Here is a 144,179-nt window from a genome sequence, read left to right as displayed (position 1 = left end):
TGCCAATGCCAAATTTAATATAACTAGCACAGGGAGATAATTTTAGAACTCTTTCTGAAAGTTACCAAATTCAGCCTCGAAGTACCCTTTCCTGATTGGTCACCCTCAGGCAGCCTGAGCCAGGCTACCTTAATGAGGTATGAAGTGTCCTTGGCTGACGCAAAGGTAGAATCTGGTGGGAGGAGAACTGCTGCAGATATTATATATGGCATTAAGGGAAGAGCACTTTTGATACTAACTCCACATGACCTCTGAGAATGTGACAAACTTCTGTCTTCCTCTTTTCAATGCATGGTTGTGTCTTTGCCACAGTGTAGGGGAATCTGTCTTTCTCTTTGTGAGGTCCATCCAGACTTATTGTTTGTTTTAGTATGACTAAAAGTATACATATCCTTGCACTCCAGAATGGTGTTTCAGAACATGCGGATACATACCAGTATTTTGTGTTCGATTAGGTCGAGTTAAAGGTGAGAGGTTTTTATTTAGTATAAATAAATTAAACTTAATTGGCTATGTATTTTAATTGGTATGTTTTTTTATTGTCCTCATAGAAGCCCATACTTCCAGATGAGGGTCATCAACCTGTGCCCCCTCACAAAGGAGGAGGCACATATATTCTTACCTCTCCCGGTCCTATCTGTGCCTATACGCCTATAAATCGACGTATTATATTATCCAGGCCAACCAGACATATAAGGTTAACCAACTGAATAGAAGGCAAATAATCATTGGACCGGAAAAAAGAAAGAGCCACACTGCTGAAAATTTTGCCATGTGTCCCAGCATTCAACCCTTTTATCGGGGGGCCAAGGGCATCCAGACAAAAATAATAACTAACCGATGTCAACCATCCAGATACAGAAGGAGGAGAAGGGGAGATCCATCTAAAACATATTTGTCTCCTAGCTAGTAGGATCAGCAAAAACATCAAATCCCTCTGAGGTTTGGCCAATTTAGACACTTCAGGAGTTACCCCAAAGATCACTAGTGTAGGGGTTACCTCTATATCAGGGTTTATAATGTACTTAAGAATAGCTCCTATACTAGACCAAAAGCCTCCGAGACTGCTACAGTACCAAAACAAATGAATATCATTCACATTAGACTCCCCTCCAACGTGGGCAGCTTTTAACTGACTTTTCCAAAACTGATAGCCTCTGAGGAGACCAATAAGCCCTGTATAAGGTGAAAAATTGATTTTTCATTAGTGGGCTGTCCTAACAACAGACCAAAGCATAGACCAGGATGTTTCCCATATTTTTGCCAGATCCAAGGATGGAAGGACATCACCCCATTTCTTCTCAGCTAAGAGAAAACTTGAGTCAGAAGCTGATGCCTGATACCAAGCCGCAATTTCTTTACGAACCGAGGCCTGAATAAATTTTTACTCCCAAGCATTCTCCATAACCCCCTGATCCTGAAGAGTTGCTGCCCAACTAGCTAGCTGCAAGTATTTAAACTTTGAGGACCTATGTTCAGTTAATTCCTCAAACCTCTCCCAGGCCACCAACTTTGAATCCTCCAAAATTCGTCCCCAGCTAACCATCCCTGTTAATGAGAGTGCTAGCTTATCCATCAAACATTCTAGGGTACCAGTGGAATCCCACACCGGAGCCAGAGAACTATAGCACTTAATTCCTAATGCTTGTCTAACCCGCCACCTTACCTTTGCGGCGTCCTTGATGATCTTCAGACAAATCTTTTAAAAATATTTAGGGTGGCCAAACTTATATAAAAAATTTCTGCCAGCCTCTAACAATACCTAAGTCATTACAAACCAAAAAAACTTATATTCCGATCATTCACGTAACAAGATTCGCACATTCTTCAAATGGAAAACAAAATAATATTTATAAAAGTCTGGGGCCGCAATTCCACCTTTTCCCTTTGTCCTACATAGTTTCTGCCAGGCAATCCTGACCCCCTTAGATGCCCACACAAACATAGTTAAATCTCCCTGCATTTTTTAAACCAATCTTTCTTAAATTCAAAAGGGATTGCATTAAACAAAAAGGTGAACTTTGGAAGGATGATCCTTTTAAGAATGTTTACCCTACCGAGGAAAGACAATGGGAGGCCCACCCATATTCTAAGCAATCTACGAGTCTCTGTATACGCCATATCGAAATTTTTCTTAGCTGTTTCATGGAGGCTGACAGTAACTTGTATCCCTAAATATCTAATTTGTTGTTTAACCATGGGGCTGTTATAAGTGGTATTCCAACACATAATTTCTGTTTTTTCCGAGTTCACCAAATAGCCTGACACTTTGCCAAAGTCATTTAAACATTGTACAATTCTAAGAAAAACATGCGTCAGATCGCCAGTATAGACCATCAAGTCATCTGCATATAAAGTGACCTTCTTTGTCCAACTTTGACATTAAAAGGGGGGATCTGACAATCAGCCCTAATTTTCGCAGCTAACGGCTCAATATACAAGTCAAAAAGAAAAGGGGACAGTGGACAACCCTGAAGCGTTCCTCTTTTAAGCTTAAATTTCAACGACACTCTGTCATTAACCAAAATTCTAGCAACTAGGGCTCTGTAAAGAGCCTGAACCGCACTAATAAATCTTGAGCCCAAATTGTAGCCTTTCATGACATTCTGTAGAAAGTACCAATTCACCCTGTCAAATGCTTTGGCAGCATCAAAAGTAAGAACCGTCAAAGGGACCCCTCTTGAACTAGCCAAATCTACGGCGCCTAGCAAATCATGAGTCAACTCATGCAATTGTCACCCCATGATAAAGCCTTTTGATCTTCATGAATCAACCTCCTGATTGAATCTTGGAGTCTCTTAGACAAAACGCAGGAATAAAGTTTAAAGTCTGAGTTCAACAAAAAAATTGGTCTATATGAACTACACAATACCGGGTCTTTCCAGGGCTTTAAAAGAAGACTTATCACAGCATCATTCCATGAAGTGGGCATATCTACCCCTTCCTGTAAAAGAAAAATGAACAACTCTATCAAAATTGGGGCAACCTCATCACAAAGCACACAATATAGCTCACTATGGAGCCCATCTGGACCCAAGGCCTTCCCTTTTTTCAGGAGTTGGATTGCTGTCCTTACCTCCCTAACTTCTATCCTCCTTGTCAGCTGTAACTGTTCAGCATCTGTTAACTGAGGGAGATGAACCCCCTCTATATAACCCCTAACCACTGCTTCCGAACAATGCCAGTCTTCAGTGTAGAGGTCCTGAAAAAAAGCAACAAAGGCCTCTTCTATTCCGGAAACATCTGTGCACAATGTTCCGGTTATCTCTGATTTAATAGAGGTGATATAGCTTTTGGAGTGATCTGTTTTAGTTTTCCAAGCTATAAGTTTACCGCAACCTTCCCCATATTCATAATGGGCATAACGACTGCTATCCCAACTCCTCCTACTTTTCCCCTCCAAAAACAAAGATAAGTCTGTTTTAGCAGAATCTAGTCGGGCATCCAATGCACCTAACTGATTTCCCTCACATGTATAATTAAAGATAGCTTCCTGTAAGGATGCCACCCGAGATTCAAGTTGCTCTGAGTCTTTTCTTCTCTATATTTGAAAGTGGCCAAACCCACCAGCCTCCCCCTAATAAATGCTTTATACGCATCCCACAAAATCTGCAAGGTAGTGGAACCTTAATTAAATTACAAAAACTCTTTTGTATCTTTCCTCAAACCCTCAGCAGCCATCTGGTCCAAAAAAAGAGCTTGATTAACTGTCCATCTATATAATAAAGATTGAATTTTAAGAAAAATATGCATTTTTACCGCTGCATGATCCGACAAATGAACCGGAGCATGACCAACATACCTCATCAAATCCCTCAAGTTGTTCTGTACAAGAAAAAAATCTATCCTAGATCGGTGGCCATACTTTTTATTATTGAACGTGAACCTGGGGCCCTCCCTACCTTTCTGATGCCAAATGTCAACCAAACTCATATCCACCATTGCTTGTTTTATCCACAGGCGAGTTTTAAGAAGGTTTACCATCAACCTTGATGTTGACTTATCCAGCCGGGGTTCAAGTAAAATATTAAAATCCCCACCCATAATAATCGGATGCTTTACCTCCAACAAGTGGTTATATAATTCTTCGAAGGGAGCTGGGTCATCCACATTAGCCCATAATATCCTACTACCGTAAGCCACACGCCATTCAGCACTGCCTCGATGATCAGCCACCTACCCTTGGAGTCTCTTATAACATTTACCACTTTTGCCTTACAGGTTTCTTTATGACAATGGCCACACCTTTCACCGTACAAGATTGATTTGTGCTTGCACTAAAGGCCACCCAGCTCAAACATTTAATACATTCCTTCCACTCGGTTTGCGTTAGGTGAGTCTCTTGTAAAATGATCACTTCTGCGTCTGTCCCTTTCAAATACTCAAACATTTTCCTCCTCCTCCCTATTAACCCTTAGACCATTAACATTCCATGAGAGAAACTTCAAAGAAACACCCTCCTTAATAGCCATTATCTAAAAAAAAAAAAAAGGACCGGAATATGAATAAACTAACAAACCCATAACTGCTACCTCCACAATATTCTTGAGGACCATTACATATTTAGTATTTACCCAGCCTACCAGTACCCTCCAAGAAGTGGAAAAAAATCACCAGCCAAACATGAACAAACCCCCCATGTAACCCCCCGAAGGAAACCCTCCCTGCCCTTTTAATAGGATGAATATTACAACCCATATGAGCTCAGTATGGTTCCGGTTGACTTATATCCAACGAAAATCACACAGTTATGGTGGCCTTTTCATCTTCTCAATCAGATCCTGAACCTGGGAAGGATTCCTAATATTGTACATTGTATTATTCCACATAATTTTTAGAAATGCCGAAAATCTCATCTGCACAGTGGTGCCGAAGGATCTAAGTTCTTGCATGAACTTTCCCAACTCCCACTGCCTATCTAGAGTCACTTTGAAAACATCTGAACGTATCCGAAAGGACCATTCTCCCATAGGAAAACTGCCTGCCTTAAGAGACTCAGACAGAATCTTCTCCTTCATGGAATATGTACCAAAGTTTATAAGAATCTTCCTAGGGGCCTTTCTATCAGGCTTCCTTCTGAAAGGATCTCAATGAGCTCTCTGTATAACCTCCTCCAGATTTAAATGTGCCGCAGATGGTAAAAATTTCCTAAGCAAACTTATCACGTAGCCCCTGATATCCTCGCCCTCCACGCCTTCAGGAACATTCAGCAATCTGATATCGTTCCTCCGCAGATTATTCTCCCACGATTCAGGCTTTTCTTGAAACGCCTTTTCCTTGCATACCAATTGGGCAATACCCTGAGAGTTAGCAGACACCCGCGTTTCCTGCTCCACGACCACAGTCTCAATCCTGCTAATTCTCTCTGTTAACATGTTCAATTTGGTTTCTAAGGCTACACAGGATTCTCAAATTTTCTCTTGATTATGCTTGGAAACCTCAAACTTTCCCTTCATCTAGTTGTTAATTCTACCAGGAGATTCTGAACCACGGAATCCTGTGATTGTAAGGCTGTCTCTGTCTCTGGTACTATAACTGGCAGTGGGGTAGGCACATCTACTGATTTAACTGGTACGGCCCCTTTATCACTGCCTTCTCCGTTTCTTCCAGCCTCAGGTGGGGAGGCGAGTGTAAGGGTCTGGGAGGGCAACATATCTGAACCTCCAGAAAGATTCCTCAATTAAGGTGCTAGAGGGGAGGTTGTCCTACCACCCTCTAACAGTTTAGCTTGCACAAGGGTAGCCTTACTTAAAATAGGGTTAAAGCCTAGTTTGTTATTTTGTCTTTTCCATAATTTAATTTCCAGCTGTCCTTTTGCCAAGTTGTTCCCTTTTTTGTTGCTTGCCGCCTGTTTCCCGTGGCCTTTCCTACTGCCAAGGCCACCCCCGACCCGCCCCTGTGGGGGGTCCAGAGAATGACCCTGAAGGAGCCTCCTCGCCCTCCCCCCTGTTGTGCTGCTGCTGAAATAATGTTGGTGGAGGGCTTCTAAAAGTTGCCCGAGCCCTCAGCTTAACCGGCGTCAAGCACACACACCTCTTACTGTGGTAGCCAGAGGCAGCAGAGTAAAGTTGTCAAAAAGATGCCTTCAACCTTTTTACACTCAACGGCAAATGCCAGAAGAAATTCTAGTAAGCAGCCCACGAGAGCTGCAAAACAAACCGGCAGTGTCTCATGCTGCACTCGATGAACACGACACTTCCGTGTTTCTGCGCTCCGCGGTCCAAAACTCCGTCTGCTCCCCGCTTCCGTCTCCCTTCACTGCCTCCTACTCCTCACGAGCAAGGAGACAGAGGGAGGGAAAAGGAGAAATGCCCGAGGCTCGAATCTTCTACACTCAGCAAAATCACTGCCTCCATCGCTCGCCGATCGGGACCAGGTGAGCTCGCTGCCCCGGACGTCTTGCGGCCGCCATGTTCCCCAATTGGTATGTTTTTAGATTGTAAAATTACCTATCAGCCATAAGTCCTGATGAGGCCAATAAGTCTTGTAGGCTGAAACACATTGACACCAGTATTGTCAAGGAGCTGGATTCATAAATGGACACTATTTGAAGCTGATGCTCTAACAGCCAAATCATTTGAGGCACTTAAAGAAATAGATGTGTCTTTATGAATGGGAACCTGAGGAGTGGATTATATCTCAAAAACTCTAGTGTACAACCCCCAGTGGGCATTCTAGTCTGAAAATTATGTGTTTGATCGGTTAAGTTATGTTACCACAAATAAATGACGAAAGCTATATATGATAATGCATGGCCAACAAAAATACTGACTTGCCTTTGCCACCCTATTATTAACCTCAGTCTTTTTTTATTTGTTATTTTTTTTGCAATTTCCTATATGGTGAACTTGAGTTGGAGTGCTTTACATGAGCACCAGTTGCATTACACAAGGACACATTCATGTTTTGTAGACACCAGGAGATTAAGGCCCTCATTACGACTTCAGCGGTCTTTTGAAAAGACCACCGAAGCCGCGGGCGCCAACATACCACCAGTGCTGGTGGTATGTTTGGTGCTCTATTATGACATTTCCGCTGGGCCAGCGGACAGAAACTGCGTTTCCGCCCACTGGCCCAGCAGAAAAGTCACCATAACATTGAAGCAGGCTCATAATGGAGCTGGTGGCAATATTGGGGTGCGTCGGGTGCAGCAGCACCCGTCGTGCATTCCACTGCTCGTAATTTGGGCAGTGGAGTGCGCAATGGGGCTGTGCATGGGGGCCCCTGCAGTGCCCATGCCATTTGCATGGGCACTGCAGTGGCCCCCAGGGGCCCCTGAGTCACCCACTCTGCCAGCCTTTCCATGGTGGTGTTTACCGCCATGGATAGGCTGGCGGATGGGGACTCATAATCCACAAGGCAGCGCTGCTTGGGGGATTACAACTGTCGCGACCGCCAGGCTGCATGCTGGTGGCAGCCTGGCGGTATCAGGGTATTACCGTCGTAGGACTGCCACGGTCATAATGTGGCAGTAAGTACCGCCAGCCTGTTGGCAGTACTACGGCCACATTATCGCCACCCTCCAGGGTCATAATGACTCCCAAAGTGATTTGCCCAGAATCACAGGATGTTGTGCTTGGTTCTGGTATGTTGAGCTGTGTACCAAGTGCTGTTGTACTGCAGAAGCTCAGATGTTCACTGTGTAGTTTAATATTTGTCACTACCTTCCCTAGTGTTCCTAGTAGATTCAAAGTACTCCTAATTCAAGTGGCAGGCACCATCCAATATCTTTATCTTTATTAAAACTGATTAGTAGACTAGCAATGAAGAATGGGATAGCAAAGGTGCAAATGCAAGCTAAGACCTACCCCTACCCCCCACCCCCACCCCACTGTTTTTAAAGTAAAAACAGCTCTTTTTTGGGTGTTCTTCCACCTCTGGTCTCTAATGTCACTGCTTCTGCTTCCATTGCCAGCTGCGCCCCTAGCAGAAAAATATTCCTTGATTTTTCTCCCCAGACATTGTGGGCAGAAATGAAGCCATAGCTTTGCTGTGCATATAGAGTCTCCATAAACGAGCTGTCTCATGGTGGGACGTTCATTTTCCTTGCAGATCAACAAATAAATTGAGCTGCACTGACTCTTTCAATACCACCACATCATGCTGTTTTTCCCCTACTTTGAAGACTATCCGAACATCTACATAATGTTGGAGTACTGCAGTAGAAGGACTATAGCTCATATTCTGAAAGTGAGGAAAATACTGAGCAAACCAGAAGTGTGATACTACCTGTGTCAGATCATGTTCGAGCTCAAATACCTTCAGGGCCATATGATCCTGCCGAGATATCTGAAGCTAGAACACGCTATTAAGGAGACAATGGAACTGAAAGTGGGTGTCTTCGGCTTGGAAGCTAGCAGCTTCCATGTCCTGAGATTTTTGTGTGTTTTCTGCCCTCCCCTGGACCGAGTGACCCTGAGTGTTTCCTGCACCCCATATATATATATATATATATATATATATATATCCTCAAACAAAGGTGGTCTAAAAGTTGCTGGGCGGCGCACTCCACTGCCGGTCCCAGTGACGGAGAGGACCAGTCTCGAAAAATACGAATCACAAAAATTATTAACTGCACTCCACGAGGTATCAATGGTGCATGTTTATTCCAAATAACAACCACCAACGCGTTTCAACTCCCTGTGGACAGACTGGTCCATTTGTGTGTCCAGTAGCCTTGTTGGCCATAGATTTCTGTGCTTTTACAGCCCTCCTCTTACACTGAAGGAGTCTTACACCCCCATGTATAATAACATATATATTATAAACTGGGAAGAAGCGTGGGAGCCCATACTTGTTTTTTTAAAAACATTTTTGTCTCCTACGTACTCACCACAAATTGACAGCAAAAATAAAAAAGTAAATGTTTTTCTGCCTTGGCGAGGTACTGGAGAGCCTAGGGGGTGTTGGTATTTAAATACTGTCCCCTTTTCTTTATTTTTTATCTTTGTGTTTGGGACTCGACTGAGTCCAAGTCCCAAAATGGCTCCCAACACTCCCTGGTTGAAGAGTTGGCAGCCAATCAGATCTCTGCACGAGATTAGGAGAAACTACTAATTGTTTGCGCACCTAGGTATACAAATTTGGATTTTCTTTAATGTCTCGAAAATTGCTGAACAGATTTACACCAAATAACAAAAAGGGCTCTTTCTGGAAAAAGAGCTCCTTTCTGCCAAATTTGTTGTGCTCACGCACCCTACCACAGACCCACTCAGACACTCATGCACTCACCCACAGACACTCAGACACTCATGTACCCACTGCTAGACCCACTCAGACCCACTCATGCACCTACCCACAGACCCAGTTAGTTACTCATGCACCCACCCACAGACCCACTTAGACAGTTATGCACCCACCCACAGACTCACTCAGAGAGTGACACACCCACCCAGAGACACTCATGCACCCACTCACAGACCCACTCAGACACTGACGCATCCAGTCACAGACCCACTCAGACAGTCATACAGTCACTCACAGACCCACTCAGGCACTCATGCATTCACTCACAGAATCACTCAGACACTGATGCACCCACTTATATAGTGTACTCATGCAGCCACTCACAGACCCAGTCAGGTACTCATGCACCCAGTCACAGACCCCCACAAACACTGAGGCACCCTCCCACAGATCCACTCAGACACTCATGCACCCACTCCTAAACCTACTCAGACACTTATGCACCCACTCGCAGACCCACTGAGACACGGATGCACTCACTTCTAACCCAACAAAGACAATGGCACACCCACCCACAGATCCACTCAGACACTCATGCACCCACTCTCAGACCTACTCAGACACTCATGCACCTACTCACAGACCCACTCAGACACTGACACACCCACCCACAAACCCACTCAGACACTCATGCACACACCCACAGACCCACTCAGACACTGACTCACCCACCTAAAGACCCACTCAGACAGTCATGCACCCACTCACAGACCCACTCAGAAACTGATGCATCCAGTCACAGACCCACTCAGACACTCATACAGCCGCTCACACATCTACTCAAGCACTCATGCATTCACTCAAGGCCCACTCAAACACTGACCCACTCACCCAGAGACATTCATGCACCTACTCACAGACCCAGTCAGGTACTCTTGCAGCCACTCACAGACCCAGTCACGTACTCATGCTCACACCCCCAGTCTCACTAACACACTGATGCACCCACCCACAGATCCACTTACACACTCATATACTCACTGCTAACGCACTAAGGCACAGACACACCCACCCACATATCCATTTAGACACTCATGCACCCACTCGCAGTCCCACTCAGAAACTCATGCACCCAATCACAGACCCTCTCAGACGCTGATGCACCCACCCACAGACCCACTCAGACACTCATGCACCCAATCACAGACCCACTCAACATTGACACATCCAGTCACAGACCCACTCCCACACTCATGCACCCACTCAGAGACTCACTCAGACACTGATGCACCCATCCACAAACCCAGTCACCCACTCATGCACCGCTCACAGACCCCCTCAGGCAGCCATGCACCCACTCCCAGAACCACTCAGACACACATGTACCCACTCACAGACTCACTCAGACACTCATGCACCAACCCACAGACCCACTCAGACACTAATGCATCCAGTCACAGACCCACTCAGACACTGATACACCAACTGACAGACCTACCCAGGCACACATGCATCCACACATAGACCCCTTCACACACTCATGCACCCACTGCTAGACCTACTCAGACCCTCATGCACCCATTCACAGACTCATTCAGATACTTATGCACCGACTCACAGACCCAGTCAGATACTCATGCACCCACTCACAGACCTTACTAAGACCCATACACCCACTCACAGACCCAGCCAGATGCTATGCACCCACACTCAGAACCGGTGAGACCCTAATGCACCCGCTTCCAGACCCATTCAGGCACTCATGCACCCACTCACAGGGCCAGTCAGATATTAATGTAAGAACTCTCAGATCCAACACTCTCACACACAGATAGACACACTGTTACCCTTATGAAGATACTCTGAGAACTACTCAGACAGAGTGAGTTTACATACACATGCTGTAAATGGTTGGCCATAACCTGTTTTTAAGGTTATGGTCACTATTTTATGAAGCTTGGCATGATCCTAGGGGATGGAACTAGGGGTGAGAGATATATAGGGGGTCAGACTAGATTTAGTCTGACCCCATGTGGGTATTAAGAGATAACCAAGGGATACCTTATTTACCTATAAAAGGTTGAAACTTTCTTTTGGAATATGATGTGGAAGTTGCGGTCCCCTCGTGGCACTAGGATAAAAGCATGATGGAGTTGCAACTTCGAAATGTGTAAAAGAAAAATGTAAACTTGGGTTTAAAGTAATTAATCAGAGTTTAGTAAGTATGGTGGCTCTAACAAGAGCCTTTGTGTTACTTGTCTGTATATGATTAATGCAGATAGGAGCGAATGCAGAGTTTGAAGTTACTCAGAAGCACCATGTTGCCTTCATTTGTAAAGTGTACACCATCTTTTCTATGTAGATTATTATTGTAAATAGAACCCCTGCTATGGTCTCTGAGGTATGCTGAAACAGTTTTGTTAACATGTTTCCCAGCTTTGTCAAGCTGTGGACAAAATGCAGTTGAACAGATCCATGTCTGTCTCTGACATATATATGAGAACATAAACATTGCCTGAGGGCAAAATGGCATTACTTGACTAAAGATATCTTTCAGTGGCATTACTTGAGTAAAGGTATCTTTCATTAGGATTTCCAGTCCTACTCCAGTGACTGTGCCTAGATCATTACCATCACAGTGCACAATCATGAGGTGAGGTGGTTGCCAGTCTCTAAAGCTTTCAGACAATGGAAGCAATTACTCCCACTTTAACCCTCTCTAGCCAACCTAAGTGATATCCATATTAGCAAAATCCAGATCCCTCCTGATGCCACTCTATCTAGCATACTCACCAGCCCACTAAGCATAGCTGAAACCTACAATCCAAATTCTCAGCATTTTGAATTGTAGAAAGAGCAGCACTAAAGAGAAGGCTGCAAATGAGTGAAGGAGTTTTCAAAACCTGAGGTGGTTAAATGGAGGGAAGCAGCAGGTTTAAAAAACATGGATTGGATAATTAAAATAGATGAGTACATACAAGTAGGTTGTGATTAACAGTATTAAGTTACTGCATCTGTGAGTGGGTGACATATTTCAGGAAAAAACATATGGTATTTTAGATAAGCTTTTATTTGCAAATACTCAACCACACCTGCTACAGAATAAATAAAAAGCTAGAATGTTGCTTGCAGACAGTGCTGTGACCTTTTCAATTGCTGCTGCAGTCGAGTGTTCCAAAGAAGGTTACTATGGCAGCTGAAGCAAAAGACTATAGGGGAGGGAATTTTGGATTAAGGGACAGTGAAATACTAGAATAAAGAATGCTTTTTGCAGGTGATGAGTTGCAATAGGAGAATTTCATAGCTCTGTATTATGCTTAATATAATGTATAAATGCATAGAAAATTAATGCAAAGGATTTGTTATTCATCTTTTCTACTCCCGTCCAGAGTCGCAAATCCGTTGCGGTTTCACACGGGCAGCCACGCTGGGAGACGCAAAGGATTATTGTACAACACATTGAGCTTCTTTATGGGAGACACACTAGAGGTTAACAGATATTCATCACTCTGAAGTTACGCAATAAAATATAAATATGAATCACACCTTCTGATTTGGTAAGCACCACCATACCAGTGAGGGAACAGTTTAATAGCTTGCCATTAAGTCACCTTGGTGTGAGAGTAGAGCACTATTCTTCTGCTGAGGTTTCATGATTGCAGAAAGAAAAAAGTATAAACCATATGAGAGGATTGTAACTGTCAGCAACAACTATTTAAGAGGTATATAAATAGGAGCATATTTCTTTTAATGTGTGTATTATCCCAGATATGTACATAAATTGGATGAGTAAATACGTATAAAGGATATGGATGTGTATACTGTATGATATAGAGAGTGAGAGGTATTGCATGTATAATTTAAATGTGTAATAATACATCTATTCGTCTAATGCTGCATGGATGACTGGTTATATTTAATAAAAGTAATGATGTATGTATTTGTGAAACATACTTAAAGGTGTTTCTTATTTGTATGTGCAGTACCTAATAGACGTGGCATACAAACATGAGTAAATCAAGAAATATTGAAATTTGGCAATGTTCTTCCTCGTTTACATTAGTTATGAGGTGCTGTAGCATTGTGATATATTTCCAGGTTTGTTAAATTGTAAATGCAACAAATCATGATGAAGTGTGCATCTTTTGCAAGGGATTATCGCAAGAAACATCAATGGAATACAATTTTCTCCAATAAAATAAATGAGAGGTATCAATGTATCATAGGCCTTTAGAAAGCATTCAGACAGACGTGACTTGTCGACACTAGGACATGTATGTAGAAATTGACTGCAACACAAATAAAGCCAGGTAAACATTTATGCAAATAGTTATATCTTCAGGTTCATACTAATAGAGTGAGAGAGATAGAGATGCATTCATGCACTTAATTTGAAAAGTGATAGGTAAACTGATGAAAATGATGGGTACAGTGAGAAATGCAAAGGGACAACGTTAAATGGTATGTGTGTGTATATATATATATATATATATACTTATATATATATATAAATATATATATGTGTATATATATATATATATATATATATATATATACGCTGCTCTGGAAAGTGACGGCCAGAGGTGGAGTTTTATTGTTTTAAAGAGAAAATGAGGACAGATGGACCCATCTACTAATACAGTGAGATATTCAATGACATACTCATGCATATACTAATTCAAAAAAAAAATTTCTACTGCCAATAGGAACAGATGATTGCATTGTGTGCTTTCAAACTGAAAAGAAACATGTGCCTACCACATAGTGATGTCTCTGTTTCAATAATAAATACATGTGTATTATATATCGCTTGGCAGTGTTCCATGTAAATGTAAATATGTTAATGTTTTTTTTTTTCTTTTCAGACATCTATTTGTATTAAAACCATATATCTACAATACCAAAAAACACGAAAGCCGTAAAAAACTGAGGAAAACATAATATGAAATTACATGAGTAAGAGAAAAGGTTGAATATGTGGACAAAGTAGGAACACAGAAAGTAGCTAATGGTAAGACATCTAAAATGTGTTTGCAAAAAATGCAAAGTGTGCATAAGAAGGTGCTTAAAAAGAAAGATTTGAAGTCAAGCATGTATGTAGAAAATCATGCCAAAAGTAAGGGCAGTTTGAAGAAAACACATACGATAAGCAGAAGACAGCAACAGAAATTAGAGCTAAAATGTACTGTGCACGAGTAATTCAGAACTTACTGAAAAGTATTAAACAGTATAAAAAGATAACACAAGTGCTGAAACAAAAGAAAGGTGTTGAGGATGTGCTAGATAAGGCATTTTCATTAAAGAGGAAGCTTTCTGTATTGATACTTAAAAGAATGAAAGCTCAAGATAAAACCTTGTCATGGATGAAGAGATGCAGCCAAAGAAAAAGATGTATCAATGGAAGTCAATTCTGCAAATTCTTTACTGCTTAGTGGAAGCATACTTCCAGTACTGAACCATTCTTTAATGAAGAAGGTTATTTGCAGTACAACATAATACTACATGCCGTAGATTCAACTGGTCATTGTTATTAGATAAATGAAGGGACTCCTATCGAAAAAGAAATGATTGTTCCTAGAGATATGGACGATATAATAGCTGAAGAGGTACAGGGAAGACAGGACCACATTTACAAATGGAATTGTAGCAGTATTTGTAGAATTCAACAGGAATCTATAGATTTATGAAGCGTTTTTATACACAATTGTCCATGTAGGTGTCTGAAGCAGAAGATACAAATTTTGCAAGTATTAGATCCATGAAAAGTAAGGAAGAATACCAGTTTACAAGGACATTCATTAGCATGTTTGTCGAGGAAAGTGTGCCAAAGCACCCTTCATCATTTTAGGATGTTGGCCGTTCACCATTCAAAAATGTGGAATTTTGTAAGGAGACCTTACCTTATGAAGAGTCCAGCATTATGTTTAGGGGAAATAAACAGAATACTTTGCATGGTACCAAAGAAGAGGCAGAGAAAGTTTGTGATGCTGTGCAGTTTAGATTTTTTGGACCATAAGAGGGGTCTAGGGAAAATGAGGAATTTGTAGGTACAGGTATTCAGGAAGAGAATACAGCTGTAGCTACTGACAATTTTCAACAAGCAGTTGTAAAGTTTAATTCAGTATGTTCTGAAAAGCCAGAATATGTTTCCATTTGCTGTAGACGTACTCACTATAAAATTCAATCACAGAATCTAGGTGTAATTTCCAAAACTGAAGGCGAAAGCAGAAAAAGTGGCAAGAATGTGCTGCTTATTTATTTGTAGAGGAGCTTTTTGACTTGTCCAGTCAGAAAGTTATATGTAGGTCTTTCTATGATAAGTTAGGGGATCAGAAAACACCAGCCAGAGCAGTGTATAATAGATTAGAACTTTTCAGAATTCCAGAACAACTACAAGACTTAAATGTACATGAATCTATCCTTATACAATCTGTACATCCATTTCAAGCGATCATACAATTTGAACCAAAAACAGCTAAACTAGACCCAACAGAGTTATTTAAAGGCCTTAAAGAAAGAGTAGTATGTTGGCCATTAAACTTTAAAAGAATGTTGAGACTATGTTAATCGAGAAAGAGAAAGAAGAGACGCTTGTTATCTTGGTCAATGATGTAACGACTAAGAATAAAACAATTTGGCAAGAGTTAGTAGATGGTAATAAAGTTAAACAAGCAACATTATATCTTACAAAATAATATGTATTATAAGAATGTTAATGGTGAGCCTGAATGTTAATGTTGATGATTACACTTTCCAGAGAGTGGGCAAATAGGAAAAGTAGATCCATCACAAGCAGAACAAATTTATGAGCACTAAAGCATCCATCTATTGCATTCCACATAAGTTATCCGAGATGCTATTGAACTTTTCCAAAGGAAGGAAGCTAAAGGAGCTTCTATGAGTGTGTGGGAAAAAAGTTTAGAGGCTCTTGTTTTCCACAGTTGTTTCCCACTGCAGTAGGAGGTCGGTATGATGACCGACCCATACAAATACCAGCAGCTGAATACCGATCAACACAATTGTATTCTGGAGATCCAAGTTTTAGACAGTGTATTCCATTCATATTTCATTTACTTTTTGAGAGGGACTTGTCTGGACTTTCATATGCATTGAATCATAGTCTAAAAACAGGAATTGGTTTTCTATAGATATCTGCAAGAGATTTTGTAAACGAAGTTCATGAAAAGGATGTGAATTAGAATGCAACTTGATCAATTTAATGGCGTGCCTACGGGGGACCAACAAATATAGGTTCTGGCGTAATGGAAAACTAAAGTGAATGCTGAGGAACCTAGGTCTACCACCCCGGGTTTTGACATTGAGTTGTGCAGAGTATGAGTGGGATGGCCTTATTCAATTATTAATAGAAGCAAACTGTAATATGAAAGATATTAATGTAAAAACATCAGGAGAACTCTGCTCACTAGATCCTGCTAATGTGTGTAGATATTGCAACCACAGGTTTCAAGCTATTCTTGCTTTTATCTGCAACAAGAACAATCCTCCTCTTAGAGAAGTGAGTGATGTTACTATGGATAAAAGACACACCGACATTTAGATCAGAAACTGATGAGTCTGTGCTGTCTTTAATAGTACAAAATGTGGCATGTAGCATACCAAAACACTCTGCGGGAAAAGGTCTGAGAGAGCAAGCAATGCATTTCCAAAAACATAGAAGTGGAAAGTACTGTCATCATACATACAGATACAAAGGAAATGTTAACACAAGTTGTTGATTTGCATTTCCACGACCTGTTATTTCAAAAGGAAGAGCAAACATATTTTTGTCTTCAGTCAGACATACACTGACAAGGAAATAAAAAAAAACACATATAACTTAAGAATAACAGAAGAGTCCAAGTAAATTAATGATTACAATTCAATGATTTTAAATATGTGGAATGCTAATATGGGCATCCAATTTGTTGCAGACAATTCCATTGCTGTGGCTCGATATGTTACATCATACTTTGCAAAATCTGTGAAAACTGAAATGAAGGAGATGTGGGAGGATATCTCTGCAGAGAAGACACTTACCAAGAAATTGTATTCCTTCAGCTTAAAAATGCTTTCACATCGGGAAATGTGGTTCTATGCGGCCTGTGACAGACTTAGTTCAGCAAGTTTGTTCTCAAAATCAAAATTAATTGTCTGGGTAAGTCTTGGCCTATCTTAGTACAAGAAACATAGTACTGAAATCATTCCCTGAAATTCAGTACCTGGCAGAGGTTTACCCTAAAAGTACAGATCTTGTAAAATCGAATATGCTGGATACATACTATCCAAAAAGAATTACCTATCTAGAAAAGAAATGCCTCTATGAAATTCTTCAAAACTTCAGATATAAAAGTAATGTAACTGAAAATATAGAAGAAGAAAAATATGCCGATCATGGATGTGATTGATGTTTAGTCAAACATGAAAAACAAAATGTAATTAACCATCAGAAACTTAGCTGACAAACCACTGAGAATACAGGATTTTTCTATTTAGCGCTTCTTCAAATGTTCAAACAATGGCATGCTGAATTGTAATTATTTAGAGATTATGACTGTTAAGAGGATTCTTGTAATGCTGTCAAAAGTAATACTCAGTGTCATGTTAAAACAATACTTACAAATGTTAAGTAATGAAATTCAGCAAGAAGAAATGATTGCTGCTGAAATAGCGAAGGATACTTCTCAAAGCAGCCAGAGTTCAGCACCTTTAAGTCTGGATCCTCTTGGAAAAGCTGTTATTGAAAATGAAGCTGCAATAGCTATAAATGAGGTGGAAACTGCCATGGAAAAAGTCAGATTACAATCAGTAGATCTAGATGTGTTAGTTGGACAACTAAACAATGAGCAGAAAGATACATATATTGAAGTGAAAGAAAAAATAAAACATGGATTACGTCATGAGAAAAAGGAATGCAGTTGCTCATTATTCAAGCCAATTCTATTATACATTACTGGTCAAACTGGTTCTAGAAAAAGCTTTTTCATTATCGTTATATCTACTTATTTGCAGAAAAATCAAGATTCCAACTTATTGTGTGCAGTGACTGCACCTACTGGATTAGTTGCACACAACATCAAGAGAATAACATTGCATAGACTACTAGTGCTACCAGTAGAACATGAAAATAAATTGGAATACATAAAGTTATCTGGGGAAGCTTGCCATGAGGTAGCAGGAGTTTTGAAGGAGATGAAACTTTGCATTATTGACGAGGTAAGCATGGTTTCAAATCAAATGCTTATCTTTGTCCATCTGCAAATGCAAGAGATTTTAAAAACAGAGTACAAGATTTTGTTTGGAGGAAAGCATTTGGAGACCTACCACAACTAACTCCTGTTAAAGGACAGACACTTTTTAAAACTTTCTCTATTGAAGACACTCAAAACTCACTGGGAAGTATTAGCAATGTCAACGTTTGGCGATATTTTCAATACAAGGAACTTGTAAAAAATATGTATCAAGTTTCTGACATGAACTATGGAAGCATTATAAAGGACATCAGAGTGGGAGTTCTGTCAAAATTGATGTTGGAAAGTCGACATATTAAGAAACTGTTTCGCTCTAACAAGACAGCACCTGAGCTAATGTTTAACTTTTGTAAAGAGGGAAGGTATATAGGGCCATATTTAGGAGCCCCTAGTGCCACCTTAGCATCATTTTTTTTATGCTAAAGTGGCACTAATGTGGCATTTTCCCAGCACCATATTTACAAAGTGGCACAATGCATGCATTGCACCACTTTGTAAACCCTTGCACCACATTTTGCCTATGCCAGGTGTAATGTATGCAAGGGGGCAATGCCCCGTTAGGGGTGGCCGAAAAACTGGCACAAGGAAATCAATGACATTCCCTTGCACCATTTTTCTCAGCACTTTTAATGCCTGTTCAGAGCAGGAGTTAGAAGGGGGCATGCCATTATTTATGATGAGCCCCTATGTACTCTGCAGGAATGGTGCCAAAAGTTTGGCGCTACTCCTGCAGAGTACAACAATAACATAAAAAAACAATTATGCTATTGCACCCTACCCTGCGCCATGGTATGCATATTTTAATTAATGAGCACACATGGTGGCGGTAAGCAGGTGCTAAGGGGCACAACGAAAGCAGCTCTGCACTGGGTGCAGCGCCACTTTCCTTAAATCTGCCCCATAGTTTCTTTGATGCCTACATTTCAAGAGTGTGCTGAATTTAATGAAGAATTACTAAAACTAGAATATGGACACATTATGGAGATTACTGCTGTTGACAATATGGAACACGAAGGTAACAATACTACTTAGTGAAAAATTACAGGGAAATGTTGGACTCTGGAGAAATCATTTTCTATGACTGCTGGATCAGTAAGTCTTCACATGTCTGCAAGAATTGTAGAATAATTTTAAGACGTAATTTAAAGTAATGAGATAGAATTCCTAGCTGGAAAGTTTGATCAGGTTGTTGGCTTGAAGAAAATTAAACAATGCATATCTCTTTTTGTTTCTGAAAGATTTTCATGTGTGACGCAAAAGGTTTCCAGTTTGTCTCCTTATTGTTGAAAAAAATTATTCATTTGCATCTCTATCGTGACTCTGGAAAATTATCCATCGCGACTCCACGAAAAGTGGGAGAAATACCTGAAAAATTCAATTTCTATTGACTATTACATTTAGTAAGTCTTCACAAATGAATGCCTGGGTGACAATTATACTTTTAAAATGTGTTTCTATATGTTTCAGCAGTACAGAAAATATGATAAAATCGCAACTCCAATGAGAAAATTCACAACAGGTATGCAACTCCGGTAAAAAATGTAATAAAAAAATAATAAAACAAATTTCACTGAAATATGGATGGGAACATTTTGTAGGTGTGCAGTTATTTTAAAAAAAAGTTTCTAAACCTATTTATATATAGGGTTAGAAACTTTAAAAAAAAAATAACTGTACACCTACAAAATATACTATATATATAATTCTAAAAGTACTAAATGTACTGGTGGTCAGACTGCCAGGGTTCGGCCAGCACAGCCAGGAACCATGATCCCCTCGGCCTAGTTGTGCTGGAGATTGTAATCCGCCAGGGCAGCCTGCATGCAGCGCTGCCCTGCGGATTACAACCTCATTCTCCACCAGCCTTTTCATGGTGAAGGCGGGCAGAGAACAGGTGAGGGGGCCACAGGAGGGTCCCTGCACTGCTCATGCACTTGGCAGAAATTCAGCAGTTATAGTTACCTCAGCTAACAATAACGTACACCCCCAAAGCATCTTCATGACCTCACAGATTACATAATTTATGATATGGTCAGTGACATCACTGATGACATCACTGATTACATCTGAAATGACATCACTGATAACATCTCAAATGATATCTCTGCTGACATCACTCATGACATTATCCCATGAATTTGATTCTTTCTTAATCTTACAGAGTGATAAAAAAAATATACTATGGTAAGTGGCAGTTGAAGTGCCTGTATGTATGAGTGACTGCTTGACTTAATGGTTTTTAAAAATGTGAGTGGATATGTGAGATACTGTGTACATGAGTTAGTGGTTCTCTGAGTTTTTCAATCAGTTTGTAAATGCCATGTTAGTGGGTATATAAATAAGTGATCAGCTGCATGCGTATCTGGATGGGCAAGTGAAAACAAATGTAAGTGGTTATGTTGGTGAATAAAAAGAACTAGTGGCATTATCGGTGTTGGTGCAGGTGTCTGAGGTGGTAAAAATTCTGAATAATAGGTTATTTACATGGCTTAGTGAGTGATTGAGCAGGTACATAAGTGTCTGTATATGTGCACACATTACATACTAGTGGTTTCAAGTAGGTAGTTGTATTTAGAACCTAGCTTCGATAGCAAAGTGTTTTTTGACTTGCCTATACCTTTGGCACCGTTTGATGAATCTTCATGAAAATTTCCCCACAAAAAAGGCTCCCTAGAATCTTTCTGTGCATGGAAAGTTTCAGGTTGATCCATCAAGGAAGGGCTGAGAAAAAGGGGTGGTCAAAAGAAGCATGTTTCCCATGTTAATTCCCACAAACTCTTTAGACATCCCTGTAGCCCAAACCACTGGACAAATTACACCAGATTTTGCAGAAAGATAGCTTTTGGTCTCCAGATGAGTCTTTTTTCTTTATTTGGTGTAAATCTGTTCAGTAGTTTAGGAGAAATTAAAGGAAATCCAAATTTGTATATCTATGGTTGTGATGAATTTGCAAATACTGCTGATCTTGTGCAGAGATCTGATTGGCTGCAAAAGAAAAGGGGGCATTTAAAAAAAATAGTAATGGGAATTTCATTATATATTTATTTTTAAAAAGCAAGCATGGTCTTTTGCACTTGCTTTTATTTTTGTCCCCAGGTGGGCCAGGTCCAGGGGCATATTATTTGAAGGTGTAGAGCACATGGGGCCACCCTCCTAGGACTTACTAAAGCCCTGGGGACCGCCACCTCCCCGGCTCAATAAATATAAAGGGGGTCATTACAACCCTGGCGGACGGTGTTAAAGCGGCGGTAAGAGCGCCAACAGGCTGGCGGTCTTTTTTTTGTATGATGACCGCCATGGTCATCCGCTGCTTCCCCGTTCCGCCCGCCAGGGCGGAGACGACCGCTGGGCTGGAAACCTGGGTCTCCAGCCCGGGGGCCGTGACAATACCGCCACCGGTATTGTGACCCGGCTTTCCGCCGTGGATTTCCAGCGGTTTGAACCGCCATGAAATCCATGGCGGTAAGCGCTATCAGTGCCAGGGAATTCCTTCCCTGGCACTGATAGGGGTCTCCCCCACCCCCACCCCACCCCGACTCCCTCCCCTACACCCCCCACCACCCCTGTCACCCCCCAAAGGTGGCAGGGCCCCCCTCCCCACCCCGACCCCCGACATTACCCTACACATACACACCCGACACGCATGCAGGCACCACCAACACACATACACGCACACACACCGACATACATGCCAACATCCACACACACACTCAGACACATACACCCACATTCACACATTCATGCACACATCCATACAGACATATAGACAGACAGACATGCACACATTTCCGAAACACGCAACACCCCCGCAAGCATACACGCACTCACACAACCCCCTACATACACAGACGCACATCCCCATGCACCCACACAACACACAACACCCCCCACCCCGCTCCCTTAACGGACGATCGACTTACCTGTTCCGTCGATCCTCCGGGAGGGGACGGGAGCCATGGGGGCAGCTCCGCCAACACCACACCGTCAACAGAACACTGCTGCACAGAATCACAGGACGTGATTAGCTGGGCGGTGTTTTGTTGGCGTGGCGGTGGAGGTGGAGCAACCTCCACTTTCCCGCCACCCGCAAGTATGGCTGTTGGCGGCTCTCCGTCGGAAAAACGACGGAGGGCAGCCAACGGTCATAATACGCACAGCGGCAAACCGCCACTACTGGCGGTCTTCCGCACGGTGGTCCCTCGGCGGTCTTCTTGAAAGACCGCCGAGGTTATAATGACCTCCAAAGTGTGTGTCCCCCATGCCCTGGGACCACAACCTCCCCAAGGCAAAATACTTTTATAATAATAGGGCGGGAACTGCAGACCCCCGAGGCCATGAGGACTGCCACCTTCCCAGTGCTTAAAGTAATTGTATGCTAATAGTATGTGCCTTCACCATGCACATCTAATTAGTCCATATATTAAATCATTGATGACACGTTCTGTGGCACCTTAATATTATTGTTGCAACATTTGCAATAACTTCACTGATGAGAAAACTGTGCATGTCAGGGGCATGAGCTATAGTTACCTTAGGGCGGGAGTTATAATTACTTGAGTTAACCATAACTGCTGAATTTCAATGGTTTTGTGCAAGTAAATTCAGAACCTACCTATATCGCCCCTGTAAAGTTTACTTTTTTAATATATATATAGCAGACCACTTGGACACTTGGACAGATCGCGTCAAGCTTCCTGCCCAAGGAACCAAGAAAGGTGCCATCCGTCAAGTGTTTCCATCGTTTTTTGAACATAACTTCACAAAATAAAAGTTCCATTCCAGAAATGGGAACGCTCACGAAGTTCAAATATTAAACCTTGCTTTTGTTGAGGCAAAAGCACCTAGGTGTTCCGCCACAGACAGAGTTGTTCATGGCAAGAAGCAATTTCCAAAGAGTGCAACATATACACAAAACATTATGGCGGTCATTCTGACCCTTGCGGTCATGGACCGCCAGGGCCGGGGACCGCGGGAGCACCGCCAACAGGCTGGCGGTGCTCCCAAGGGCATTCTGACCGCCGCAGTCAGAGACGGAAAACCGGAGGTCTCCCGCCGGTTTTCCGCTGCCCTGTGGAATCCTACAAGCTGCGCCGCCATGGGGATTCCGACCCCCTTACCGCCATCCTGTTCCTGGCGGTTTTGACCGCCAGGAACAGGATGGCGGTGAGGGGTGTCGTGGGGCCCCTGGGGGCCCCTGCAGTGCCCATGCCAATGGCATGGGCACTGCAGGGGCCCCCGTAAGAGGGCCCCTAAAAGATTTTCAGTGTCTGCCATGCAGACACTGAAAATCGCGACGGGTGCTACTGCACCCGTCGCACCCTTCCCACTCCGCCGGCTCCATTCGGAGCCGGCTTCCTCGTGGGAAGGGGTTTCCCGCTGGGCTGGCGGGCGGCCTTCTAGCGGTCGCCCGCCAGCCCAGCGGGAAACATAGAATAACCGCGGCGGTCTTCTGACCGCGCAGCGGTATTCTGGCGGCTCCCCCCGGCACCGCAGTTACCGCGGCCGGCGGGAGTCAGAATGACCCCCTATGTGATTGAAGCTACATGTAGACAAAAGAAATACAACAAAATTCATCAAAGAGCTGAGGCTCACTCAGTTATTGTATAATCATATTATGGTACAATCAACAAAGTTTTAATCAATTCTAATCACAAAGTTTATTGAATTTGTATGCAATATTGTTATTCATCCTTATGCTTGACAATTTCTCAACATAGGAAAAATAAAAAGAATCCCCAAGAGTATTAAAATCTGCTTTGTAACACATCAAATTACTACTTAGTAGAAACAATACTGTGAACCCTTTGGGTACGTTCATTCTGTTTTTTAATTGAAAAACAAATGTAAAAGGAACATTCCCATGTGTACAGTGCACCAAACACAGTTATCAATCACTATTCAGTCTTGTGGATGTATCAAATGACTATAGCTGGCTTTTCCAATGAGTAACTCATAAGTTACAGGAAGCTCTCCAGCATCCTTTAAGTATCTTTCCTGTATGCATCCCAGCCTACTAAATGGGAACCTTTTGCTTGGATGAATCAATACGTGGTTACCAAACTATTTGTTCAAGGCAAAAGTTTGCGCATTTGCAGAACTCATAAGCTGATGTTAGTTGCATTTCCAAAATATAGTTAAAGCTTATTTTCCAGTGATAAATCATGTGGGGAGAATTATTACTAATAATATTGCTTTCATACAAGGTACACTGCAGCTGTGCTGGTATGCATTACCTACTTATAGGCATTCCATACTGACAAAGCCTTTCTTTACGTTATTCCTGGCAACCCAGTCTAATGTAACTAGTGTAGTCTTGCTGATGTGGTCATTGTTACAACATTAATAATAATAGTAGCTCATGATGATTTTCATTGAATATAAGTAGCTATTACAGAAAAGATTGGAAACCCTTGGACTAAAGGCATTAAAAAATGATAAGATGTTATGGATCTTAAATGAATACAACCCCAGTGGGCATAATTCCATTATTGGTAAACATGTTTGACAGTCCTGCTCTAGTGGGCACAGTCCCTTCTCGTCTCTTGTTTGCATCAACTTTGGTTATAGTCAATTAATTTTTATACTCACTAAATACATCTCTGTTGATACTCCCAATCTAAATGTGAGAATTTATAATATCAAACAAAATTTTATAAATAGAAAATGCTTGCAAAAACAAGCTTCTTCAAGTTCATAAATGCAGGACTTTACAGCTATTTACAGATGTATGTACATTACATCACTTAAATGTAACCCATTAGGTTATTTGGTATAAGCATCAGTCAACATTTTTATTCCAAGTTTGAACATTTTTTTTTGTGTGAAAGAGACAGGTAAACATGTAATACTTTTGGCATTTTATTAAATGAATTTGTTATCCAATAAAATAGAAACTATGAACCTCATAAAATGTAAATACAATCATTTAGGTTCCAAAATGAGTGGCATTTATAAAAAATACAAAAAGTGAAGGTAGAGAATAGAAAGACCAAAGAAGGAAAAAGGGGAAAGAAGAGTAAGATACATACCTTCATAAGTAATAAATATAGAATCCAATAGAACAAGAAAAAGAAGATTCTATCACATGTCTGATTAGTCTTGAGAGTAAGCTAATAAGTATGGAAGGAGCTCATAAAATGTCAAGCAGTTAAAACATTAGCAACATTAGAAAGATAATCAGTGATAGGAGACCACAAAATATTGCTTTTAACCAACATTGGAAAAACTTGTAAATTATACCTGTCAAGTTCATGGTTGTGACATACTAAGTTCCACGGTTGCTTGATGCTAAGATTTTCCATAGTTTTCCAGTTAGATGTGACAACTTGTAAACCAAATACAAGTAATAAATCTACAAATTAACCTAAAATTTTGTTATTTGTCCATAGTATATGTAATCCACCTAGAAATATTTCGTCCAAGGAGAACGTTGCATTAATCCAAATAATGGATTTTATCCCAAACTTGCACCCATAAATGAGAAACTAATGGACAGTGAAAGAACATATGAACATAAGTACCAGGATAAGAGTTGCAACACCAACATGTATGTTGCTTATTAAGTTTGAGATTGAACAACTGTGCAGGTGTATAAAATAATCTCTTATTAAAAAAATAGTGTTTGTGTCAAAATGACTGAGTGACCTGTGGAGTGCATTTTTGCCCAAATTGTATTCCATTGAGAAAGTGGTCATGTAAATTTTAAATCAGTTTTAAAGTGTTTTATAAATGAGAGAGGCTGTGGGAATTTTATTAGGTGAATAGTTGGGTGTTTGCAAGTCAACTGTGCTAGTAGAAAGGTTGGAGAAAGAGGTAAGGACTGCCAAAGGAAAACATTTAGGGGCATATTTATACTCCGTTTGCGCTGGAATTGCGTCGTTTTTTTGGACGCAATTCCGACGCAAAAGTAACTCCATATTTATACTTTGGCGTTAGACACGTCTAGCGCCAAAGTCCATGGAGTTTGCGTCCTTTTTTAGCGTGGACACCTACTTTGCGTTAATTATATGCAAGGTAGGCGTTCCCGTCTAAAAAAGTGACTCCGCGGCATGTGCGCCGTATTTACACTCCCGGGCAAAATTCACGCCCGGGAGTGGGCGGGTCAAAAAAAATGACGTACGGCCGCTTTTGCGCCGTTTTTTAGCTCCTGCAAAAGGCAGGCGTTAAGGGACCTGTGGGCTCTGAAGGAGTCCAGAGGTGCCCTCCCATGCCCCCAGGGACCCCCCTGTCACCCTTGCCCACCCCAGGAGGACACCCAAGGCTGGAGGGACCCATCCCAGGGACATTAAGGTAAGTTCAGGTAAGTCATTTATTTTTATTTTTTTGTGGCATAGGGGGGCCTGATTTGTGCCCCCCTACATGCCACTATGCCCAATGACCATGCCCAGGGGACAGAAGTCCCCTGGGCATGGCCATTGGGCAAGGGGGCATGACTCCTGTCTTTGCTAGGACAGGAGTCATTTCTATGGGGGTTGGGAGTCGAAAAAAATGGCGCAAATCGGGTTGAGGCGAAAAATTTGCCTCAACCTGACTTGCCCCATTTTTGGACGCCCAAGCCTCATATCCCCCTACGCCTGCGTTGCCTGGTGTATGTCGTTTTTTTCCGCGCACACCAGGCAGCGGCGGCGGCTAACGCCGGCTAACGTCATTGATTAAATACGGCGCCCGCATGGCGCTTCAGAATGGCGTTAGCCGGCGCTACATTTTTTTGACGCAAAACTGCGTTAGCGCAGTTTTGCGTCAAAAAGTATAAATATGGCCCTTAATATGTTATATTTATTAAGGAATGAAGACAGTAAATTATATGATTGTGAAAGAATTGAAAAAGGAATTATTGAACTGTTTGTTATGAGTTGAGAAACAATAGGTAGCCCTTTGTCAATCTATCTTTTCCATAAAAGAGATTTTCCTTTATGGAGAAGCATTTTATAATACTAAATGGAGCTTTGAAGAAATTGCTGAACTGAGGATGCATTGTAGATAAGAATCGGTTTATCAGGGAACAGGAATGTGAGATAAGAGATGGGAGCCAAAACGTAGGGGTTTGGGACACATAGATAATCTGTTTAAGAGAGAAAGGAAAGACATGCCATAATTTGGGTTCAATGACCTTAGAATGAAAAATAAAACATTTAGGGGGTCATTACAACCCTGGCGGACGGTGTTAAAGCTGCGGTAATACCGCAAACAGGCCGTCGGTCAAAAAAAGGGAATTATGACCGTGGCAGAAACCGCCAACATAGACAGCCACTTTAACACTCCGACCGCCACAGCGGTACAGACAAGCAGCGCGGCGGTTACCGCCAACAGACAGGCCAAAGACAATGTACCGTCCACAGTATCACAACCCGCCAATCCGCCACCTTTTCTGGGGCGGATTCACCGTGGATAAAAACACGGCGGAAACAGCTTTTGCAATGGGAAAACGCTCACCTTAACACACTCCACGAGGAAGGAGGCCACCATGGAGCCCGAACTACAAATACTCCCTGTGCTTGTCTTCCTGCTCCTCTACGAACACCAGCAACGTAGGCGCTGAAGACAACAGTGAGTACTGCACCTACGACATAGGGGAGGGGGTAGGCAAAAGTCAGGGACACACACACGCAATTCCCCCACCCCCAACCCGACCCTCACCCACTACAACACACACACCAATGCATTTCCAAACATCACAGTAACAAGCCACAACCCCCCCGGAAGAATGCAAAGACAAAAGGAAATCAGTTCAAACATTGTAATGTATCAAAATACAGTAACCAAATATATACAGATATATATAAACATTCCAAAATCATACATCACGATTAGTACTGCAGGTACGCACATATCAATGTCCGTGGACCAGGCCCACACTAGATACCTGTCCACAAACGGAGAGAACACTGCAGGGGCATCAGATAGAAATACAACAGGCACCTCAGGGAGAAGGGAAGGGGGGGCACCTCAGCCGGATTACAGCACCACGCCAGATCCACAACGGGGCTCCATGCCCATTGATGTATCCTTGGGAGTGCAAAGCCACAGTCTCTCAAGTCACTACAGTGGGTGGGTTGCCCACTGCTTTATCCTGGGGAGTGCAAAGCCACAGTCTCTCAAGTCTCTACAGTGGGTGGGTTGCCCACTGTACCATCATGGGGAGTGCAAAGCCACAGTCTCTCAAGTCTCTACAGTGGGTGGGTTGCACACTGTACCATCCTGGGGAGTGCAAAGCCACAGTCTCTCAAGTCTCTACAGTGGGTGGGTTGCCCACTGTACTATCCTGGGGAGTGCAAAGCCACAGTCTCTCAAGTCTCTACAGTGGGTGGGTTGCCCACTGTACTATCCTGGGGAGTGCAAAGCCACAGACTCTCAAGTCTCTACAGTGGGTGGTTTGCCCACTGTACCATCCTAGGGAGTGCAAAGCCACAGTCTCTCAAGTCTCTACAGTGGGTGGTTTGCCCACTGTACCATCCTGGGGAGTGCAAAGCCGCAGTCTCTCAAGTGGATGCAGGTCTCCACTGGTTCTGGAGGGGGACTGGTGCCCAGAGTGCTTCATCCTGTGAAGGACAGACAGAGTGGATGCATGTCTCCACTGGTTCTGGAGGGGGACTGGTGCCCAGAGTGCTTCATCCTGTGAAGGACAGACAGAGTGGATGCAGGTCTCCACTGGTTCTGGAGGGGGACGGGTGCCCAGAGTGCTTCATCCTGTGAAGGACAGACAGAGTGGATGCATGTCTCCACTGGTTCTGGAGGGGGACTTGTGCCCAGAGTGCTTCATCCTGTGAAGGACAGACATAGTGGATGCAGGTCTCCACTGGTTCTGGAGGGGGAATGGTGCCCAGAGTGCATCACGCACCCCGTGACGGTCCCAGTTCCGTCACTGTCCCAGCTGCATATGGGCAAACGATGCTTGATTTGGCGGTCTTTGCCCTGTTCAGCGGTCTTCACCATGGCGGTCTTTGCCCTGTTCAGCGGTGCTTGCCTTTGCTGTCTTTGCCCTGTTCAGCGGTGCTTTGCCATGGCGGTCTTTGCCCTGTTCAGCGGTGCTTTGCCATGGCGGTCTTTGCCCTGTTCAGCGGTGCTTTGCCCTGTTCAGCGGTCTTCACCATGGCGGTCTTTGCCCTGTTCAGCGGTGCTTGCCTTTGCTGTCTTTGCCCTGTTCAGCGGTGCTTTGCCATGGCAGTCTTTGCCCTGTTCAGCGGTGCTTTGCCATGGCGGTCTTTGCCCTGTTCTGCGGTGCTTTGCCCTGTTCATTGGTCTTCACCATGGCGGTCTTTGCCCTGTTCAGCGGTGCTTGCCTTTGCTGTCTCTGACCTGTTCAGCGGTGCTTTGCCATGGCGGTCTTTGCCCTGTTCAGCGGTGCTTTGCCATGGCGGTCTTTGCCCTGTTCAGCGGTCTTCACCATGGCGGTCTCTGCCCTATTCAGCAGTGCTTGCCTTTGCTGTCTCTGACCTGTGCAGCGGTGTGTGGCATGACGGTCCCTCAGTGCCCAGCGAGGCTGTGGCTGCTGGTGCCCTCCAGGTCACTGATGCTGGCGGTGGTCTCCGGACCAGTGACGATACTGGTGCCCTCCAGGGCACTGACTCTGGTGGTGGTCTCCGGACCAGTGACGATACTGGTGCCCTCAAGGGCACTGACTCTGGCGGTGGTCTCCGGACCAGTGACGATACTGCTGCCCTCCAGGGCACTGGCGAAGGTCTCCGGACCAGTGACGATACTGCTGCCCTCCAGGGCACTGACTCTGGTGGTGGTCTCCTGACCAGTGACGATACTGCTGCCCTCCAGGGCACTGACTCTGGTGGTGGTCTCTTGACCAGTGACGATACTGCTGCCCTCCAGGGCACTGACTCTGGCGGTGGTCTCCGGACCAGTGACGACAGTGCTGGCGGTGGTGTCCCGGCCAGCCGGGAGGATGCCGGCCTTCTCCGCCGTGCTGCTCTTACCAGACTTTGGAGACTTCTTCTGCCCCTTCACCACCTTGGGAGGAGTCACAGCTGACTCAGCCCTCCCCCTGGGACTCTTGTGAGCTGTTTTGCCGGCAGGAGACTTCACCCTCTCCCGTCGGCCACTTTCCAACTTAAGGTGCTTTACAGGGGGTGGACTGGCAGTGCTTTGGCTCCGTGTCACACTGGCTGCCCTGGTGGCCGGTGCACTCCACACACCTTTAACACGCACCACTGGTACCAGACATTTTTTGGCTGAGGTGCTACTACGGGACCTATGAATTGGAGGGGTGGGAGTGGTGGGAAAGAGGTCAACGTTGCTGAGGAAGAGTTTCTGACGAACACTGGGATGGGTAGCTGGAGGGGTTCTGGGAGTGGAGAAAGACGAGGTGGTTGTAGGAGGTGTAACTTTAGATGATTTGGGTGCAGGTGAAGGTACTGGAGGCTGTCGTGAGGTGGATGGATGTTGGGTGTGTGGGTGCCCGCGTTTGTGTACTTTGGGAGGGGGCGTCACAGACACAATGGGAGTGGACACAGGGGACGTGTAAATGGTAGTGGGGGTGGTGAGTGCAGGTGAGCGGGGTGTGGTGCTGGGTATTCTGGTGCGAGTCCTAGTGCCTGTAGATGTAGTGCATGCAAGTGAGAGTGTAGACGACACTTGGAGGGGGGAGGGAGACGACGACGAGGGGGACACAGTGGAGGCAGTGGATGTTGCTGTGTCTGTATGTGGGTGATGCTTGAGTGAGTGCCTGTGGGATGTGTGGTGCATATGTTTGCCTGAGCTACTTTTGTGTGTTGAGGTGTGTGCATGCTTGTCTGATGGTGTGCTTGGGATAGGCTGGGGTACAGGGGATTGGGTCTGGGTGGAGGAAGTTGGAGGGGGGAGGCTAAACACAGGGACAATGGCTGCCATCAGTGCTGAGGCCAGAGATTGCAGGGTTCGATGATGGGCAGCCTGACCAGAATGAATGCCCTTCAGGAATGCATTAGTGTGTTGCAACTCCCTTTCTACACCCTGGATGGCATTCACAATGTTAGACTGCCCAACAGTGAGTGAGCGGAGGAGGTCAATGGCCTCCTCACTGAGGGCAGCAGGGGTGACAGGGGCAGGGGCTGAGGTGCCTGGGGCGAAGGTGATGCCCACCCTCCTGGGTGAGCGGGCACGGAGCGAAGGCTGAGGGGCTGCTGGGAGGGCAGTGCTGGTAGGAGGGGTGGCGGCTGTACCTGTAGAAGTGGGGGGCACAGATGGTGCCGCCACCACAAGGGAGCGCCCATCGGCGGACGAGTCCGTGTCGCTGTTTGCTGATCCGGTGACCGATGTGAAGCTCCCATCGCCCTCCGTCCCACTGGTGTATTCAGAGCCTGTGGTGTGGCCCTCCATGGCCATGCGGAATGCAGCTCCCTCGTGCTTCGGTGCCACTGTACCTCCGCCTGATGATGCTGATGCACAAAAGAACAGGGAGAGCACAATAAGGGGGGGAGGACGACAGAAGAAAGACAGGTTGAGTGCATGGCTTACCGCTACCGTTAGCGGACAATACAGACACAGCAGCCCCCTGCACTACGCCGTGCTCTTGGCCTCTACAGATGCAATTCCTGGGATATGGCCTACATTACTATTACTACCGCGTCACACATACCTAGGTCTACACTCAACACACATACAGGAAGAGTTTTGTATTTGGTTTCGTGTTCTGTGTAGCTGTGGGTACATACCTGAGAATTTGCTGACTCTGTGGTCGCTGTTGTCCTTCTTAGGCACCGTCAGCTGGGACATTTGAGGAGATGGCGGAATCCTCCGGTGTACCGACCGTTGGTGGACCTGTTAACAATGGAGGAGCGACATTTGATCATCACCTACAAGTTTGACCATGCCACAATCCAGGAACTGTGTACCCAGTTGGAGCCAGACCTGATCTCACCAATCCGCCATCCCACAGGAATACCCCCTGAAGTGCAGGTGCTATCAGTGCTCCATTTCCTTGCAAGTGGATCATTTCAAACGACTGTGGCCATGGCATCAGGGATGTCCCAACCTATGTTTTCCAACGTGTTGTCCAGAGTGTTGTCTGCCTTGCTGAAACATGTAAGGAGCTACATCGTTTTCCCTCAGGTGGAGGATTTGGCTACAGTTAAAGGTGACTTCTATGCCCTGGGACATATCCCCAACATCATAGGTGCTATTGATGGCACCCATGTAGCTCTGGTCCCCCCATGCAGGAGTGAACAGGTGTACAGGAACCGGAAGAGTTATCATTCGATGAATGTACAGACGGTATGTTTGGCAGAGCAGTACATCTCCCAGGTAAATGCTATGTTCCCTGGCTCTGTGCATGTCGCCTACATCCTGCGGAATAGCAGCATCCCGTATGTGATGGGTCAACTCCAGAGGAACCGTGTGTGGCTATTAGGGGACTCTGGTTACCACAACCTGTCCTGGCTATTGACCCCAGTGAGGAATCCCAGGACCAGGGCAGAGGAATGCTACAATGAGGCCCATGGGCGGACTAGGAGGGTGATCAAACGCACCTTCGGCCTCCTGAAGGCCAGGTTCAGGTGCCTCCATATGACAGGTGGTTCCCTATTCTACTCACCAAGGAAGGTGTGCCAGATCATCATCGCCTGCTCGATGCTTCACAATCTTGCTTTGCGACGCCAGGTGCCTTTTCTGCAGGAGGATGGTCCAGATGACGGTGTTGTGGCAGCTGTGGAGCCTGTGGACAGTGATGAGGAGGAAGCTGAGGAAGAAGACATAGACAACAGGGAGTCAGTCATACAGCAATATTTCCAGTGACACACAGGTGAGAACAATTTGTTTACTATTACATTCACTTTCACACTTCTACCTCTATCCTGTCTGTCAATTAGAAGCAGTATTTGGTAACTGATTTGTTCATTTCCATTACGGTTTCACAGGTGTGGTTACCAACGTGTGTCATTTGCTTGCATCCTTCATGGACTTGTGATGTGTGACATAGGTATGTTGGCATTACATTTGAAAACGCATTTTGTCACTGTCATTGATAATACACATTTTCAAAATCACAGACTGACTCCAGATTGTTTTGTGGTTCAAGGGTGTTTATTGAAGTGCTAATTATTGGAGGGGGTGGTAAAATGGTGATGGGTGATGGTGGAGGAATGTCCATGGCAGAGTCCATTCTATTGGTCTCACAGGTGCACTGCCCATATGGGCATAGGAAGTGGAGCTGGGGCAGTTCCAATCTGGACAGGGTAACAAAGTGGGACAGTGGGAGGACAATCAGGGTGGTCTCATTTCCTGGCGGGGGTCTTGCCATCTTGCTCTGTCCTGTTCCTGGATCTCAGGGACCGCTTGCTGGGTGGTTCTCTGTCTGCAGGGGGTGGGGTGCTGTTGTGGTGGTCCTGTGGCGGGGCGTCCTGTCCACTAGCGCCGGTGGAGGTGGTGGGCAGTTCATCGTCCAGGCTAGTGTCAGGGGCCCCTTGGAGTGCCACAGTGTCCCTCATGGTCTTTTGTATGTCCTTCAGCACCCCTACGATGGTGCCCAGGGGGGAGCTGATGGTTCTGGGCTCCTCCCTGAACCCCAAATACTGTTCGTCCTGCAGGGGCTGGGTGTCCTGAAACTTGGCCAGGACAGAAGCCATCGTCTCCTGGGAGTGGTGGTATGCTCCCATGATGGAGGAGAGGGCGTCGTGGAGGGTGGGTTCCCTTGGCCTGTCCGCCCCCTGTCGCACAGCAGGCCTCCCAATTCCCCTGTGTTCCTGTGCCTCCGTCCCCTGGACCGTGTGCCCACTACTACTGCCCCCAGGTCCCTGTTATTGTTGGGGTGGTGGGTTATCCTGGGTTCCCTGTGGTGGTGGACACACAGCTGATTGACGTGTCCTGGGGACGGAGGTATGGGCCCGCTGGGTGGGTGCTGTGCTGGTGTTACCAGAGGGTGGAAGGTCAGTGTTGGGCTGTGCCTGTGCAAGGGGAACCGACTGTCCCGAGGCCCACGATGGTCCGGGCTGGTCATCTGGATCCACTTGGCCAGAGCTGCTGTCGTCACTGTGGGCCTCTTCTGTGGGTGGAGTGGAGATGTCTGGACCCTCCTGTGTGGTGACGTTACGTAGTGGTCCTGCAGGGGTATAAGAGCATGATTATTGTATCTGTGTGTGTCACCTCTGACCTGATTTCGGTCTCGAGCTCGCTCCCCCATGTCCGCAGCACCACCTTGCTGTGCCTGTGTCCCTGACCCCCGCCCACGCTGCTGCTAGCGTGTTCGAGGCCCGTCTAGTGGGCTCTGGTAAGCTTCGCTGATCCCGTGCGCATTGTGCCGCTTTTACTGTAGTTGTGACAGTTTTTTGTGCCTTGTTTTTCTCTGCCTTTTGCCCCATTTTGCGAAGCTAGACTCGTGTGCATTGTGCCGTTTTCACTGTGACTGTGACTTTGTGACTATATTCTGTGCCTTGCTTTTTGTGCCTTTTGCTCCATTCTGCTTCCATTTGTGCCATTTAGACAGTTTTCGCCCCTTGGGCGCTCCCCCTTGCCGCTTTCCCCTGCCGCTGCCTCCCTGCGGCCCCGCCTCACTCGCGCCCCCATTCGCCACGCCCTCCCGCCTCCCAGCTGCTCCTCCCTCCCCCCTGCCTTCTTAATGGCTGGCGCTGCGCGTCGAGGGTGAGCGACCTCTGACCAGATTTCGGTCTCGAGCTCGCTCCCCCACGTCCGCAGCACCACCTTGCTGTGCCCGTGTCCCTGACCCCCACCCACGCTGCTGCTAGCGTGTTCGAGGCCCGTCTAGTGGGCTCTGATAAGTTTTGCTAATCCCGTGCGCATTGTGCCGCTTTTACTGTAGTTGTGACTGTATTTTGTGCCTTGTTTTTCTCTGCCTTAGGCCCCATTTTGCGCTGCTAGACTTGTGTGCATTGTGCCGTTTTCTCTGTGACTGTGACTTTGTGACTATATTCTGTGCCTTGCTTTTGGTGCCTTTTGCTCCATTCTGCTTCCATTTGTGCCATTTAGACTGTTTTCGCCCCTTGGGCGCTCCTCCTTGCCGCTTTCCCCTGCCGCTGCCTCCCTGCGGCCCAGCCACCCTTGCGCCCCCATTCGCCGTGCCCTCCCACCTCCCAGCTGCTCCTCCCTCCCCCCTCCCTTCTTAATGGCTGGCGCTGCGCGTCGAGGGTGAGCGACCTCTGACCTGATTTTGGTCTTGAGCTCGCTCCCCCACGTCTGCAGCACCACCTTGCTGTGCCCGTGTCCCTGACTCCTGCCGACGCTGCTGCTAGCGTGTTCGAGGCCCGTCTAGTGGGATCTGGTAAGCTTCGCTGATCCCGTGCGCATTGTGCCACTTTTACTGTAGTTGTGACTGTATTTTGTGCCTTGTTTTTCTCTGCCTTTTGCCCCATTTTGTGCCGCTAGACTCGTGTGCATTGTGCCGTTTTCACTGTGACTGTGACTTTGTGACTATATTCTGTGCCTTGCTTTTTGTGCCTTTTGCTCCATTCTGCTTCCATTTGTGCCAAGTAGACTGTTTTCGCCCCTTGGGCGCTCCCCCTTGCCGCTTTCCCCTGCCGCTGCCTCCCTGCGGCCCCGCCCCCATTCGCCGCGCCCTCCCGCCTCCCAGCTGCTCCTCCCTCCCCCTCCCTTCTTAATGGCTGGCGCTGCGCGTCGAGGGTGAGCGACCTCTGACCTGATTTCGGTCTCGAGCTCGCTCCACCACGTCTGCAGCACCACCTTGCTGTGCCCGTGTCCCTGACCCCCGCCCACGCTGCTGCTAGCGTGTTCGAGGCCCGTCTAGTGGGCTTTGGTAAGCTTCGTTGATCCCATGCGCATTGTGCCGCTTTTACTGTAGTTGTGACTGTATTTTGTGCCTTGTTTTTCTCTGCCTTTTGCCCCATTTTGCGCCGCTAGACTTGTGTGCATTGTGCCATTTTCACTGTGACTGTGACTTTGTGACTATATTCTGTGCCTTGCTTTTTGTGCCTTTTGCTCCATTCTGCTTCCATTTGTGCCCTTTAGACTGTTTTTGCCCCTTGGGCGCTCCCCCTTGCCGCTTTCCCCTCCCGCTGCCTCCCTGCGGCCCGCCCCCCTCGCGCCCCCATTCACCGCGCCCTCCCGCCTCCCAGCTGCTCCTCCCTCCCACCTCCCTTCTTAATGGCTGGCGCTGCGCGTCGAGGGTGAGCGACCTCTGACCTGATTTCGGTCTCGAGCTCGCTCCCCCACGTCCGCAGCACCTCCTTGCTGTGCCCGTGTCCCTGACCCCCGCCCACGCTGCTGCTAGCGTGTTCGAGGCCCGTCTAGTGGGCTCTGGTAAGCTTCGCTGATCCCGTGCGCATTGTGCCGCTTTTACTGTAGTTGTGTATGTATTTTGTGCCTTGTTTTTCTCTGCCTTTTGCCCCATTTTGCACCGCTAGACTCGTGTGCATTGTGCCGTTTTCACTGTGACTGTGTGACTATATTCTGTGCCTTGCTTTTTGTGCCTTTTGCTCCATTCTGCTTCCATTTGTGCCATTTAGACTGTTTTCGCCCCTTGGGCGCTCCCCCTTGCCGCTTTACCCTGGCGCTGCCTCCCTGAGGTCCGCCTCCCTCGCGCCCCCATTCGCCGTGCCCTCCCGCCTCCCAACTGCTCCCCCCTCCCTTCTTAATGGCTGGCGCTGCGCGTCGAGGGTGACCGACCTCTGTCCTGATTTCGGTCTCGAGCTCGCTTCCCCACGTCCGCAGCACCACCTTGCTGTGCCCGTGTCCCTGACCCCCGCCCACGCTGCTGCTAGCGTGTTCGAGGCCCGTCTAGTGGGCTCTGGTAAGCTTCGCTGATCCCGTGCGCATTGTGCCACTTTTACGGTAGTTGTGACTGTATTTTGTGCCTTGTTTTTCTCTGCCTTTTGCCCCATTTTGCGCCGCTAGACTCGTGTGCATTGTGCCGTTTTCACTGTGACTGTGACTTTGTGACTATATTCTGTGCCTTGCTTTTTGTGCCTTTTGCTCCATTCTGCTTCCATTTGTGCCATTTAGACTGTTTTCGCCCCTTGGGCGCTCCCCCTTGCCGCTTTCCCCTGCCGCTGCCTCCCTGTGGCCCCACCCCCCTCGCGCCCCCATTCGCCGCTCCCAGCTGCTCCTCCCTCCCCCCTCCCTTCTTAATGGCTGGGGCTGTGCGTCGAGGGTGAACGACCTCTGACCTGTATTTGGTCTCGAGCTCGCTCCTCCATGTCCGCAGCACCACCTTGCTGTGCCCGTGTCCCTGACCCCCGCTGCTGCTAGCGTGGTCGAGGCCCGTCTAGTGGGCTCTGGTAAGCTTTGCTGATCCCGTGCGCATTGTGCCGCTTTTACTGTAGTTGTGACTGTATTTTGTGCCTTGTTTTTCTCTGCCTTTTGCCCCATTTTGTGCCGCTAGACTTGTGTGCATTGTGCCGTTTTCACTGTGACTGTGACTTTGTGACTATATTCTGTGCCTTGCTTTTTGTGCCTTTTGCTCCATTCTGCTTCCATTTGTGCCATTTAGACTGTTTTCGCACCTTGGGCGCTCCCCCTTGCCGCTTTCCCCTGCCACTGCCTCCCTGCGGCTCCGCCCCCTCGCGCCCCCTTTCGCCGCGCCCTCCCGCCTCCCAGCTGCTCCTCCCTCCCCCCTCCCTTCTTAATGGCTGGCGCTGCGCGTCGAGGGTGAGCGACCTCTGACCTGATTTCGGTCTCGAGCTCGCTCCCCCATGTCCGCAGCACCACCTTGCTGTGCCTGTGTCCCTGACCCCTGCCGACGCTGCTGCTAGCGTGTTCGAGGCCCGTCTAGTGGGCTCTGGTAAGCTTCGCTGATCCCGTGCGCATTGTTCCGCTTTTACTGTAGTTGTGACTGTATTTTGTGCCTTGTTTTTCTCTGCCTTTTGCCCCATTTTGCGCCGCTAGACTCGTGTGCATTGTGCTGTTTTCAGTGTGACTGTGACTTTGTGACTATATTCGGTGCCTTGCTTTTTGTGCCTTTTGCGCCATTCTGCTTCCATTTGTGCCATTTAGACTGTTTTCTCCCCTTGGGCGGTCCCCCTTGCCGCTTTCCCCTGCCGCTGCCTCCCTGCGGCCCCACCCCCCTCGCGCCCGCATTCGCCGCGCCCTCCCACCTCCCAGCTGCTCCTCCCTCCCCCCTCCCTTCTTAATGGCTGGCGCTGCGCGTCGGCGCAGCGGGTGCGCCGCTGGCGCACCGGAGGCACGCCAGAGGCAAGCCCGTCTGCACCCGTCCGCCCCTGGACCGCGCCCAGCGCCACCCCCCCTGGTCCGCACGACCCATGCATCACCAGACGCTACTCGGCCAACCAGCTCATCGCCCTCAACCCCGGCCGCTCCACTACTTGCTTCCAGTCATCCCCAAAGACCACCAAGGGACCATTCTCCTGCCACGCCTGCAAGTTCAGCTGCAACAGAACAAAGAAATCTGCAACAACCACAACAAACCACATCCACTGCATACTCCTCAACACACGCTCCGCACGCAAGCATGCCATCGAGCTCTGGGACCTGCTCGACACCACTGCCCCAGACGTAGCCTTCCTGACCGAAACCTGGTGGAACGACTCCTCAGCACCAGACATCGCCATAGCCATCCCGGACGGCTACAAGATCACCAAAAGAGATCGCCCCAACGGAATTGGAGGAGGAATAGCCATCGCCCACAAATCCACACCCACACGGACGACACCCTCAAGACCGCCGAACACCTTCACTTCCGGATCCACACTGACCCCAACACCACCCTCAGGGGAACGCTCATCTACCGACCCCCAGGACCACGAGCACCCTTCAGCGACTCCATCGTCGACGTCACAAGCACCCACCCCCTCGCCTCTTCGGACTACATCCTCCTTGGAGACCTCAATTTCCACTTGGAGAACAACAACGACGCGAACACCACTTTCCTGATCGACAACCTCTCCAACCTCGGCCTCAGACAACTGGTCAACACACCCACCCACATCGCCGGCCACACGCTCGATCCGATCTTCTCCGCAAGCAACCACGTAACCTTTAGCCACACCACCAAACTCCACTGGACCGACCACCACTGCGTCGACTTCACATTCAAGAAGCACACCAAACACCACCGCACCCAACTACCACCTCTCTGCCGCTGGAGCAAAGTCACCAAAGACCAACTGACCAGCACCCTCGCCCAGAACCCGCCCACCGACCCCACATACCCAGACTCCGCCGCCCTCAACCTACGACAATGGTTCTACAACTGCGCCAACACCCTCGCACACCTCAAAAAGCCCACCGACAACCAAGGACAGAAAAAAGCCACCTGGTTCACGGACGAACTCCTCACTTCCAAACGCACCTGCCAGAAACTGAAGAAGAAATGGCTCCTCGAACACACACCCGACAGCCTGGCAGCCCACACGGAAGCCACCCGCAAGCACCACCAGCTAATCCGACTCGCCAAACGTTCCCACTTCACAGAACGCCTGAATAACAACGCAGACGACAACAAAGAACTCTTCTGCATCGTGAAAGAGTTATCCAACCCCAGCGCCAACGCCAACGAAATCCCACCCTCCCAAGAACTCTGCGACGCCCTGTCCACCTTCTTCTATCAGAAGATCGCCGACATCCACAACAGCCTCAACACCACGCCTCCGCCAGACCCCACCTCCGTCAGCTCCACCTACACCAACCGCCTGACCGCCTGGACCTACGTAAACGATACGGAAACTTGCAAGATCATGAACTCCATCCACTCAGGATCCCCCTCAGACCCTTGCCCCCACCACGTCTACAACAAAGCCGACTCTACCATCGCCCCACAAATTCGGAAGATCATCAATTTATCCTTCGAAACCGCAACTTTCCCGGAAAGCTGGAAGCACGCCGAAATCCACGCCTTCCTCAAGAAACCCAAGGCTGACCCCAACGACCTCAAAAACTTCCCCCCAATCTCCCTCCTCCCCTTCCCGGCGAAGGTTATCGAGAAGATCGTCAACGCCCAGCTCACCCACCACCTCGAGGACAACTCCATCTTGGACCCCTCCCAGTCCGGTTTCAGATGCAACCACAGCACCGAGACTGCTCTCCTCGCCGCTACAGATGACATCAGACAGCAAATGGACAACGGCGAAACATCAGCCCTCATCATCCTGGACCTTTCCGCAGCCTTCGACACGGTTTGCCACCACACCCTACTAACACGCCTCCACGAAGCCGGAATTCAAGAAAAAGCCTTCAACTGGATCTCCTCTTTCCTCTCCGGCAGAACACAGAGAGTCCGTCTCCCCCCCCTTCCGCTCCAGAGCCACCAACATCATCTGCGGCATTCCCCAAGGCTCCTCCCTAAGCCCGACGCTGTTCAACGTCTACATGGCCCCTCTCGCACAACTGGCCCATCAGCACAACCTCAACATTCTCTCCTACGCCGACGACACCCAGATCATCCTCTCCCTCACCAAAGACCCACTCACCACCAAAGCTAACCTCCACGAGGGAATGAAGTCCATCGCTGAGTGGATGAGAAATAGCTGCCTAAAACTGAACTCCGACAAGACGGAGGTCCTCATCCACGGACGCACCCCCTCGGCCTGGGACGACTCCTGGTGGCCCACCGCACTCTACACAGGCATCCCAGCAAAAGGCATCCGACGCCTCCAACGCATCCAAAACGCCTCCGCCCGACTGGTCCTCGACTTACCCTGCCGATGCCACATCTCCCACCACCTGAGAGACCTCCACTGGCTCCCCGTGGACAAGAGTATCACCTTCAAGCTCCTCACCCACGCTCACAAGGCGCTCCACAACGCCGGACCAGTCTACCTGAACAGCAGACTCAACTTCTACATCCCCTCCCGCCAACTTCGCTCCGCCAACCTCGCCCTCGCCATCGTCCCCCGCCTCCAACGCAAGACCTCTGGCGGCAGATCCTTCTCCTATCTCGCCGCCAAGACCTGGAACGCCCTCCCGACCCCCCTGCGACTGACCCAGGACCTTCTCACCTTCAGGAGACTCCTCAAGACCTGTCTCTTTGACCAGTAGCAGCAGCCCTCCCCCCCCCAACGCTTTGAAACCCTAACAGGTACGTAGTGCGCTTTATAAATATTGTGATTGATTGATTGATTGGTGGGCAATGGGTGGGTGTGCATGTACCCCAGTGCAAGCATTCCTGTGTGGGGGCTTGTGTGATGATGGTTGGGGGGTTGTTTTGGGTATGTGCAGTGAGCATGCTTTAGTGATGGGTGTCCATGCTTAGTTGTGTCATGCAGTGCTTGGTGTTGGGATGTGTGGTTTGTGTTATTAGTACATTAGTGAGGAGTTGGAGTGAAAGGGGAGGGGGTGAGGGTGGGGGTGTGTGATAGCATACAGGTAGGGTGGGGGATATGATAGTTAAGATTTGACTTACCAGTGTCCATTCCTCCACCGACTCCTCCGAGGCCCTCTGGATTCATGATGGTCAAGACCTGCTCCTCCCATGTTGTTAGTTGTGGGGGAGGAGGTGGGGGTCCGCCGCCAGTCCGCTGAATCGCGATGTTGTGCCTGGAGACCACTGAACGCACCTTCCCCCGTAGGTCGTTCCACCTCTTCCTGATGTCCTCCTGATTTCTTGGATGCTGTCCCACAGCGTTGACCCTGTTGACGATTCTTCGCCATAGCCCCATCTTCCTAGCTATCGATGTGTGCTGCACCTGTGCTCCAAATAGCTGTGGCTCTACCCGTAAGATTTCCTCCACCATGACCCTGAGCTCCTCCTCGGAAAACCTGGGGTGTCTTTGGCGTGACATGGGGTGGTGTAGGTGATGTGTGGGGTGGTGTATGTGTTGATGAGTGTGGTGATGTATGGTGGTGTGGGGTGTTTTGAGCATGGATGTTGTATGGGTGATGCCTCTGTGTGGTGGGGTTGTCTATTGCTGTAGTCTCTGTCTGTCACCTTTGTCTTCAGTTTTTGGTCGTAGGGGTTTGTGGGTGATGTGGGTGTGTGTTTTATATTGTGTTGGGTGTGTGGGAGTGGTGTGTGTATGTGTATCAGGTGTGTGTATTTCGAATTGTCCAATGTGGCGGTGTTTTGGAGATGTGTGTGTATTTTGAGCACGGCGGTGTGTACGACAATGGAATACCGCGGTTGAAAGACCGCCGCGTGGATTCGTGGGTCGTGATAGCATGGGCGTGTTTCTGTTGGCGGAGGTTTTGTTTTCGCCAGTTTATCACTGACCTTTGTTGTGGCGGACTTGTGTGGGTGTCTGAATTTCGGCGGATTCCTAGCTGTGGTCATAATAGCTGTGGCGGAATTCCGCTGCTGCGGCGGTGTATTGGCGGTCTTCTGCACGGCGGTAAGCGGCTTTTACCGCCAATGTTGTAATGACCCCCTTAATCTGCTTAATACCAAAAGCCTTATGATAAAGAAAGAAGTCAGGAAAGTTAACACCACCCACCCATTTGGGATGTTTAAGTCTGTTCAATAAAATGCAATACACTTTCCCATTCCATTGGAAAACAATTTTATCCAAGGAAATGAAGTACTTCTTAGGAATATTAATTGGTAACATCTGAAGAGAAAAAATTATAATGGGAAGAATCATCATTTTAATTGTGTGAAGGTGTCCACACCAAGATAGAAAGAGGGGTGACCATCCCTGAGTAAGGTATGTAGTTCTAGTGATTATACTATTGAGGTTAATGTTTGATGTATCCTTAAGATTATTAGAATAAAACATTCTCAAACATTTGGGGCCTGATACAAGTTTGGCAGTTGCATGAGCTGACCGCCAAAGTCACAGGGATGAGACCCCCGTCAACCCGGCAGCCTCACCCCTAGTCATGTTACTATGTTCCCACCGGGCAGACCACCTAGAACATCGTATTATGAGGTTCCCGCCAGTCAGCCTGACAGGAACAGTGCTATGGTATTGAAGCCGAGGCCAATACTGTAGCACAACAGCACCCTTGGAATGCGAACTGTCTACAGAGAGTGATCATTCTGAGAGTGCTGGGCAGAAGGGCCCCTCACTGCCCAAGACATGGTCATGGGCAGTGCAGGGGCCCATCTGTGGCCCCAGCAGTTCCTTTCCACCAGCCTTTCTATGGCGGTTAAATCAGCATGAAGAGGCTGGAAGAAAGGGGGATGAATGATCAACATGGCTGACCATGAGTCCAACTGTAGTCAGCCTGTCAGGAACCATGATCCTGGTGGGGCTGGAAGTCCCCTAGTGGTCAGACAACCAGGGTCATAGTGTGACACTCAGACCACCAGGAGTGCACCAGTTCGACCGCCACAGCGAGGCTGGTGGTCTCAAGACCATCAACCTCATAATGAGGCTCTTACTCTTTACAGGATTCCAGAGAAGTCCTGCTGTAGTAAAAGGATCTTTAATCCATTATTTATCAAGAGGTAGAACTTCAGATTTATCCAAGTTAAGCTTACAAACCGATACCACAGAGCAGGATCTCAGCTCTTTAAAGAAAGATGGTAGTGATATGTCAGGTTGTGAAATGAAAAGAAGAATGTCATCAGCATATGCAGTATACTTGATATGAGTGTCTTTAACTTAAAATCCGTGTAATGTCTTGGAAGTTTAAGTTGATGAATGAGGAGTTCTAATGCTAATATGAATAATATGGGAGATAAGGGGCATCCCTGTCTGGTGCCTCACTTGAAATGAAAATAAGGTGATTGGACGCCATTCACTAATACTGTAGAATGGGGTGAAGAGTATGATAAGGAAATAAGTTAGAGAATTTTGGGACCAAAATAATGCCATTTTAAAGCTTTCATGAGGAACTCACAATTAAATCTGTGAACTGCTTTCTCTGCATCTAAAGTGAGTGACGCTTGGGGGGCTGTAAGTTTATTTGCTCGACTAATAATATTCAAATGGACACATGAATTGTCTGCAGTGTTTGTGTTTTTGACAAAGTCAAATAGTTCCTGAGAAATTAGATCAGGTATGAGATCAATTAGCCAGAGGGCAAGGGCTGTAGCCGAGATATCACAGTCTGTATTGATCAGAGATATGGGACGATAGTTTTTACATAAGGTCCATTCACAATCCTTTTTTGGAATAATGCAAATCATTGCTTCTTTGAAGGAACCAGTGGAAAAATGTATAGAAAATAAATATTAAGTTTGACAAGTTGAGGAAATAAAACCTGAAAAAACTGAAGATAGAATTCAATGGTAATACCATCTGGACTGGGTGCTTTATCTTTTGGTAGACATTTGATTATCATTTGAAGTTCATCTATAGTGAATGCAGCTTTTGAAAATAATATATCATAGTTGATGGAATTGCGAGGTTTAAGATTAGCTAAATAGGAATTTATAAAGTCTTCTGCAGGAATACTATCATGGGTATAAAGTGTTTGGAAATATTTTGCAAAACAATCTGCTATATCAGTTTCACAGAGTAATTGGGTACCCATGGAAATTGTGAGGATCTTTATAATGTTTTTTTTTTTTTTCTAAATTTTAAATAATTAGTAAGCATGGCACCTGCTTTGTTTTTATCTCCAGAATAGTGAACATTAACTCTAAGAAGTGTACCACATGCTTTTTCGGGTGATATTTTGTTAAACTGTATCCTTGCCGCAATCAGCATTTCTAAATCTTTCTTGTTGTTTTTGGAAGTATAATAAGTGTGCTCTAGGTGTATGATATTATTTCATAGGGCTGTGATCTCTTTTTCTGTAAGTTTTTACTTAGATGAAACATAATTAATTACAAACACCCAGGATGCTGCTTTTAAAGCATCCCATACAAATTTAAAGTTGGTATCCCCGGTATCTTTCTGTTGAAAAATGTTCAAAGCAAAAGATTCAAATGCGATGAGAAAGGCTTTATCTTTATTATTGAACATCCATCTTGATTTATGAAAGTGTATTTTTAAGATTTCAAGATCTGTTAGAACAGGGGCAAGGTCAGAACTCAAAATTGATCCTATCGCTAAATAAGTTAGATGTTGAAGAAAATTTGTACTAAAAAATATATAAGTGATTCTTGTTTTGGATTGATGAGGAGGGGAGTAGAAGGAATACTTCTTTAGATCCGGGTTAAATATTCTCCCAGAATCAGAGAGGGAGTGGTGAAAAATAGGATGTTGGAAGGCTTTGTGTGCTTTAAGAGGTGAAAATTTAGTAGAGGATAATCGGTCAAGGAGGGATCTAGTACCTGATTTTAGTCTCCACCCAATATGAAATTCTGTGAATAATGTTGCATGATTTTGCAAGAAATTAATGTCCAAAAAGTAGGGTCTGGGTATGTTGGACCATAAACATTAAAAATACTTAAGGGAATATCATTAATAAAAAGCTTAACTACTTACTACCCATCTACTTTCATCCTCACATTCTTGAGAGACAAACAAAATATTACGGCATTTGTAACATAAAATATTTAATTCAATTTTTACGATGAATAGAAGGAGAAAAATACAAGTTAGTAACCCAAGTTTTTTTTCAATAAACCAGCTTCTTTGTCAGTAAGATGCATTTCTTGAAGAAAGACAGTTTGTAATTTAAGATTGGATAAATGTGATAATACTCACTGATTTTTTTTGTTTAGAACTGAAAAGGTTCTCTTCTTTAGTCACATGCTCAGTTTTCTGCTTGTCTTTTTCTTGTAAAGTCTGTTTATACTCTCTGTTCATTGATCTACATGAGGGATTCTTTTTTTTCAAGTGAGTTCACGTTAATGTATATCCACTTGGTCCTGAAGAATTCACAATAGGAATCAGGATGAAAACTTGAAGTACGTAATGTGCTATATTGAGTTGTGGGTTTTCTAAAGACGGATGTACAATTTTTCATATTTACATTTTTCAGCCTTATATCAAGAAAATTCACTTCAGACTTGCTGATGGTGGCACTAAATTTCACATCCATGTCATCAACATTAATATCAATAAAAGATTCAGGTGGTCATTCTGATTTTGGAGGTCTCCACCGAGGACCACTGTGCAAGCGGCTGCTGAAAGACTGCCAGTGATGATGGTCTGAACACCACCGCATTACGAGTCACCAACACAACTCTGCCAAAAAATTACCCAAAAACCGACACCATAGGCCGAAATGATGGCATGAAGGAGACATCTGCACCACCAGCACCGCCACACCAAGAAAATCTGCACCACAGTCCCAACAAGGCGCTATTCCATTGGTCGCCCGAACCGTTGCGTATCAAATGCACCTCCTCCAGGACACTGCACCACATTGGACAATACCATTACCCCAAACCTGATACACATACACACACCTGACCACAGCACTACAAAACAGAGCCCCACACATACCCAGAACCCTTTGCACCCAGAAACGTTGTTGGAGAGAGACAGGAGCACACTAAAAGAAGGCACTGTTCCTAGATATCACAGGCACATCACACTGAACAGGCATCACACATCACACCACTGCACACAAACACCACAAACCACATGCACATCCCATTACCCAAACTCACAGCATTAAACAGCACACCCAGCATCCCTGCACAACACACCCCCGGTCCCACAACCCATCCACCATGGTACCACAAAAAAAGCTAGATTCACAGTTAAGGAGCTGAGGTTAATGGTCGACAAAATAGTCAGAGTGGAGCCACAACTGTTTGGAGCACATGTCCAGCAGACATCCATTGCCTAGAAAAACAACTTATGGCAGAGGATAGTTGTCAGGTTGAACGCTGGGGGGAACCATCCATGCACAAAGGAGGACATTATGAAGAGTTGGAACAACCTACGGGGGAAGGTACGGGCCATTGCGTCACCTGGACCAAATCACCGTCATGAGGACTAGTGGTGGGCCCCCACCACCTCCCCCGGAATTATCATTGTGGGAGGAGAATGTGTTGGCCATCTTACACCCAGAAGGGCTTATGGGAATGCCTAGTGGACTGGACACTGGTAAGTCAACTACACACCCTGGCCAACATGTCCCCGTGCACAGCATGTACCCTCACCACCCTCTCACCCCATCACACCAACCTAACATGCACAAACTCATCATGGACCCAATACCCACCCTTGCATGCCACAGCTCTCTATTCACACCATTCCATCACAGTCCCACCTAGTGCATGGATACCCCACACTGCAGCAAGTACTATAACTACCACAATGTAACACTCCCTACCCTTACATGACTGCTACATCCACTTTACATCTCCGCACTTGCACATTAAACCCTGTCACTCCCCTTCACTAAAAAGTATTTGGAATGTACATCAGTACATGGCAATGACGGTAGCAAGACAAATATAAACTATTCCCCAAAATAGGACCATTGCAAAATTCCACTGATGGAAACACAAGCAGTGGTCTAGTAACTGCCAATGGCATTACTGCCCTGCAAATCTAGTCAATGGTGGCATACAACCATGTGTATTACTTCTGCAATACCATCATGTGACACAATACATCTCATTCCACAGGTCTCCCAAGTACTGCCACACAGCAGAGGAGGCCAGTGACAGAAAGCCCAGGCTTGGAAGCAAATCCAATAGTGGATGTCTGCATATGGATGATGAACCTGGCCCATCGGGCACGAGTGGTCAGTCCACCACCACCAGCCTCACCCTGCCCACAACTGAAACAACCTCCCCTGTGGCATCCATTGCACAGCAGAGTCCACCTTCCCAAACTTGAGTCCCAAGGTCACATCAATCATCAGTGTGCCCCATAGAACAGGGGCAGGAGTCAGTGGTGCAAACCAAAGACAATGATGGTCCTGGTGTCAGTGGGAGGGGGCACACTGCACCAGGGTCACAGGCACAGGGGGCAGGGGCCAGTGGGATGAAACAGGCACAGGACACAACTGGCCAGGAGGCCGTCTCCAGAATACTGGGAGTCTACCAGCAATCCCAGGACAAGATAGGCCAGATACTCACCACCTTGCAGAACACCCAAAGGCTGCAGGGGGAATACCATCAGGAGGCCATGCAGCTGTGGCAGGCACTCAATACCACCATGGTCACCATATTAGGGGAGTTAACGGAACTGAACAACATCCTGCGGACATCCTCCACCCAACAGCAGGCCCCATCGAGTAGTCAGTCAACAACACTGCCTCAACATCAGCACCTGCTACTGGAATGGAGGCCCAGCAGGAGGATCCGTAGGCCACCAGCACCCCTACCCCTGTAGCTGAGGGATCCCCCCGTAAAAGAGGTCAGCCATACAGACATCCTGCAGGACCTGAGGCAAAGATCAATCCCCCCACCAGAAAGTGATCCCTCTTCTGAACTGTCACCCTTGTGTGCCACTGTTACACCCTGTTGGCTGTCCAATATCAAGTTCCCATCATTCCGAGGCAAATTGATACAGAACATGTGAAACAAACAGCTGTACCACCCACTCTGGATCTTCACCTAGACCATTATCCCACTCTTCTGGACTGTGATGTTTTACACTAAATAAACACCAGTTATCAAAAGTCATGGTACATCTCTTCATTGTTTGTAGTGGCAATTCTGTTTACTAGCAACTAATATATACTCATGTTGGCACCACAATAATGTTAAAGTGACAGATGTAGTGGGATACTCCAGCAGGTGTGAAAGTACATCCATATTCTAGTAACATCCAGTGTCAACGATGCCAACAGGCAATTCAGTAATCAGATTGCAAACAGAGATATGGCCTGAAGAGGGAAAATTACATGGAATTAGGCACAGTGTAATACATCAACAGCAGTTGAACACAAACATAGGATGACTTTCCCAACAGCTATGATAGCACATGTAAAGGCCTGCATTGTCACTCATCCACATGTGTAGGACAAGAAAGATGTCACATAGGTAACATCCTCTACTGTTCATGTCCCTGAGTAGTCAGGAACAGGTAGTTGCCACACTACAGTTGACAATGCAGCATGACATGCCTACACAGCAAAACAAGACTGATAAGTCCCCCTTACATTACCAAAACAGGCAGACTGAGGACTCAAAAACTTTGGTAATACCATAAGGATGTTCCGTAATGGCACCAGCATTCCACACACGTTATTAGCAGCAATGCATTTCCACTACCCCTCATGGTAAGTCAGCTACCTTTCAGGGTCGGAAACCAACATGGAAAGCTGTAGTCCCCATACACACCTTGATGCATGCAAAATCTGGGTACAGACTGCCTTCAACAATACATATTTGAAGTGCAGATGACATACAAATCACACATACCTGTTCATCATTGAAAGTAGTGACGAATCAGGTCAGTCCTGCTGTTATGTGCCTCATCATCATCTGCCTCCTCCTCAGCATCAAAGACACCGGACCCAAACACTGCTGCAGCATCAAATGTCCCGCTCCTCCAACAGTGGGATGTGCCTTCTGAGAGCCATATTATGGAGCATGAGCCATGCAACAAAGATCTTGCAGACTTTCCCTGATCGGTATCGTTGGGCACCACCAGACAAATGAAGGCAATGAAATCTAGCTTTCAAGTGACCGAAAGTCCTCTCAGTCACTCGCCTAGTCTGGCAATGTGCCTTACTGTACCGGTTCTCCTCTCCTGTAGTTGGACGTCTAACAGGTGTACGGAGCCAGGACATGTTGGGGTATCCGGAGTCACATATGTGGAAAAGGGGACATGGCTATAGGCAACAATGCTAGGCAGAGTGCAGACTGTGTAGGGAGGGGTACAAACGTCTGACGTGGACAGCAGTACCCATACCTATGAGCCAGGCCCTTTCTCCATGTAGCTGTGACATCAATGAAGGGACACTGCTGTTCCTCAGGACAGGAATCATGTACTGATCCAGGGAATTTTGCGTTTACATGTGTTATGTACTCGTTTGCAAGACACACCACTTGTACATTGAGCGAATGTGCACTCTTCTGGTTTATGTCGACCTGTTCATTGGCCCTCAGATGTACCAAGGTGATGTGAGTCCCATCAATGGCTCCTATTGCATGTGGGACATTTGATATTTTATAGGAGGCTGCATTAACAGTGGTCAATTCTGCACATTGTGGGAACCTAATATACCTGTTCACACGCTTGAGTAGGGCATCCAGTACATCCTGCAGCACCTTACTGAACTTGGCCTGTGACATATCTGCAGTCAGTTCCACAGTCACTTGAAAAGAGAAGATGCAGGACTGACAACACCTGGACTGTTGAAGGGAAGGCATGGGGATTTCTCAAAGACGGCAGGAGGTCTGGCTTCAACTGGGCGACCAGTTCCCAGATGCACAAACAGTTCAGTTGATAGGTCAGGATGATGTGGCGCTCTTCCATGTTTTCAAGATCTATGAGTGGCTGGTAAACTGGTGCATTCCTCATCACTCCTTTTTGGCAATATCTAGGCAGGGAGACAAACAATAATCTAGGAACCACTCACAATGTTGTGCACCAAGTATGACATACAACAATCATGAAGTATTGGTCATGTAAGTTGGCTGTCATGTTGTGGGAAGACACATTACCCTACACTCCATTCCTAACCAGACATTGCCACATAATCCCAGTGACAATGGACGTGTACAGGACATGTAAACATACACCCTCAATTTGTTCTACCATATGGATTGTCAATAATGGTAAATGTAGTGACAAGTGTGGTGGTGCCACCTGACACTCACTACATATGGGATTATCCACAAAGTGTAACCTAAATGAATCAATTTGTGATGATAAGCAGCTAATGACGCAGTGTGAAACCAGGACAATCATGTATCATACTAAAATGACATCCACCTGTCTTGCATGCGTTGAACAGATGGAAGTGACCTTATTCTACTGGTGGCAGTCTTTATGCGGAAGGCAGTCGGAACTGCTGTGCAACTTCTCATTGGATAACATTGATGTCAATGAGAAACTGGCACCAATGACAATCACCGCAGGTGGTGACGATCATGATTTCTGTGGTCGTAACCGCCATTTTGTATGGGCCAGCTCACTTGACTCCTGGCATTCAGGCAAGGAAGACCTCCACTTCATGTGCTGCTGTGTCCTGGATCTTGAAGCAATGATGGCACGCACTGCAGGGCCCCAGCTTTCACAAGTGATGAGCTGGAGAGACTGGTGGAAGGTTCCTACCCTGGCATGGGAGGTTGTATGGTGCTTCAGGGCAACAGGTCAGTACACAACATCCTTTGTCCCACATTTTGAGTGGTCTTTGACAATGAATGTGTGTGAACATTAACACGTTATGACTGATTTGGGGTTTTGCATGCACATGATGTGTGTGGTAAATTAGCAGTGTGCATAGTCTATGTATGTTGTGAGTTGCCAAAGGTTGCAGCTGTATTGGTATCATTACATCATGTCCCCCATTTTTGGAATGTGTCCATGCAGGTCAGTGCCCACCAGAAAAAGGGTTATGTAGAGCTGTCGCCTGGGAAGTGCAGACCCTGGGACTCCATAGCAGGCAAAGCACCCACTGCAGGAAGCAGTGGGAGGACCTGAGACGCTGGGCGCGGAAGACCGCAGTGGCCCAGCTGGGAACGGCCTCCCAATGTGGAAGGGGTGCCTGTCAGACCCTGACCCCCTAATGCCCTGCATACAGGTGGTGGCCTACCCAGAGTTGGATAAGCGCTTGAGGGCGGCACAGCAGCCACGAGGTGGTAAGTGTAGACTGTTAGGTGACTTCTGGATGGTTCTGTACTGTGACGCTCACTGGACTTGGGGTTTACGTGGTTGTTAGACTTGGCATCCTTGGTGTAGTCTCCCCTTACTTTTTTGCCTCTGTTTTACAGGTTGTTGATGCATGCTGGACTCTGTTTTTGCTGTTTTTGTTACTCTGGGCACTTGACCACTGCTATCCAGTGCTAAAGTGCAAGTGCTCCCATGTAAAATGTATGTGTAATTGACTTTCCATGATTGCCATATTTGACGTACCAGTAAGTCTCTAGTACAGTGCACTAGAGGTGCCCAGGGCCTGTAAAACAAATGCTACTAGTAGGCCTTCAGTACTGGTTGTGTCACCCACATAGGCAGCCCTGTAAACATGGCTCAGAACTGCAGTGTCTGTGTGTGCAGTTTTAAACTGTCAATTTGACTTGGCAAGTATACCCACTTGCCAGGCCTAAACCTTCCCTTTTCATACAAGGAAGGCACCCCTAAGGTAGGCCAGATGTAGCCCCATTGGCAGTGTGCAGTCTATGTTAAAGGTGGGACATGTGCTTAAGTGTTTTAAATGTCCTGACAGTGAAATACTGCCAAATTCGGTTTTCACTTCGGTTGCAAGGCCTATCTCTCTCATAGGTTAACATGAGGGCTGCCTTTAAATATTATTAAAGTTCAGATTCCCTTTGAGAGCAGATAGAAGTTTGGATTTTAGGGTCTCTGAACTCACAATTTTAAAATACATTTTTTAGTAAAGTTTGTTTTTAGATTGTGTGTTTGAAAATGCCACTCTTAGAAAGAAGGCATTTTCTTGCTTATACCAGTCTGTGACTCTGCTTGTTTGTGGATTCCCTGTCTGGGTTAGTTTGACAGTTGGGATGTTTGCACCTCTCCTCTAGACAGTGACACAAAGGGAGCTGGGGTGTAGCCTGCATATCCTGATGGGCCATCTGGGCTGAAGGCAGGGTAGAAGTGTCACTTACACCTGAAAGAGCTGGGCTTGCCCTCACACAACGCAGTTTCCAACCCCCTGGTGTGTGTCTGGGGCCTGGCCTGAGCAAGGCAGGATCTTGAAAACATCAGAGACTTCTCTTTGAAGAAGGTCTACTTCAAAGGTAGAAAGGGGAATAAGAAGAGCACCCAAAAACCCGTGAAAATCAGATCACATCTGGGATCAAGAGGAACCTCTGCCAAGGAATAGAGCTGAAGAGCTGAGGAGAAGTGCTGCCCCTGCCTGTGCTTTGTCGGGCTATCCTGGAGTTGCTGCTTCTGCCTGTGAAAGGGGACAAAGAATTGACTTTGTTGTGCTTTCCTGCTTGAGAAGAATCTCCAAGGGCTTGAACTGACCTTACCTCCTGTTGTTAAAGTCTCAGGGTCATCAAAGACCCTGCCAGCATGTGGACTCTCTGCTGAGATTCCTACCCTACCAAGTGGTGCCCTATCCAGTCCCTGGGCCCTTGAGTGAAGCTGGCAGCTAAGAACTGAAAATCCACATAAAGACCGCCATATGGGGAAATGTTTGACGCACCACCTGCCTTGCAGCTTGAAGCTCGATGCAACGTGGCTGGAGAAACAATTGTCAACACCCGCTGCGGCTGCTGTTAATGACGCAAGTCCCCACGCATGGTTTCATGACACTCTGCGACAGGATTTCAACGCAACATCGCTGTGCACAGAAAATCAACAAAAAGCCTTCCCGGACCTGGGGTGCCCATCCATATCGATGCAACACACTCTTGCAGGAGAGAGGAAACAACGTGCACCAACTCGACCGAATGAGGAATAACTTGTGGCTGGCTTTTTTTGATGCACACTTGCCCGTACAACTTTATTTTGATGCTAACCAGGTAAGTTTGTGAAATAACAGGGTTCTCACTGTTTTCTAAGGTTTAAGACTTGCATTCTTTTTAAAATTCACAACTTGTGTATGTCAGATTTTTGTCATTTTAGTATTGTTTTGTCTAGATACATATTGCCTATTCTTCTAAAGCTGTATTGTGTCCTTTTGTAGTGTTTTCACTGAGTTACTGTCTGTGTTGGTACAAATACTTTACACATTGCTTCTGAAGTGAAGTCTACCTGCTCGTGCCAAGCTACCAAGGGGTGAGTAGGGGTTAACTGAGGGTGATTCTCCTTTACCCTGACTAGAGTGAGGGTCTTTGCTTGGACAGGGGGTAACCTGACTGCCAACCAAAGACCCCGTTTCCAACAGTAGTCAGATGAGATTTGGGGAATGTACAGTCCTGGTTGTCACAAGAATCATTTAGGAATGTGACACGTTAGCTATGTAGAGCCATGCAGGAACAGAATTAGTGGTACTGTGACACACATTCAACTGTACATATGGGTCACCCTAATGTTCTATCATTTCACTGGCTGCATCCTCCATCTCTGCGTGTACTGTAGAAGTACAAGGTGATCTTATTGGCACTGTATTTGGGTAATGACAGGCATGTTTTGTTAACATTGCAATTGCTTCAATTGCAACATCAATGGACCTCTGTACCAAATGTACTCCACACATTCCTGCCATTTAGTTTGTGTGCACAGTTCCTCTGAGGTCAGATTTGTTTCATCCTATCATGACTGACATGTGATTGGGTATGTTAATGGGTTGAATTGTTGGATCAGTCATTTTGTCAATTGACAGGCATGTAGGAGTTTTCAATTTGGGGTATATGTTGCAGGGACGAGGTGATCACTGAGAAGTTTGGGTTTCGCTTGCATGTCTCTATTGTTCATGACTTCAAAATGCTCTCTTGTTTTCCTGGCAGGAGCTAATGTATTTTTCTTTGTATGTGAAGTGCATGTGTGGGTTATCACCATTTCCTCCCTTTCTGTTTCTCCCACCCTCTTTCTCTATCCATCTCTGCCTATGTGTGCATTAGCATCATCTGGTGAAGGAGGAAGGGCACTGGCAAGTGGGGATGCAGCAGCCCATGGGACCCAAAAGGCTGGCACCAGCAAAGCCATGGGGACCAGTGGGATGGAGGGCGAGGGAAGCACCAAGGGGGATACTGGAGCAACCACCACATCTGATACAGATTCCTCCTCCGATGGTGGCTCCCTGGCAGTGGCGGACTGATCTGGGACCACCCCAGCACCATCTTTGTCTGACACCTCCCTTACCAGCACCACTCTCCCTGTAGCTCCCCACCCAGTTGCCCATGCCCGCTCACTCAGGAGGGAGGGCGTCTCCTTCACCGTGGGCACATCTGACCCTGCCCCAGTCAGCCCTGCTGCCCTCAGTGAAGAGGCTATTGACCTCCTGAGGCCCATCTCTTTGGGGCAGACAACCACAGTGAATGCCATCGAGGGACTGGCATCTCAAATGCAGCAATTCAATGTGGTCCTAAAAGGCATTCATGGGGTCTGGTCTGGCCTACATAGATCGTTTCAGGCTCTGGCCTCCTTGTTGACGGCAGCCAGTGTCCCTTCATCTGCCGTCCCCCATCCAGCTACCTGTTCCCAATCCACAAGCCCTCTCTCTATACCCTTTCAAGGCACAACTGCAGGCCAGCATACACCCACTACAACAGACAAGGTGCGCAAAGACAGACATAAGCACCATAAATTGACCCACAGGCATGCACACACACACCACACATCTGCATACACAATAACGGACACTTCCCACACTGCCTTGTTATAGTCACATCACCACTCACACCTGCCAGCACTGCATCATCACACACTGGTCCTGCTAGCATTCCCGTCATACCCTCAATCTCCACAACAGAAGACTCACAGACACCCACCTGACACACCACATCCGCACTCACCATGACTACCTTCTCTGCCCCTGCAGCATATCCACTTCACATGCACACACCACCCCAACATTCACTCACACATCTCCCTGCATCTCTACCCCCTCCTCCTAATGAATGCACACACACCCACTCATCCACCCAACATTCACCCACCACCAACATGCACACATCAGCATCCACGTACAGCACACCAAACACATCAGACGAACACTCTCTCTTCCTCCTCCCAACCCTCAATCATGTGACCACCCCTGTGTACCTAACAAAGTCTTCCTTGCCACCCTTGACCTCTTCCCTACTCCTCTCCCACCCTGTGTTACCTGTAAAGGTTATGTCCCCCTGCCCCTCCCAGGCCCTTTCACCTCCCATTCCTCGGGTGCCCCCTCTGGTGTTTCTCCTGCTCCTCCACATAGCAAAAAATCCACCCCTCCCAGAGCCAAAGTCCCCCCTTTCAAGCCCATACCAAGACATGCCCCTTCCAAATTAAAGCCACCCCCATCACCCCAAAACCCCTGTGGTGCCTGCCTGTCCCATTGTTGCCCCTATGACTTGGAGCCCTATTTGCTGTCAGGAGTCAAGGTGGGGCCATGATGGATGGACAATATGTTCTTCATTTCTGGACATTGGACTTGCCATTTGGCACATTTTGTATCTAGTTTATTTTTATATTTTGCTTAAAATATACGTCTGCCCACATTGCTGTGCTTGGCAAGTTGAAATGCTTGTCCTGGTTTCCTTCTACATGGTGGTGTGACATCTGTGTGCAACGGTGTGTGTGGTCTGTCTACGGGTTCTGTCTGTGCTGTTGCATGCACTGGGTACATAGGTTGTGCCATGTGCATGTTGCTGTGTGTCTGACTGCTTGCTTGTAGGATTGTATGGGGTGTTGTGTGCGTCCATGTGTATGGTGCTGCATCTGTGGATTTCCTTGTATGTTGGTTGTAAGTGATGTATTACCTGTGTCATTGTTTGGATTTGTGTTCACTGCTATTGATTGTGTTTCATTGCTTCATACAGTTTATGGTGTGTGTGTGTGTGGTGTTTCACAATGTGCCTGTCTATGCCTGTGTAGAGGTGTTTGTGGTCTAGTTGTTGTTGTGTGGTTATTGAGTGTTCTATATGGATGTGTATGACTGTGTTGGTGGTGTTTGTGTATGTTGTACTGTATAATTGGCACGTATCTGCTTGGCTTTGTGTGTGTATTGGGTATTTAGCCTTGACGTATTTTGTGTGTGCTGATGTGTGTGGCCTTCGCTGTCTGTGCAGGGAATGTGTGTTATGTGTGGGAGTGTATCACTGCCATTGCCTTCACTCTGTCCTAGGCGTACTTACGGTTGTTGTCTTCGTTGGTGTCGCTGGCCCTGAAGGTGTATGGCAAGATACAACGATGGGAAGACCAGCAGTTAATTTGCCATGGCAGCTGAGGATGCGTCTCTGTGCCTGGAGGTGGGTGTCTGCTTTTGTACTTTCTGTTTCTTCCAGGATTTTCAATGCGGCCAGCCCGCCCTACCTAGCGGTGTGGTGACCCAGAATGTATTAGGCAGTACATTGATTTCCGCCAGCCTGAAGTTGCCTACAACTGCCGGATGTTGCTAGTCGGTGGTGGCGGTACTGGCAGTCAGTTGTCTGTGTTGCGTTGGGTTCACCGACTTACTCATTATGTGGTGGGCTGCACCGCCGCCCTGGCAGCAATCACAATACCGTCACCGGCAAGGTGGTCAGGTTTCCGCTAAACTCAGAATGACCACCTCAGACCCATTCCAGATAAAAAATATGTTGTCTTAACATTTTAGCCACAAAATACCTTTGTTGATTATCATCTCTAAATAATCTGTATTGAGAACCTGTTTGTCTCACCAGCCCATGTGCAAGTTCTCCTAGCTGGGAGCAAAACATGTACCCATAGCTGTGCTTTGGAGCTGCCTACACATTCTATTACTAGATAGAAAAATATTTTTCCACACCTAGGTGTATCATTTTTGGGTTCATTTTGCTGTGCCTAAATAATCTCATTTGTCTTGTTTTGAGATAATTTTTTGAGGCCTGATTTTATTATCATAATGGATACCTATATATATTGAGGGTACATCTAACGTCACTAATAAGAATATTGCCTCTTATTTGACATGCCACAATGGAGGTAAATTCAATCATTACTAGAAGGGAGGGTACTGTCCTACTCTATCTACCAGATAGGTATGAGCAACGACTAATAACATGTGATGAATACATGCTTCTCAGAGTAAACCATCCTATTATTCCAACACTGTATCTACTCACAAAAGTACATAAGTATTCCTAGACTCCACCAGGGAGGCCCAGGGGAGCATCTTGAAACTGTTTCTAAATATGTTGTATTTTTTAAACCCTTAGTTTGGTCATTGCCTGCCTATTTGAGGGATTTCATAAATTTTCTAGAAAGATTTTATGATTTACACTGGGAAGAAACTTCACACCTGAGGCTATTCACTGCCCCTACATACCAAGACCCAATCCCCCAGGAACAATTTAATTAATAAGAAGAAAGATGCGCCCCACTCCCCTCCTAAGCCTTCTGGCATGTTTTAATTGACATATTCAGCTATCTTGAATGTCCTTTTTGTGCATATATATATATATACTGTATATATATATATATATATATACATATATATATATATATATGTATATATATACATACAATAAAAAAACTAAAGGTAATATTGACTTTATAGTTAGGCTTCCATTTTACAGGTGTAAAGCCATGGAAATTCAGCAGTTATAGTTACCTCAGCTAACTATTAGTTGCGCCCTGTAATGCAATACTTATGACCTCACATATTACATCACTCTTGACATGGTCAGTGACCTCTCTGAGGTTAAAGGCTGGGCTTCTGGACCCAATACCCAGGTATTGCATATATATATATATGGACCACCAAAAATTGCAAAACACCTTAAGACGAGTGCGCCCATTCGTGAGGGTGGACTTACGGGGTAGAGAATCCTTTCTTGTTAATCTGAGCAGATGCATTTCAGCAGAAATTGCCTTTCTCAATATTCTTACAGATAACACCAAATTACCTGGATTTAAAAAGTGATATCGACCATTCTCATTGGTAAATGAAAACATGGCAAAAGAAACAGGACTACTGCCATTCCAGCCAAAATACTGATATTTCCAGCTGCCATACTTATGTATGTAATTTAATAACATACAAATGCTAGTAACAGGTTTTTTTTTTAAATGATTCATGCAGTCTCAAATAGACCAATATACCTTGTCTCCTTAGATGGACAAAAACGCTGAATACTAGACAAAGACTCCACCCATAAGTGGCATTCTTTTTAGTCCTCCTTCCACATCTTTAACCCTATACGGGCTGCCAACAATTTTTCAAAGTGCTGTGATGTATAATGTTCTAATCTCTTGTCTGCTGCAAAAAATATTATAATTGAAATCCTCACAGAAATCTGCTTAATAGCTACCATCCTTCAATATGATAGTTGATGATCTTACCCAATGTTAATTCATATATATATATATATATATATATATATATATATATATATATATATATATATATCCATATGTCCACTATGCCACAAAAATGCCAGCATTCCTTGGGGCTGCAATACAGGGCTGTGGATGCCCTTCCAAATTCACACACACCTTCCCCGCTAGGAAAGAACACTCAGAGCTATTCATAAAGATACAACCAGGGTTTGTTTGGCCTCTCCTGACATGTTTCGGTCCCTCCAGACGTTTTTTATGGGTAACAGGAGTATAGTGACCACAAGTATAAATGTGCAAAAAGAATGAAAGGACATATTCAGTTTTGGAAAATGTGGGCACCATCTCCAAACAATGTTACAGTCAAATTGAAAAAGCCCAAAAAGCACTGTGAGGTGTGTCTTATATATACAGCAATCCAAACAGATAATAAATTGATATTAAATAGTGTACATACCCAAAATTAGTACATACATCCTATCTGACCCATAATTGTCTACTACTCAAAATTTACAGCCTAATCATTTAAGGTCATAATATTTACAAACATGATGATGCTAATGCATAAGACAAAAGGCTAAATAAGTGTGCATATATTGAGAACATAAGAGATGTAATAGACACTGCAGATATAGCAATTCTGCATTCATTTGTCATATTTAATTCAAAAATTAGTTCAGAAGATTAGACGAATTAGTGGAAAAAATAATAATAAGGTCCATAATTCCAACAGATTGTGCCTAAGTGGGCAAATTACCAAATAGTTAATCAAACAGTCTCACTGGCAGTAGCTGTGGTTCGGTGCACCAATCACAGTCTAGCCCAAGTGGGCACATGAAGACTACACACACCTCCACGATCATTCTTGCTTGTCCCAATTACCAAACACTGACCTGAATGAAATAAAACATAAAAAATTTGAAAAACTTGGTTAAAATCATGGTTATTAAACACCCTGAAAAAAAAAGAAAGGTAGCAGCTTATAATGCCTCATCAATGCAAATGTACTGCCAGCTCTTCATCTGAATTCTATCTGTGAGGTATAGTGTGTCAAAAAACAGAATAAATCATGATTTAAGTACCCACAGATCCATCTCTCTATCCCCTCCACTACTGTTTAGTGCAATATTGTCCACCACTATGAATTGTAGGAGGTTGGGATTGCCTGAGTGGGTTTCTGCAAAGTGTCTAGCAACAAGATATGAAACATCCGCGTGTGTAGTAGCCCTCAGATCCTCCAATACTTGTTTCTTCACCTTGTGAATGGTACCAACCTACAAATGATTGCAAGGGCAAACAATATACCACATTCTCTGTATTGCATGAAGTGTGTTTCCTGATAATAAATTCCTTAGTTGTATAAGGTAACATGAATTTCTTAACACCCTGACTTCTCATGCAGGCTTTGCAATTCCCATAGCAGTGAAACCCCTGTATTTGTTTAGGGGAAATCTCTTCAGTTATGGGGTTCTTACTTAGTGTATCTTTCAGAGAGTGGCATCTCCTAAATGTAATGTATGGGGTAGAAGCAATGTATTTGCTAAGGGTGTTATCAGTATGTAAGATGTACCAGTGTTTTATTAGTATTTTCCTTATCCTAGGCCCTTTGTTGGAGAAAGTTGTGATAAATCCCACAACATTTAACTCTTTACCCTTTGGTTTAGGAAGCGGGTACAGTAAATTATGTTGGGATATTTTCTCCACCTTAGCTACCGCCTGATTGATAATCTTATTCAAGTATCCCCTCTCTTTCAATCTCTTTACCATAACTTTTTTTTCAAGTTCAAAGGCTTTCTGGGAGCTACAATTTCTCTTTGCTCTCAATACTTCCCTGTATGAAATACTATCCATCAGGTTTCTAGGGTGAGCACTAGTAGAAAACAGAATGCTATTGCCTGCTGTAGGTTTACGAAATAATGGCTGTACCCTGAGTCTGTCTATAGATCTGATTATTAAAAATGAAAAAAATATTATCTAGGCAAAATGTAGTTATATCCAAAAGAATTTCTGAGTGCAAGAGGTAAGATAAGGATCATGCTTGTAAAAAATAACTGCAGGCCCTAAGTACTATCTCATGTTGTATACTGGTGTAAAGGCTAGCAATGTCCAATGTTATTGGGACAAAGTCCTTTTCCCAGTGTATGCCCCCAATAATAGTTACGAAGCATCGGGTATCTTTCAGATACGCCTGCAATGCTGAGACAAAGGGTCTGAGGTAGTGATCTACATACCTGGACGTACTTTCTGAGGTGCATCCTACAGAAGACACGGTTGGTCTCCCCGGAGGATGCCTGGCATTTTTATGCAACTTGGGGAGGAGATACAGGAATCCTTGATTTGTCTGGGTAAGAAAAAGGAATTCCTACCACTCTAGGACTCCTTTATCTCTCCAATGCATCAACAATTCAATATAAGTCTGTTCAGTCTGCCTGAATTCCATCCTTCTAGAGGTTGTGAAACAATTAACATCAGTCAGTTGTTTTCTACCCTACTTCAAGTACATTTCTTTAGATAAGACCACAATATTGCCGCTCTTATCTGACTCACGTATCACTGTTTCAGGATCAGACCTTAACCCCGCCATTAACTGAAATTGTTTCAATGTCAGATTTTTGAGAATGTGTGAATGTACATATATCATACTTTAAAGTATTAAATCACACCCTTTCAAATACATTAATAACATCACATGATATCATGGGTAAAAAGGTGAATTTTAGCTTAGAATTACTAGGGCATCTTAAAACTAGTCCGATATCAAGATCAAGCAAATTAAGATAAAGGCCCTTATGAAATGAGTCTCTGTCCTCCAAAGCCAATAAAGTATGCAGCAAGTCAATATTACCAATCAGTAACTCACTGATGGTCAGCGTGGAGGCCCTCTCCTCCTGATACTTGGGTTTAAGTTCAAACCACTTTTTCAATTTTAATTATCTTGTAAAGTAGAATAGGGCTACCCTGCTTTGTACATAGTTAAAATCCATAGATGGGTGAAAAGATAGACCTAAAGATAGCAAATGAATTTCCCCACCTGTTAAAATACAAATAGAAATATTTACCACATTTATGGTCCCTTTGTTTGATTCCTTGTCTTCACTCCCACTGGGGTTTTGTTTTTGGATCTTTGATTGGCGTTTTGCTTTCCTCTGCCTTTTCGTTTTCCACCTCCTCTGCCTCTTTGATAATTCTATGATAATTCTGGTCTAGCTGTTGCTCTATGTGTAGATCTATAGATAGATAGATAGATAGATAGATAGATAGATAGATAGATAGATAGATAGAGAGATATACATTCACTGAAAAAAAGAAAGGTTACAGGTATGTTATAGTTAGGAAATAGAATTTAAAAAAACATAGAAATTCTCTTAACAGGAACACTGTAGTTAGGATCAGAATTTACTCACACAAAACCTTAGATTTTCAGCAGTCATAGCTATGGTTAGCTCTAGTAAGTATAACTCATGCCCTAAGGTAACTATAACTCACACCCTCACCATGCACAGTTTTCTTCTCAATAATTTTACTGCAAAATTTACTGCAAATGTTACATTGATATTATCAATGAGGTTATCAAATATGTCATGAATTCTGTAATATGTGGAGTAATTAGCAGTGCATGGTTGTTTTTTCAGTGAATTTCAGTGGTTTATTTAATGTAAAGTAATTGTAATTACTATCTGCTAATTCAACCAAGACCACATGTGGCATTTGACTGTGCATGGCCGGGGGCGGCCTTGCAGTAAACCCGCTATAACTACCAAACCCACCAACACGTAGTGGGAGTTGTCCACATGGCCTGCAGCCAACCCCCTATAACTACCCAACCCCTTGCCACGCTCTGTCTTTAGCTGTGCATGGCAAGGGTCGGCTACAGGGCCTGGCCTGTAGCCAGACCCTGAGGCTAACCCCCTATAACCACCGAACCCCACATGCATAAGTCTGTGAGTGTGTGCATGAGTACCTCAGTGGGTTTGTCAGTGGGCTTGTGGGTCTCTAAGTGGGTCTGTGAGTGGGTGTATGAGTTTCCAAGTGAATGTGTGTATGGATGCATGGCTCTTTGAGTGGGTCTCTGAGTAGGTATATGATTGTCTGAGTGTGTCTATGATTGTGTGCATGAGTGTCTGAATGGGTCTGTGAATGGGTGCATTAGGGTCTCAGTGGGTCTGTGAGTGGGTGCGAGAGTGTTTGACTGGGTTTGTGAGTGGGTGCAAGAGGGTCCAAATGGGTTTGTGATTAGGTGTGTGAGTATCTAAGTGGGTCTGTGAGTGGGTGCATGAGTGTCTTAGTGAGGATGTCTGTGAGTGGGTGTGTGGGTGTCTATGTGGGTGTGTCAGTAGCTGGGTGAGTGACTCGACCACAAAGGAATCTCGCCTGTTCTTCTTTCCAACATGAGTCCACAGTTTTGAACAAAAGATCTAGCCAAGCAGAATTTATTCTGCCCCCCCTGGGTAAACGTCCTGGATGTATACTACACTGCAGCTGTGTAATGGAGCAAAAGGAAATGTCACCAGTGACTGTGTGTGTGTTTAGCAATGTGACTGTTCTTCCTGCGTCTTTCTCCAGAATTCTGTGATAACATAAATCCTTCTATAGAGGCCAACAAGAATAGAAAGACATAAATCTCCACCAAACCAGTATTCTTTCTCTTATCTACATGAGGTAAATACTTCTTTGTTTTGTGAAGATGTCTTCATATTCCTCATATTCTTCATATTCCTCAGCATCAAGAACTCAATGCCGAAATTGGCGTGAAATGCACTGGGGGGCCCTTTGGTTAGCTGTTCATCATCCTGGCAAAAAGCTGAAAGACATTTGCATTGAACTGAGGTGGACAGTGCAGGATCAATTCATTGGGGGATGGGACCTGCGTGCACCCCCCTCCCCAGGCAGAATTTGGCCCCGGGTACCCAATTCCCCAGATAACACCATAATTCAGTGGGGGAGGCGGGTGCACAAACCCTCTCCCTGGACCAATTTTGGCCCTGCCGACCACATCTCACAAGGCCTACCACCATTTTCTTTACTCTAACCTGCCTAGCGTCATTTTTGGAGCAAAACCCCCTTCTTCCATACTGCCAGCCCCACCCGACTAACATAAATTTTCTTTACGGTAGCCTACCCTTTTCACAGGCTTGCACCATTCCATAAATATGATGCCCGGCTGGTGCTCAGAAATGGTGCAAGCCGGTGCTAAACTTTTTGGTGCAAAAATGTGTCGGTGAAGTTTTGCACCAAAAAGTATAAATCAGGGCCAAAGTGTCTTGTGGTTAAATTTCTTAGGGCATCCTTTACCAGAAAAAAGAAATACTCTGTGCTTTCTAATCTTAAGCTGCCTCCTTCCAGACAGTCAGACGTTTTATGTGAGGCATGTGTTGGTAAAATCATGTGACTGACTTTCCTAATCATCATATCAAAAGTTCCTATTGGCCTAGGGGACCAACTACAAGGTACTTATTCTCAGCCATTATATATAGTTTTTAAAACAAGTATTTGCACAGAGCATTCTGTACAATTTATCTCTTTTATTACTTTCTTGATATAGCTACTGCTGCTGGTCCACCACCACCACCGACCCAGCAGGAGATCGTGGCCCAGATCTGGTGGCAGAGGCTGGAGGTCACCCGGACACACTATTTGCAGATGGTAGATGAGGCGGGACGGGCACATGCCCCTGATCCTGGGCCCATTCCACCAGCAAACCACCGGCACCTCCAGCCTCCAGGCCACACCAGAACCAGCAACAGTTTGGTGCTGCCTATCCCTATGCTGCCCCCTTTCAGACCGGCTCTACCATCGACATGTGCTGCATGAGCTGCAACACTTTGGCAGTAGGTTGTCAGGCCTGGAGGCCTACATTCAACATCTGGAGACCCTCATAGACAATGCCCTGTATTTGCAAATTTTTTCTTGTTTTTTTTGGTGTTAGGGAATTGTTGTGGGTGGAGAGGGTTGGAATTTAAGAAGGATATTTTTCTTCTATATGGAGAATTTGGACATGGACATATTCATTTTGGACATTGGTTGGGTTAAGAGAAAGATGTGGGAGAGGGGTGGGCCTTCTGTGGGTGGAGATAGTGGGTTTGACATTTTATAGTTTATATTTATATATGAGTAAAGGGCAAATTTTTATAATCTAATTTATGTCTGAAGATTTTTGTGTGTTTTACTTTAAATTTGTACTTGTGCCTTTTCACACAGCCTGTCTTTTTAATCTATTTCTCTAAGCATATGCCAGCTGGGAGGGTACTCTGCCATTCCCTATATTGCCTACAGAATCATAAATAAACAAGCACTTATCTCATCTGCAGTAGAAGTTAGTTGCGTACTAAGTAAAGTAGTTCACTTTACCCCATAGTTCTCGTTCCTAAAAAGATGAAGTGATGGCTGGTGACTGCTCCCTCTGTCAATCTTCCAAATTCCAGCAACTTTCTAGAGGGCTTCCCAAGGGGCCTTCTTTATGGTAGTGGTAGTGCGCTAACAGGGAAGGCATCACAGCAAGGTCCCTCTCCTACCTAGGTGATCTCTAACTGTAGGATTAATCAAAAGGATCACAGGAAACTAAGTTGAAAGACACACTGAGGGTTAGTAGGTTATACTTATATATTTATATTATAGTATTAGAAATACTGAGGACAGACTACTACCACCAAGACCCATCAAAGAATACCACATATTATAACAAAATCTGGCAATAGTAAAATATTCTGAGCAATGGTGAGCATGGATTTTGAAAAACAAAGTTATGAAAGCCTCAGGTCAGAAAAAATGTAGTCAAAGTCTGTACTCTGTAGCTGACAAGGTTAAGCATTCTACTTACGCATAACAAAGGCTTAAATGCTGATGTTGAAGAATTGTGAGAAAAGGCCTCTTTTGTCATGGTTAGCCCCCAGTTTTTGCTAGGTATTTGTTGTGATCGCAAAGTTGGTAGTGCCCAGGACCCCTGCTAACCAGGTTCCCTGCTCCAGAACTCTTTCCCAAAACTGTTGCGATGCATTGGCACAACTGGCAACACCTTTAGCTGCCAGTGTCAGTCCCTAGTAAATGGTACTTAGGTATCCAGGGCATGGGGTACTAAGAGTAGGCCCCTGAAGGCAGCAGCACAGATTGTACCACCCTCTAGGGCCATGCATCCTGATGCACCTAGCACTGCCATTGCAGGCTGAGTGTCCTAGTGCAATCCTAAAATGCACACTCAACATGGCACACAGCCTGTGTGCCCTATCCACTACACACTGCATGTAATATAGGTAAGTCACCCCTCTGGCAGGACTTCCAGCCCTAAGGCAGGGTGCACTATACTGTATGTGTGGGCATAGATGCATGAGCAATATGCCCCTAATGTGTCCTTGCCAAATGTGGGACACTTTAGAGGTGACCCTTGCAAAGCTAACTAGCACTGGCATGGTTGCTAGCCGATCACAACCCACCTACCACCACCAAACGAGATTCTGGAACCATGGGGTGAGAGCTCCTGTTCTCTGAGTCCCAGAACAAAGCCTTTCCTAGGTGGAGGTGTCACACCTCTCTCCTCAGGAATGTGCACTGCCCTGCTAGTGAGCTTCAAAGGGCTTACTGCCTTTGAAACTCGATCCCCTGCCTGCTGCTAGCAGCAGATGGCTGCCTCCATTGCAAGCCCCCTATCCTTTGGTGGAAGGAACAACAGGAAAACACACAAAGGACAGGAGGAGTGGTCAGCCCCAGCTTGCACCACCCCAAGATGTTGCATGCGAAGTGACTACTCCATTTCACTTTCCTCCATCTTGCATGGAGGGAAAATAGTCAATTGGGTATAGGGAAGTGACCTCTCTCCACAGGAAGTGGTCATGTAGTGGGTGTAGCCACCCTAATGTATATGACCCATTGGTCACTACTACGTATTCCCCTAAATGCTACTGGGTATTCCACTAAATACAGTATTTAGTGGGCACCCCTAAACCAGAGAATCAGATTCCAGGGATACAAGAAGACCAGCAACTAAGATGAACCAAGGCTCAAGAACGGAAGTCCTGCTGCACCAAGACGAAAATGCCAAACCGTGCCTCCTGCACCCAGGACTCAACAATCTCCACTGTGGGTTGTACAGACATTGGATGGACTCTACAAATCCCCAGAGGACCTCCACACTTCTAAAAATTGCCAAAGATCTCCCTTCAGATTGAAGGCATCAGTCTCCTGCAACAAAGACCAAAAGATCAGTGAAGTCCAGTTCACTGACTGGCTGCTGGCCAATGAACCGGATGCAGCAATCAGACAAAATTTCACCTGCCAGACAATGAGGACAAAACTTCCCAGTGTGCCATGTTTGTTGGCACTGAGACCTCCAGTGGACAAACCATGCAATAGTTACAGGTACTGGTTACTCCACATCAGACTCCCAGAAGGACAGTCCACTCCTGACTGAAAAAAGGACCAGGGGGAAGCCCTAGTTGCAGGACTTCAGAAAACACCAAGACCTCCCACCAGAGTACCCCTTGATACTGTGAGTGCAACAAATGCTTTGTACTTTGCCAAGATTAGCCTAACTGCTCAATCAGCCTTCCATAAAAAGTAGAGCATTACATGTGAAAAAATGACACTGCTGCTGCAAAAGTGACGTTAGGCTGAATAGCAGCATGTAATTAGATGTAAGCCATCCTAGTGTCACTTTTTAGTGCAGAAAGCATAAAAAACAGTCAAAAAAATGCTACATATGAAAAAAACAAAAAAGATTACAGAAGCAGACATGGAGAACACAGCAACCAGAAACCCCAGGACAACCCCAGCAACTCCAGTACCAACCAAGATGTCCAGACAGACTCCCAGGAGAAGAGGACCAGGAAGAGGAAGTGCAAGTTTAGTTAAGAGGAGAATATGATCCTGATGGGGCATCAACACCAGCTATTAGTCACCTCAAAATTTCCATTAATGAGAAACAAGGCCTTATGACAGTACATTGTGGACATGGTCAACAGTGTGGCAGAAGTCAAGAAGACAGTGATCATTTATAAGAAGCGCTGGCATAACAAGGACAGGACAAAGGAAAAACTTGCCAGCAACTATAAGGCAGCATTGGAGACCAGAGTCTCCAGCCCTCCAGGAGCAATGAATTGGAGAAGATGGGGGCAGCCATCATCCTTTAGGAGTTGGTGGCAGGAGTCTTGGGACAGGACAGTGTGGCCTATGACAAACAACAAGAACCACAGGGTAAGTCACAGTGAGGGGCAATGTGGCAAGTAGGTAATGTCATAAGGTGCAGGCAGCTATGCCCCAGTGCGTTGTCTACAGGCCAACGGGTAGTATGCTGGCACATCTATGGTTAAACAGCAAAGGAATGTAATGTGTACTGACAACTCACAATTTGCACAGCTCAGTCCAGATTCATCACCTTATTCTCTGCAATGTGTGAAGTGGAACATCAGTCCATGTTTACCTTTCTTTGCATTCTGGCACTTGCAGTGTGATATCCAACAGCACTCACGTCAACTACAACTCCCAGAATACACCGCACAAAACATGGACTGGAACAATACACCAAGCAAGCACACTGCTACCTTGCTGACTGAGACACTGCAGGCCACCTTGCACCATGTAGCTACTCAGTCCTACTTGGGCCCGTGCACACTAATCTAGAATGTAAGCCCTCCATATGGAATGGCTGTGTCACAGGAGAAACAACTTATCTAAGATGCGGGTCAGGTGTGGGCTACGGGCGGTATCCACAAATAGAGACATGGCAAGAGATCTGTCTATAGTACCCTGCATGAAACTACATTGCACCCAGCTAACCTGGAATGCCAGTTGAGTGTACACACAAGTCAGTTGCCATGGAAGGTACCACAGGAACTCATCACAATTAATAAATCAGACTGGGTGTAGGGTGAATGCAAGAGATACACACCACAGGACCATGTGTGTGCAAATTACTGATGATGTGTGGGCCAGGTAGGCCAGTGCTACTGCTGTGCATTGTAGGTGCATTATAGGTGCAGAATGTGCATGTAAAACTGGCATTAGGTCTGTATGGGGAAACTGTGCATACTGGGGAGGTGGGAATGGATATGTGTCCTACAATGTAGCCACACAAATACACATGCATTGCTGGGTCTGACTCTGCAGCGCTTGTGTCACACCTGGAGAGGGATGGCAGAGAACAGCCATTGGGGGACTATAACCTATGTGTCATGTGGACCTGGGGGAAGATGCAGCATGTGCCAGGAAGGTGTATGATGCAACATTGTCTCACTGTGCTGCATGTAAAATGTGGAGGATGTCAAACAGGGATCTGACAAGAGATACCAAGAACTACTTAGCCATCACAAATGACAGAAGTCATGGAAGCACCCAGGTTGAAGTGGGTGTTCCTAGTGATGTGGGGATCATATGTAGGTACTTTCCACTATTAAGGAGTGATGCCAGACCCATAACTTTTCATAACAAAGCAACATGTAGCAACATTGGATATGTTTAATCATAGTCCATGTGTCGTAGGCATGTGAGAATAAATGTACAATCTGGGAAGAATCACTGTGTGACACTAACCAGTGTACCATGACCCAAAAGTGGCTGATCAGAGGATGCATGTATGGTGTGGACCTGTGTCACATGATGTGTGACACTCAGCAGATAACTCTGAGTTTGATAATATGGGGGGAATGTCAATGATTGGCATCTACCCAGTAGGATAGGGCCCATCCCCTCAGAGTATGTACATAGTGCTTGTGAGAACAATGGAGATATTCTGCCATCACTAACTGAAATACTTGAAATTTGGCAGCATCAATACCCATGCCTAACAGGCATACCACATATCACTGTTGAACTGAAAGCGCTACATCTGAAATTTTGAATGTCAACCTGATTATTCATGCTAACAGAGATCACCATTAACATTTCTATATTTAATTGAAGAGGATGAACCCCTACCTTCTGGCCAGCTGACTGTCCTGGACTTTATTGATGATGTGGATGTTGAGCTGCAAAACCATTAATCTGGATACCCTCCAACAAATCCTAGACACCATCCAGACACCATCGCCAGTCACACGGAGGCTTGACAGTGTTGTGGGGTTTCTAGAGGATCTACCGAATAGCCAACAGACATCCAACAGACACCACCTGCCAGCCCATCTAGAATCTGGGACTCCCAAAACCCACAACTTACTTTTCAACAGACTGCAGTAGGAGTATAGCAGGAGCTGACAGATCACGTGCGGGTGGGGATGGAGACCATGCCGGGCGCCCTAGAGGCAGTTCAAAATGATGCCTCAGTCCAAATAAGGACAGCTCCGCTGCCGTACAAGGCATTTCCTCTCCACTCTGTGGCCTCCAGCAGTCCTCTTCTGTCATTGCTGGTCTCATAAGGGAGAGGCATGAGCAAATACCTTGCCAAATTGACACCAGCAAGGTTGCCAGCCTGCTGGAGGCAATCTGAAATGTCTTGGAGCCAGCTGGGGGCAATCTGAAATGTCTTGTAGTCCACTGAGTGGAAGCAGGACTCCCTTTTTACCACCATGGGTGCCTACCACTGTAAAATTGCTGGTGTGTTGCAAAACCAGCAGATCCTCCTTGCTGCTATGCTGCCTTATGTGTTGCCACAGATGAAAGCTGCTGTGGACACAGGTTCCACATCTTCAGCCCCTGATATTTGTGTATCTCCCTGTACTTTGACACCTACAACACCCCTGTCATGGTAGGCACAGCATACATCAGAGGAAGAAGATGCAGACTGCACACCATTCACCCATAAAAGTGCCCGGTGGCATTTCTCTGTAGCACATGCCCTCTTTACCCTTTGGCCTGTGCTTAACAACATGCAAGTGACAAAACAATTGGCACTGTCCTCAATTTGACTCTCCCTCTGTTGATCTCACACCTTTGTGGACTGTTAAAGTGGCCAATCTACCCTAATAGTAATGTGGCCCTGCTCCTCACTGAAGCACTCCTCTCATTATATGCACTTCTATGGACTATATCTAGTTGTCCATTGGCTCAAACATCTGTTGGGGTTATTGTCTCATGAATTGTCCCCCAGAACAACATATCATTTTTCACTTGTAATTAAATTCACTAACTACAACATGTGTGTTGTATGTGTGTCTGAGGCAGGACTCATTTGAAAATGCTGCACTATGTGATGCAAATACACTGAGTACTTGCTAAAGGAACATGTGTGGATTGGAGCCAGAGACAAAGCCATACGGACAAAGTGAAACATATTTTCTGAACCTTATATGTATGTTGACTAGCAAGCAGTTTCCGAGGTCCCCAAGTATGAAGTGCAATAGGCATCATGCAGTCATTATGAAAGCTGATGTAACTTACACCACAGGTGGCTGGTCTAACCATGGATAGTAGCAACCAAATAACATTGCTGTGACAAGCAAATGATACGTATACCCCTTTCAGCCTTTGAAGTTTCTCATTTTCAAAGGAAAGTCTCTGTTGCTTACAGGATCCTGCCTTTCTCAGGCCTGCCTCCAGATGCACACCAGGGGGTTGGAGACTGCTTTGTGTGGGAGCGGGCACAGCCCTTTCAGGTGTAAGTGACCACTCCTCCTTCCAGCCTAGCCCAGAAGACCCATCAGAATATGCAGGTTACACCCCAGCACCCTTTGTGTCACTTTCTAGTGGAGATGCACAAACAGCCCAACTGTCAGTCCGACCCAGACAAGGATTCCACAAACAGGCAGAGCCATAGAATGGTTTAAGCAAGAAAATGCCTACTTTCTAAAAGTAGCATTTTCAAACTAACAATCTAAAATCCAACTTAACTAAAAAATGTATTTTTAAATTGTGAGTTCAGAGACCCCAAACTCCACATTTCTATTGGCTCTCAAATGGAACCCACACTTTAAGGATATTTAAAGGCAACCCCATTGTTAACCTATTAGAGAGATAGACCTTGCAACAGTGAAAACCAAATTTGGCAGGTTTTCATTGTCAGGACATGTAAAAAACATCACTACATATTCTACCTTTAATATCCACTGCAACCTGCCCATGTAGCTACCTAGGGCCTATCTTAGGGGTGACTTACATGTATAAAAATAGAAGGTTTGGGCTTGGCAAGGGGCTACACTTGCCAAGTCAAATTGGCAATTAGAAACTGCACACACACACACACACACACTGCAGTGCAGGTCTGAGCCATGTTTATAGGGCTACTAATGTGTGTGGCGCAATCTGGGCTGCAGGCCCACTAGTAGCATTTGATTTACAGGTCCTAGGCACCTATATTGCACTCTACTAGGGACTTACTAGTAAATCAAAGATGCCAATCATGGAAAAGTCAATTACACATACAATTTCACATAGGGAGGACTTGCAGTTCAGCACTGGTCAGCAGTGTAAAGTGCCAGAGTAACAAAAGCTAGGAGAGACAATGTCAAAAATGCTAGATCTAACACTTACCTACATAAAGCAGCCTGTTTTAGGCTGTGTATCCATTCACATCCATATTGTCACGTACACTGATCAACAATGCTTCTAGATAGCTCATGTGTTACCTTGGCCAACCTGAAAGGTACCTGGTCAGAAGGAAATCACCTAGAGACACATGTAGCAAAGTCCTGCTAATAAAGATAAAGGCACGCACCTAATGTTACCTGAGCAGACAAGGTAACTACTACACAGTAAATTATGATGGATACTTATATGTAGCAAACAAAAAAACATAATACAACCTTAAATATATGTAACTAACCTAACCTATATTGCCTTGTACTAGCTACTACCTACAACTACCTTAAGTTAACCTAACTTACACTGTACATTTAAAACCACATGAGAAACATCAACCCTCACACCGCTTAAAACACATCTGCATACAAAGACAACAGTAACTACATAAACTAATTAAACACTTAGGCCTAAACAAATATATATTTGTTATTTTTTATTTAATTATTTTTTATAACACATAAGTTACACATCAACCCCCACCCACTAAAAAGTCCTAATAAAACCAAACCCATAAAAATTTACCCATCCCTACTAAAAATCACAAATTACTAAAACTATCCTATAGTACACTAACTTACCTAAACTAAGCTATCTAAAAACTCCTATGATACAAACAACTATGTACAATGGTAAGGGAAAAACGGGTCATTGTGGCTCATCCTGCCTCTTGGCATCTCTGGACTGCCTGCTTTTCCTCCGGAAGCAGGATGAGTATATTGTCCATTTTATGCGCCAGGCTGGCATAATGAAATTTAAGGTCCAGGATTTTCTGTTGCATATTATGCTCATAGTTTTGTGTGAGTCCTTGGGTTGAAGCTTGGAAAACAGGTCACTTTGTGTGACTGCTGGTATAGGTGGATAGTCCCACTCCTGTAGACCCACCCTTGCCTGTTCCCTGAGCCTTGCTTGTGGTAGGACTTTTCAGCATTGGTACACTCTGTCGGAATGCTCCCCAGGTCCCCGATGCCTTATCCTTCCTAAAGATTTTTACCATTTTTTGACATACCTTGTGGACCTTAGGGATGTGCTGCGTCGACCTTCCAGTATTTTTGGTTTGGGGTTATGTTCACTGTACTTTCTTTAATACTTTATTCGGTTCATAAAAACCATAAAAGACACACAATAAATACATAAATACAAAATTCTTGGCAGTGGATTAACAAAATAACATTATTAACACAGCTTTCGAATTCTAAAAGCAGCATATATATAATTTAAAACAGCCTGTATTGTCTCTACATCACCCAGATTATGTAAGTGCAAAAAAGCAAGGCGGCTAGTTCTAATGCTTTTAGACAGAAAAATAGGCCGTAGAAACCTTTTTCTTGGGGTGTCGTAAAAAGCGCGAAAGAGTATAAAGTGCAGAGTGCTTTGAGATTTTTTCTATCACAGCAACACGGTAGAAGGTTCTTAAACCAGGTACCGCCAATAGGAAATGCTACCAGATGGTGTATTAAATTAAAACGTAACCTGGTAAGCAGGAACCTTTGTCGTTTAGGATTAGTAATGCCCAAATATAACTTTGGATGTTATTGCTGGGACTATATATATATATTTGGTTCCAATACATTTCCTTTACCCTTTTAATGTCCCACTTTGACAATAATTCCGGTTTAAGGAAAAACTCCCCCAATCCAGGGGAAAAGAGAAAAGATTTGACATATCTGAGCCAGGGTATGTCCAGTGATCGAGATAGTAAAAGACAATCCTGGATCACCATTCTACATAAGTGGGCTTCAGGCTTTAACCACATTTTTAACCATAACAATACATGTTGAAGCTTTATGTAATCAGATATACCTCTCAAGCCCACTTCTTCATGACAGAATGCTACTGAAGTTGATTGCGGGACTGCCAATAACCTCCTTAAGAACTTATTTTCCACAACCTGGAGGCTCGAGCATTCAGCATGACCCCAGACCCCTGCTCCAAATGTCGCAATGGAAAGACATTTGCTAATAAAAACAGTCACCATCTCTTTTACAGGTTTATGTCCCAACTTTTTCGAAAATCTAAAAACTGCATCTATGGCTCTTTGGAATTGTGTTGAGCGTATATTTACAAAAAATTTCCAATTATAATCAACATCAATGGGGACACCCAAGTACGTAAAAAATGGGACCTTGAGTATTTCTTCCCCTTCCAAGATAATTTTTTTAGTGTTATCTAACTTTGGCCCACTCTTCATCACAAATTACTTTGATCTATTGGTTTTAAGGCCGAGGTTTCCCATAAATGTATTAAAAGCATTCAGTAAAATTTGAAGACCATTCGCTGTCCTTGAGATAAGTACGGCATCATCCGCATACAAAAGTACTGGGATTGGTGAGTTGTTAATAATTGGCAAATCCTTCCCCATTTCACATAAAAACTTCTCTAGCCCATTTATATGAAGAATAAAAAGAAAGGGGGCCAGCACACAACCCTGCCTAACTCCCTTTAGTGAGGGGAATTTCTCTGTCAAATCCCTCTCCCGAGATTATCGAACTCGTGCAGAAGTACAGATGTGAAGTCTACTAAGTAAGACTATTATATCTTTATCCACCCCCATATTTAACATAGCCATCCACAATTTCTCTCTATTGACTGTATCAAAGGCACTATACAAGTCCATAAATGATAAGTGTACACATTCCCTTTTAGCTTTTGCATATTTTTGGACAATCAGAGTCAGGTTGAGTGTTTGTTCGACTGTATCCAGCCCTGGTCGAAGTCAAAATTGCACCTCTGATAGGCAATTTGTCTCCATTGCCCAGTTTTCCAGATTATTTAAAAGCACTCACCCTAAAATTTTAACTGAGCAATCCAAAAGGGAGATTGGGCGATAATTTACAGGATCTGCCCTATCCCCCTTCTTAAAAATTGGGGCAATGATCGCCTCTCTCCAAGTGTCTACTAATGGGCCAGTCATGGCAGATCTCAGGACATTAGTAAGCAGTGGTCCACAAAAATCTGGGAGCGCTTTATATAAATCAGATGGGATTCTGTCCGGGCCCGGGGTTTTATCAGAAGGGCAATCTTGGATAGCCTGTTTTACGTCAGCTACACTTATTGTATTAGTAAAAGACACACTAATCGGAACATCTATCATTGTCATGAAACAGCTCGCATTATCTTGAGGGGCATTATTCTCTAGAGTAATTTTTTTTTAAATGATCCACCCAGGTTTTTGCTGGAATAACAGTGTCCATACTCATTTTGGTCTGATCATTCAATAGAGGAGAAGTGACCACTCGCCAAAAAGCGTTTGTATCTCTATTTTTACTCGCTTGAATCAATTCAGCCCAAGCAGACTCTCTCAGTTCGGCCTTTCTACTAGCATGTACACCCTTATATCTCTTTCTTGCAATTTTAATAGTATGTTGGTCTTGGGGAAAAAAAATGGTTGTTCTCTTTAAAGTTTTTAGAGTGGAGGTACATGCATGATTAAACCATCGAGGTCCTCTTTTTCTATTAGTACCAGGACACCGCAGCTTTTCGGACATATACCTCGTCAGTGCAGAAAAGGCATGAATAATTTCATGGGGGGTGTATCTTCGTCCAAAGCTGTCATAACATCTGTCCATTTATTCAGCATCATATCTTTAAAAAAACTGTTATTATCTATTTTTCCCCATTTAATAGTCAAGCCTTTCCTCACTGAAAGCTTCATATCTGGGTGTCGTTCCTCTACTCTTAGATCACTATTCAAACCCAGATTTGTTTCCATAGTTAGAGGATTATGGTCGCTAATACAAGTTAGTGTCACCCTAAACTGCCCAACAAAGGGGGTAAGTTCTCTAGAGTAAATAATAAAATCAATTATAGTGTGTGCATCTCCCCTTATGAATGTTGGTACCCCCTTTGCTAATGGTGTTGGGAAGAGCAAAGCATTAGCTACTATCACACGATTAAGAGCGTTCCCATAAGGAGAGTGTTTAAAATGCTGCATTGGGCAATCATATTCATCAAGAAGCCCACAGCAGTCCAAATACTCCATTTCACATAGATGGGCATTAAAATCACCAACCCATATTATTCTTAATTCCTTCTTGCTTATCTTCATTGCCTTATGTATCGTCATCTCAATGTTATCAATCACACTAGTATCTGAAAGGTCAAAAGTGTTGTTGTAATAGTTAATCAGCAACAAGTTAAAAGATTCTGCTAATTTCAGAAATAAAATCAAGAAAAAAGGAGATGTTCCCATAACACCCACATCTACCCTCTTTGCAATTACTGATACAAAGGTAAACAAACCTCCCTTAGCTATACACATGGGGGACTTAATAGCAGGGACGCTATATGTAGTGTAACCATTAATATAAGGGGGCTGTATAAGCCAGGTCTCTTGGCAACAAATAAATAGATTCTCTGTCATTAATCTTAGCCATTCAGAACTTTCCATAATCCCTGAGACTGGCATAGCAGATATATTGGAAGCTCCCTCGGGGTACAAATTAGACTACTGCAAAGTGGCTGTCTCTCGGTTCTCCTCTAGAGAAGACCCAGATACTGATAATCAGTCTAATTGCTCTAGAGAGCCCAAAGGCTCAAATCTATTGGACAGCGTCACGTTACTATCAGGGAGCTCAGAGACATAAGAATGGCTAAAGTTCTGTTTACCAGAGTCAGTTAAGTTATGCAAATGAGACTGGGGTGAAGGAAAAATGAACTCAGTCAAACGTTGTACTCTAATTGATCCCATAGACTGCATTGTGGTTGAAAAATAATGATACAAAGAATTAACTAACCACGGACTCCTAAAATGTATAATTAGACAGTCCCCTTGTGCGGACTTGGTTGACATACCAACCCAGGGGACCCTTCTTACAGTTAGAATATCCTTAAAAAGGTCTACCCTCCGCCCCCAATACTTTCCAACCCAATGTATAACTTTGTTACGCAATGATGTATGAGATTCAGGATGTGAACTTTCTAATATGGGCACGTTTTCCAGAACTAAAACATATGGAGCACAAGCCAATGGCAGCCTTGGATAAGATGTTTGATCTCTAGTATACGTTAATGTAGGTGCTGCTGACAGAGACTGCGCAGAACCCTCATAGTCCTCCGGAGTGGCTAAACTCCGCTGGGATAGCATATTTATAGGGTAATCTTTTACCACGGGATTCACAGGCTTTAAAGCAGAGTTCTGAACGTGATTTGTCCTGCCATTTTGTTTTGGGAAAGTAACCTGAACTGCTGGGCTTAAAAAAATCAACCGAGTTAGGCTGGGGTTCCACTCTCATCAATGGTGGTTTCAATACCATTGATAACGAATCAACCTTCTCCTCAAGGACAGCCACTTTTTCCAGAACCAAGGTACATAACTTCCTTATGTCACTAAAGTGATTTTCGAACTGGCTAAAATAGTCCTTGGAAAATTCCAATGATTTAGGGGGTCATTACAACATTGGCGGTAAAAGGCGCTTACCGCCGTGCAGAAGACCGCCAATACACTGCTGCGGAATTCCACCACAGCTATTATGACCCACATCTCGGAATCCGCCGAAATTCAGACACCCACACAACACCGCCACACCAAAGGTCAGTGATAAACTGGCGATAACAAAACCTCCACCTCCACGCCAACAGAAACACGCCCATGCTATTACGACCCACGAATCCACGTGGCGGTCTTTCAACCGCGGTATTCCATTGGCGGTACACACCGCCGCGCTCAAAATACACACACATCTCCAAAACACTGCCACATTGGACAATTCAAAATACACACACCTGACACACATACAAACACCACTCCCACACACCCAACACAATATAAAACACACACCCACATCACCCACAAACCCCTACGACCACAATTTCGAGACGAAGGCAGAGAGACTGCACAGCCAAGACAACACCACCATACAGAGGCACACAACACCATCACCCAACCCACATCCACGCACAAAACACCACACACCACTACACATCACCAAACACATCAACACTCACACCGGCCCACACATCACACACACAACCCCATGTCACGCCAAAGACACCCCCGCTTCTCCGAGGAGGAGCTCAGGGTCATGGTGGAGGAAATCATCCGGGGAGAGCCACAGCTATTTGGCTCACTGGTACAGCACACATCAATTGCCAGGAAGATGGAGTTATGGCAAAGAATCGTGGACAGGGTCAACGCAGTGGGACAGCACCCAAGAAATAGGGAGGACATCAGGAAGAGGTGGAACAACCTACGGGGGAAGGTGCGTTCAACGGTCTCCAGGCACAACATCGCGGTTCAGCGGACTGGCGGCAGACCCCCACCTCCTCCCCCACAACTAACAACATGGGAGGAGCAAGTCTTGACCATCATGCATCCTGAGGGCCTCGCAGGAGTCGGTGGAGGATAGGACACTGGTAAGTCAAATCTTAACTATCATATCCCCCACCCTACCTGCATGCCATCACACACCCCCACCCTCACCCCCTCCCCTATCACCCCAAATCCTCACTAATGTACTAATAACACAAACCACACATCCCAACACCAAGCCCTGCATGACACAACTAAGCATGGACACCCAGCACTAAAGCATGCCCACTGCACACAACCATACAACCCCCTAAACCACCATCACACAAGCTCCCACACAGGAATGCTTGCACTGGGGTACACGCTCACCCACCCATTGCACACCATTACACACACACATGCAATAATCATGCTCTTATGCCCCTGCAGGAACCCGAAGGACCGTCACCACACCAGAGGGTCCAGACAACACCACTCCACCCCCAGAAGAGGCCCACAGTGACGATAGCAGCTCTGCCCGACTGGATCCTGATGACCAGCCCGGACCATCGTGGGCCTCAGGACAGTCGGTTCCCCTTGCACAGGCACAGCCCAACACCGACCTTCCACCCTCTGGTAACACCAGCACAGCACCCACCCAGCGGGCCCAAACCTCCCTACCCAGGACAGGTCAATCAGCGGTGTGTCCACCGCTACAGGGCACCAAGAGTAACGTACCACCCCAACAACAACAGGGACCTGGGGGCAGTGGTAGTGGGCACACGGTCCAGGGGACGGAGGCACAGGAACACAGGGGAACTGGGAGGGCTTCTGTGCGAAAGGGGGCGGACAGGCCAAGGGAACCCACTCTCCACGAGGCCCTATCCTCCATCATAGGAGCATACCACCACTCCCAGGAGACGATGGCAACGGTCCTGGACAAGTTGCAGGAGACCCAGCGCCTGCAGGAGGAACAGTATTTGGGGTTCAGGGAGGAGCTCAGGACCATCAGCTCCCCCCTGGGCACCATCGTAGGGGTGCTGAAGGACATACAGCAGACCTTGAGGGACACCGTGGCACTCCAAGGGGCCCCTGACACTAGCCAGGACGATGAACTGCCCACCACCACTGCCGGCGCTAGTGGACAGGATGCCCCGCCACAGGACCACCACACCAGCAACCTACCCCCTGCAGACGGACAACCACCACGCAAGCGGTCCCTGAGATCCAGGAACAGGACAGAGCAAGATGGCAAGACCCCCGCCAGGAAATTAGACCACCTGTTTGTCCTCCCACTGTCCCACCTTCTTACCCTGTCCATACTTAAACTGCCCCAGCTCCACTTCTTATGTCCAGATGGGCAGTGCACCTGTGAGACTAATAGACTGGACTCTGCCATGGACATTCCTCCACCATCACCCCTCACCATTTTACCACCCCCTCCAATAATTAGCACTTCAATAAACACCCTTGAAACACAAAACAATCTGGAGTCAGTCTGTGATTTAGTAAATATGTATTATCAATGACAGTGTCATAATGCGTTTCCTATTGTACAGCTAACATACCTATGTCACACATCACAAGTCCTTGAAGGATGCAAGCAGATGACACGTTGGTAACCACACCTGTGAAACAGTAATCGAAAGGTACAACTCAGTTACCAAATAGTGGTTGAAACCGACAGACAGGATAGAGGTAGACCTGTGAAAGTTAATGTAATGTTAAACATGAAAATTTTCTCACTTGTGTGTCACTGGAAATATTGCTGTATGACTGACTCCCTGTTGTCGTTGTCTTCTTCCTCAGCTTCCTCCTCATCACTGTCCACAGGCTCCACAGGCTCCACAGCTGCTACAACACCGTCATCTGGATCATCCTCCTGCAGAAAAGGCACCTGGCATCGCAAAGCCAAATTATGAAGCATGGAGCAGGCGATGATGATCTTCGGTGAGTAGAATAGGGATCCACCTGTCACATGGAGGCACCTAAACCTGGCCTTCAGGAGGCCGAAGGTGCGTTCGATCACCCTCCTAGTCCGCCCATGGGCCTCATTGTACCGTTCCTCTGCCCTGGTCCTGGGATTCCTCACTGGGGTCAATAGCCAGGAAAGGTTGAGGTAACCAGAGTCCCGCAATAGCCATACACGGTGCCTCTGGAGTTGACCCATCATATCAGGGATGCTGCTATTCCGCAGGATGTAGGCGTCATGCACAGAGCCAGGGAACATAGCATTTTCCTGCGAAATGTACTGGTCTGCCAAACAGACCATCTGAACATTCATAGAATGATAACTCTTCCTGTTCCTGTACACCTGTTCACTCCTGTGGGGGGGTACCAGAGCTACATGGGTCCCATCAATGGCACCTATGACGTTGGGGATATGTCCAAGGGCATAGAAGTCACCTTTAACTGTAGGCAAATCTGCCACCTCAGGGAAAATGATGTATCTCCTTACGTGTTTCAGCAGGGCAGACAACACCCTGGACAGCACGTTGGAAAACATAGGCTGGGACATCCCTGATGCCATGGCCACTGTTGTCTTAAAAGACCCACTTGCAAGGAAATGGAGCACTGACAGCACCTGCACGTCAGGGGGGATTCCAGTCGGATTGGTGACATCAGGTCTGGCTCCAACTGGGTACATAGTTCCTGGATTGTGGCACGGTCAAACCGGTAGCTGACGATGACATGTCGCCATCTTCTTAAATGTCCCAGCTGACGGTGCCTACGAGTCCTTCGTAGGCACGAATCATTAATCCTCCAGGTATGTACCTACAGTTACACACAAGACTACACCACTCACAAAGCCCTTCCTGTATGTGTGTTGAGTGTAGGCATAGCTATGTGTGACGCAGAGGTAAATCAAGTCATGTGGGCCCCTGAAATGGTGGCTGCCTGACCTCTAAACTGGGACAATGGGATTGTGGGGTAACTGCGCTGGCGTTGCACACCGTCGTGGTAGGCGGTCGTAGACCGCGGCGCAATGCTGCATTGGTTAACATTGGACCCTATGGGTCCCAGGAGCCAATGAACAGGTGCGCCGGCGGTGATGATGGGCACCGCCGCGGACGTCACCGCCGCGGACATCACCGCCATTTTCTATCTGTTCAATCACTAGATACCTGACCTTCGACAGGAGAGGACCGACACTTCAAGTGCTGCTGTGACCTCGGTCTGGAAGCGACGATGGCTGCTGCGTCTTGGGAAAGGGCCCCTGCCTTCACTGCACAGGAGTTGGAGAAACTGGTAGACGGGGTCCTCTCCAAGTACACGCGACTCTACGGTCCTCCAGACCAACAGGTTAGTACACAGGGAGCACGTTGTATGGGCTAGGCCTGGGTGAAGAGGGCTGGGTGGATGAGGGAAGGGGGCAGAGTTCATAGAACATTTATGCATGGGAATGAATGGGCCGCATGGCCAGAGTAGGGAGGGGGCCACTCACATCGACGGTGCAGTTGGTAATGACTGTTCCTCTTTCCTTGTGCATGTCTTGTAGGTCAGCGCCCACCAGAAAAGGGACATTTGGCGGGCCATCGCCAAGGAGGTCCGGACCCTGGGGGCCCACCAGAGATGGGGTACCCACTGCCGGAAAAGATGGGAGGACATTCGCCGCTGCAGCAAGAAGACGGCGGAGGCTCAGCTGGGGATGGCCTCCCACCGTGGGAGGGGTGCCCGTCGCACCATGACCCCCCTGAGGTTCCGGATCCTGGCGGTGGCCTACCCGGAGTTGGATGGGTATTTGAGGGCATCACAGCAGACACAAGGGGGTGAGTACAACCTCATTCTGCGGACTTTGTGCGCAGTGGAGGGGTCTGGGTGGGGGAGGAGGCCTGTGGGTGTACCTAGGCTAGGGCGATTTCCTTGGCTAGGCCCCTCCGTAATGCAGGCCATGTGGCACTCTACCCCACCTCAGCAGAGTGCCAAGTACTGGTATAGTTGCCCCTGTGGCATCCATGTGTGCAGATGTCCACCATAGCCATGTAGGCCATATCCCAGAGATTACATGTGCAGAAGGCAGGAGCACGACGTAATGCAGGGGGCTGCTGTGTCTGTCTTGTCCGCCAACGGTAGCGGTATGCCATGCACTTAAACTCTCTTTCTTCTGACTCCCCCCCTTTTTCTGCTCTCCCTGTCCTTTTGTACATCAGCATCATCAGGCAGAGGTACAGTGGCACCGGTGCACGAGGGAGCTGCATCCCACATGGCCATGGAGGGCCACACCACGGACTCAGAATGCACCAGTGGGACGGAGGGCGAGGGGAGCTTCACGTCGGCCACCGGATCACCAAGCAGCGACACGGACTCGTTCGCCGATGGGGGCTCCCTTGTGGTGGTGGCACCATCTGTGCGCCCCACTTCTACAGGTACAGCCGCCACCTCCCCTACCAGCACCGCCTTCCCAGCAGCCCCTCAGCGTTCGCCCCGTGCCCGCTCACCCAGGAGGGTGGGCATCACCTTCGCCCCAGGCACCTCAGGCCCTGCCCCTGTCACCCCAGCTGCCCTCAGTGAGGAGGCCATTGACCTCCTCAGGTCACTCACTGTTGGGCAGTCTACCATTGTGAATGCCATCCAGGGTGTAGAACGAGAGTTGCAACACGGTAATGCATTCCCGGAGGGCATTCATTCTGCTCAGGCTGTCTTTCAGCGAACCCTGCAATCTCTGGCCTCAGCACTGATGGCAGCCATTGTCCCTGTGTCCAGCCTCCCCCCTCCAACCTACTCCACCCAGACCCAATCTCCTGTACCCCAGCCCATCCCAAGCACACCTACAGACCAGCATGCACACAAGTCAGCACAAACAAGTAGCTCAAGCAAACGTAAGCACCACACAACCCACAGGCACTCACCCAAGCCTCACCCACGTACAGACACAGCAACATCCACTGCCTCCACTGTGTCCCCCTCCTCCTCTTCTCCCTCCTCCCTCCCAGTCTCGTCTACACACACACCTGCATGCACCACATCTACAGGCACCATGAATCGCACAAGGAGACCCAGCACCACGAGCCGCTCACCTGCACTCACCACCTCCACTCCCATTTACATGTCCCCTGTGTCCTCTCCCAGTGTGTCTGTGACGCCCCCTCCCAAAGTACACAAAAGCGGGCACCCACACACCCAACATCCATCCACCTCACGACAGCCTCCAGTACCTGCACCTGCACCCAAAACACCTAAAGTGACACCTCCTACAACCACCTCCTCTTCCTCCACTCCCAGACCCCCTCCAACTACCCATCCCAGTGTACGTCAGAAACTGTCCGTCTGTAAAGTAGACCTTTTTGCTCCCACCCCCCCCTCCAATTCATCAGTCCCGTCGTAGCGCCTCAGCCAAAAAGACTCCAATGCCAGTGGTTCCTGTTCAAGGTTTGTGGAGTGCACCGGCCACCAGGGCAGGCAGTGTGACCCGGAGGCAAAGCACTGGCAGCCCATCCCCTCTAAAGGCTCTAAAATTAGAGATTGGACGACGGGACCGTGTGAAGACTCCTGGTGGGAAAACAACTCACATGGGTTCCAAGGGGATTGGAGAGTCATCTGTGACTCCACCAAAGGTGGGGAAGGGCCAGAGGAAGTCTGCACAGCCTGTTGTGAGTGTCACAGCGGAGAAGGGCGCCATCATTCCCGGCGGTCGAGACACAAACGCCAGCACCGTTGTCACTGGTCAGGAGGCCACCGCCAGAGTCACAGCCCAGGAGGGCCCAAGTATCGTCACTGGTCAGGAGACCACCGCCGGAGTCACAGCCCAGGAGGCCCAAGTATCGTCACTGGTCAGGAGACCACCGCCTGAGTCACAGCCCAGGATGGCCCAAGTATCGGCACTGGTCAGGAGACCACCGCCGGAGTCACAGCCCAGGAGGGCCCAGGTATCGTCACTGGTCAGGAGACCACCGCCACCGCCGGAGTCAGTGCCCAGGAGGGCCACGGCTGCCACAGCCCAGGTGGCTATGATGGAACGTCATGCCACACACCAGTGCCCAGTGTAGGGAACGTCATGCCACACACCAATGCCCAGTGTAGGGAACGTCATGCCACACACCAATGTCCGTACCAGAACTGCCATGGCAAAGCACCGCTGAACAGGGCAAAGACCGCCATGGTGAAGACCGCTGAACAGGGCAAAGACCGCCATGGCAAAGCACCGCTGAACAGGCCAAAGACCACCATGGCAAAGCACCGCTGAACAGGGCAAAGACCGCGATGGTGAAGACCGCTGAACAGGGCAAAGACCGCCATTGCAAAGCACCGCTGAACAAGGCAAAGACCGCCATGGCAAAGACCGCCATGGCAAAGCACCGCTGAACAGGGCAAAGACCGCAATGGTGAAGACCGCTGAACAGGGCACAGACCGCCATGGCAAAGCACCGTTGAACAGGGCAAAGACCGCAATGGTGAAGACCGCTGAACAGGGCAAAGACCGCCATGGTGAAGACCGCTGAACAGGGCATGCACCGGGTAGGAATGAATAGACCGCCACATCAGGCATCCTTATCCCATGTGCAGTTGGGACAGTGACAGGACAGGAACTTTCACGGGGAGACTCATCCAGTCTGGGCACCAGTCCCCCCTAGAACCAGTGGAGAATGTTATTGACTTATGAGACTGTGGCTTTGCACTCCCCAGGATGGCACAGTGGGCAACCCACCCACTGTAGAGACTTGTGAGACCGTGACTTTGCACTCCCCAGGATGGCACAGTGGGCAACCCACCCACTGTAGAGACTTGTGAGACTGTGGCTTTGCACTCCCCAGGATGGCACAGTGGGCAAACCACCCACTGTAGAGACTTGTGAGACTGTGGCTTTGCACTCCCCAGGATACATCAATGGGCATGGAGCCCCATCGTTGGTCTGGCTTTGCAGTAATCCGGCTGAGGTGCCCCCCCTTCCCTTCCCCCTGAGGTGCCTGTAGTATTTCTATCTGATGCCCCGGCAGTGTTCTCTCCGATTGCGGTCAGGTATTTTTTGTGGGCCTCGCCCATGCATTTTTGAACTGTTGGTGCACGGACATTGTTCTGTACATATCTGCACTACTTCTCGTAATGTCTATATTTCTGACTGAATTTCGTATATATCTGTATATTTTTGTAAGACATGTATATTGCTACATTACAATGTTTGAACGGATTTCGCTTTGTCTTTTCATTCTTCCGGGGGGATTGTGGGTTGTTACTTTGATTTTTATGGATGCATTGGTGTGTATGTTGTATTCTGCGAGGTTGGGGGTGGGGCTGTTTGGTGGGTGTCCCCCTAACTTTTGCCTCGCCCCTCCCCCATGTCGTAGGTGCAGTACTCACCGTTGTCTTCGGCGCCTACGTAGATGATGGTCGTAGAGGAGCAGAAAGACAAGGGCAGAGAGTATTTGGAGTTCCGGGTCCATGGAGTCCTCGTTCCTCGTGGGATGTGTTCAGGTGAGCGTTTTCCCATTGTAGAAACAGTTTCTGCCGTGTTTTTATCCACGGTGAATCCGCCCCAGAAAAGGTGGCGGATTGGCGGGTTGTGATACTATGGGCGGTACATTGTCTTCCACCTGTCTGTTGGCGGTGACCGCTGCGCTGCTTGTCTGTACCGCCGTGGCAGGCGGTGCGTTAAAGTGGCTGTCTTTGTTGGTGGTTTTTGCCAGGGTCATAATTCAATTTTTTTTTTCCACCACACTGTTTGCGGTATTACCGCAGCTTCAACACCGTCCGCCAGGGTTGTAATGACCACCTTAGTCTCTCTTGTCTGTTTCCCAATAGCTCTGTTTGAAGATTTTGATTGTGTCTTCCCCTTTATGTTCTCAGTTCCTAATAAATCTTTTCCTAAGACATTAGATTTTACCGAGGGCGAGGCCAAGTTTATAGGGAAGTCTACAGTACGGTGGGAGGTCACATACCTACTCTTTTTTAAAGGTGGACTGTCTGAGTTCATTGGAGTAATTTGATCAATTCGGGGGTCTGTATCTGTTATGACACAAGAGTTCCTTATCCTGGTTACTGGAGATTTTATATGGGAGGGCTTTTCTTCCGTCTCACCTTTTCCTGTTTTCTCCAGGGTTGATTCTAAAGTAGCTTCCACCCTCCCTATCTCCGACTCAATAGCACCCATCACAGAGGTGAGATAACTTGTTATCAGCTTAGGGGCGGGGGCCTCCTGACAGGGACCCCCCTTTCCATGTTCCCCTTTACATTTCCCCATCAAGGGAGACAAAAACCTGATTAAAAGGTGGTCATTACAGCCCTGGCGGTCGGTGTTAAAGCGGCGGTAAAACCACCAACAGGCCGGCGGTAAAAAAAATGGAATTACGACTGTGGCGGAAACGCCAACAAAGAGAGCCACTTTAACACTCCGACCGCCACGGCGGTACAAACAAACAGCATGGCGGTTACCACCAACAGACAGGCGGAGGAAAATGTACCGCCAACAGAATTACAACCTACTAATCCGCCACCTTTTCTGGGGCGGCTTCACCGCAAACAAAAACACGGCGGAAACACGACTTTGATGGGAAAACGCTCACCTCTGCACACCCCACAAGGAACCAGGACACCATAGAACCCCACATTTTTCCAGCCTTTATCTTCTTGCTCCTCTACCAGGAGCACGAACGCCGGCAGCGAAGACCACGGTGAGTACTGCACCTACAACACGGGGGGAGAAAAAAACAGTGACACACACACGCAACACGCAACACCCTCACCCCTCACCCACTACAATACTCACACAAGTACATGTTGATACATTACAGTTACACCCCCCCCCCCTGGAAGAATGCAAAGACAAAAGGAAATGAGGTGAACAATTGTAATATATTAAAATTCAGTATTAAAAAAAAATACATACACTATTTACAAATATATACACCAATAATATTATTCCAAGGTATTCCACCCTTAAAGTCCGTGGACCACTGGGCCCACAATGCATGGGCGAGGCCCACACAAGATACCCGAACAAGACGGAGAGAACACTGCAGGGGCATCAGATAGAAATAAAACAGGCACCTCAGGGGGAATGGAAAGGGTGGGCACCTCAGCCGGTTGAGTGCACGACACCAAATCCACGAGGGAGCCCCATGCCCACTGTTCAATCCTGGGGAGTGCAAAGCCACAGTCTCTCAAGCCTCTACAGTGGGTGGTTTGCCCACTGTTCAATCCTGGGGAGTGCAAAGCCACAGTCTCTCAAGTCTCTACAGTGGGTGGTTTGCCCACTGTTCAATCCTGGGGAGTGCAAAGCCACAGTCTCTCAAGTGGACAACAGTCTCCACTGGTTCTAGAGGGGGCCTTGTGCCCAGAGTGCTTCATCCTACCAAGGACAGAGGTAGTGGATGTATCTCAAGTGCTTCATCCTGCCAAGGACAGAGGTAGTGGATGCATATCTCCACTGGTTCTGGAGGGGGCCTTGTGCCCAGAGTGCTTCATCCTGCCAAGGACAGAGGTAGTGGATGCACATCTCCACTGGTTCTGGAGGGGGACTTGTGCCCAGAGTGCTTCATCCTGCCAAGGACAGAGGTAGTGGATGCATATCTCCACTGGTTCTGGAGGGGGCCTTGTGCCCAGAGTGCTTCATCCTGCCAAGGACAGAGGTAGTGGATGTCTTTCTCCACTGGTTCTGGAGGGGGCCTTGTGCCCAGAGTGCTTCATCCTGCCAAGGACAGAGGTAGTGGATGTCTTTCTCCACTGGTTCTGGAGGGGGCTTTGTGCCCATAGTGTTTTATCCTGCTCGTGGCAGCCTCAGTAGCGTCAGAGCTTTTGGCACTCATGGGCCTGCGGTGCTTGTGGCGGCGGTGTCTTTGGCAGCGGTGCTTGTGGCGGCGGTGTCCTTGGCAGCGGTTCAGCTGCTGGCGGTCCTGTCTTGGGCAGCGGGGCTGCTGCTGGAGGTCCTGTCTTGGGCAGCGGGGCTGCTGGCGGTCGCCTCCTGGGCAGCGGGGCTGCTGCTGGTGGTCCTGTCTTGGGCAGCGGGCTGCTGCTGGTGGTCCTGTCTTGGGCAGCGGGGCTGCTGCTGGCGGTCCTGTTTTAGGCAGCGGGGCTGCTGGCGGTCACCTCCTGGGCAGCGGGGCTGGTGCTGGCAGTCCTGTCTTGGGCAGCGGGGCTTCTGGCGGTCGCCTCCTGGGCAGCGGGGCTGCTGCTGGTGGTCCAGTCTTGGGCAGCGGGCGGTCGCCTCCTGGGCAGCAGGGCTGCTGCTGGCGGTCCTGTCTTGGGCTGCTGCTGGCGGTCCTTTCTTGGGCAGCGGGCGGTCGCCTCCTGGGCAGCGGGGCTGCTGCTGGCGGTCCTGTCTTGGGCAGCGGGCTGCTGGCAGTCCTGTCTGGGGCAGCGGGGCTGCTGGCATTCGCCTCCTGGGCAGCGGGGCTGATGGCGGTCTTCTCTGCCGTGCTGATCTTCCCAGACTTGCCGTTTTTCTTGTGCCCCTTCCCCACCTTGGAAGCTGTCGCAGCTGAATCCACACTCCCACCTGTAGCCCTGGGAGCGGCTTTGGTGGCTGGTGTCTTCCCCCTCTCCCGCCGGGCACTGGCCAACTTTTGATGCTTGTCAGGTGGGGGACTGTCCGTGCTGTGGCTCCTTGACACACTGGCTGCCCTGCTGCTTGGTGCACTCCAGAATCAGGTGACTACTGGCACCACTGGTCCGGCCGATGTTGTGGCTGAGGTGCTAGGTTGGGACCTGGAGAGTCGGGCCCTAGGAGACTGATGGGAAAGAGGTCAAGGGTGGCCAGGAAAAGTTTCTTAGGAACACTGGGACGGGTAGATGGAGGGGGTTTGGGAGTGGAGGAAGAGGTTGTGGTTGAAGGAGGTGTCCGTTTGGTGACTTTGGGTGAAGGTGCATGCGCTGGAGACTGTCGTGAGGTGGATGGCTGTTGGGTGGGTGTGTGGCTGCGTTTGTGTACCTTGGGAGATGGCCTCACAGACACACTGGGAGAGGACACAGGGGATGTGTGAATGGTAGTGGGGGTGGTGACTGTACATGAGCGGGGTGTGGTGGTGGGTGTGCTGGTGATGGAAGTAGTGGCTGAAGATGTAGTGCATGCAGGTGTGAGTGGAGACGAGACTGGGAGGGAGGAGGGAGACGAGGAGGAGGGGGACACAGTGGAGGCAGTGGATGTTGCTATTTTTGCATGTGTGTGATGCTTTCGTGAGTGCCTGTGGGATGTGTGGTGCTTATGTTTGCCTGCGCTTCCTTTGTGTGTTGAGGTGTGTGCATGCTGGTGTGATGGTGTGCTTGGGATAGGCTGAGGTACAGGGGATTGGGTCAGGGTGAAAGAAGTTGGAGAGGGGAGGCTAGAGACAGGGACAACAGCTGCCATCAGTGCTGAGGCCAGAGTCTGAAAAGCTAGCTGAAGGGCTGCCTGACCAGAATGAGTGCCCTCCAGGAATGCATTGGTTTGTTGCAACTGCCTCTCTACAACCTGGATGGCATTCAAAACGGTAGGCTGCCCAACAGTGAGGGACCTGAGGAGGTCAATGGCCTCCTCACTGAGGGCAGCAGGGGTGACTGGGTCAGGGGCTAAGGTGCCTGGGGCGAAGGAGATGCCCACCCTCCTGGGTGAGCGGGCACGGGGCAAAGGGTGAGGGGCTGCTGGGAGGGCGGTGCTGGAGGGGGGGTGGCGGCTGTACCTGTAGATGCGGGGGGCACAGATGGGCCTGCCACCACAAGGGAGCTCCCATCAGAGGACGAGTCTGTATCACTGGTGTCAGCTCCTGTCCCTGCCGTGAAGCTCCCCTTGCCCTCCGTCCCACTGGTGAAATCAGACTCCATAGTGTCTCCCTCCAGGGTCATGTGGGAAGCAGCTCCCTACTGCTCCGGTGCCACTGCTCCTCCGCCTGATGATGCTAATGCACATAAGTACAGGGAGACCACAAAAAGGGGGGGAAGACAGAAGAAAGACATGTTGAGTGCATGCATTACCACTACCGTTGGCGGACACTACAGACACAGAAGCCCCCTGCACTACGCAGCTCACTTGGGGCCCACTATTCAATCCCTGGGACATGGCCTACAAGGCTATGGCTGATATCTGCACACATGGATGTCACAGGAGCCTGACAAGGTGTAGTTGGCACTGTACCCAAGTGGGGTGGGGTGCCCAGGGTCTCCCTGAAAAAGGGGACTTAACTGGCAAACTCGCCCTGGCCTAGGGAAACCCACAGCCCACCTCCCCAACCCAGACACCTCCACTGCACGCTGAATCAGCAGAATGAGAGGGTACTCACCCCTTTGATGCTGCTGTGATGCCCTCAAGCGCCCATCCAACTCCGGATACGCCACCGCCAGGATCCTATACATAAGGGGGGTCATGGTACGACGGGCACCCCTCCCAGGTTGGGAGGCCATCCCCATCTGGGCCTCCTCCCATCTTTTCCGGCAGTGGGTGCTCCGTCTGTGGTAGACCCCCAGGGTCCAGACGTCATTGGCGATGGCACGCCAAATATCCTTCTTCTGGTGGGCGCTGACCTACAGGAAATGTACAGGGAACAAGAGAAGTTATTACCAACTGCACCGTCACAGTCAGTGGCCCGCATCCCTACCCTTGCCATGTGGCACATGCACTCACCGTTGTTTCATGCATGCATCATTCCCCCCCCCCATCTTTCATCCACACCACTCCACACAGGCATTGCCCATACAGCATGCTCACAGTGTACTTACCTGTTTGTCTGGAGGATCGTAGAGTAGCGTGTACTGGGGGAGGACCCCATCCACGAGTTTCTCCAACTCCTCCGTTCTGAAGGTAGGGGACCTTTCCCCAGACGCACAAGCCATTGTCTCTTCCAGACTGAGGTCACAGCAGCACTTGCAGTGTAGGTCCTCTCCTGTCGAAGATCAGGTATCGAGTGATTGAACAGACAGAAAATGGAGGTAATGTCTGCAGCGGTGCGTACCGTCACCTCCGGCGTACATCGTCATTTGCTCCTGGAACCCATAGGGTCCAATGTTAACCAATGCAGAATTGTGCCACGGACTTCGACCGCCTACCGCGACAGTGTACAACGCCAGCGCAGTAACCTCACATCCCTTTGTCCCACTTTACATGTCAGGCAGTCGCCATTTCAGGTGCCCACATGGCTTTATTTGTAACTGCGTCACACATACCTAGGCCTTGGCTCAACACTCATACGGGCAAATTTCAGGTTATGAATAGTTTTCTGAGTAAGCTGTGTTTACGTACCTCTAAGTTGATTCACTCTTTGCTCGCTGTTGTTTTCCATAGGCACCATCCGCTGGGACATGTGAGGAGATGGTGGCATCTTCCGGTGGACAGACCACTGGTGTACCTGTTGACAATGGAGGAAAGACATGTAATCATCACCTACAGGCTTGATCGTGCCACAATCCTGGAACTGTGTGCCCAGCTGGAGCCAGACCTGATGTCAGCTATCCGCCATCCCACAGGAATCCCCCCTCAAGTGCAGATGCTGTCAGTACTCCATTTCCTTGCAAGTGGCTCTTTTCAAACAACAGTGGCCATAGCATTAGGGATGTCCCAGTCTATGTTTTCCAACGTGTTGTCCAGAGTGTTGTCTGCCCTGCTGAAACACATGCGGAGCTACATCGTTTTCCCTCAGGTGGAGGATTTGCCTACAGTGAAATGTGACTTCTATACCCTGAGACATATCCCCAACATCATAGGTGCCATTGATGGGACACATGTGGCCTTGGTCCCCCCCGCAGGAGTGAACAGGTGCACAGAAACCGGAAGAGTTACCATTCGATGAATGTGCAGATGGTGTGTTTGGCAGACCAGTACATCTCCCATGTTAATGCAAAATTGCCTGGCTCAGTGCATGACGCTTACATCCTGCGGAATAGCAGTATCCCTTATGTGATGGGGCAACTCCAGAGGCACCGTGTGTGGCTTCAAGGTGAGCACCTGGAACCAAATCAGTGGGAATAGTTGTCTGGGTTTAGGGATATCCCTGAGTTAGTGTGTGTCTAACAGTTGTCCCTTGCCATTTGCAGGTGACGCTAGTTACCCCAACCTGTCAGGGCTACTGACCCCAGTGAGGAATCCCAGGACAAGGGCAGAGGAACACTACAATGAGGCCCATGGGCGAACTAGGAGGATTATAGAGCGGACCTTCGGCCTCCTGAAGGTCAGGTTCCGGTGCCTACATATGACAGGTGGTTCCCTATTCTACTCACCAAAGAAGGTGTGCCAGATCATCGTGGCCTGCTGTATGCTTCACAACTTGGCTTTGCGACGACAGGTGCCTTTTCTGCAGGAGGATGGTCCAGATGGAGGTGTTGTGGCAGCTGTGGAGCCTGTGGACAATGAAGATGAGGAAGCAGAAAAGAGGACATTAACAACAGAAACTCTGTGTTCCTGCAATACTTCCAGTGAGACACAGGTAAGAAGACAAACCTGCCTACTACATGTACTTTAACACTACTACCTCTCTACTGTCTGTCCTTTTCACCCAGTGTATGGTCACTGAGTTGTCACTTTCTCTTACGATTTCACAGATGTGGGTCCCACTGTGTGACATCTGCTTTGTTTCCTCATGTACTAGAGGTGTGTGACATAGGTATGTTGACATTACAATTGAAAGAGCATTTTGTCACTGTAATTGCTAATACACATTTTTGAAATCACAGACAGACTCTGGATTGTTTTGTGCTTTAAGGGTGTTTATTTGAGTGCTCAATATTGGAGGGGTTTGTAAAATGGTGAGGGGTGATGGTGGAGGAATGTCCATGGCAGAGTCCAGTCTATCAGTCTCACAGGTGCATTGTCCAAAGGGGCATAGGAAATGGAGCTGGGGCAGTTTGAGGATGGACAGGGTGACAAGGTGGGACAAAAGGATGACATTCAGGGCGGTCTCATTTCTTGGCGGGGTCTCGGCATTGTTCTCTGTCTTTGTCCTGGATCTCAGGGACCGTTTGCGGGGTGGTTCTCCCTCTGCAGGGGGTGGGGTGCTGGTGTGGTGGTCCTGTGGTGGTGCCTCCTGTCCACTAGCGCCGGCGGAGGTGGTGGGCAGTTCATCGTCCAGGCTAGTGTCAGGGGCCCCTTTGTTGTGCCACAGTGTCCCTCCTGGTGTTGAGGACTTCCTTCAGCACCCCTACGATGATGATCAGGGTGGAATTGATGGATCTGAGTTCCTCCCTGAAGCCCAAATACTGTTCCTTCTGCAGCCACTGGGTCTCCTGAAACTTGGCCAGTAACGTTGCCATTGTCTCCTGGGAATGATGGTAGACTCCCACAATGTTGGAGAGGGCCTTGTGGAGAGTGGGTTCCCTGGGCCTGTCCTCCCCCTGTCGCACAGCAGCCCTCCCAGTTCCCCTGTTTCCCTGGGCCTCTGTCCCCTGAACGGTGTGCCCACTTCCACTGCCCCCAGGTCCCTGGTGTTGTTGGGGTGGTGGGTTATCCTGGGTTCCATGTAGTGGTGGACACAATGCTGCTTGACGTGTCCTGGGGACAGAGGTATGGGCCCTCTGGGTGGGTGCTGTGCTGGTGTTTCCAGAGGGGGGAAGCTCTGTGTTGGCCTGTGCCAGTGTGAGGGGAACCGACTGTCCCGAGGTCCCAGATGGGCCGGGCTGGTCGTCTAGATCCAGTTGGACAGAGCTGCTGTCATCACTGTGGGCCTCTTCTGTTGGTGGTGTGGACATGTCTGGACCCTCCTTTGCAGTGACGTTGGGTAGGGGTCTTGCAGGGGTGTAAAAGCATGATTATTGCATCTGTGTGTGCCATGGTGTGCAATGGGTGGGTTACCCTGTACACCAGTGCTTGTATTCCTGTGTGGGACCTTGTGTGATGATGGTTTAGGGGGATGTATGGGTATGTGCAGTGGACATGCATTGGTGATGGGTGTCCATGCTTTGTTGTTGCATGCAGGGCTTGGTGTTGGGATGTGTGGTTTGTGATATTGGGACATTTGTGAGGAGTTGGAGTGATGGGGGTGAGGGCGAGAGTGGGGGTATGTGATGGCATGAAGGTAGGGTGGGGGATATAGTAGTAAAGCTTTGACTTACCAGGGTCCATTCCTCCAGCTACTCCTGCGAGGCCCTCAGGATGCAGAATAGCCAAGAGTTGCTCCTCCCATGTTGTTAGTTGTGGGGGAGGAGGTAGGGGGCCGCCGCCAGTCCTCTGTACCGCAAGGTGGTGTCTTGAGACCACGGAACGCACCTTCCCCCATAGGTCGTTCCACCTCTTCCTGATGTTGTCCCTATTTCTTGGGTGCTGTCCCACTGCGTTGACCCTGTCCACGAGTCTTCACCATAGCTCCATCTTCCTAGCTATGGAGGTGTGCTGCACCTGTGATCCGAATAGCTGTGGCTCTACCAGGACGATTTCCTCCACCATGACCCTGAGCTCCTCCTCAGAGAACCTGGGGTGTCTTTGCCGTGCCATGGGGTGGTGTGGGTGATGTGTGGGGTGGTGTGTGTTGTGATGTGTTGTAGTGCTTTTTCTCTTATCTAGTTTTTAAGCACATACATAAAACACCAGAAATGCACTTCTGAGTTCAAAGAAGACTTTTATTGTTGTTAATTCTTCCCCAACCACAATTTTTATGTATGACGAATTAGTAGCTTTCACGCCCGCATTAATCAAACAAAATATATCAGTTTGCAATATACACAGCAGGTTATATTTATAAGATATTGAATGCAAAGCAAAACAAATACTTCACCGTGTGGGAAACTATTTACAGCTTCATCTTTCTAAGGTCTGCAAGCTGATGACCCCCTGTCAGCCGCGAGAAAGAGATTCATCTACCCACACGGGATTGCTGGCAGCTGGCGCCAAGCTCCAGCACGAGGTCCGGCAGATTCGAATCTGACTCTCTGCAGCCTGTTACATTCGTTACAAAGGTGTGCCCCCTCCTCTCAGACCTGGGAAACTGAGAAAGCCTTTTGGAGACTGGCCAGGTCTCCAAGACTACTCCTGTTCCCAAGCTCAAGCGAAGAAAAACAACACCCATGTACCCTCTCTTATCAGGTCTAGTCTACTGTGAGAAAAACATCTTAGTTCTCTGGTGCAAAAACACAGCTTGGAAAAATAAAGCTTGGATTCTCAACTGCAATGTCTAACTCCACGTTAAAGGCAATGGGCAGCTAACCTAAATATCAAATGCAATGTCTAGTGTCATGTCAAAGCCAATAAGCATCTAAGCTGAATACAAAATGCAATGTCTTATATCATGTCAAAGCCCATAGGCAGCTGAGCTGAATACAAAATGCAATGTATAATATCATGTCAAAGCCAATAGGCAGCTGAGCTGAATACAAAATGTAATGGCTAATGCAATGTCAAAGCCCATAGGCGGCTCAAATGAATACAGAAAGTAATGGCTAATGCCATGTCAAAGCCAATAGGCAGAATACAGAATGTAATGACTAATGCAATGTCAAAGCCCATAGGCGGCTAAACTGAACAAAACATACCATGTGCTACTGGTGAACATTGAGCAACTAATATGCGCAGTGGTGAAACACAAAGTCATTGGTCAAAACTAAATTTAACAAATGGCAGTACATTCCGCCCTTTGACCAATGAATTTTTGTTTCACATATCTCTTGTTTCAAACAAAAACAAAAAAACATCAGCACAAACAAATTTGAATGATCAAAGCAATCCCTGTAAAGCAATAGAAGTGGATTAACATATAGATGCCATAACCTTTCACCTCAGATACATCTACATAGAAAAGACTGGGCAATTTGTACTCTGAATTAGTCTCTAATTCAACAGTGTTAGCAATTTGATGTAGCATGAGTACTACTCATGTAAAGGTGCACGGTCCACTTGAAAGGTTTTCTGGAAGATAAGCAAAAGTCAGAGTTCCATACGAGAAGGGGAAAAAAAAAAACCACAGCTTAGTTCCAGTGGAAGAATGCAATCAAACAAGTTGAACTTGAACTGAAGGCGCAGTTTGCGCAAAAGGGATCCATGGTGCTGGCACTTTACTCAGCCAGGTTCAGGTTGGGGGTTCGGTCCCTTCCCCGACCCCACACGCACACACTGGAAAGGGGACCACACAGCACACTCAGGGACAGTGGCGAAACGTGGTAGGATCTGCAAAAGAAACAAGTATGACTTTTCTAGCAAATAACATTTTTCATTTAAACTGCACCCTTCCTCTTTCTTTCCCTGTTTTATAATCAGCAGGACGTTTTTGGGGCCCTTTGTTATAATTTCTGCAGGTTTTGGAGGATCACTTGGGGCTTCAGCCCACACATCAGCACTGAGGTTTTTATCTGCTGCACCACAGCTTCCCTTTTCTTGCACTGTCAGAAGGGCTGGGGCAGACTCCTTCTTTACCAAACCTCCATTAACTGCATTTTTGTCAATTTGGGCCATTCTGTCTCCAATTTGTATGAATGAATCAGATTCTTTTCTAGGTATCAGCATAATTTCGATTTTTCCTTGGTAATCTGCAGCAATCACTTTCCCTAAAACCTGATCAATTTGCCATTTCTGTCCTGGTAACTTTCCTCTCCCCAACTGCTCTGTGACTGCTTGCATGACAGATTGCTTTTGTGCGTGCTGCACAGTTTTTATCAAATCTAGGGGAATGTGCATCTCTCTCATCTCTGCCCACCTGTAAGTGGCTTTTTCTCTCAGCTGTTCACATTTCTGGGGCACCCACTTAGCCATCCCCACTAAGGCAGAATTCTGGGTGTACACTTCTCTCTCTGAATTGTTCTCATTAACATCTGCAAGGTAATTGAACCAGTTAGGTGCTAAAACATTAGCAATGAACCAAAAATCAGCGTAAAAATGACACATCTCACGTAGCTCTTGCTTTAAAATCTGACACACATTATACAACTCCATTCCTTCTCCTGTGCCAGAAAACAACATTTCAGTCAATGAATCATTAGTAAAACAAACATGCTTTTTATCTTCAGTGGACACGAATTCAAATGGTGCATTCAACTTCATTGGTAACTCTTTTACCTGTGGTACTCTAGCCCTGTCTTGCAAGTACCAGATCCATTGTATGATTCTAGCTAGGGGCACTATTTTCTTTCCTTGTTCTTGAGTTACATGTACATAAGTATTTCCTTCTTGCACTGCGCAGAAACCTAAAGTCTGCATTATTTCATTTGCCAAATCACAAGCGCGCAACTGCATATAATTTTTCACAGTGACCATATACAAAAGTGTTAGGATTTCTCTCAAATGAGGGCTATTCTTTTTCCAAAAATCAAACAAGCTAATGAAAGTCGGCTCTTGCTCTAAAATCTTTCGTTTTACTTGTGCATTTTGCAACGGTAACTCGTAAATCACATTCTGGTCTCTCTCGTCCGTGTTATCAGTTAAGGAATGCATTTTGTCTGCCAAAAACCCTGACTCACACGAAAACTCAGTGCAGCTCGGAGCTGTCTTAACCCCCTCATTACTCGAATGGGACAAGAAAGATTCTTCTACAACAGCATTTTTATAACTTTCAGTCTTATTTCGAATTATTGTATCCTGGCTAATTTGCTCACGTAAATTCCTATTTTCATGTTCCAACTTCCTACATTTCTCCTGCATTTCTCTGTAAGCAGATAAAGGTATCCAGACCTTTCTGTCATCATTACTTCCAAAAGACACTTTTTCTACATATGTACAATAGAAATTATTTCTCAAAACACTATCAGGCATTTTAGCTACACATGCATTTTCAGACATGGTCTGTCGTGCTTCTGTAATTCCCCAAACAGAAAACAATTCACAGTTTTTCCGAGCACCATCGGGCAGTTTAACAACACATGCATTCTCAGACATGGTCTGCCGTGCTACTGTGATTCTCCAAACAAAAAAACAATTTCTGTAATTCTCCAAACAACAAAAACAATTACACTTTTAAAGTGTGCACTTAGAAATCTACCAACTCGTCAACACCCTCTTAATCACCTCTTAATGACCGACCCCTCTCCTGGTACCAGTTGTAGTGCTTTTTCTCTTATCTAGTTTTTAAGCACATACATAAAACACCAGAAATGCACTTCTGAGTTCAAAGAAGACTTTTATTGTTGTTAATTCTTCCCCAACCACAATTTTTATGTATGACGAATTAGTAGCTTTCACGCCCGCGTTAATCAAACAAAATATATCAGTTTGCAATATACACAGCATATATATATATAAGATATTGAATGCAAAGCAAAACAAATACTTCACCGTGTGGGAAACTATTTACAGCTTCATCTTTCTAAGGTCTGCAAGCTGATGACCCCCTGTCAGCCGCGAGAAAGAGATTCATCTACCCACACGGGATTGCTGGCAGCTGGCGCCAAGCTCCAGCACGAGGTCCGGCAGATTCGAATCTGACTCTCTGCAGCCTGTTACATTCGTTACAAAGGTGTGCCCCCTCCTCTCAGACCTGGGAAACTGAGCAAGCCTTTTGGAGACTGGCCAGGTCTCCAAGACTACTCCTGTTCCCAAGCTCAAGCGAAGAAAAACAACACCCATGTACCCTCTCTTATCAGGTCTAGTCTACTGTGAGAAAAACATCTTGGTTCTCTGGTGCAAAAACACAGCTTGGAAAAATACAGCTTGGATTCTCAACTGCAATGTCTAACTCCACGTTAAAGGCAATGGGCAGCTAACCTAAATATCAAATGCAATGTCTAGTGTCATGTCAAAGCCAATAAGCATCTAAGCTGAATACAAAATGCAATGTATAATATCATGTCAAAGCCAATAGGCAGCTGAGCTGAATACAAAATGTAATGGCTAATGCAATGTCAAAGCCCATAGGCGGCTCAACTGAATACTGAAAGTAATGGCTAATGCCATGTCAAAGCCAATAGGCAGAATACAGAATGTAATGACTAATGCAATGTCAAAGCCCATAGGCGGCTAAACTGAACAAAACATACCATGTGCTACTGGTGAACATTGAGCAACTAATATGCGCAGTGGTGAAACACAAAGTCATTGGTCAAAACAAAATTTAACAAATGGCAGTACATGTGTGGGGTGATATTTAGTGGTGTGTTGTGTGAGGTGCGTGGATGTTGTGTGAGTGATGGTGTTGAGTGCCTGTGGATGCTTGTTTGTAGATTGTGGTGTCTCTCTCTGGCCTTCTTTCTGAATTTTTGGTCATAGGGGTTTGTGAGTAATGTGGGTGTGTGTTTTATATTGTATTGGGTGTGTGGGAGTGGTGTGTGTATGTGTGTCAGGTGTGTGTATTTGGAATTGTCCAATGTGGTAGTGTTTTGTAAATGTGTGTGTATATTAAGCGCAGCCGTGTGTACCGCCAATGGAATACCGCGGTTGAAAGACAGCTGCGTGGATTTGTGGGTCGTGATAGTGTGGGCGTATTTCTGTTGGCGTGACGGTGGAGATTTTGTTTTCGCCAGTTTATCACTGACCTTTGGTGTGGCGGACTTGTGTGGGTGTCTAAATTTTGGCGGATTCCGAGCAGTGGGTCATAATGACCGTGGAGGAATTCCGCGGCTGCGGCGGTGTGTTGGCGGTCTTCTGCACAGCGGTAAGTGGCTTTTACCGCCAATGTTGTAAGGACCCCCTAAGTGCTTATTTAAAAATGACAGCAAAAAATTATCTATCTACAAGTAAATAAAAGAATAAAAATGTTGTAAACAAACATAGATAGGCCCGGCCCGGCCTCTTCCGGCCGCGGACGGGCGCAAACGGGCCCGCTCTTGGCCCGGTCTCTGCCCGGTCTCTACCCGGGCACGCGTCCCATCCAGCAGAAGGCTGAACCAAATTAATACGCCTCCTGGCACCAAAGTGAGCAGCGGCTGTGCCTTCCTGCCGCAAGGAATCCCGGCTGTTGGAGTCCGAGCCCCCTCCTCCTCCTCAGTATGCGCATCCCCTATGTTCACTATTAAATCCTAAAGAAAACATTTCATACAAACTGTAACTTGGTAAATGATCATCAACCATGATACCTTCAAACATCACTTGTTGTAGTTTCCTTATCCTAAACATATCTTGAAGGTAAAAGTAATCATCTATCTGCACAACGTCTATCATCTCCCATTTTAATGTGGTCAAAGTACCAAGGATAAGCAAATATAGGATAATTGCAATGCACCATCTTGGAACATCTAGGCATGGCCATGTCAGCATTGAGTATGCTTAGCAGCAATGCTATTTTGTTATCATGGTATGGTAAACAGCTCATAATGGATTCATTGTTAGTGTAGTGACCATTCTGCATCCTGCATTGCTCTTGAGTCCATTGGCATTAGCCAAAGTAAGATGAGCAAAAACTGCAAATTACATATATAGGCCCATATTTATACTTTCTTATTGCCGGAATTGTGTCGTTTTTTGATGCAAAATCGGCGCAAACTTACAAATTACAATTGTATTTTGTAAGTTTGCACCGATTTTGCATCAAAAAACGACGCAAATGTGGTGCTGAAAAAGTATAAATATGGGCCATAGTGTCAAAATATTGGGTGCCTGATATGGCAAGGACGCATATCTGGTCACATTGCTACATAGAATTTACATGTGTCAGGTATCATGTGTAAGAATGGAGGGTGGATAGCTCACTCACATCACACAGAGATGTAGGAAACAACTCCTACATGAACGTCTGTTAGTACACAATAAGCTGTGCCATAACATTTTACATACTCACCAAGTAACTGCATGTATCCAACTATGCAGCCTATTGCCTTCAGAGACGTGTCAGGTATTCATGTCACCTTGCTGGACATCAGCTCTCCGCACAAACATTTGATGGATGTGCGCATGCATGCCCTACATCTCATCTGCACAGGAATCTTGGGATGTCAATGGCTAATGCTGTTCATAGGTTGATCCAGTATGCTGTACATTTTGGAGAATATCATGGTCAGCATCATCTAAAGGGAGCTGGGGTATTGGCATGTCGTATGACTATGTTGTGCAGCCATTCCTCCTGTCTAACACACATTACCATATTTGATAAGAGGACAGAGGACAGCAATGTAGATCCATCCAACATAGAGTATGGGACATCACACACAAGTGGTCACTTCAACTGCACTCCTAAGTGTGGAATGTTGAAATCTGTCCTGCTACACTTAGGGGGTCATTCTGACCTCGGCGGTTAAAGGCTCTTACCGCCGGTCAGAAGACCGCCAACATACCGCCGCGGCCGCGGTAAACCGCCACGGTCATTCTGACCCACAACTGCCAAACCGCTAAAAACCCGACATCCACTGAAGGCCGCCTCATCAGCGGTCAGCGATAAACTGGAGATGACCAAACCTCCACCGTCACGCCAACACAAACACGCCCATGCCATTACGACCCACGAATCAACGCGGCGGTCTTTCAACCGCGGTATTCCATTGGCGGTACACACCGCCGCGCTCAAAATACACACACCTTTACAAAACACAGCCACATTGGCCAAATCGAAAAACACACACCTGATACACATACACACACCACTCCCACACACTCATCACCATATAAAACACACACCCACATCACCCACAAACCCCCACAAATCGAAAATCAGAGACAAGGCGAAATACATAGAGAGAGAGCACACTGAACGCAAACCACAACACAGACAGGAACCCAACATCATCACCCCCACTACATCTACGCACAAAACACCACACACCACCACACACATCACCACAAACACCACCCCACACCACACCACATCCACACCACCCCATGGCACCCCAAAGACACCCCAGGTTCTCGGACCAAGAACTCAGGGTCATGGTGGAGGAAATAATTAGGGTAGAGCCCCAGCTATTCGGCACACAGGTGCCGCACACCACAATAGCCAGGAAGGCGGAGCTATGGCAAAGGATCATCGACAGGGTCAACGCTGTGGTACAGCATCCCAGAAATCGGGAAGACATCCGAAAGCGCTGAAACGACCTACGGGGGAAGGTGCGGTCGATGGTGTCAAGACACAACATCGCTGTGCAGAAGACTGGCGGCGGACCCCCACCCACTCCACCCGAATTCACAGCATGGGAGCAAGAGGTCTTGAACATCCTGCATCCTGAGGGCCTCGCTGGAGTAGGCGGAGGAATGGACTCTGGTAAGTCTAATCTCAACTACTTCACCCCCCCAACCACCAGCATGCCAACCCACACCCCCACCCTCACCCCTAACCCCCCAGCACACATACTCCCTGTTAATGTCTCACCAGCACAACCCACCCAACCCAACCCCTGAATGCCAACACAAACCATGGACACCCATCACCTAAGCATGACCACTGCACCTACCCATCCCCCCCCCACAAACCACCCTCACAACTCCTCCCACATGGGACTGCCAGCACTGGGCGACAAGGGCACCCACAAATTGCACGCCATGGCACACACAAAATCAATAACCATACTATTTTACCCCTGCAGGGCCCGAACGCCAACACACCGTCCAGGAGGGTCCAGATTTGTCCATCCCACCCCCAGAACAGGCCCCCAGTGATGACAGCAGCTCTGTCGACCTAGAACCTGATGACCAGCCCGGACCATCGGGAACCTCTGGACAGTCGGTTACCCTCAGTCAGCCACAGGCCACAGCAGACCAACCCCCCTCTGGAAACAACAGCACAGCACCCACCCAGCGGGCCCATGCTTCTGTCTCCAGGACAGGTCAAGCAGCGGTGTGTCTACCAGTACAGGGCACCCAGGGTAACCCACAACCCCAACAACAACAGGGACCTGGGGGCACTGGTAGTGGGCACACCGTCCCGGGGACAGAGGCCCAGGAACAAAGAGGAACTGGGAGGGCTGCTGTGCGACAGAGGGAGGACAGGCCTAGGGAACCCACTGTCCAAGAGGCCCTCACCACCATCATGGGAGCGTACCACCACTCCCAAGAGACGATGGCGACGGTCCTGGCCACGTTCCAGGAGATCCAGGCCATGCAGGAGGGCCAGTACATGGGGTTCCGGGAAGAACTGCGCAGCATCAGTTCCGCAATGGGTACAATCGTGGTGGCACTCAACCAGATTGTCACCACATTGCGGGACCATGTGGCCCCCCAAAGGGCCCCTGCCACTAGCATGGAGGAAGAACAGCCCACCACCTCCGCCGGCGCTAGTGGTCAGGAGGCCCCGACACAACAGCAACGGCCCACCCGGACCCCACCCCCTGCAGAACAAGAACCACCCCGCAAGAAAGGCCTGAGATCTAGGAAGAAGACAGAGTAGGATGTCAAGACCCCCGCCATGCACGGAAACCCACGGATGCCATCCCACTGTCCCACTTGTTCACCCTGTCCAACCTTGAACTGCCCCTGCTCCACCTTCCACAGGCATATGGACAATGCACCTGTGCGAACGAGAGTCTGGACTCTGCCATGGACATGCCTCCACCATCACCCAGCACCCTTTTTGAACTATACACCTATTTGAAAACTTCAATAAACACAATTTTTGCACAAAAACCAACTGGGTTCTGCTATCTATTTATTTAAACCAAATGTATTCGATATAACCAACAAAACATTTCTAGTTACATTGTGATGACAACATACCAGTGTCACACAGCGGTAGTCCATGGGGAAAAAAACCAGAGGGCACTCCGTGGGGATCAGAGCACTGTAATAGGAAGTGATATACACAACTAAGTTACCATACATTGGGGTGAAAGGTCAGACAGTAGAGAGCCACTACAGTTACAGATATAATACAATGCAGGAGTAGCTTATTACCTGTGTGTCTCTGGAAATACTGCAGTATCACTCTGTCCCTGTTGTCTGTGTCGTCCTCTTCGTCTTCCTCCTCTTAACTCTCCGCAGGCTCCACAGCGGCCACAACACCACCATCTGGACCATCCTCCTGCAGGAAAGGCACCTGGCGTCGCAAAGCCAGGTTGTGAAGCATGCAGCAGGCCACGATGATATGACACACCTTCCTTGGTGAGTACGTTAGGGATCCACCAGTCATATGCAGGCACCTAAACCTGGCCTTCAGGAGGCCGAAGGTCCGCTCAATCACCCTCCTGGTACGCCCATGGGCCTCATTGTACCGTTCCTCTGCCCTGGTCCTGGGATTCCTCACTGGGGTCAATAGCCAAGGCAGGTTTGGGTAACCAGAGTCACCAATTAGCCACACACAGTGTCTCTGTAGCTGTTCCATCACATAAATCAAATCAAATCAAATCAAATCATTAACATTTATAAAGCGCGCTACTCACCCGTGCGGGTCTCAAGGCGCTAGGGGGGAAAGGGGGGGTTATCGCTGCTCGAACAGCCAAGTCTTTAGGAGTCTCCAGAAAAAGCGGAGTGGTCCTGGGTGGTCCTGAGGCTCGTGGGGAGGGAGTTCCAGGTCTTGGCCGCCAGGAAGGAGAAAGATCTCCCACCCGCCGTGGAGCGGCGGGTGCGAGGGACGGCAGCAAGTGCGAGGAGCGGAGGGGGCGGGTGGGGACGTAGAAGCTGAGGCGTCTGTTGAGGTATTCCGGTCCCTTGTTGTGGAGGGCTTTGTGTGCGTGGGTGAGAAGACGGAAGGTGATCCTTTTGCTGACTGGGAGCCAATGCAGGTGTCTCAGGTGTGCGGAGATGTGGCTGTTGCGGGGTACGTCGAGGATGAGGCGGGCCGAGGCGTTTTGGATGCGTTGCAGGCGGTTTTGGAGTTTGGCTGTGGTCCCGGCGTAGAGGGTGTTGCCGTAGTCCAGGCGGCTCGTGACGAGGGCCTGGGTCACGGTTTTTCTGGTGTCGGCGGGGATCCAGCGGAAGATCTTACGGAGCATGCGGAGAGTGAGGAAGCAGGCGGAGGACACGGCGTTGACTTGCTCGGTCATGGTGAGAAGAGGGTCCAAGATGAAGCCGAGGTTGCGGGCGTGGTCTGCGGGGGTCGGTGCGGTGCCGAGGGCCGTGGGCCACCAGGAGTCGTCCCAGGCGGACGGGGTGTTGCCGAGGATGAGGACTTCCGTTTTTTCAGAGTTCAGCTTTAGGCGGCTGAGCCTCATCCAATCTGCGACGTCCTTCATACCCTCTTGTAGGTTGGTCTTGGCGCTGGCGGGGTCCTTGGTGAGGGAGAGTACAAGTTGGGTGTCGTCGGTGTAGGAGGTGATGATGATGTCGTGCTTGCGTACGATGTCGGCGAGGGGGCTCATGTAGACATTGAAGAGTGTCGGGCTGAGCGATGAGCCTTGAGGTACGCCGCAGATGATCTTGGTGGGTTCTGAGCGAAACGGAGGGAGGTAAACTCTTTGGGAGCGGTTAGCGAGGAAGGAGGCGATCCAGTCCAGGGCCTGGCCTTGGATCCCGGTGGAGCGTAGGCGGGTGATTAGGGTGCGGTGACAGACGGTGTCAAAGGCAGCCGAGAGGTCGAGGAGAATGAGGGCGACTGTTTCACCGTTGTCCATCAGGGTTCTGATGTCGTCTGTGACTGAGATGAGGGCGGTTTCCGTGCTGTGGTTGGTTCGGAATCCGGTTTGTGAAGGGTCGAGCAGGTTGTTGTCTTCCAGGAAGGTGGTCAGCTGTTTGTTGACGGTCTTTTCTATTACCTTGGCTGGGAAAGGTAGAAGAGAGATGGGGCGGAAGTTTTTCAGGTCGCTTGGGTCAGCCGTAGGTTTCTTTAGTAGGGCGTTGACTTCAGCGTGCTTCCAGCATTCGGGGAAGGTAGCAGAAGAAAAAGAAGAGTTGATGACGGTCTGGAGGTGCGGGGCGATGATGTCGTCGGCTTTGTTAAAGATGAAGTGCGGGCAGGGGTCCGAAGGGGCGCCGGAGTGGATAGAGTTCATGATGGATTTGGTTTCTTCTGTGTTGATGTGGGACCAGTTGTTGAGGGTGTTGTCCGGGGAAGCGGGTTCAGTGGTGTATGGTTGGGTCTGGTGTCCGAAGCTGTCGTGGAGGTCGCTGATCTTGCGATGGAAGAAAGTGGCGAGGGATTCGCACAAATCCTGTGAGGGCGTGACGGCGTTGGCGCTGGCGCTGGGGTTGGAGAACTCTTTGACGATGCTGAAGAGTTCTCTGCTGTTGTGGCTGTTTTTGTCTAGTCTGTCGGTGAAAAAGTTCCTTTTGGCAGTGCGGATCAGGTGGTGGTGTTCGCGTGTAGCGTTCTTGAGGGCGGTCATGTTGTCAGCGGTGTGGTCCTTGCGCCAGGCCTTCTCAAGGGCACGACAAGTTTTCTTTGATTCTTTGAGGGTGTCAGAGAACCAGAGAGGTTTTTTGGTGTTGGTCTGTCGATGCGTGCGTTTGAGGGGAGCAAGGTTGTCAGCGCAGTTGGAGATCCAGTTTGTGAGGTTGAGAGCTGCGTCGTTGGTGAGGGTGGGTTGGTTGGCGGCGAGAGCGGAGAAGAGTTGCTCTTCAGGGATCTTGTTCCACTGTCGATGAGGGATGGGTTGAGTGCGGAGGTGGGAGGTCTCGCGTCGGAATGTGAAGTGGACGCAGCTGTGGTCGGTCCAGTGTAGGGCAGAGGTGTGGCTGAAGAAGACGTGTTTGCTGGCGGAGAAGATAGGGTCGAGCGTGTGTCCGGCGATGTGGGTGGCGGTGTTCACCAGTTGTTTGAGGCCGAGGTTGGCGAGGTTGTCGAGCAGGGTGGTGGTGTTGGGGTCGTTGTTTTGTTCCAGATGGAAGTTGAGGTCGCCTAGGAGGATGTAGTCCGGTGAGGCGAGGGCGTGCGGGGAGATGAAGTCGGCGATGGCGTCGCTGAAAGAGGCGCGAGGTCCGGGAGGACGGTAGACGAGGGATCCTCTGAGGGTGGTCCTTGGGTCGGTGCGAATCTGAAAATGCAGGTGTTCAGCGGCGAGGGGGGGTCTTCGGTGGAGGTGGTGACGCTGATGGAGTCTTTGAAGATGATGGCGACACCTCCTCCTACTTGGTTGGTGCGGTCTTTTCTGGAGATCTTATAAGGGATGCTGCTATTTCGCATGATGTACGCGTCATGCACTGACCCTGGGAACTTGGCATTTAAATGGGAGATGTACTGGTCAGCCAAACAGACCACCTGGACATTCATCGAATGATAATTCTTTCGGTTCCTGTACACCTGCTCATCGTCTTTTGGGGGAACCAAGGCCACATGGGTACCATCAATGCCACCAATGATATTGGGAATGTGTCCAAGGGCATAGAAATCACCCTTCACTGTAGGCAAGTCACCCACCTCAGGGAAAATGATGTAGCTCCGCATGTATTTCATCAGGGCAGACAACACTCTGGACAACACCTTTGAAAACATAGGCTGAGACATCCCAGATGAAATGGCCACGGTAGTTTGAAATGATCCACTGGCCAAAAAATGCAGTACTGACAGCACCTGCACTAGAGGCGGAATCCCTGTGGGTTGGCGGATGGGTGACATCAGGTCTGGCTCTAGCTGGGCACACAGTTCCTGTATAGTGGCACGGTTGAGTCTGTAGGTGAGTATGACGTGTCTTTCTTCCATTGTCGACAGGTCCACCAGCGGTCTGTACACGGGAAGATTCCTCCGTCTCCTCGCAAGTCCCAGCGGACGATGCCTAGGAAGGACAACATGGAGCACAGAGTCAAGCAACCCACAGGTAAGTGCCCACAGCATGCACAGTACACGAATCTCTCGGGATTGAATGGCTAGTGTGATTGTCGGTGCAAGGCCTAGCCATGTGTGACGCAGTAGGAATTAAGCCATGTGGGCCCTTGAAATGGCGGATGCCTGACCTGTGAAGTGTGACAATGTGAAGTGAGGTCATCGCGCAAGCGTGGCACACCGTGGCGGTAGGCGGTCGCAGGCCGCGGCGCAAAGGCACATTGGACAACATTGAACCCTATGGGTTTCAGGAGCCAATGGCGGTGAGCGCCGGCGGTCGCGGTACGCACCGCCGCGGTACGCACCGCCGCGGCCATAACCGCCATTTTCTATCTGCTTGATCACACGAGACCTGAGCATCCACAGGAGAGGACCTATACTGCAAGTGCTGCTGTGACCTCGGTCTGGAAGTGACAATGGCTGCTGCGACTGGGGAAAGGGCCCCCGCCTTCAGTTCCGAGGAGTTGGAGAAGCTCGTGGACGGGGTCCTCCCCCAGTATGCGCTACTCTATGGGCCTCAAGACCAACAGGTGAGTACACAGGGGGCAATGCATAGTGCCCAATGCCTGGGTTGAGTGGGGAGGATGTACGATGGAGGGGAGGGCAGCGAATGACGAATGCATGGCACGACAGATGAGAGCATGTGCCACATGGCAAGGTTGGGGAGGGGGGCCACTCACATCGAGAATGCAGAAAAGTGATGATGTTTCTCTTCCCCCCCTGTACATGTCACATAGGTCAGCGCCCATCAGAAGATTGACATTTGGCGTGCCATCGCCAAGGACGTCTGGGCCCTGGGGGTCCACAACAGAAGGGGCACCCACTGCCGCAAGAGGTGGGAGGACATCCGCCGCGGGAGCAGGAAGACCGCGGAGGCTCTGCTGGGGATGGCCTCCCAACCTAGGAGGGGTGCCAGTCGTACCTTGACACCCCTGATGTCCCGGATCCTGGCGGTGGCCTACCCCGATTTAGATGGGCGCTTGAGGACATCACAGCAGACACAAGGGGGTGAGTACCAGCACATTCTGCTATTTTGCGCGCAGTGGAGGTGCCTGGGTGGGGGAGGAGGGCTGTGGGTATCCCTAGGCCAGGGCGATTTCTGTAGGATAGGCCCGCCCGTGAGGTATGGTCCTGTGCCCCCGCCCCCCACCTCTGAAGGGTGCCTAGTAACGCGATTCATGGACCAGTGTATACTGTGTGGACAGTTGTCGCCCATAGGCTTGTAGGGCATGTCCCAGTGAATGAGTAGTGTACCCCAAGTGTGCAGCGTAGTGCAGGGGGCTTCTGTGTCTGTCCTCTCTGCCAACGGTGTCCCCAATGCATGGACTCAACTTGTCTTTATGTTTTCCACCCCCCCACTTTTCTTTATTTTTCTGTGAATGTGTGCATTAGCATCATCAGGCGGAGGAGAAGTGGCATCGGCGCAAGAGGGAGCTGCATCTCACATGGCCCCGGAGGGCCATGCAACGTACTCCGACATGACCAGTGAGACGGAGGGCGAGGGGGGCTCCACCACGGGGACCCGTGGAGACGTCAGCGACACCGACACGTCCTCGGAAGGGAGCTCCCTTGCGGTGGCGGCAACATCCGTGCCCACCGATCCTACAGGTACAGCCGCCACCCAGTGCACCAGCTCCGCCCTCCCAGCAGCCCCTCGGCCTTTGGGCCGTGCCCGCAAGGCCAGGAAGCCGGCCATCTCCTTCGCCCCAGGCACCTCAGGCCCTGCCCCAGTCACCCCTGCTGCCCTCAGTGAGGAGGTCATTGACCTCCTGAGGACCATCATTGTTGGGCAGTCTACCCTTTTGAATGCCATCCAGGGTGTGGAGAGGGAGGTGCATCAAAGCAATGCATACCTGGAAGGCCTTCATTCGGGTCAGGCTGCCCATCAACGATCGTTCAACGCTCTGGCCTCAGCACTGACGGCAGCCATTGTCCCTGTCTCCAGCCTCCCTCTTCTGACTCCCTCCACCCAGTCCCACTCCCCTGTTCCTCTGCCTATCCCATCCACACCTACAGACCAGCCTGCACACACCTCAACACCCAAGGGCAGCTCATCCAGACATAAGCACCACAGGACACACAAGCATTCACCCAAGCAACATCCAGATGCAGACATGCCAACAGTCACTACCTCCTCTGTGTCCCCCACCTCCTCGGCTCCCTCCTCCCTCCCTGTGACGTCTCCACACACACCTGCAAGCACACCACCATCAGCCATTGCACCCATCACCAGCACACCCTCCAGACCAGTCCGCACACGTGCAGTCACCACCCCCACTGCCATGTACACATTCCCTGTGTCCTCTCCCAGTGTGTCTGTCACCCCCGCTTCCCAAACACACAAACGCAGGCAGACACCCAAACAACAGCCATCCACCTCACGTCAGCCTCCTGCCCAAGCACCTGCACCCAAAGACAGCACACTTGACTCTCCTACAACCACATCCTCTTCCTCCACTCCCATACCCACTCCAGCTACCCTTCCCATAGCTCCAAATAAATTTTTCCTCTCTAAAATTGACCTCTTTTCCTCACCTGACCCACCCCCTCAATCCCGTAAGAGTTCCACAAACACCTCAGCCACCACCAGCCCAGCAACTCCCAAGAACGTCGTGCCTGGTTTTTGGAGTCCGCCCTTTCCTTGGGCTGGGACATCGTCCAGCAGCAAAGGCACCGCCAGCCCCCCCCCCCCCGGGAAGAGGAGCAAAAAAGTGAAGGGCAGGCGCGACAGGCCTGATACGCCTGCCCCCAAGGAGGGGAGCCTTGCACCGTCACCTGCCACATCGGGTAAGGGAGCCAAGGGCCACAGACAGTCTGCCAAGGAGGGCAAGGGCAGCAAGGAGCAAAAGGCAGGGAGCAGCCGACCTGGCCATGAGGGCCCCACCAGCCCCATTCCGGGGGTATCGGAGGAGACCCAGGGCCCCAGGACTCCATCACAGGAGGGCCCTGCAAAGGAAAGGTCCGATGCAGACTGAGCAGCAAGTATTGGGCAGGTGTGGTTCACTGGAAACACAAGACAGGCACCGCTGACCAGGGCCCCGCCGTCTCAAGCACCGCTCCGCTGGGCCCCGCCGTCTCAAGCACCGCTCCGCTGGGCCCTTCCTGTCAAGCACCGCTCCGCTGGGCCCTTCCTGTCAAGCACCGCTCCACTGGGCTCTTCCTGTCAAGCACCGCTCCGCTGGGCCCTTCCTGTCAAGCACCGCTCCGCTGGGCCCTTCCTGTCAAGCACCGCTCCGCTGGGCACCGCCATCTCAAGCACGGCTCCGCTGGGCCCTTCCTGTCAAGCACGGCTCCGCTGGGCCCTTCCTGTCAAGCACCGCTCCACTGGGCACCGCCGTCTCAAGCACCGCTCCGCTGGGCTCTTCCTGTCAAGCACCGCTCCGCTGGGCCCTTCCTGTCAAGGACCGCTCCGCTGGGCCCTTCCTGTCAAGCACCGCTCCGCTGGGCACCGCCGTCTCAAGCACCGCTCCGCTGGGCTCTTCCTGTCAAGCACCGCTCCGCTGGGCCCTTCCTGTCAAGCACCGCTCCGCTGGGCTCTTCCTGTCAAGCACTGCTCCGCTGGGCTCTTCCTGTCAAGCACCGTTCCGCTGGGCCCTTCCTGTCAAGCACCGCTCCTCTGGGCACCGCCGTCTCAAGCACCGCTCCGCTGGGCCCTTCCTGTCAAGCACCGCTCCGCTGGGCACCGCCGTCTCAAGCACCGCTCCGCTGGGCTCTTCCTGTCAAGCACCGCTCCGCTGGGCCCTTCCTGTCAAGCACCGCTCCGCTGGGCCCTTCCTGTCAAGCACCGCTCCGCTGGGCACCGCCGTCTCAAGCACCGCTCCGCTGGGCTCTTCCTGTCAAGCACCGCTCCGCTGGGCCCTTCCTGTCAAGCACCGCTCCGCTGGGCCCTTCCTGTCAAGCACCGCTCCGCTGGGCACCGCCGTCTCAAGCACCGCTCCGCTGGGCTCTTCCTGTCAAGTACCGCTCCGCTGGGCCCTTCCTGTCAAGCACCGCTCCGCTGGGCCCTTCCTGTCAAGCACCGCTCCGCTGGGCACCGCCGTCTCAAGCACCGCTCCGCTGGGCTCTTCCTGTCAAGCCTCGCTCCGCTGGGCCCTTCCTGTCAAGCACCGCTCCGCTGGGCTCTTCCTGTCAAGCACCACTCCACTGGGCCCTTCCTGTCAAGCACCGCTCCGCTGGGCCCTTCCTGTCAAGCACCGCTCCGTTGGGCACCGCCGTCTCAAGCACCGCTCCGCTGGGCTCTTCCTGTCAAGCACCGCTCCGCTGGGCCCTTCCTGTCAAGCACCGCTCCGCTGGGCCCTTCCTGTCAAGCACCGCTGGCCCATTGGCAGTCCCGGTTCTGTGTCGGGCAGGCCTTCACGGCGCACTCTGCCCACCGTGCCTCCTCCATGACCAGTGGTCTCTGTAATCCACCTGATGGACTGTGGCTTTGACCTCCCCAGGATGTGACAGTGGGCAATCCACCCACTGTAGAGACTTGTGAGACTGTGGCTTTGCACTCCCCAGGATGGCACAGTGGGAAATCCACCCACTGTAGAGACTTGTGAGACTGTGGCTTTGCACTCCCCAGGATGGCACAGTGGGCATGGAGGGCCTTCGTGGATCTGGCGTCGTGGACTCATGTGGCTGAGGTGCCCCCCCTTCCCTTCCCCCTGAGGTTCCTGTTTTTTATTTTTGTGATTCCCCAGCAGTGTTCTCTCCAATGGACTCGATCTCGTGTGTGGGCTTTGCCCATGTGTTGCTGCACATTGGCCCACGGACATTTGAACTTTGAATAACTGGGCCGGACTTTTGCTACTTGTGTGGATATGGTTCTAGATGTGTATTGCTTCTTCATATGTTGCTAAGGTCGCTATACTTTATTGTTGCAATAATATAGTTCTACTTTGACATTCATTGCCTTTTGTCTTTGCTTTTTGGGGGGGGTTTGGGGGTGTCACTCTGACTTTTTTATCTGCATAGGTGTGTAGGTATTTCGGCGGGGGTGAGGGTGGGGGTGGGTGTGTGGCGTATGTGTGTGCCCGTAACCTTTCCTCCTCCCCCCCTCCCCTGTGTCGTAGGTGCAGTACTCACCGTTGTCGTCTGCGCCGAGGTTCGTGATCCTGGAAGAAGAGCAGGAAGGCAATGGCCGGGAGGATGTGGAGTTCGGGTTCCATGCTGTTCCGATTCCACGTGGAGTGTGTCGAGGTAAGCGTTTTCCATTGGAGATGTCTGTTTCCGCCGTGTTTTTATCGGCGGGGCTCCCGCCCCGGAAAAGGTGGCGGATTGGTGAGTCGTGATAGGGTGGGCGGTACATTGTCTGCCGCCTGCCTGTTGGCGGTGACCGCCGCGCTGTTTGTTTGTCCCGCCGTGGCGGTCTGAGTGTTAATGCGGCGGCCTGTGTTGGCGGTTCCCGCCAGGGTCAGAATTACATTTTTTGGGCCGCCAGACTGTTGGCGGGTTGACTGCCGCTTTAACACTGACCGCCAGGGTCAGAATGACCCCCTTAGTGCCTTAGTCACAAGTCCGTCAGTCCCTGAAGAAAATAATTTTTGGTGTGGGCCATGTGGCACACAGCAGGAACATATTTTGCAAACTTCATGATGCCATCCCGCAAGGCTTGTTGTGACCCTGTAATCATGGTATACAGTCCTACTGTCATTACTGTGTTGTGAATCCTACCCCCTGTGTGGGCTAGCCATACACTTTGGTCATAGATTCCATGTTGAGCAACAACAGCATAGGATGTTCACAGATTAGGACACTGTGGTCATTGTTCTATGTTCATACCAGAAAACGTGGCCCCTCAGAGATATCTATCATATCTTCCTTGACATTAGTCAGAGGCAACTGCACATCCAAAACACAACTTCTACCTTCCTGTCTGAATTTATATGTGACATATGGAGTTTTATTTGGAATAGATGCACATTGGACATGTCATTGCATGACGCATCCAACACCACATACCACCCTTGCACTACCCATTAAATAGACAGGATGATGATCACTGGTAGCATCGGGGTCACTGAAGCTCTCCACCTCTCCAATGGTGTAAGGCTCAGGTCCACGTACAAGAATTAACATGAGGCATTGTACTGTGATTGTAGAACACATACATTGTGGTCAAATATTTAAAACTGCACATGAATTGCAATAAGCCATGTAACCCTTCTGGTCGTAACAATTAAAGTGGCTCATTTTACGTGCCTCAATGATACACATTGGTAAGGCAGGCTGACATCTACACACATCCAGTGGGCACATTGTCAAACCATTTCAAATGACTTATTACCACAATATTTCACAAGGGTAGCAGAGTTTCATGGCATTCTGCATCTAAATAATTCACTGACCACATTCAACAAGGACTAGCAACACCCCTGCCTTACTCTTTTCTTCACATGTACATGACTATGTGATAAACATCACAATTTAGCCATACTTGTTCCTTCATCTAATGGACATTGGTAACAGTGCTACATAGTCATAGACATAAAACATACATGCCCTAAGCATCCCCAAAGCTCAATATTTGCAATTTGGACACACACATGTATGAGATATGTTTAGATGCATGAGAGTCCATATGTCAGAACTATGTACAAAGCTACATACAACAGGACTCATTTACATGATCAGCTGGCGTGTCAAAAAATAGGACAGCTCCTGAAAAAACACATACCCCAGGGCAGCATGTGTTAGCAAATGTCCTGGTGGCAGGAAATGAAATTAAAAGCTGCACACTTCCTCAGGTTGCGCACTGCACATTTGTTAATATGTGCACTGTGGTGCTAACAGAAAGTGGACACTATGGCTCATATTTAAGAAAAAGTCACGTATCAGCTATCATGCTCTCCTTTTTCTGCACCCCCACACAGGCACCATGGTGGTAGTTAGTACAATACCGTCAAAGGTGTTGACACTATTGTGGCGCTTTGGTACACTATGGTCACAAATTTGGTGCTAGTGTAGCAAAGTGGAAGGAGGCCCATATGCTTCTACTTGTGATAATTTTAACACCTGCTCTGAACAGGCGTTAAAAAGTATGCCAAAAACGGAGCAGTGAAATCTTATAAATTTCACTGTGCCATTTCTTGGGGCCTCCTACTTCTGGAACTCCCCCCTTGCATACATTATGCCTGGCGCAGGCATAATGTGGCACAAGGGTTTACAAAGTGGTGCAATGCATGCATTGTGCCACTTTGTGAATATAGAGGGGCAGAAAAGCTACTTTAATGCCGCTTTAGGTGCTAAGGTGGCGCCAGGGGCTCGTAAATATGCCCCTAGGTATCCTAGGCTCACTGCTCAGTGTGGGTGCATGACAGCCCAGTATTCTGAAGCCTCTGTGTCATGTTTTGTCTTTAAAATTTAAAAAATATGTTTTGTTGAGTGATGTCATTTGTGTGCTGACCTATATGACCCATTGACACTATTTGCCTCATTTACCATGCTCTACCAGCACCCTGCACCATCAGAGCATCATTGATTTGATATTCCAGTGGTGCAGTGTACTGGTCCATATTTACAAGGCCATGTCAAGCTACCTTGCTTGGATTTTCATGGCCTTGTAAATATGGAACCTGTCACGCATGACACGACGTGAAAGGGGAGTTCCATGGGGCTTGCTGTCGGTGTTACCACACAACATCCATTGAATCCACTGGAAACTGATGCATTTCCATATTTACAAGGCTGGGAATGTGCCATACTCCTACACCACATCAGGGGTGGTGTCGCAGTGGTACAATGGGGAGAAATGACATTATTTCTCCCCCTTTTTTAATCCATTTCTATGTATGCTGCATTGTACATCACACATAGAACAGGAAAGTGCCATTAATGGTTGTTTATATGCAAGAAGGTGCATCATCCTGCACAGACACAATTATCCCTGCAACCCAGGCGCCCTTGCACCATGGCGCAAGGGTGCCTGCATTTGCACTAGGGAGCAATTTGTGTGCCAGTCCTGGGACAAGGACAGGAATGCGCTGTATTGATTCCACACAGTGCATTCCTCCCCTTTCGCTTTGATGCAGGGAGGTGCATTAAAAAGACTTGCAGACCTGCCCTGCATTAAAACTTAGCAATAAATGAGGACCTAAGACCACAAAAAATCTATATGCAAGTGAGATCGAAAGATTGATTTACAAAGCATGTGTACTTACCAACAGTTCTACCAACTTCATTTACAAGGTGCTCGATGAGGTAAATTTCTCTCTCAATCAAGTCTGCCCAGTGAGCTTCAGTTGTTGGTTTGTGCACTACAAATAGCTGCTGCTTATGGAAGTGAACCGTCTCCCAATGTAGCTTTGGTGCCTCGGCCTTGCACCCCATATGACTCTGCCTCCCATGGCCAGTATGTTGGTCAAGTAGTACGTCGGTAGCCAAAGAAAACATCCAATCTCCTGTGCATTCATGCTCTTTGCCCTTCCCTCCCCTAACACGTCCCTCCTCAAACACACTCTGCACAACCCAAAAAAAAAAAAACTTCCTCCAACTACCCCTAAAAAATATAATACCCCAAAGACATTCACCCAACAAAACACAGTTCAGTACAATAAAACATACAAATACAAAGGACAATGAAGATGTGAGGTACACAACAGAGACAGCAGACTGTAGAACAAACTCCAACACCAGCATTTCTCTCTCTCCAGCAACACCACAACACAACCTCTCCAGAGCATAGACAAATGGACTATGAGTTAAAAAGAAACTGAAAGTAACTTCACAGTTCCTGGTTTGACGCATGGCTGATCTACTGCATCACTTCCTGGGCAGATGAGTCACGTTTAAAGCTGATGTGTCGATTTTTTTGATGCTTCAAGCCAATGCGTGGATTTCACATAAGGCCTGACAAAGTAGCATGCTGTAATTCAGCCGCATCGAATGGGATGTTTCATTTTTGGCTGATGCAATGGCTGAAAAAACACACATAGGCCTCATTATTTGTTGCGCAATGATGAACATATGGGATTTTATGTTCTCTTGTAATGTGGGATGCATGTACACAGTTACAATGATGGCTGTGTTGCCTGTGATTAGTTGGGTTTACCTGCTTCCTGTCTTTCTATGTGTACAATGTGTGTGTTGACAGTGTGCATATGTGAAAGTGCATGCATTACTCAGATCAGACTAAGCATAGGGTACAATCCCTCTGTTTGTGCAACGGCACACCTTAGAATTCTTGCCCTATGTGACAACAATATATTATTACATTATTACATTGCTTGACATACCCCCAGGATTGCCACATACTTGCCCTAGAATGGGCTCAGCATACCTGTATCTAAGACAACACAGCCTTCTGCCAATCTGTGCCGTGTCCCAAGTTGCAGGCAGCAGGCTATCAGGCACCTGGGGGGTTCGGGGCTTATAGTATCCCTTGAAGGCAATTGTTTTGATAGCCTAGACATACATGTACAGAGATGTATGGATGGGGCCATATGCCCCATCCCCCCTCCAAGGGACTCACATCAGGAACACACCGCCGGTGCACCTCCTGAGATTGACTTTGCCTCTAGCACCACATGCTCCATACAGCATACGGTCCAAATTAGAGAGAGGTTCATATTGGCATGTGCTGATACACCCCTGCACAAAAGCACAAAAGGGTGTTCCCTCTGGAGATACCACAGCCAGTGTAAGTGTCCCTATGCAACAGCTTTGTCATGAAGTTGGCACAAGCATGTGCAGCACCTTCAGGCATGTCTAGGGACCTTGGGGGACAACAAAGTGTGTGCAAAAGGCCATTGTGCACCTGTAGTACTTATACATCACAGAACTTGCTGTGAATACTGTGGCACTTAAGGTGCCATTTTCAAATAGGGTAGCATGTGTAGGTGCGCTGACTAGTCCAGTTCACTTCATTTGTGTTGCACATGATTTTCACTCATGCTGATGGTGCAATGGTAGACCACCATCCATGCCTTTGCGTGACCTCTGACATGCAAGGCAGTGCTCATCACATCATTAATATACTCTGTATCAAAGTGGTGCTATTGTGCGTAGTAGTGAGTGTTCGCATGCAATACCCATGTAGATGGACACTGTGACAGGTAATGAGACTCACATGGACCAGGCTCAGTTCCAAACATGTCAGACATCACCAGTAGAGCCTAAACAAGGATGTATCAATTGATGTTACCTTAATGAATCTTTTTCCATGTGTCCTCCATTATGTGGCTCACATTGACCATATAGGACTGTGTCATGGATGGTTCTTGTGCATGAAAGCATTGACTGAACTTTGATGCAAATTGACAGCAGATTGGGTCGATTCAAGGGCTTTTTCTACGGCCACATTTTGGCATCCACATGTTTACATTAGTCATTTAAATTATCCATGGGGGTTGTGCAGCACTAATGTACCAACAAGGTACCTGCAATACACCCATTACACTGAGTAACACTTGTGAGCCTTTTGGGGTGCGTTCAGTTACTCCATAGCTATGAGTCCAGGATGATCCACACGACTGAACTTTGCATGGCCTCATGGATATTGTTGAGAGGCTTGTGCCATGAGATGTGCCGAGAGAGAGGTGACACCAGCGTCATCTGTCTGTGGTACCTAGGCTCATATCTGTATGACTTGTCTTCCTAGGATGCCTTGTGGTTGCAGTATACCCAGTCAGGTAGTGCCAGAACTTGTGTGTTTCAACCATTCTACAGTATAATTGGCAGGCAGTTGAGAAACTGCCTCCATACATTTTCTATCTATGTGTGGAGGCATCTATGACCCATGTTGATATGTGCAAACCAACGGTTAACAGTGAGTCTTCAGAAACCCACAGCATAACATGTTGTACTACACACACATCGACAATATAGGCTTGTGTTTTGGAGGATGTGTTGCACATTCACATGGCAACAGCTCCTTCTCTTTACCCACAGGCTTACTCTTGATTTTGTGTATCACGAAGGAAGCTCGTCTAGCCACAACTAGTCAGGTGTAGTCCAATCATATATATGTTTCCCATTGCACCCATCACAATATGTGTCTGAAATGTGTGATTACTTGAAGTTGGGTGATGGGTATGCATTAAGGCATGATGTTCACCTGTGACTTGTCAGCTACATCTGAAACAATATATCTTGGAATGCATCAGTGCCTGGCACCTTGGGTGGATGAACCTAACTATATGTGATTTGTAATAGGCGGTTGTTTCATTCTCAGATTCTTGGTGCTGTGTTTTCAGATTCGCACTAAGACTGTAGTCATGGGAGTGTAGCCATCACCAGTATCTGAATGCACCACCAACATGGTAGGCGACATCTCTGCTTTTTCCACTCTCATCGTAGCTGAGTGGGATAAATGTGGGTACATTGTTACTGACTAAACACTCTTGCGCTGGCAAAGGTTAATATTTATCCTTTGTATGTGGTTGCATATTTGTATGGTGCATAGTTACAGTGCAGGCATTAGTTTGTATTCCCATGCACATACTATGTAGATCACTTCTCAGTCATCATACTATTATTTGACTTTACTTTCTTCCACAAGTATGAGGCCATACAAATTGTTAACTGCACAAGAGACATACACATTAATTGCACATTACCTACATTGGTACACCATGTTCATTGTGCTTCACAATGGTGAGCTTATTGGTAAAGGTAGTTGCCTTGCATACTATTTTAGGTGTACCAGATGTTACACGGCACTGTTCGTCACACACAGCTACATTGGTGTTCTGTGTGGCAAGTACTAGCAGACATGATGTGAGTGTTCTAATGTTTAGTGTGACTATGGAGTTAACTTGCTTACACACTGGTAGTGTATATATGTGTTGTTTTACATAGGTAATTAAATTAATTTACTCATAATCTTGTGAAATTGTGAAAGTCATTCACTCATGTGTGAAAAAAGATTTTAAATATATGATACTTCAGCTACGTTGCTGCTACTGAGAGTAAATTTTGAGCTTGGTCCTTATCTTCTCCATACTCATTGCCCAGTACTTCTTGCTCCTCATTGTCATTGGTGTCCTGCTATTTGATGGAGTTTTGTTTTGACCAATGACTTTGTGTTTCACCACTGCGCATATTAGTTGCTCAATGTTCACCAGTAGCACATGGTATGTTTTGTTCAGTTTAGCCGCCTATGGGCTTTGACATTGCATTAGTCATTACATTCTGTATTGTGCCTATTGGCTTTGACATGGCATTAGCCATTGCTTTCTGTATTCAGTTTAGCCGCCTATGGGCTTTGACATTGCATTAGTCATTACATTCTGTATTCTGCCTATTGGCTTTGACATGCTGTATCCAGTCTAGCCGCCTATTGGCTTTGACATTGCATGCCTATTGACTTTGACATGATGTATTCAATTTAGCTGCCTATTGACTTTGACATGCTATTAGATATTCTGCCTATTGGCTTTGACATGATATCATATATTACATTTTGTATTCAGCTCCGCTGCCTATTGACTTTGACATGATATTATATATTGCATTTTGTATTCAGCTTAACTGCCTATTGGCTTTGACATGATATTCAGCTTAACTGCCTATTGGCTTTGACATGATATTCAGTTTAACTGCCTATTGGCTTTGACATGATATTAGACATTGCATTTTGTATTCAGCTCCGCTGCCTTTTGGCTTTGACATGATATTATACATTGCATTTTGTATTCAGCTCAGCTGCCTATGGGCTTTGACATGATATAAGACATTGTATTTTGTATTCAGCTTAGATGCCTATTGGCTTTGACATGACACTAGACATTGCATTTGATATTTAGGTTAGCTGCCTATTGCCTTTAACATGACATTGCATTTGATATTTAGGTTAGCTGCCCATTGCCTTTAACGTGGAGTTCTGTATTTTTCCAAGCTGTGTTTTTGCACCAGAGAACCAAGATGTTTTGCTCTCACAGTAGACTAGACCTGATAAGAGAGAGTACATGGGCGTCGTTTCTCTTCCCTTGAGCTTGGGAACAGGAGTAGTCTTGGAGACCTGGCCAGTCTCCAAAAGGCTTGCTCAGTTTCCCAGGTCTGAGAGGAGGGGGCACACCTTTGTAACGAATGTAACAGGCTGCAGAGAGTCAGATTCGAATCTGCCGGACCTCGTGCTGGAGCTTGGCGCCAGTTGCCAGCATCCCGTGTGGGTAGATGACACTCTTTCTCGCGGCTGACAGGGGTCTCAGCTTGCAGACCTTAGAAAGATGTAGCTGTAAATAGTTCCTACACGGTGAAGTATTTGTTTTGCTTTGCATTCAATATCTTATAAATATAACCTGCTGTGTATATTGCAAACTGATATATTTTGTTTGATTAACGCGGACTTGAAAGCTACTAATTCGTCATTCATTCATAAACATTGTGGTTGGGGAAGAATAAAATAACAATAAAAGTCTTCTTTGACCTCAGAAGTGCATTTCTGTTGTGTTATGTTAGTGCTTAGAAACTAAATAAGAGGAAAGCACTACAATTGGTACCAGAAGTGGGGTCGGTCATTAAGAGGTGATTAAAGGGTTTGACGAGTTAGTAGATTTCTAAGTGCACACTTTAAAAGTGTAATTGTTTTTTGTTGTTTGGAGAATTACAGAAATTGTTTTCTGTTTGGAGAATCACAGTAGCACGGCAGACCATGTCTGAGAATACATGTGTTGATGAACTGCCTGATGGTGCTAAGAAAAACTGTGAATTGTTTTCTGTTTGGGGAATTACAGAAGAAAATGCATGTGTAGCTAAAATGCCTGATGTTGTTTTGAGAAATAATTCCCGTTGTATATATGTAGAAAACGTGTGTTTTGGAAGTAATGATGACAGAAAGGTCTGGATACCTTTATCTGCTTACAGAGAAATGCAGGAGAAATGTAGGAAGTTGGAACAAGAAAATAGGAATTTACGTGAGCAAATTAGCCAGGATACAATAATTCAAAATAAGACTGAAAGTTATAAAAGGGCTGTTTTTGAAGAATCTTTCTTGTCCCATTCCAGTAATGAGGGGGTTAAGACAGCTCCGAGCTGCATTGAGTTTCCGTGTGAGCCAGGGTTTTTGGCAGCCAAAGTGCATTCCTTAACTGATAACAGGGACGAGAGACCAGAATGTGATTTACGAGTTACGTTGCAAAATGCACAAGTAAAACGAAGGATTTTAGAGCAAGACACCCCGAGTTTCATTAGCTTGTTTGATTTTTGGAAAAAGAATAGCTCTCATTTGAGAGAAATCCTAACACTTTTGTACATGGTCACTGTGAAAAATAATATGCAGCTGCGCGCTTGTGATTTGGCAAATGAAATAATGCAGACTTTAGGTTTCTGCGCAGTGCAAGAAGGAAATACTTATGTACATTTAAATCATGAACAAGGAAAGAAAATAGTGCCCCTAGCTAGAATCATACAATGGATCTGGTACTTGCAAGACAGGGCTAGAGTACCACAGGTAAAAGAATTACCAATGAAATTGTGTGCACCATTTGAATTCGTGTCCACTGAAGATAAAAAGCATGTTTGTTTTACTAATGATTCATTGACTGAAATGTTGCTTTCTGGCACAGTAGAAGGAACAGCGTTGTATAATGTGTGTCAGATTTTAAAGCAAGAGCTACGTGAGATGTGTCATTTTTATGCTGATTTTTGGTTCTTTGATAATGTTTTAGCCACATGGCTTGTACCTAACTGGTTCAATTACCTTGCAGATGTTAATGAGAAAAATGCAGAGAGAGAAGTGTTCACCCAGAATTCTGCCTTAGTGGGGATGGCTATGTGGGTGCCCCAGAAATGTGAAAAGGCCACTTACAGGTGGGCAGAGATGAGAGAGATGCCCATTCCCCTAGATTTGATAAAAACTGTGCAGCATGCACAAAAGCAATCTGTCATGCAAGCAGTCACAGAGCAGTTGGGGAGAGGAAAGTTACCAGAACAGAAATGGCAAATTGATCAGGTTTTAGGGAGAGTGATTGCTGCAAATTACCAAGGAAAAATCGAAATTATGCTGATACCTAGAAAAGAATCTGATTCATTCATACAAATTGGAGACAGAATGGCCCAACTTGGCAAAAATGCAGTGAATGGAGGTTTGGTAAAGAAGGAGTCTGCCCCAGCCCTTCTGACAGTGCAAGAAAAGGGAAGCTGTGGTGCAGCAGATAAAAACCTCAGTGCTGATGTGTTGGCTGACGCCCCAAGTGACCCTCCAGAACCTGCAGAGAATATAACAAAGGGCCCCAAAAACGTCCTGCTGATTATAAAACAGGGAAAGAAAGAGGAAGGGTGCAGTTTAAATGAAAAATGTTATTTGCAAGAAAAGTCATACTTGTTTCTTTTGCAGATCCTACCACGTTTCGCCACTGTCCCTGAGTGTGCTGCGTGGTCCCCCTTCCGGTGTGTGCGTGTGGGGTCGGGGAAGGGACCGAATCCCCAACCTGAACCGGGCTGAGTAAAGTGCCAGCACCATGGATCCATTTTGCGCAAACTGCGCCTTCAGTTCAAGTTCAACTTGTTTGCTGTGTTTTTTTTTTTTTTCCCTCTCGTATGGAACTCTGACTTTTGCTTACCTTCCAGAAAACCTTTCAAGTGGACCGTGCATCTTTACATGAGCAGAACTCATGCCACATCAAATTGCTAACACTGTTGAATTAGAGACTCATTCAGAAAAAAAAAAAAAAAAAAAAAAAATTGCCCAGTCTTTTCTATGTAGATGTATCTGATGTGAAAGGTTATGAGATCAATGTGTTAATTCACTTCTATTGCTTTACAGGGATTGCTTTGATCATTGAAATTTGATTTGCTGATAATGTTTTTTTTGTTTGTTTGAAATATGAGATATGTGAAACAAAAATTCATTGGTCAAAGGGCGGAATGTCCTGCTATTTGATGGAGTTTTGTTTTGACCAATGACTTTGTGTTTCACCACTGCGCATATTAGTTGCTCAATGTTCACCAGTAGCACATGGTATGTTTTGTTCAGTTTAGCCGCCTATGGGCTTTGACATTGCATTAGTCATTACATTCTGTATTGTGCCTATTGGCTTTGACATGGCATTAGCCATTGCTTTCTGTATTCAGTTTAGCCGCCTATGGGCTTTGACATTGCATTAGTCATTACATTCTGTATTCTGCCTATTGGCTTTGACATGCTGTATCCAGTCTAGCCGCCTATTGGCTTTGACATTGCATGCCTATTGACTTTGACATGATGTATTCAATTTAGCTGCCTATTGACTTTGACATGCTATTAGATATTCTGCCTATTGGCTTTGACATGATATCATATATTACATTTTGTATTCAGCTCCGCTGCCTATTGACTTTGACATGATATTATATATTGCATTTTGTATTCAGCTTAACTGCCTATTGGCTTTGACATGATATTCAGCTTAACTGCCTATTGGCTTTGACATGATATTCAGCTTAACTGCCTATTGGCTTTGACATGATATTAGACATTGCATTTTGTATTCAGCTCCGCTGCCTTTTGGCTTTGACATGATATTATACATTGCATTTTGTATTCAGCTCAGCTGCCTATGGGCTTTGACATGATATAAGACATTGTATTTTGTATTCAGCTTAGATGCCTATTGGCTTTGACATGACACTAGACATTGCATTTGATATTTAGGTTAGCTGCCTATTGCCTTTAACATGACATTGCATTTGATATTTAGGTTAGCTGCCCATTGCCTTTAACGTGGAGTTCTGTATTTTTCCAAGCTGTGTTTTTGCACCAGAGAACCAAGATGTTTTGCTCTCACAGTAGACTAGACCTGATAAGAGAGAGTACATGGGCGTCGTTTCTCTTCCCTTGAGCTTGGGAACAGGAGTAGTCTTGGAGACCTGGCCAGTCTCCAAAAGGCTTGCTCAGTTTCCCAGGTCTGAGAGGAGGGGGCACACCTTTGTAACAAATGTAACAGGCTGCAGAGAGTCAGATTCGAATCTGCCGGACCTCGTGCTGGAGCTTGGCGCCAGTTGCCAGCATCCCGTGTGGGTAGATGACACTCTTTCTCGCGGCTGACAGGGGTCTCAGCTTGCAGACCTTAGAAAGATGTAGCTGTAAATAGTTCCTACACGGTGAAGTATTTGTTTTGCTTTGCATTCAATATCTTATAAATATAACCTGCTGTGTATATTGCAAACTGATATATTTTGTTTGATTAACGCGGACTTGAAAGCTACTAATTCGTCATTCATTCATAAACATTGTGGTTGGGGAAGAATAAAATAACAATAAAAGTCTTCTTTGACCTCAGAAGTGCATTTCTGTTGTGTTATGTTAGTGCTTAGAAACTAAATAAGAGGAAAGCACTACAATTGGGCAGAGGGTCATTTGTCCATGCACAAATATTCTGCAATATGCAGCACACTAGTATTAGTTTGGAAACCTTTGGTGGCGAGTAGAGTAATTGCCACCCCAAACATATCCAGACTCCTAAAGTAGTACTTTTGTACTCTGGATTTACTCTCCACAATGGACAATGTCCTGTTTTGGCATGATTGTGGCTCTGCTGGGCTTCTGTATAGGTGTATTCCTTGTCCGCTGCATAGTGATTAGGGGTGGATTTGTGAAATAGTCATAACAGCTGATGACCCCACATCCATGTACAAATTGTTCTGTGTCCTGATTGACTGGTACACATTGCTAGCAGTATAAGAAGTGCTATGACATTGTTTGGCATACAAAATTAGTGATTTGTCTGACACTGCTACACATACATGTGTACTGCCCTCTGTGATACACTTACTATTTATCACACATGTGAGTGTTGGTGTTGCGAATGCGGTGAGTTGTCACAAGTAAGAAGAGTCAATTTGACATTGAGTAGTCACATTTCTCACACTGATCTACTGCCAAGGTTTATGACTACTATTTTCCTATATAAGCATGACGTTTAGGCCTAAAGCATTACATAGAGATTTAGATCCGTTTAACCTTTTTTGCAATGCATACTTGGCTGATATGTGTGTTTTCAGTACAACATGATTGTTCAAGAGGCAATGCAAATATTATGCGCCACACTTTTCAAAGATCAGCACATTATGTGTGGCACTTTGAGGATGATCACAGTGTTCACATTGGATTGACAACTGTAGTGGCCTATTTATAGTTTCCTGTATGTGGGTGAGTTACTTTTTACTAGAACTGTGACTTAAACGTCAAGACATACGTTACATTTTATCATGTATTGTCATGTGGAAGCACTATCATACATTCACAGAAGTCATCATGTGAAGAAATTCTGCACAATGTGTGTGCATCAATGAGCATCTGCAGTTGAGTTTTGGATGTCTTCATCATGAGCTGCCTCCTCCACCTCCCTTGGGTCCTCTGGTTGTTCATCTCCATTCCAGGGGATATTTGCATGCACACGTATATCGTGCAATATGGCACAGACCAAAATTATTTTGCAGACTTGGGGGAAGATAGCAATCTACCCCAGACACATCCAGGCAGCTGTACTAGGCTTTGAGCAGGTGAAAGTTCCGCTCCACAACATTACATGTTCTGATGTGGGCCAATTGTATGCCTTCACCACATCTGTCTGTGGGTTTGCATATGGGGTCACTACCCACTACTGTATCTCATATCCTTGGTCAGCTGAAATAGAAAAAAGAGACAGTGTCAACGTTTAGGATAACTGTTTTGGCTAACGTCTTTCCCATTTGTGTTATGTGTAGTGCTAATGTCATGCACTTCTTCCAGTTATGAGCACATGATGTGTAAATCATGCTGGTGTACTCACATTTACAGGGGATTGTTCAATCAATCTATGTGATATCAAATGCAGTGCATAGTCCTTACTATCATATTTATGCGGCTGATTTTTGTGTTGGCTATTTCCTGTCACTCTAGTCCACTCGATGTTGTGTTCACACTATAGTGCATATTTATACTCTGTATGCACCGTTTGTGCGTCATTCATTTTGAAGCAAAAATGGTGCACACATAACTCCATATTTATATTTGACGTTAGACTGGTCTAGCGTCAAAATATGGGAGTTAACATCATATTTTGGTTGCGTGAACCCACCTTCCATCAATGAGATGCAAAGTAGGCATTTCCATCCAAAAAATGATGCTATCCCCATAGCGCCATATTTATCCCCCTGTGCTAAAATTACACATAGGTGGGAGATGGGCCCAAAAAATAACGTTAACACCATTTTGCGGCACATTTTAATGCCTGGGTCTGACTAGGCATTAAAATGAGGCCCATACACCACTACTTAAGCAGAACTCACAGAAGGAACATTTGCTACCTCCAGGACAACATAGAAGTTGTACTGCTTAAGCTAGGTATACACCGCAGACATCCTCAATGATAGCTACTCCCTCCACCACCACTACAGCAACCCCAAACACCACCATTGCACCCACAAAGGCAACGCAGAAGGCAGGAGAGGATATTTCAGCAGAGGACAACCCTCCTTGGCCTCAGGGAGCAAGAAATCCTCAGGACTTACCATCTCAACCGGGAGTCCCTTCTACGCATGCTGAACCACATTGCGCCAGACATCACAGCCAGGCTGCAAACTCCCAATAAAATACCAGCTATCACAAAGCTCCTCACTGCTCTGCACATGATGGCTTCTGGCTCCTTTCAGACAACAGTGGCACTAGTGGCTGTTGTCTCCCAGCCATCAATATCAGTCTTTCTGCCAAAGGTCCTAGATGCCGTCATCTGCCTCACACCCCACCACATCTCCTTCCCAAATAACCAGCCACTGCAACAGGAGACCAAGCAAGGTTTCTATCTAATTGCTGGGTTTCCGCATGTGCTGGGTACAATTGACTGCACCGATATACATCTGGTGCCACCTGCTCACGTGGAACATCTCTACAGGAACCGCAGGCACACTCATTCGATTAATGTGCAGGTCATTGTGGACCACCATATTGCTCTTCACGAACATCTCAGCCAAGTATCCCGGCAGCGTCCATGATGCATTCATATTCCGGCACTCCACCATTAACGAGCGGTTGCAGAATGAACAATCATGTGGGCAAGGTGCAATTTCATAGGCCATTCACCACCACAACACCATGCCTAACAGGGTGGATGCAAGGGGGTCACTCATAAGGTAGGGGCTGTCAAGAATTGGAGGTTAAGTAATGTTAGAACTGAGAACTGTCACTACTCTGTGTGATTGTAGCTTTGCCTGTACGTTACCTGTGTGTTAAGGGGGAGGGGGGCATCATAGGTAACGATGCTCCTTCAGTAATTGCCCATGGAATGTAATCAATGTTGGAAGCTGAGCTTGCACAGTATATACATGGGAATATGTTCTAGCACTGCAATTGGGCATATCCCAGACACATGGAGGACTGTAAATCATGTATGGCACATACACATTGGCTGGGGACTGGCAAATGACTTGGCAGAGAAATTAAGCAACTAGGGATGTTTAATCCATATACAAACACATAACAGATCGCAGGGATCTGTGAATTTTAATGGGAGAATGCATCAGCCAAATGATAGTCTGGCTGGAATGTAGGCAGAGTGTGTAACACTCCCTATCTACATCGGATGCACACCTGTCACACAAATTATCTTGCTTCACACATGCCTACGGCTAATACTGATAAATACATGAAGGCACATATATGGGTGCCCATCCTAGGTAGCAACAGGTATGCCATTATCCACAATGATTGACCTGTGTCTGCATGCTTCTACAGTATGCTCTGTGTAACAACATTGCAAAGCACATAGCAATACACAGCACTCATTATCACATGACAGATCCATTGCATGGTACCAAATGTTACTAAATAGCGTTTACATGTTCTGACCTCTAATATCACAATAAGGTGTGGCATGCGCTAACATGTGCTGCATTGTTCTGTACTGTCAGAGACCCTACATCACACTGAGTGGGAGTAGATATAACCATATCTGTAGCATCTGGTAAAGGATAAATTCAGCACTAAGATTATGTCACACATCAACATCATTCAGTCATGGTAAAAGTTGGCTAGGTTACGGCATGCAGAGAGAATTGCATTGCCATGTTCAACAGAGGATGTGGATGGGAAGCTCTGAAATACCCACATATACTTGTTAATACAACACACCATGTCACTTGGAGACTACTGAAGTGATATGGCATGTAAAGTGTCATATGTGCCTGACAATCATTACATCTCACTAATATCACCAATGGGACATTAACTTCCAAGTTGAGAGTTGTAGGAGAAGGGAATATCTCCACATTACACAAGTCACATGTTGTATCATGTCCCTATATCATCAGACAATGTTGCTGTAGAAGATGTATACAAAGTGCTAACAGACAAAAGACTGGGAGCAATGGAGGACACAATACATACCTTTCCAGTAATGGCTAAAAAAAGGGATAATGACCAGACATACACCAAAACAGACACTGTAAGACACCAATGTCTACATGTCAAACTTTAACAGATGTTCAGAGAGGCAGGCTACATTTGTACATTAACCAGACATGTTTGCCACTACCATACCATGGTATTTGGCCTTCACGTGGTACCAGTACAGGAGACAGTCACATCCAACACCATCTGTAACATGTCATTTGTCTAACCTCGCCGTCACAACAGTGATATAAACCCTAAGCAAGCTGAACATGGACACAACTTTAGAATTAAAAAATGTATACATGTCCTGCATGTGCAAGCACACAACCTCTGTACCTGGGAGGGGAAATCTGACATCAGGTACTGCACTGGAAATCATAACAACCAGGTCTGTATGACCACATTTGTGCATGTCTCCATCTACTAGGGAGTGTCCACAGGCTGGAAATTGGCTATCATGAATGGTAGCAATCCCAGCTCAATGAACCCACGCACCACTGCTCTGACCACATCTGCGAATGAAAACGTCAGATGCTTGATGCATGTGCACGGGGCAGAGTAAAGTGGAGCACCATAAACCTGCACCTTCACATGCAACCATGGCTTTGTGTTCCCATAGAAACTCACACATTGATGAAGAAGAGTAGGCCTGCCATCTATGTCACACTGCAACACTGCACCACAGTGGTACGGCATTGTTTGTGACAGTCATGACTAACATGATGTTGACAAATCAGAGTATCCATTTGGAGGCGGGCACACATATACCAAAGATCTCTGCACACAAGCACCACCATAATGGACCAGCCATGGTAAAATGTATGGATTCAGTACAAAAGCTAACCAAGCACTAAAAGTATGGCGTAGGTATCACAAATGTGAGTCAAAAATTTCTCATCATTTGTGTAGTGACATAGAAAATGAGTGCCAGTGATGTGACTACACAAGCAATAGTAAAAAGCCAACTTCTGACTATGCAGGAAGATATCAATGTGAACTTGCACATCACCTTGACACAGCAATGTTGTGTTATACAAATGACACAACACATGTCTATAAAGACACAATGCATATAGCATAGTTTACCAACACACGTGTCCATAACATCTGCAGCAACTAAGATGCATGGGAAACCACATGACATGTGTAGCTGACCTATAACAAGTAAAATATGATAATTAATCAGTGATAGACACACATGTACACTTAACTTGACAGGGGATTTGTGATATTAATGCAGTCCGAATCCACTGCATACTCTGAGTACAAAATGTAATGGCTGACACATGCCTTAGCATGTGTTTGAGAGAGGGCCTAAATGCAAATTAATTTGTAGGTATGTATGCATATATTACCCACAGACGTAATTATGCAGTCCACCTGCTACTCACTGATCATGCTCATATGTACACACATAGCACACATGTATCAACATTTATGTGGACACAGTGTAGGTACACATGCACATATGCACAAAGTATAAGAGAGTGCCTGAAGCTGCCTCATGAATACACGCAATGGTTCAACATACCAATGACACCGTAATGACATCACTGCATAGATTTGCATATGTAGCCAAAGAACATATACCACATAGTAGGACAGCCCATTTAACATGTTAATTGAATCAGGGTGCATTCAAGGGCTACAATGCAAAAAATGATGCAATTCTGATATGCGTCTAAAAAAATGATGCAAATGCATCAACACCACACTGCAACGTGGAGAAAATGATGCCTGGGGTTTGTGCGGTAATTCAACGTTTCCACTACTCTCAGTGCACCATACAGAAAAATGGACTCATGACTCTCATGCGTCAAAAAAACACACATGATGCAAAAAACATGACACAGATGCCCAGGAAGTGATGTAACAGGACATCCTGTCTGCAAGCATGGTTCAGTGAGTGTAGTTTCAATTTCACTTCACAGTCTGTTCCTCTGTGACTATGTGTGGTTATGTTATGAGGTGCTGGTGGATTTGAGGTGTGTTTGGTGGTTTTGTTGTGTCCCTTCTGCTGTGTCCTGTGTTGTTGATGTCTAAATTGTCCATTTACTTGTATTTTGTATAGAAAGTGTACTGTTTTTGTCATTGTATTGTGAGGTGTTTGTCTGGTGTAGTTTAGTTGTTGTGGTAGTTTGGGGTAGTTGTTAGGTTTAAGTTTCCTTTTCCTATTTTGTTTTAGGTTAGTCCTTACCCGGTTGGGAATGTCTGGGAAGGGTAGGATGGGGAGGATGTCTGCTGATGAACTGGGGGGAGGGGTTCATCTGCATGATGGCCCACTACTGCCTCGGATGCTGCTACTGGGTGGCCGGGTGATCCTTGACAACTCCACTGAGGCAAGATGGTTGCGGTGGGGCAAGGTGATCCACCACCTCACACGCATATTCAAGACAAGACGCAACGAGCACCAGCTGAAGCATCAGTGGGCAGATCTGGTGGCAAGGGAGCAGGATATACTGGACCATATGGGCAATGAAATCGGCAGAACTGTTGATAAGTCTCCCATCGCCATACAATCACCTGCATTTACCATTTGACTGACAGTTTCAGATAAGTCTGAGTGCTGCATGTAATGTTTGTGAACATGTGGTATGCAACCTGTATTAAGAGTCTCTGTGCCACGTGAGGCCTGAAGTTCAAATGTACAACAATTCAACCAATGCAGGACACATGTATGATGAACCCTGCATAACCATCATAAAGGGGCATATTTAAGAGCCCCTAATGCAACCTTTGCACTGCCACAGTGTTATATTATTGACGGTAATGCAGTGCAAACCTGCCATTTACTCTGCATTGTCTTTACAAAGTGGCGCAATGCATGCATTGCACCACTTTGGAAAGGCTTGCCACACTTTATGGATGTGCCAGGCACAATGTATGTATGCAAGGGGGGCATTCTGGTGCAAAGGGGGCCTCCATATTTGCATAAAGGATTCAGTGAGATTGCTGCACCCCATTTTTTGTGGATTTCTTAATGTCTGCTCTTTGCAGGCGTCAAAATTATGCTCCCATTATGATCAATGGGCCTCTGGATGCTTTGCAGGACTAGCGACAAAACTTTTGGTGCTAGCCCTGCGAAGCGCCAGACTACTGGCAAACATTTTGGACACTACTCCCCCCAACTACCACCATGGTGCACAGTCTATTGGATACAGCGCACACAAGGTGGTGTTAGGAATACACTAGGGCCTGCACTTAAGCAGGTGCTGCACTAGATACTGCGCCACTTTCATATATATGGTCCAGAGTGCAATGATGCATGCACAGTTAAACTTTTAAATGAACAGCTAGGAATGACGCATACACCATTAAACAGACATTAAGGGGTGTGTAAAAATAAAATAGATAGGGCAAACTCCAAACCTCAGAGTTACAACATATTTTCCTATGTATGAATTCCAAACACTCTGTAGGGCTGTTGAGAGATGGTGTGATATTTGGGCATTTGGGCTTCTCATATATATGTATGAGAAGGGCCCCTATGTACTCAGCAGAAATTTCTGTGATCTGTAGCATCTCCTGCGGAGTGCATCATTGACCTTCACAGGAATACATGATGTTGGACCACACCCCCATAATGCTGTGACTTATATCTGACTACGTACAGACATGGCTGTGAGCTAGAAGTGCACTAAGGCCCACAGGGACAGTGTAGATGCAATTGGTGCTGCAATAAGGTAGTCCTATGGGCCCCTTGGTGTTATCATGCAAGGCCATGTAAGGGAGCTTGACCATGCACTGGGTCAAGACTACTGGCAGTTCCATTTGTCCTGTGCATTGGGTATCAGTCAGCCTATACAATCTCCATGACCACACACATTTGCTGAGTCTGTCCCACTGGCCTGCTGCTCCTCACTGACAGTATGGTGCTGCACTGCTTCAGCTCCATCACTGGCACATCACTCACTAACCTGCAACACCAGATGCATCCTCTGACCACTGAGCAAGTGTGTCTGTATTGAGCCATATTCCTATGCCCATGTACTTATTCCTCAATGGCTGAACAATGGTATGCCATGGCAACAATGGTAGGGCACACACCACTGACAATACATCCATGTTTTAAATCAGTCAATGTGCAGGTAGGTACAACTATCTTCACATGGGTCCACTGCTATTGCAATTTTTAAAGTGTGTTTGCCTTGTGATGGCACAGACATTTCACTGTCTTCACTGAAGGATATATAATGTAATTATTCAACACCTTGGAATACCTACACAACCCCAGGGTAGCAGTTTGTCAGTTAGCTACAATAAAAACATAAATGTATATTACAGCTGATGCAGGGTGAAATGCTATGGTTGTGATAATGGGCCAGCCACTGCAACAACCATAGCATGGCTCTCAGGTGGGATATACATGTTCAAGCTGTCCCATATGGTCATGGAGGTGTTGTGCCAACAGACAGCAGCATGACAACACCCACAGGAGTGTCATGGACAGTGATGGTTTGTAGATGTGTGGGTCTATCTCATTAGAGAGTACGTGTGACAATGCACTTCAGGAGTGTCATGGACAGTGATGGTTTCTAGATGTGTGGGTCTACCTCATCAAAGAGTACGTGTGATTGAGTGATCATACTTGTTTGTCAGTTTCACTGATCTTCCACTAGGATGACTTCCTCACACAACCTAACAAGTTTACACTGAACTATGTTGTCGATTTGCATAGGCTTTGCATTAACACTAAGCAATGTTTACCATTCATGTCTTAGATGTGGATCTGCCCCCTATACCATAAGAGAGATGTTGAGATTCGAAGACCCCGATGCATCCAGTAAGTGACGTATTGTGGGTTCTGTTAGCTAATCAAGGGTTTGGTGTGAGTCAGTCAGAAGTGTGGAATGCAATAAGTGATATTTTTTTCAGACCAATAAACAGAAATCATAGCAGGATGGATGGTGACATAATGGGGCATTTGTAAGAGGCCCAAGCACCACCTTGGGTTCACTTTTTATGAGGCTCCAGGGATGCTATGCCCGGCACTGTGTATACAAGGTGGGCTTAAGACACATTTTGTTGCTTCACATTACCTTGTCAATACAGCCCCTCCACATGCATAACTTTGCGTGGAAGGAGCATGCAATGGGTGTTTGCAATTAGACGCTGCCCCAGATTAACACATGTTCTTACACCAGAGTCTGTGCCAAATTCTGAAAACACGCTAAGGGGTGGAGTTAGCAGGGCACAACAAGGTAAAATATATATGTTGCTGTACCCTCCATTTTTGCTCTTTTGATGGATGCTGCATTTGGCAGCACACATCAAAAGTGCAATGATCCTTTGAAGATTGTATTTGTGGAGGAAGTTGTCCCTCCATGCACAATAACATTCTCCCCCTCAGTGCAGCTATGTATGTGCCATGGGTCAAGGGTAGCTGGGTTAAGTTTTGGAAGCAAAATTAGTGCCGGTGTAGGTGGCAACACATTGATGCGCTGTTTTCTATTCAATACGGTGCATCCCTGTGTTGTGGCAATGGTGGAGTGCTGCACAGCCAACTGTCCGGCAGCATGGTGCTCTGTCAAATTCCCTTCATGTATGTTGTGGGGTTGTGCAATGAGATTGGCTTGCATGTAGTTCTAGAGCCAACGTGTTCTGGCATGGAATTGCTGTAAAAGGAATAGTACTGGCTGACCACATGTTCATGGATGTCTACCATAATAGGTCACAGGCCAGCTATATATGTCTATAGCATGCCTGTTGAAAACCATCTTGTCACAGCACAATTATCAGCAATATGTGCCACACACAGCTTACATGTGTTGACAAGATGGCACAGATGTAGACTTCTAACTGCAGTGTCTCTAGGTGGATTATGTAGGAGACAGAAACACACCACAGGTGCCTCAGTACCCACCAGACATGATGCGGTAGTAGTACAGTAAGGAGCCATAATGTGCAGAGCTGCAGTCATCAGTGCACACAATGTGTGAACAACTCCACTCCAAGTGTTTCAGGAAAAAGTGTATTAACACTAGATGTATGCATTTTTCCCAATGTGGTGCAGCCACCATGAGAATTGTGGCTGATGTAGGTCACATCACAGATGCTTTAGAAGGCAATGCTGTGTGTGTAGCTGGTGCTGTGAGGATGTCCGACATGCATCTGCTAATGATGTAAGACACTTCTGGATACAGTTGCAGCACCCAAAGCTGTGCCACAACTGTGGGTTTAAGGGCATCCATACAGCCACCATGTGTGTGCTATTGAACACATGTAGGACTACATAGCAGAGGATAGGGGGCTTAAGTGCTGTTATGTCTTGACAACAGTGATGTGTTGCTCAGACTTTGCCCAACCTTTCTCATGGAAAGATAGCATCAGTTGTACGTGTAGCTGCAGCATGGAAAATGCAGCTAGACCCTTGTAAAGTAGGCTCAGGCCAGGCTTTACACCTGGACACATGCATGTAGATGTAATAATACATAGAATACCTGCTTTGTAGTTAGCAGCCCCCGTAACAAATGGGCTACATCTTCACTCCATGATGAGTGCTCAGGCCTTGTTATGTCACCAGAGGCATTGAGCTGATGGATTGCATGCCCAACCCCCGTATGCTCAGGGAGACAGGAAATCCAAAAATGTTGAGACATGTGATGCTCACAGTGTAGATGAGAGTAATGTTGAGCAGGTCATTATTAGTTCCTATCAGCTGCGGCCCCTTTTGATTCACAATGGATTGCTGTCATCCCACTGACATGTACAAAATACTGGTGATGTATGGTTGGATATAGTTGCAGATGAGGAGCAATTCATTTTTTTTAGGAATGTGTGTAGAACTGTATGTCATCAGTTGTAGCAGTGTAAGTTACAAATCTGTACATACTCCACCCAATGCTGATGGTTGCCTGACCTCATTTTACAGCTGCCAACCTGACAAATGATGAGAGGCACCAGTTCACATGGAGGGTCGAACGGTACCGCCACCTCCTAGAAGTGCATTCAAGATACTGCTGCATGGCACGCTCTTTTTGAGCATAAAAAGCTTCAGGGAAATGGTGGGCATTTCCACACAGCCACCTAAGACAATGCATGGAGCAAGCTCCTCAAAGATGCAGGAGCTCCCAGCTGCACCCACCCATCCACATCTGCTGCACCAGTCACCACACAGGCACCAGTCTTGCCACCACCAGCCGCTGGACCATCCTAGTTTGAACTGGATCTGCATCAGGACAGTAACCTAATCCTCAGTCATTTGGATAAGTTGGAGGAGGAATTGGGGGAAGACCACAAAATATTGAAATACGTAAAGAAGAAGGTGAAAAAGTCTGAAAAATGAACTTGTACAGTTATGGACTACCTCCCAGGTATTCCCCCTCCCTTTTGAAGCAGTCATATATATATATTTTAGTTTGGGTTTTATGTAATTAGTGTTAGGTTAGTGTAGTGTAGCCATTAGTTAGAATAAGTATAGTTGGGGGGGTAGGTTAATATTCTTATGTTTGTATTGGTGGGTGGTTGAGTGGGGGGTCATGTTGGGGTATATGTGTTAAAAAAATAAAAAATACAAAAACACAAAAAAAATACAAAAATACAAAAAGTATATATTTGTTTAGGCCATAGGATAAGGTAGTACATGTGTAGTTGTAGTAATTTTTGTCCTACTTGTATCTTGTTTCTTAAGTGGGGTGGGGGCAAATGTTTAGAGTGTGGTGTTTCATGTTTAGGTTAAGTTTAGCATAGGTTAGATAGATGTAGTTGTATGATAAGTATAGTTAGTATTGATTGGTTTAGGATAGTGTAGTTTTTAGTTGTTTTTAAGTAGATTTGTTTTAGGATAAATATCTTGCTATAATTGCATACATTTTGTATAATTAGTTTGCGTCTCAGGGTCTTCCCATGAGTACACTGGGCAAATTGGGGGAATGGCCAAGGGAATCCGTGCTGCCTTCAAAATCCCCATTTACCATGTGCTACCCCGATTGACAACCAAGCTGTAACATTAACTGCAACATCAGATCTGCTAGTCGATGCATCTGTGATCCAGTGTACCCACCTTTCATGATGTCTATGTACACTTTGTATTGGACAGGTAAGTCTGGTACTTCAGCTGTCAGTGTTGGGGTCCTGCAGTAACAATGTTTGGGACTGTGACACATCTGACAATAGCCACAGTTGGAACTCTATCCTGCAACACTGACTGGTGGCCATCACTGATAAGGTTAACTACCTCTGTACCACACAAATGAGTTCTTCTGGTACTCCCAGCTGACCATATTGCCCTTGACTTACTTTTCAGCCATATTAACTGTATATGATGGGGAAACTATATATATGTCCATCCTTTTTAACATACTCAGTGAATTGCGTCTAGGAGATGACACCATCATACACATTTGTCATGTTAGGATCCTTGTGTGTAGCTTTGTGCTCCCACAGTCCTGCACTCATGTGCTGATATTCTGTGACCAATGTCCTGGATTCACATATTACAATCATGTAGCTAAGTAGATGGATCACAGAAGACGTAGACATGCTATATGTGTACAAGGTGTTTATTTACACGTGGAAGTGTGAAAGTGAGATATTTACCATGTCCAAGTCAGAGATCCCATTTATGAAATCTAGATATTAGTGACACAATATAAGTCCAGGGTTGAGGGACATGTCACGAGACATGCTTCGGAGTAGTGTTGATAAGTGTGGATGAACAAAAATTGCCAGTTGGTAAGTGAAAGACAATTACAGTCCATAGCAGACAAGTCAACAGGTGGTGGGTGATGGGTGCACATATCCTACTGTGACAACAGTGCCATGATTAAGCCCAGAACTAAGGAGAAAACTGACCATGTGGCACAGATTGGTGCTACTGGGTACTTTTCCGAGTGAAAGAAATTTCTTCCACATCTTCATCCTCTGATGTGTGTGCCTTCTGATGTGTACCGCCTGTGCCATTGGTGGTGGTGGTGGAGAGGCAGAGGGGGCCACACACACTTCAGGGGTTAAAGTTGTGGAGCCAAGCTCCCGGCAGCTGCCATTTGTGGTAAGACATAAGGCATCACTGTAGCAAGGATGAACTGCTGATTTTTCAATAGAGGTGCAACATCGCACTGGCAGGCAGCCATGCCTTCCCTGAGGAAGGCCACTTCACGCTGAATGGACTACAGCCTGTTGTCTGTCATGCTGATGCCAGTTTGGGAGGGCAGTTGTTGTGGCCTCTTCCTCACGGCAGCAGTTATGTCTGCCAGAGACTGCTGGACTCCATGCAGTGGGGAGTGTGTGACTCGGATGGCAGCTGTGTTTTCATTAGCTGTCACAAGGCATATGTGTACTCGCTCTAGGTTGCCTGCCAAAGGCTCCATCCCCACCCACACCTGATTGGCCAGCTCCCGCTGGACTCCTACCACTGTCCTCTGGAAGCTAGTCTCTGGATCTTCAGAGTCCTGAGCTGTGTTTGAACTGGTAGGTGGTATATTTTGGGTGTTGGGTGGGTCATCTGGGAAGCCCAAAATGTTGGGTGTCCTCCTTGCAACTGGAGGTGGTGTCTGGAGGGATGCCAGAATATACTGGAGAGTCTGTTGGCTGATGGTTGTCAACTGGTCATTGAGGTCATCAGTGAAATCTAGGACAGCCAGGTCGGCAGAAAATGCAATCATCCTCTGCAATGAGATGGTGTAAAATCAATATTCCTATGTTGTGGCAGTTGACATGGCACATCATCTAATTGGTAATGGAGGCTCAGTGACAACTTACAGCCCAAACATTGTTCTTGTACATTATGGGTCCTATTTATCTGCCCTTTGCCCCACCTCAGTGTCACATAAAGGGAAGCGCAAGTGGTACAATGGACTGCGTCATAGTTACAAGGTGAGATTTATCCACTTACAGTGACTTGACACCACCTTGTAATTACACCCATTTCCCTTATGCAGCTTTGATTTAAAAAGTATAAATATGGGCCTACATGTTTCGAGAGACAGAATGTGGATGGGCTGTTTTAGGAGGTCCTCCCTGGGTAGGTGGTTACACACCAGACATGGTTTACACAGACACATGCATGTGTCCATGGTTATCCACATGTGTTGGTGGTGGCCTACATTATGTTGGCACAGGCTTTTGAGTGACATGGTGTCACAACTGCCATTCCCTGATCCATGCGTGAAAGTCATAATGGGGTAACACTGTGTACATGTGTGATGGTATTGTACCCAATTTGTGCACACAACACATGGATACTGAAGATTTAGAAGTGGTTCTCTGCAGTCGAGCTGCACAACGTCCTGCACTGTACAATGTCTCTGAGAAGGGGAATTAGTATACTGAATTTGGGGTTTCCTGCACTTTACGGTCCCTTCCAACCACATTTGCACACAAATTGCTTAGCAAACACACATTCACACTTGCATCAGAGGTTGTAGGGGTTCCTCATTGCTTCCAGGATTGTATTTGCGTGTAGAATCACCTTCCAGCCAAGGCTGCTGTCTCAGAGGCATGGTGAGTGATGTATGAGTGTTGCATTACACATCACACATGTGACATGGGAGTGATTTTGGTGATTACTGTTCATAAGGACAGTCGTCCATCACCTGCCCGTGAGCCGTGGTCTGTCACCTTGCACCTAGTTCCTGGTGTGGGATCCATGACATTTCTGATGAACCATATGTGTTGCATGGGAACACCCACTTCCAGTGGACATGGAACACCTGGTTTCACACAGTGATAGTGCCCGTATTTTCCACCTGCCATGCATTGCTGTGCGCCTTTACATCATGCAATGTCTGCAAAAATGGCTTGCAGCATATCCACATGTATGGCAAGGGGTTTATTCATTCTATATGTAACATGATGCATTGTGCAGTTATATGGAACAGGAGAGCCTCAAAGCCTCCCCGGTCCTAGCTGTCTCCTCATGTCCTGTGGAAGCCAGCATTGATCCCATAAGAAGGGACCTGCTTTAAGTAGCAGCTCCCTGTATGTGGAAGCAATGTTTTCAACTGTCTCCCTGCATGCATATTTGTGTGCAGGGAAGACAGATGGAAACTCTGCTTTCTGCAAGGGAGAGCCGTTTGACAGCTCTCTATTGCAGAAAGCGTACTTTGTTTGCTTTTGTTTGGTGGATGCTGTCACAGCTCCCACCAAGCAAACAGCTATGACCCAGGGGTGAGTACCCCAGGACATAGCATCAGCAGGCCCTGGGGGTTGGCAGTTTCCAGGGCCATCAGTGGCTTTACAAGGAGGGCCACACGACCCCCCTGCGCCAAACATAGCCCGAGGAGGTGGTGGTCCATGGGGCTGTGGTGGTCTGAAAATCATTCTTTTTATTATAGCCTCAGGGAGGTGGTGGTCTCCAGGGTTGTGTGGGAGCCAAGCACCCCCCCACACTCTATTTAAATATAGCCCTGGGGCAGTCGGTAGTCCCCAGGTCTGCAGGAGGGGGTTGTGCAGCCCTCTCACTTTATTCAAATATAGCCCCAGGAAGGTGGTGATCCCCATGGCTATGAGGGGCCGTGGTGCCACCCCATACTCTATTTAAATATAGCCCCGGGCAGGTGGCAGGCCCCGGGACTGCTGGGGGCCAGGTAGCGCCTGCTTCCTTTTTGATTATAGACCCAGGAAGGTGGGAGTCCCTGGGACTGCAGGGGGTCAGGCGGCCCCTGCCTCCATTTTGATTATAGCCCCAGGGAAGGGGCAGTCCCTGAGGCTGTGGGTGACACTTAGCCCCTCTACATTGAATTGCATTTATGCCCGGTGAGGTAGTGGTCCCCGGGCTGCAGTGGGCCGGGTGGCCCCACACACACATAATTTTATTTTCCTCAGGGAGGTGGCAGTCCCCAGGGCAGCAGGGGCTGGGTGGCCCCCTCGCATTAACATATGAATGCCCCCGGTACTTGGCTCACCCAGGGCCTACAGTTAAATAAGCACTGGAGCTTGCATTGTTTTTTTTTTTTTCATTTTCATTGGAACCGCGGCTCCGCAACAAATCGCAGTGCAAATTAAAAAGAATGTTTTTTAGCACTGTGAGCGTCCCTTTGGGACCCCAGCACCAGAGCTAAGTGGGTCAGGGCGACTTTATCCTGGCCCCCTTTGTTTTTCTTTTTACACTTTTTGTTGCCACTTAGCTGAAGCCAAATCCCACCATGGCAGCCAACACTTCCTTGTTGAAGTGTTGACAGCCAATCAGATCTGAGCATGAGATCGGGAGGGTTCACAGAGCTTTTGCGTCCCTATATATACAAAATTTGATTTTCTTTGGTTCCTCTGAAACTACTGAACTGATTTACACCAAATTTCTGGACCAAGAGCTACCTTTCTGCCAAATTTGTTGTAATTCTGTTCAGTGGTTCGGGCACTATCACTGTTTAAAATCCCTATAGAAAATTGAATGGTGAAAAAGTGTTTTGAGACACCCCCTTTTTCTCGGCTCATGCTTGAAGGATCACCCCAAAACTTTCAAGACAGCAGCTCAAGTGACCACAGTTTTTTTTATTTTTTTTATTTTGTGAAGATTCATCAAATGGCGCCAAAGTAATTAGCAAAACAAAAAACGCTTTTTCTATAGAAACTAGAGCCCAGGTTTAAAAAGTGCACATCAGCTTTGATGCCCCACTTTTTCTGTACCCCCCTAATGGCACCTAATGGCACCAGGGTTGTGCCGTATTTAACATACGGCACACCAAGGCGGTAGTTAGAACAATGACATTTACATTTTTGACACTATTGTGGCACTTTGATACACTAGAGTCAAAAAGTTTGTGCTTGTGTAGCAAAGGGCAAGGAGGCCCATTGATTTAAATGGGTGCATCATTTTAACACCTGCTCTGAGCTAGCATTAAAAATAGCAGAAAAATATATATGTATATATCTTTTTGATATTGCATACATTTTTGTTAGTTTATAAATGTACTTTACTTTTAATATTTTAAGGTAAATATATTTGACAAAATATTTATTGTTGTTTTATCTTTGAAAGTACACACACAGGTATGTCAACAAGTACACCTTTATCACGCCTTAAGCAGTGTGGTACTGTGTTCTGGGCATAGATTGTATATAGGGCATTGGCCCATGAAAGAGAAGTGCTAAACCTTCAAGGACAAAAATAGGTAAACTGCTATTTTAATCAACTTTGCTAAGCTATATTGATGGCACCCCACTGCCAGCCCGCAAACCACTTGACAAATCCTCGGATGGTGCTGATATGCAGGACAGCAGCTCAACTTCTGCACCTTCTGACTTTTCAGGTCTGTTAGTAGCCCTAATTTTGACCCCTCTCCATTCATCAGCATCATCCAAAAGTCTTAGGCTATCATTGAGAATGGTCACTTAAGTGCAGATTTAGGGGCATTTTTTTTACGCTAAGGCGGCAATAAAGTGGCATTTTCCCCAAGCCATATTTGCAAAGTGATGAAAGGTCACTTTGCAAACCCTTGCACCACATCATGCTTGCGCCAGGGATAATTCATGCAGTGGGGCATTCCACCGTTAGGGGGGACTGAAAAATGCCGTAAGGATATCTAAGAGATTTCCTTGCACCATTTTTTTGGCACTTTCAACACCTGCTCAGAGCATAGTCTTATTTAGGGCCTCTTTTCAAAATGTGGCCTTTGACAACATAAGCTCACAGCAGACTCAACAAAATCTAATGGTGAGCAGTCAACGGGGTACAAGAGAATGGGGGTGTAAATATGGAGTTTAGTCTGGATTAACATCCATTAACATGTTAAAGGTGGAAAATGTATTAGTATCCCAAACTATACACAAACTGCCAACCGAATATGTCCCATGCCCGACAATCAGTGCTTAATTGGATCACGTTTGTGTGCATTTGAAGACATCTGTGGAATTAAAACAAAAATGTGATCTCAGAACATTGAACATCCAAATGAAAATTAGGAGGTATTTACTACCAAAGAAGTGTGCTCTGCCAGAAAAAGCACTAGTCTTAAACAAGAGGAACACCCACACCAACACCCACGGAATACCTTCCTTGTGCAACATAAGGCAAAGCAGAGATTTGCTCTGCCTTGCCTGACTTCATATCTATGAGGTCATTTAAAGCCATTTAAAAAGGCTTTGCATTGCCTCACAGACATGATTTAAAGGTTTGTGCTGCCGTTGCGTCACATAAAGTGATGCAACTGAAGCACAAGGGACGTATAAATCTGCCCCTTAGCCTATAACATGGAGGTAAAAAATCTCCAGCAGCCACGATGAGGCAGAGGGCTGTAGTCGATGACAGTTCCATAAGGCTGCATAAACCTTTGGTGACAGACCCCTAACAAGGATTTGGTGCTGCGGAGAAGAAGAAAGCAGAAGCCTCAGAACCAATCTGGCTGGTGATGCACCTCAGGTGAAAAGGCGAGCAGGTTAGTCCTGGTCTACTCCTGCTTTTTAGAGCAGTGGCAGGCTGTAGAGGTTTTAAAGTGCTACTTATGTGGTTGGCACAATATGTGCTGCAGGCTCACTTGCAGCATTTAATTTACAGGCCCTGGGTATATGGTATACACTTTACAAGCAACATATGAGTAAATTAACTATGCCGATTTGGTATCAGCCAATTTAGCCATATTTTGGGGGAGTGAGTATAAGCACCTTAGCACTGGTTAGCAGTGGTAAAGTGCACAGAGTCCTAAGGCCAACAAAAAAGGTTCAGTAAAATAGAGAAGGAGAAGCACAAGTTTGGTGGAAGACCACCCTAAGATTTACAGGTCTAAAATTAACTTTATAATTTTTAATCAACCTATTCATCATTAGATAAAGGCCTTCACAATTTACAATCTGGAAAGTGTATATAAGTAGCCTGTGAGGCTGAGGAAAATCCCAAGCATGTACCCTGCCGTT

General features: G+C 46.9%; 1 protein-coding gene across 2 annotated transcripts; it reads left to right on the top strand.

Annotated features, from left to right (window-relative positions):
- The first annotated feature begins 120,654 nt into the window (after window positions 1-120,654).
- On the top strand, window positions 120,655-123,733 carry LOC138250192 (uncharacterized). Of its 2 annotated transcripts, none has more exons than XR_011194904.1 (2): window positions 120,655-121,298; window positions 123,381-123,733. XR_011194904.1 is itself a non-coding variant. In XM_069204740.1 (2 exons), the coding sequence occupies exons 1-2, from the start codon at window positions 121,698-121,700 to the stop codon at window positions 123,490-123,492; spliced, it is 1,269 nt and encodes a 422-aa protein (XP_069060841.1). In that variant the 5' UTR covers window positions 121,409-121,697; the 3' UTR covers window positions 123,493-123,733. The 2 variants fall into 2 exon arrangements, 1 of the variants encoding a protein (XP_069060841.1); XM_069204740.1 differs by lacking the exon at window positions 120,655-121,298 and adding an exon at window positions 121,409-122,854.
- Window positions 123,734-144,179: the final 20,446 nt, after the last annotated feature.

The sequence above is a fragment of the Pleurodeles waltl genome, chromosome 8 (genome assembly GCF_031143425.1).
Source record: "Pleurodeles waltl isolate 20211129_DDA chromosome 8, aPleWal1.hap1.20221129, whole genome shotgun sequence".
Taxonomy (NCBI): domain Eukaryota; kingdom Metazoa; phylum Chordata; class Amphibia; order Caudata; family Salamandridae; genus Pleurodeles; species Pleurodeles waltl.
The sequence above is the reverse complement of the archived record's forward strand: the minus strand, read 5'-3'. Positions and strand labels throughout refer to the sequence as shown.

Excerpts from the sequence above, each read along its gene's own strand:
- LOC138250192 (XM_069204740.1), top strand. The coding sequence starts at position 121,698 with ATGTCTGAGAATACATGTGTTGATGAACTGCCTGATGGTGCTAAGAAA. Across the intron at positions 122,855-123,380 it reads TGTGAAAAGGCCACTTACAG|ATCCTACCACGTTTCGCCAC; the intron begins GTGGGCAGAGAT and ends TTTCTTTTGCAG.